The sequence below is a fragment of the Tribolium castaneum genome, chromosome 7 (assembly GCF_031307605.1).
Source record: "Tribolium castaneum strain GA2 chromosome 7, icTriCast1.1, whole genome shotgun sequence".
NCBI lineage: Eukaryota > Metazoa > Arthropoda > Insecta > Coleoptera > Tenebrionidae > Tribolium > Tribolium castaneum.
In genome coordinates, this window is record NC_087400.1 from 556,762 (window position 1) to 696,484 (window position 139,723).

General features: G+C 34.6%; 15 protein-coding genes, 1 long non-coding RNA gene and 1 other non-coding gene across 31 annotated transcripts; 7 read left to right on the plus strand and 10 right to left on the minus strand.

Annotated features, from left to right (window-relative positions):
- Positions 1–4,173: 4,173 nt before the first annotated feature.
- Positions 4,174–8,368, minus strand: LOC655831 (eukaryotic translation initiation factor 4B). The gene is made up of 9 exons (XM_962394.4): positions 8,211–8,368; positions 7,956–8,090; positions 7,584–7,765; positions 7,161–7,283; positions 6,883–7,081; positions 5,021–5,233; positions 4,608–4,967; positions 4,479–4,557; positions 4,174–4,419 (listed from the first exon to the last, which is right to left on the minus strand). Exons 1-9 carry the CDS (start codon positions 8,218–8,220, stop codon positions 4,314–4,316), a joined length of 1,407 nt encoding a protein of 468 aa, XP_967487.1. The 5' UTR covers positions 8,221–8,368; the 3' UTR covers positions 4,174–4,313.
- A 1,385-nt stretch (positions 8,369–9,753) lies between these two features.
- On the minus strand, positions 9,754–28,893 carry Tusp (tusp). 2 transcript variants are annotated; one of them, XR_010334936.1, is made up of 10 exons: positions 25,392–25,823; positions 19,617–19,781; positions 17,061–17,789; positions 16,787–17,011; positions 13,374–13,602; positions 11,665–13,317; positions 11,423–11,613; positions 11,182–11,376; positions 10,907–11,132; positions 9,754–10,317 (listed from the first exon to the last, which is right to left on the minus strand). XR_010334936.1 is itself a non-coding variant. In XM_064358048.1 (10 exons), the coding sequence occupies exons 2-10, from the start codon at positions 25,485–25,487 to the stop codon at positions 11,016–11,018; spliced, it is 3,600 nt and encodes a 1,199-aa protein (XP_064214118.1). In that variant the 5' UTR covers positions 25,488–25,769; positions 28,760–28,893; the 3' UTR covers positions 10,449–11,015. The 2 variants fall into 2 exon arrangements, 1 of the variants encoding a protein (XP_064214118.1); XM_064358048.1 differs by lacking the exon at positions 9,754–10,317 and adding an exon at positions 28,760–28,893 and having other exon boundaries at positions 10,449–11,132; positions 25,392–25,769.
- Positions 28,801–33,219, plus strand: LOC655995 (ATP synthase lipid-binding protein, mitochondrial). Of its 3 annotated transcripts, none has more exons than XM_064358062.1 (4): positions 28,801–28,949; positions 29,348–29,434; positions 32,056–32,269; positions 32,383–32,707. In XM_064358062.1, the coding sequence occupies exons 2-4, from the start codon at positions 29,390–29,392 to the stop codon at positions 32,544–32,546; spliced, it is 423 nt and encodes a 140-aa protein (XP_064214132.1). In that variant the 5' UTR covers positions 28,801–28,949; positions 29,348–29,389; the 3' UTR covers positions 32,547–32,707. The 3 variants fall into 3 exon arrangements, with proteins under 3 accessions (XP_064214132.1, XP_008198899.1, XP_967645.1); XM_008200677.3 differs by having other exon boundaries at positions 28,807–28,934; positions 32,649–33,219; XM_962552.5 differs by having other exon boundaries at positions 28,809–28,949; positions 32,649–33,219.
- A 143-nt stretch (positions 33,220–33,362) lies between these two features.
- Positions 33,363–48,756, minus strand: LOC656075 (uncharacterized protein). 2 transcript variants are annotated; one of them, XM_064358061.1, is made up of 5 exons: positions 48,617–48,756; positions 34,247–34,342; positions 33,850–34,202; positions 33,619–33,805; positions 33,363–33,539 (listed from the first exon to the last, which is right to left on the minus strand). In XM_064358061.1, the coding sequence occupies exons 2-5, from the start codon at positions 34,314–34,316 to the stop codon at positions 33,427–33,429; spliced, it is 723 nt and encodes a 240-aa protein (XP_064214131.1). In that variant the 5' UTR covers positions 34,317–34,342; positions 48,617–48,756; the 3' UTR covers positions 33,363–33,426. The 2 variants fall into 2 exon arrangements, with proteins under 2 accessions (XP_064214131.1, XP_064214130.1); XM_064358060.1 differs by lacking the exon at positions 48,617–48,756 and adding an exon at positions 35,163–36,164 and having other exon boundaries at positions 34,247–34,419.
- On the plus strand, positions 36,318–45,126 carry LOC135266784 (ATP synthase lipid-binding protein, mitochondrial-like). Of its 5 annotated transcripts, XM_064358050.1 has the most exons (6): positions 36,318–36,416; positions 36,986–37,103; positions 39,031–39,117; positions 41,033–41,246; positions 42,788–42,843; positions 43,085–45,126. In XM_064358050.1, exons 3-6 carry the CDS (start codon positions 39,073–39,075, stop codon positions 45,032–45,034), a joined length of 2,265 nt encoding a protein of 754 aa, XP_064214120.1. In that variant the 5' UTR covers positions 36,318–36,416; positions 36,986–37,103; positions 39,031–39,072; the 3' UTR covers positions 45,035–45,126. The 5 variants fall into 5 exon arrangements, with proteins under 5 accessions (XP_064214120.1, XP_064214119.1, XP_064214123.1 ...); XM_064358049.1 differs by lacking the exons at positions 36,318–36,416; positions 36,986–37,103 and adding an exon at positions 38,511–38,657; XM_064358051.1 differs by lacking the exons at positions 36,318–36,416; positions 36,986–37,103 and adding an exon at positions 38,531–38,642.
- On the plus strand, positions 48,633–49,299 carry LOC656162 (large ribosomal subunit protein uL30m). Its single transcript, XM_962707.4, has 2 exons — positions 48,633–48,766; positions 48,811–49,299. Exons 1-2 carry the CDS (start codon positions 48,645–48,647, stop codon positions 49,229–49,231), a joined length of 543 nt encoding a protein of 180 aa, XP_967800.2. The 5' UTR covers positions 48,633–48,644; the 3' UTR covers positions 49,232–49,299.
- Positions 49,225–54,844, minus strand: SMC3 (Structural maintenance of chromosomes 3). The gene is made up of 11 exons (XM_961316.5): positions 54,692–54,844; positions 54,524–54,638; positions 54,339–54,478; positions 53,838–54,290; positions 53,311–53,786; positions 53,045–53,254; positions 52,588–52,993; positions 50,392–51,255; positions 50,125–50,340; positions 49,929–50,065; positions 49,225–49,880 (listed from the first exon to the last, which is right to left on the minus strand). Exons 1-11 carry the CDS (start codon positions 54,704–54,706, stop codon positions 49,301–49,303), a joined length of 3,612 nt encoding a protein of 1,203 aa, XP_966409.1. The 5' UTR covers positions 54,707–54,844; the 3' UTR covers positions 49,225–49,300.
- A 1,441-nt stretch (positions 54,845–56,285) lies between these two features.
- Golgin104 (Golgin 104) lies at positions 56,286–61,192 on the plus strand. Of its 2 annotated transcripts, none has more exons than XM_008200679.3 (6): positions 56,286–56,835; positions 56,887–57,219; positions 57,270–58,247; positions 60,446–60,664; positions 60,745–60,758; positions 60,835–60,981. In XM_008200679.3, the coding sequence occupies exons 1-6, from the start codon at positions 56,623–56,625 to the stop codon at positions 60,851–60,853; spliced, it is 1,776 nt and encodes a 591-aa protein (XP_008198901.2). In that variant the 5' UTR covers positions 56,286–56,622; the 3' UTR covers positions 60,854–60,981. The 2 variants fall into 2 exon arrangements, with proteins under 2 accessions (XP_008198901.2, XP_967878.2); XM_962785.5 differs by lacking the exon at positions 60,745–60,758 and adding an exon at positions 61,046–61,192 and having other exon boundaries at positions 56,289–56,835; positions 60,835–60,984.
- Positions 61,136–62,786, minus strand: LOC656061 (tubulin alpha chain). Its single transcript, XM_961491.5, has 3 exons — positions 62,657–62,786; positions 62,391–62,610; positions 61,136–62,345 (listed from the first exon to the last, which is right to left on the minus strand). The coding sequence occupies exons 1-3, from the start codon at positions 62,657–62,659 to the stop codon at positions 61,246–61,248; spliced, it is 1,323 nt and encodes a 440-aa protein (XP_966584.1). The 5' UTR covers positions 62,660–62,786; the 3' UTR covers positions 61,136–61,245.
- A 7-nt stretch (positions 62,787–62,793) lies between these two features.
- Iru (Iruka) lies at positions 62,794–66,449 on the minus strand. Of its 2 annotated transcripts, none has more exons than XM_008200680.3 (6): positions 66,129–66,449; positions 65,974–66,081; positions 65,789–65,922; positions 65,493–65,704; positions 63,221–63,499; positions 62,794–63,168 (listed from the first exon to the last, which is right to left on the minus strand). In XM_008200680.3, the coding sequence occupies exons 1-6, from the start codon at positions 66,210–66,212 to the stop codon at positions 63,062–63,064; spliced, it is 924 nt and encodes a 307-aa protein (XP_008198902.1). In that variant the 5' UTR covers positions 66,213–66,449; the 3' UTR covers positions 62,794–63,061. The 2 variants fall into 2 exon arrangements, with proteins under 2 accessions (XP_008198902.1, XP_975905.1); XM_970812.4 differs by having other exon boundaries at positions 65,825–65,922; positions 66,129–66,448.
- A 958-nt stretch (positions 66,450–67,407) lies between these two features.
- On the plus strand, positions 67,408–68,327 carry LOC135266788 (uncharacterized). The gene is made up of 2 exons (XR_010334939.1): positions 67,408–67,831; positions 67,880–68,327. It is a non-coding gene; the product is annotated as an uncharacterized LOC135266788 (long non-coding RNA).
- Positions 68,328–69,454: 1,127 nt separating this feature from the next.
- On the minus strand, positions 69,455–76,403 carry Vha16-1 (Vacuolar H[+] ATPase 16kD subunit 1). Its single transcript, XM_962866.5, has 3 exons — positions 76,268–76,403; positions 73,616–73,808; positions 69,455–71,043 (listed from the first exon to the last, which is right to left on the minus strand). The coding sequence occupies exons 1-3, from the start codon at positions 76,347–76,349 to the stop codon at positions 70,839–70,841; spliced, it is 480 nt and encodes a 159-aa protein (XP_967959.1). The 5' UTR covers positions 76,350–76,403; the 3' UTR covers positions 69,455–70,838.
- Mir3802 (microRNA mir-3802) lies at positions 75,636–75,754 on the plus strand. The gene has a single exon (NR_038616.1). It is a non-coding gene; the product is annotated as a microRNA mir-3802 (primary transcript).
- A 215-nt stretch (positions 76,404–76,618) lies between the features above and the next one.
- LOC100141736 (Fanconi anemia group D2 protein) lies at positions 76,619–85,037 on the plus strand. 2 transcript variants are annotated; one of them, XM_064358047.1, is made up of 2 exons: positions 76,619–76,925; positions 81,526–85,037. In XM_064358047.1, coding segments are annotated over exons 1-2 (3,300 nt in total). In that variant the 5' UTR covers positions 76,619–76,923; the 3' UTR covers positions 84,824–85,037. The 2 variants fall into 2 exon arrangements, with proteins under 2 accessions (XP_064214117.1, XP_015839667.2); XM_015984181.2 differs by lacking the exon at positions 76,619–76,925 and adding an exon at positions 79,212–79,633.
- LOC656408 (heat shock protein 75 kDa, mitochondrial) lies at positions 78,069–88,305 on the minus strand. Its single transcript, XM_064358054.1, is given in 10 exon segments — positions 78,069–78,399; positions 78,455–78,527; positions 78,574–78,805; positions 78,854–79,041; positions 79,087–79,176; positions 79,178–79,212; positions 84,829–84,976; positions 86,662–86,845; positions 86,894–87,823; positions 87,967–88,305. Coding segments are annotated over 10 exon segments (2,088 nt in total). The 5' UTR covers positions 88,073–88,305; the 3' UTR covers positions 78,069–78,297.
- A 3,645-nt stretch (positions 88,306–91,950) lies between these two features.
- On the minus strand, positions 91,951–102,534 carry LOC135266786 (uncharacterized). Of its 2 annotated transcripts, XM_064358056.1 has the most exons (4): positions 102,421–102,534; positions 94,240–94,295; positions 92,520–94,016; positions 91,951–92,426 (listed from the first exon to the last, which is right to left on the minus strand). In XM_064358056.1, the coding sequence occupies exons 2-4, from the start codon at positions 94,270–94,272 to the stop codon at positions 92,043–92,045; spliced, it is 1,914 nt and encodes a 637-aa protein (XP_064214126.1). In that variant the 5' UTR covers positions 94,273–94,295; positions 102,421–102,534; the 3' UTR covers positions 91,951–92,042. The 2 variants fall into 2 exon arrangements, with proteins under 2 accessions (XP_064214126.1, XP_064214125.1); XM_064358055.1 differs by having other exon boundaries at positions 91,951–94,016.
- A 1,565-nt stretch (positions 102,535–104,099) lies between these two features.
- Positions 104,100–107,398, minus strand: LOC135266787 (heat shock protein 75 kDa, mitochondrial-like). Of its 3 annotated transcripts, XM_064358059.1 has the most exons (5): positions 107,059–107,398; positions 105,986–106,915; positions 105,754–105,937; positions 104,366–104,777; positions 104,100–104,317 (listed from the first exon to the last, which is right to left on the minus strand). In XM_064358059.1, the coding sequence occupies exons 1-4, from the start codon at positions 107,162–107,164 to the stop codon at positions 104,759–104,761; spliced, it is 1,239 nt and encodes a 412-aa protein (XP_064214129.1). In that variant the 5' UTR covers positions 107,165–107,398; the 3' UTR covers positions 104,100–104,317; positions 104,366–104,758. The 3 variants fall into 3 exon arrangements, with proteins under 3 accessions (XP_064214129.1, XP_064214128.1, XP_064214127.1); XM_064358058.1 differs by having other exon boundaries at positions 104,366–105,937; positions 105,986–106,909; XM_064358057.1 differs by having other exon boundaries at positions 104,366–105,937.
- Positions 107,399–139,723: the final 32,325 nt, after the last annotated feature.

The window sequence follows — 139,723 nt, forward strand, 5'->3', positions numbered from 1 at the left end:
AGAGCTCAAAAAAGTGAAAATAACTTACTCAACTTGCATTATCTAAATATTCATAGTTTCAGCGATAGAGAATTTTTTGCACACATACACAAACCTTAAAGTAGGCCCTGCTTTTTGTCAAAGGATCGGCAAAAGCCACCTAAGACTCTCAAAATGCCATTTACAAATCCATTCAAAACTAGAAAAGCCACTGTTTAATTCGTCAAAATTTGATAATTTTCATCAACACAATTGGCAAAATTAAAAAAAGTCAAGATTTGACAAATTTTCAACAATGCAGTTGTCACAAATGAATAAAAAATCTAAAATTGTCATTGTTTATGTGACATTGTGATAATTTTTGACAAATAACGACCACGGCCAGCCAAAAACTATCAAAAATACAGTTAATTTTTCTGAAAATATATAAGCCTTCAGGAGTTTTGTCAACTTGAAAACTTGATTTCTTATCTTTGATAAAAATTCCTAAGATTTACAACACTTTTTCAATTAGAAATCATTACTAAAAGCACAGCAGCAGTTGGTGAATTTCTTAAAAAAAAAAAAAAACAATCAGCACTGCATCACAAATTTTATTTTATTTTATTTCTTTTTTTCATTATCTGCTCCTGTGCCTCGGATATCTAAAACTATACGTACAAATAAAACGTCCCCGTCCACGATAGTTCCGTTATCGTCACCAGAGGCGCAGCTACCGTCCAAGTTTCAGAGCAATAAATTTATAAAAATTGTTGTAATTAAGTAACGGTTAGCACAAGGCGAATAAAAAAAATACAGGCAGATAGAGCATCAAATTCTCAATAATCGGAGATAAAAATAGTGCAAAAATTATATCTTAAACTATATTTAAAAAAATTCAAAGTTTTACCAATTTGCACTCTGCCCCATATTTTTCAAAACGCTGCAAACACGGTTACAGATACAAGAAAAATGTTCAGAGGAAAGTTGTAAAGAATTAAATTTCCTTTAAAAAAGTCCGCGAGACCATATCCCTATCTTCAACCATTTAGGCCCCAAAGTCATTCAAAGGCGCTCAAGCGACGGATTTGCTTCATTTTGCCGGTGGTCAAGTATTGGAAAATGAATTTATACCTAAACCGTTGAAGATAGACATATCGTGTTGCGGACTTTTTTGTAGAAAATTTAATTCTCTACAACCTCGTCTCTTTCACTTTTTTGTATCTTCAACCGTATTCGCTGCGTTTGCAAATTGATAATTCCAAGCGATAATTTTTTGGGCACCGTCGCCTACCATATTTTTATCTTCAACGGTTTGGCTATAAATTCACTTTCCAATACTTAACCACCGAAAAATTTAAGCAAATCCGTCGCTTGAGCGTCTTTAGGGCCTAAACCGTTGAAGGTAAAGATATGGTCTTGCTGACTTTTTTAAAGCAAATTTAATTCTCTACAACTTTCTTCTGAACATTTTTCTTGTATCTTTAACCGTATTCGCAGCGTTTTGAAAAATACGGAACTAAGCACAAATTTTAAATCTTAAATAATTTTTTTCTCATGTTTCTCATGAAAATTTTAGTCGTCAGTTTTTCCCAGTCTGTTGAGAATGCAAAGCTCAACATTTCTGCATTTTTTTCCAAGTAATTAGTGAACTGCTTGAATTTAAATTAATTTAAAACGATTTGACACGATTTGAGGCGCCCTCATTTTTACGCTGCCGTACTACATATTTGGGTGCAATTTTCGTTTCGTCTCCTAACTTATAGTCCTTCGTAATCACCACATAAAAGATTGTCCGAATTATTTTTTATCTTCGGTAATAATCATTTACTTTTCGAATTATTCCGAAAGTTACATAACAATTATTAATACTTATTTTATTGATTATACTATCGGTTCTGCAAGTACCGGATTATTTTTAGATATTTTTAACGCAGGCATTCTCTTCCGCCTCGAATTTTTCTTAAATTCCCTCCTTAATAATGAAAGTTGAAGGAAATGTCAAGGGTAGCCATCAGAAATAATTTTTCATTCCGGAATTGCAAGCGCTGCTGAAACCAAAGTAAAACAATAGCCAAATATTGCAGTAATAGCACCACCTAAACAAAAATGTGGCAACATCAGCATTTGAAAAATGCTCCAAATTGCAACTTTATAAAAATAGCCTCATTGTGAAATCAGGCCCGCACTCGTCATTTTTTTTTTATCAAACTTGAAGAAAGTTTTGACTGTGACCTTGAAAGCCTCGCAAAAATTACGAAACTGTATCTGCAATTCCACCTGGCATTTCGCCAGTTTAAACTTTCCTCATTGGAAGTTAAAGTTTCCTGCCGTTGTCTCGTCCCATAACCGAAACGTTGCCCTCGCAATCGATACAAACGACCAAAATCGTTTTTTGGGGTGATTTTTGGCGGGAATGTTTGAAATTGAAGCCAGCGGTGCGAATTCGCGGATTTGGTGAAAGTGTGCCAAGGTGTATGATATAGTAGACTTCTAAAATGGAGGTTCAGCTTCAAACGCCGACTTACGTAAACACCGCTAGCGACCTCCTTTTCCACTTGACACTGAATCTTAACTGTTCATCGAAATAAATCGCAACTGCTTGTTCATTTTTCAAACACATGGCGCGACAAATCATCAAGTTTGTGGAAAAAATCTAATCTTTCTGTAACTATTGTTTCATCATTTAGGGTTCAGGTCTTTGTCATTTGTTGCGCAATAGCTTCTTCAAATTGGCGCTTTTTGTTGTTCACTTCACACTTTCTCTTTGTTTCGAGATTAAAGGCTGCTATTGGATAAGACTGTGTTGGAAGAATAAAAATAAAAAACTGAAATTACATCAAAATCGGAAACGAAAATTTGTGAAGCGTTTTTAAGACTCAAAAGCCTCATAACAAAAAGTTCAAATTTTTGTTGTAATTTTTTCAAAAAAATCCTTAAACAAATGCTACATTTTGACACCATAATTACGTTTCTGGCATCATTTGTTTTTGAGTACTGTCATTTTTGATTTGTGTTTTAGATCCTTTGCATTTTTATTTTCTCGTAAGTATAAAATTATTAAAAAAAACTAAAAAAATACAATAATAAAGTAGTTATTATTTGTTATTTGTTGTAATATAATACATTTTTGAATGTGATCAAAATACCTCTGAAATCAATGGAACCTCATTACAAGTTGAGTAGGTGTTGCCATCTGTGGACGAATAGCGATAATCAATATCTGATGTAGGAAACTGCACTAAATAAAACCAAATAGTTTTTTTCAATTGTTTTATTTTTTGACCCATACTTAATTCTTTTATTCGGAAATAAAATTAATTAGACGCCCTCTGGTGATGACTTTTGAACTATGTCGAAAACAGTAAAGAAATTTTCATAATGCCACATTTAACTGACATTTAATGAATTGTTCAACAATTTTGCGTGTATAGTGTTAATTACTTACAATAGAAAGAATTACTTTAAAAGTACGTGGTGGTAAATACTAGCGTTGACTTTGGTTCTGTAGTTTTTCGTGTTATAATGTGTTTATTGTTGGAATTTGAAAGTGGATAAAAAGTGAAAAATATTTAAATTTTGATTACAAAGTGTTATCAAACAGTTGTCTAATTAAAGATTATAAGTAATGGATCACAGCGAACACAAAGTTTGGTTCAAGAAACCAATAAATTAGTGAAGTGTTATGAATTTTAGGTTAGAATTTTCCACTGAAAAAATCATGAAATGCTGCGGTAAATCTACAAAACTACAATAAAGATTAACAACTGCTAATACATTTAAACGTAAATTATGCCAAAAGGTAGGTTTTTCAATGTCTTTGTAATAATTTTCCAATAAAGAAAGTTAACCAAACAGTCATTCGTTATTCGTGTTTTCCTCGTCATCTCTCATTTGTCAACATAAGTTTCTTGCATCAAAGATGCAATAATCATTCCGCATAGGCAATGGAATAATTGTGAAGCCCCAAAATTCGTACAACGCTCAAAATATCCGAATAAACATTTTCCCGCCATTTATGGTTACTGTTTTCGACCTAGCTCAGTGGCGCCCCCAACAGTAATTTTACTTCCGAATACTTCTTTACAAAAATATTTATTGGTAAAGCCATTTTGATTAGTATTTATTTTTCAATTATTTAAATAGTTTCGCTGTTAATTCTTTTTTTCAAAAAAGCAGGCTACAAATAGTTTTCCCCACCCAAGTAAAACACCGTTTCACTTTTAAATAATTATTATTTTGTATATTATGTATAAATGTAATTTTCAGACACCACATCACTGAAGATTAAAAAAATAATAACATGGGTAATAAATGAAACCTTTTACTATTTGGGCGAATTTTTACAAAATCAATTAATCTGAGCTATCTTCGGTTTGCAAATAGGCGAACTTATTACTCGCAACAAAATTCGGAGGATCAGCTTTCTTCAATTTGGGCATTTCCTTCTCAGTTTTCTCCCTGCAAAAAAATTAAACCAGTTATAGAAAAAAACAATGTATACAACACAATCGACTAACTTTTTCTCCTCTCGTTTTTTGATTTCTGGCTTATGTTTATCGCCGTCAGTCTTGACAGCGTCCTTTTTATCATGATCCCCTGAAACCAACCAATTAAATACCAACACAAAAAACGCCAAGTAACCAAACCGTTTCGCTTTTGGTGGTTTTTATCTATAACTCCGTTAAGATCAGACTTGTCTTTGTGAGATGGAGTTTTTTCCTTTTCCACTGTTTTCTTCTCTGCTGTAACAACCTCAGGCGCCGTTTCCTTCCTCTCTTTCTGTGGTACACTTTCCTTATCTTCTTTCCTCTCCTTGCTCACGTCTCTACGAGGTGGCGCTTCGGTGTCCTTGGCTAGTCTTTCCTCGATTTGGCGTTCCCTTGCGCTGGTGTCCACAGGTTTGGCGTTGCCAAAAATAGACGCGTGTGAAACGGCCTTTTCCGGTTCGTTTTCCACCGGTTTAGTTCGAGGAGTTAAAACTAGTTTCGGTCTTTGTCGCGGTTCACCTACAAATTTTACGTTATAACCAACATAAAAAAAAATAACAAATTGTTTTTACTCGGCGCTTCTTCTTCTCTTGACGGTGGAGGACCTCGTGTAAATCCCCCATTTCTGCCACCTCTGTCGCCGTAATCCCGTCTCATGAATGTTTTATCGTCTCTTGAACGACTGAAATCCTGATCGCGCTCTTCTCTGAATCGGTCGGAACGGTTGAAGCTGCGTTCGGGGGGCTCACGGTTGCTTCTGCCCTCGCGCCAAGCACCCGAACTGTCTGTTAAAAAAATTAAATTACACCATTTCACTATTAGTACTGCCGGTTTTTCCGGCTAGAGGCGATCAAAGTTTTTCACTAAAAAAATTCATAAAAAAAACTAAAAGTCGTAGAGCAATGCGGTTTGTTCGGTTGAATTCTACGGCTCATTTTACATAATATATCAATTATGTATTAAAAATTTAAAAATTTTTGCCTAAATTTAGGGTAGCCATTTGTCATAGTGAAAAATTTTATTCATTAAAAAAATTCATAACTCGAAAACTAAAAGTCGTAGAGCAATGCGGTTTGTTCCATTGAATTCAGCGGCTCATTTTCTGTATTATACCAACTTTTCACGAAATTTAAAATTTTCAATTTTTTTGCTAAAATTTCCTGAGTAATAATACACTTAACTTCAAAGAGGCGAAAAAAAAAATTTTTAAACTCACTCTAGTAAATTTTTATGGACTTCTACATGTCTTAACAACCCACAAAAGTTGTTTTTAGTCCACAAAAAGTCCATATGTTCGATTTTTTGATGTTTGATTTTTTCAATTTTCGTCGCAGTTTTTGTCGATTTTGGGTACCCGGAACTTTTGTCAAGCAATAGCTCCGGAACTATCAGAGATAACCCCATGAAGTGTATTATCGTTGGAAAGCTCTTTAAATTATCTATCTTTTTCAAAAAAAATTATTGTTCTCCGACTAATAGTTTTCGAGCAAATTGGAGACAAATGCAAAAATTGGGAAAATTTTAAAAAATTCATAACTAAAAAACTATTGGGAATTTGGCAATTTTCTCGATGCCAATCGATTCCCCGGATCATTTTGCATAGGAATGGATCAAAATAGTTCCACTTTTTCGAATAGTTTAGCCAAAAATGAGAAAATAAAAAAAATTAAAAAAAAGTTAACACCCCCCCCTTAAAATCGGTCAATTTTTAAAGTGTCTCTAAATCAAATAAAACCGATTCTATCTTATAGATTTTGATGTGCTCTTTCCAATCTAAAAAAGCATTTTCTCCTAACTCTTTTAGTTTGGCCGTAATCGGCGTTTGAAAATTGAAAATTTTTTTGCGAGATATCGCCTTGAGTCCTATGCCATTTTGTAGAGTTTTTTATTCCGGTTGTCCTCCATTTTTCCGTTTCTCGATAACTCTAATAGTTTCGCCGTAATTAGCGGTTGAAAATTGAAAAAAAGTGAAAATGGAAACCTTTTTTTGCGTTTTTCTCGGAAACTGTAAGACTTAGAGCAACGAACAAAAAAATATCTGATAGCGCTTAATTTTAGCTATTGTTTCGACCAAACCCGGAGCCGCTCCGGGCAACGGTTCCGGCTACAGAGGCGATCAAAGTTTTTCACTAAAAAAATTCATAAAAAAAAAACTAAAATTCGTAGAGCAATGCGGTTTGTTCGGTTGAATTCTACGGCTCATTTTACATAATATATCAATTTTTCACACGAATTAAAAATTTAAAAATTTTTGCCTAAATTTAGGGTGGCCATTTGTCATAGTGAAAAATTTTATTCATTAAAAAAATTCATAACTCGAAAACTAAAAGTCGTAGAGCAATGCGCTTTGTTCCATTGAATTCAGCGGCTCATTTTCTGTATTATGTAGTATACCTACTGTACTATTAAAACAAATAACAAAATATAAACCAACCATCACGCTCTCTATCTCTGCTGAATCCTCTCCGCTCCATGTCTGAATTTTCCTGTCTTGGACCCGATCTCCAGTCCCCAAATGACGACATGTCACTTCTTCCACCACGATCTCGGTTCATGTCCATACGGCCACCTCTTCTTTTGTCATTGTCGTAATCTGTGGCGACGTCGATTCGTATCCGTCTATTCTTGATTGTCTATTTTTTGTGTTTTGATTTTTATTTCAATATTTTTTTTATTCGAATTTTTATTTATTTATTTTTTTGATTTACTTACAGTATCGGGAATAACCAAGGCATTTAATAAACTTTCTCTATCTTCGAATTCTACGTAACCGAAACCTTTTAATCGGGGCGCTTCGCCGGGTCTTTCGTCTTTAGGGATTCGCATGTGCGAAATCTGAAACAAAGGTTATTTTAAATTCAAAGCAAAATCTTACTTAGTTGAAAAAAACATTAAAAAAATTATTATTATTATTATTAAAATCGCACAATAATCGGAAATCTGTCAAGTCAAGATTTCCAAAAATCGAAATTTTGCCATTTAGAGTCCCTTTATTGGACAATATAGGAACTCTACTGCCACCTATTGGTGAAAAAAAGTATCAACCATGTCTATAACAATAGTTTAGTTTAAATTATGTATTTTTAAATTTTTAAAGACCTAGTTCAGGGAGGCTTTTCTGTTTATTATTTTTACCTTCATGTTCTTGAAAAACGCCGCAATTTCGCTCTCGTCGACATCATACGGCAGATTGGTCAGATATGCGATAAATGGGGGCTCCTGTGGAACTTTATCAATAATATCGTCAAAGTCCCGCGACGCCTTGGGCGCTGTGGGCAACACAACACTTGCTTTGGCCGAGCGTGGGTCATACACATCTGAAACCGTAAAGGTCAATTATCTGGATCAAACCTTGAGGCTAAAAACGAATTTTGACACCCGAAAAACAAGCCATTCCCACTTCAGATTGAATTATTAATAGAATTTCAAACAAACGGCAACCATCGCGCACAGATCGATCGCCAAAATGCTTCCACATGCACAGCTTAGAGGTTAAGTACACTCTACCATGATTATCCTCCACTTCGTCGGCCCAATTCATCGTCGACTTCCTTATGGGCATGGTGGCCACAGGGCCGGGCGTCTCCTGCAGGAAGTCGCTCAACGCCAGCGTTTTGCCTTTGTTCTTTTTGCCCTTTTTGCCTGGAATTCGGAAAATTTCAGCGTACAATAAGGTCGCCACTACACGCGGTCTGCACGGGATTCGCGCTCCCAGCGCGTTCCCAAAGGCGGGACAAGGGGGAACATGTTGGGGAAACTTACCTGAAGCCATTGCTAGTATTTACAATAACAATAAACAGTTTTTTAACAATTTCAAATTTAATTTATTGTAAAAGCACTGTCACTGACGTACTAGACGTAGAAAATGTCAGATTCTTGACATGTCAACGGACGCAGGGTGGGGGCCACGACAGCGCCAAGTTCAAATTATATCCAATAATCGGCAAAAAATAATCACAAAACGACTTGTAGTCCAAAATTTCGGGTTAAAATTGTGTAAACACCCGAATAAAAACACTTGGTTAAACATTTTATGGCAATAATTCACCTAAAACGCAAATACTTTCAGTTCAAAAGTCGGCGAATTAGCTCGAGAAAAAATTTTCTTCCACTTTTTTTTCAATTTAATTCTCTAATTTTTTACCAGATTTCGTCAAAAGATACGGGGCGTATAAGTTGATTCTACAATTTTAAAATTGTTTTTACCTTTTTTGTGACTTTCAGCACGTTTTTGACCGAAAATGGACATAATTTCTCTAAAAATCACCAAATTTATGTATTTTCTAGTCAAAAATATTGGACGTGCGCAAATCCTGCTGGATTCGCAGTGGCCATGATTTTTATTAACAATGTTTTTCAATGTTTTTTCGTTTATTTTTTTATAATTTAAGAAGTAAGTCATCTAAGGATTCAACGCGAAAGTTTGAAGTTATGTTTGACCTTTACGTTTATCTCTTTTTCTCTCAAAACAAAAGTATTTTCCCTTTATTATAATGTGCTCTTACGTTTACAATTTGGCGCCTTTACGTACTTACCTTTTGCCGCATTATTTTCTTATTTCTGTCAGTTTTATGCTCCGCTTTACGTTTAAACGTCTATGTGTTCTCTCATTTTCTTATTTTTGCTTACGTGTTGTTTCCTTACCTTTTCCAAACTTTTTTTCATAGAAAAATTTTTACTCTGATCCGAGTTCGAACCCCGACCTCCTGCGTCGTAAGTGGCGCTTATACCACTAGGCCACCAAGGCCCTAGGTCCTGACCGTGTTTTGCAGATATTTTAACACAAACTTTTTGAATAAATCAACATTACAAACTATATAATTGCAATAATTTACCTAAAACGCAAATACTTTCGGTTCAAAAGTCGGCGAATTAGCTCGAGAAAACATTTTCTTCCACTTTTTTTCAATTTAATTCTCTAATTTTTTACCAGATTTCATCAAAAGATACCGGGCGTATAAGTTGATTCTACAATTTTAAAATTGTTTTCATCTTTTTTGTGACTTTGAGCACGTTTTTGACCGAAAATGGACATAATTTTTCCAAAAATCACCAAATTTATGTATTTTCTAGTCAAAAATATTGGACGTGCGCAAATCCTACTGGATTCGCAGTGGCCATGATTTTTATTAACAATGTTTTTCGGGACTTTACTAAACAATCTCAGTTAACTAAAAATTTTTAGACATAAATTAAATGTTTTCGTTTATTTTTTTATAATTTAAGAAGTAAGTCATCTAAGGATTCAACGCTAAAGTTTGAAGTTATGTTTCATCTTTACGTTCATCTCTTTTTCTCACAAAACAAAAGTATTTTCCTTTATTATGATGTGCTCTTACGTTTACAATTTGACGCCTTTACGTACTTTTACTTTTTGCCGCATTATTTTCTTATTTCTGTCAGTTTTATGCTCCGCTTTACGTTTATACGTCTATGTGTTCTCTCAGTCTCTTATTTTTGCTCACGTTTTGTTTCCTTACCTTTTCTACACTTTTTTTCATAGAAAAATTGTTGCCGTGATCCGGGTTCGAACCCCGACCTCCCGCGTCGTAAGTGGCGCTTATACCACTGGGCCATCGGGCCCCAGGTACTGACCGTGTTTTGCAGATATTTTAACACAAACTTTTTAAATAAATCAACATTAAAAACTATATAATTGCAATAATTCACCTAAAACGCAAATACTTTGAGTTCAAAAGTCGGCGAATTAGCTCAAGAAAACATTTTCTTCCACTTTTTTTCAATTTAATTCTCTAATTTTTCACCAGATTTCATCAAAAGTTATCGCTTATTTTTAAGGAAAAATTACCTGAGGATTCCGAATTTGTGTCCATTTTGTTCTAAAAATTGTAGTTTTGGAGAGATTCAACTAAAAAAAAAAACAAACAAAAATTGATATATAATGACTGCAGTCCTTTTCGCTAGCTAATTAGACAAATTAAACACAAAGAATAAAAAAAAATGTCTTGTTTTGGGAGAGGACGGGTAAGAAAGCGTCTCTTTATTTCCATAAAAAAGCAATTTTATTTATATATGCACATACAAATAGGTATCTTACGAACAATGTTTTATTTTGGTTTGTCCAAACTGGAACCAACACAAGTTGAGTTTTAGAGAAAGTACTTACAAAAAGTTTATGTCACACATAACAGATAACAAGAAATTAAAGCGTTAGCATGTCCATTACAAGCCAAACAAAAAAAGACAAAGCGCCCGATTTTGTCAGACTTGTATAAATTTATCAAAAATCAAGTTTCTCAAACTTCGACTTTTAGAATATTTTAGTCAAATATTAGTTCCGACTAATATAAAAATAGTGTGCCTCAGCCACCGGTTGTAATTTTAGTAAGTTTTTTTTAAATCGGACGGCCAAAAAAGATCCTTCTACAAAACGTCAAAAACACCCACATTGTGGTACGGAGAAATCTCTGAGACTATTAGTATCATTAGAATCTTACCTATAAGCTTGTACTGTTAAATTTAATCTTCATTGTATTTGGTCGGCTTAACGATCGAAAAACATGGCTAAATTGGCACCGTTTTGTCAACAAGATATGCTTCCACCACCTACTTGAGTCTTTGCGTGACGTTAGCTAAAGCCACTGCGAACGCCTGAAGCGCGGAAAACGGATACTGGAAATCTAGAGTGTAGGCATTCCCGTCAATACGCCCAAACTGCATAACCTTGAACCAAAACCATTAAACCGGTGCTTCCCCCAAACCACAAACCCACCTGTTTTCCCCGAAACTCAATCTGGAAATTTTTCGCCGACTCTTGGGTCACCCGCCCACCAAAATCCAGCTGGTACACCTGGCTGTTTTCGTTCCACATTGGCGCCTTATTGTGCATTACGAATTCCCGTCGTTGAGGTATCAAGTGATTGTTACAGTGGGTGCTTCCGTTCGGCTCGATCTTACCGCGCTTTAGCTGAAACGGTTTAATTATTTTACAAAATTTCAATTACAAAACCCACTTTTTGGCGTAATTGTGCTTTTTGAAACGTTTCCAAGTCGCGGTAGTTCGTCCCGTTGTAGACTTCGTCCCCGGATGCCGTCACCTCGTCGTCGGAACTCTCCTGGTGGCGGTTTTTTTTACTCCTTCGGCCCAACAACGGCGAAGAGAGGAGGTTCTTGCGGATGGGGGAAGCTGACTGGGGCCGCTTACCTACAATTAAGGAAAAACTAGTATTTTTTTTAATTTCAAATTAAATCTAACCCTTTTTGCTGGGCGCCGGCGACGCCGGCGAACTCCTGGGCAGGCGCGGCGTCGGCGGCGGCGTCGCCGCCGCCGCCGCCTTATCGTCCTCCCGCAGCCGCGTAATCAACTTTTCCAAATTGGCCAACGCCTGCGTGTGCAACGGCATGCCATTCCTCTGGTTGTCCACCTGTTGATTCGCACTTTTCTGCTTCGGTCGTCCTCTGGTCTTCTCCTCCGACGTTTTCTTCCGCCGCATGAGTGGCGATCTCGAGGCAAAAAACCCCAACTTCGGCTCCTTTTTATTCGAATTCTCATCGACAGTCTCCGGCGAAGAACTGCTCGATTTATTGCTAACCTCCGGTATAACTTCTTCGATAAAATTAGCCTTAGATGATGGTATCACCGGGTCCGTGTTCGGGAACAAATCGCTCGAATCCAAACTTTTCGACTTACCACAGTTTTTCAATTTCGGTGATTTATTGGTGCGGTTTTCGCGATTTTGCCGATTCTGGCGTTTGGTTTTTTGCTTTCGATTGACCAAAACCAGTCGTTTTGGGGCGTCCTTACGCAGCATTAAAAGCGCAACATCGCTTGGAACTAACTGGGCGTCCACCATATCCAAATAACCCACACTGCAGCTGCGAACCATAGAATCAGCCAAACATAGAGTGTTCGAGGGGCGGATTGACGTGGAAGGGCCCGGAAGGGCCTCCTCGTCGATAAAACTCAAATCTTTCTTCTTGTCGTTTTTCACAATCACAGCTTTCTGGTGATGTTCGATAAAGTTGTTTTTGACGTTGTTCCCGTAGTCACTATTCGCATAAGTGATGAGGGTCTGAGCTGGGGGCCGGTCGAAGATGATGTCACTCGGGGCCACGGCGTTCTTCGGCGATTGGAGCGCCGGGACCGAGCCCTCGCAACAAAGTGGCGAAATGGCGTGTCTTTGGGCCCCATTCGGGGCCCCATTGCGGTTAAACTGCCCCACAAAGCTAGTACTCTGCGTGCTATTACTCGGACGTAGGTTGAGATTAGTAGACGTCTGTGGACGGATATTATCACAAAAACTAGCTTCGTACTCGTCTTCGTACGACTCGGCTTTTGCCAAATTAGCCAAACGGCTGCCACGCGGCGACATTGGGGCTATGGGGGGGCTGTTGTCGATCGCCCCCCTTGGGATTTTCCTGCCGTCAAGTTGCACCTCCTCCTCGTCTTCGGAAAACAGGTTCGGGTTGAAATTCGGGTCGGGAACCACCGGGAAATCGTCGCGGAGTTCGGTCATCACTAGAGTCATTTGACGCGGTTGCAGGTGCAATAGCGATGTTTTGTAAGTGACTTGTCCCAAATTCGCTGGCACTAATGTTGCCAAGCCGTGAATCTTGAATTTGGTGCCCCAAATGTTCGACGTTACTTCCACCAACCGGACGTGTTCGGGGAGCGTGTCAACGTAGGCTAGGTCTTCCGGTTCTGCGTCCCCCGAGCTCTGTCCTGAGTGTCTTTCGGTGGGGCCGCGCGATTTGTTTCGACGTTTTCGGCGTCTTTGCATGCGGGGGGAGCTGGTGCAGCCCTCCTCTCTGTCGCTGTCCGAGGAGTCGGATAAAACGCCCACAATACTGGTTGATTGGCTCGAAGAGCCGGAGCTTTTCGATTCCGGGGACCACTGCAAGTGGATATCTGCAAAAAAAAATTAGCTTGTTTTCTTCCCACGGGAGTCTTTTCCTGTAAATTACCTTCGACTTGGGGGTCAAAAATGACGAATTCGGGCCGGATTTTGCTGGTTCTTTTGCCTTTGAGGAGCGGTACCAGCCCGCCTAGATATTCCAAATATAGGGTGTAGCAAGTTCCTGAAGATAGGTTGTTGTCGTCGTCGTGACGGATCATTGTACAGTGAAGTCTGACGGAACCGACAGGGGGGCGAGAGACGAATTCGCGTAAAGCACTGGATTCGGGGACGCAACACTGCAATTTTTTTATTATTATAACTGTTGTACAAACTTTGGTGGGATTCGCAAACAACAGAGGATTAGGGGTTTCTGGAGTAAAGTAGAATAAATTTAGTCCAATGTTGGTGTGCAAGGCATTTAAATATTTGTTGTAACACTTTGATGTTAAATAATGTGGTGGGCCCTGAGCCTGTCCTTACATCAATATAAATGAAAAAAAAAACAGATAATAATTTTCCAATAAACAAATACAAATTTTATGCAACCTCTCTGAAAAAAAAAACGTCGCTCTTGTAACACTTTTAAGTTTTAATTAATCAAGAGTACGTTTGACAGGTCATTTTAATGACCAGTTGCTACTAGAAATTTATACACGAGTTTAAACAATTCCAATAGGAAAACTTGAAGCAATAAAAAATAAGCATAAACCCCGAATAAATCCAAATAAATAAAAAGTTTTGTTTTGTGTTCCCACATTTAATTTTTGTTTGTTCAATTGTATTTCTAAAATAAATTGCATCTCCAGTTTGGTAATTTATCACAACTTATAATTTGTATTGTAAAGATAAAACTTCTATCGTTTTTCATTGAGTTTGGTTTTATTCGCCAGCACCAGTTTTAACTTTAACAAATTTATTATCAAGTATAGATATATTCAGTCGTACAATAAAAAAATTATTAATATTTAATTTTTCTAACCCGGCGCATCCACCATTTTTAGCCTATGATCCCTCTGGCATTATTATTATTACAAACAACTGTAACAGTTTTGCAATTTTTTAAATAATTTGAGAAAACAGTTATCTAAGGATTCAACGCTAAACAAATACAAAAAGTAATTTCCCTTTATTGGGATGTGCTCTTACGTTTACAATTTGGCGCCTTTACGTACTCTTACCTTTTGTCGCATTATTTTCTTATTTCTGTCAATTTTCTATTTTTCTATTTTTCTCTTATTTTTGCTTTCGTGTTGTTTCCTTACCTCTTCTACACTTTTTTTCATAGAAAAATTGTCACTCTGATCCGGGTTCGAACCCCGACCTCCCCCGTCCTAAGTGGCGTTTATACCACTAGGCCACCAAGGCCTTAGGTACTGACCGTGTTTTGCAGATATTTTAACACAAACTTTTTAAATAAATCAACATTACAAACTATATAATTGCAATAATTCGCCTAAAACGCAAATACTTCAGTTCAAAAGTCGGCGAATTAGCTCGAGAAAACATTTTCTTCCACTTTTTTTCAATTTAATTGTCTAATTTTTCACGAGATTTCATCAAAAGATACCGGGCGTATAAGTTGATTCTACAATTTTAAAATTGTTTTTACCTTTTTTGTGACTTTCAGCACGTTTTTGACCGAAAATGGACATAATTTCACCAAATTTGTGTATTTTCTAGTCAAAAATAGTGGACGTGCGCAAAGCCTACTGGATTCGCAATGGCCATGATTTTTATTAACAATGTTTTTCGGGACTTTACTAAACAAACTCAGTGAACTAAAAATTTTTAGAGATAAATTAATATTTTCGTTTAATTTTTTTATAATTTAAGAAGTAAGTCATCTAAGGATTCAACGCTAAAGTTTGAAGTTATATTTCACCTTTACGTTCATTTCTTTTTCTCTCAAAACAAAAGGTATTTTCTCTTTATTAGGATGTGCTCTTACGTTTACAATTTAGCGCCTTTACGTACTTTTACCTTTTACCGCATTATTTTCTTATTTCTGTCAGTTTTATGCTCCGCTTTACGTTTATACGTCTATGTGTTCTCTCAATCTCTTATTTTTGCTCACGTTTTGTTTCCTTACCTTTTCTACACTTTTTTTCATAGAAAAATTGTCACCCCGATCCGGGTTCGAACCCCGACCTCCAGCTTCGTAAGTGGCGCTTATACCACTAGGCCACCAAGGCCCTAGGTACTGACCGTCTTTTGCACATATTTTAACACAAACTTTTTAAATAAATCAACATTACAAACTATATAATTGCAATAATTCGCCTAAAACGCAAATACTTTCAGTTCAAAAGTCGGCGAATTAGCTCGAGAAAACATTTTCTTCCACTTTTTTTCAATTTAATTGTCTAATTTTTCACGAGATTTCATCAAAAGATACCGGGCGTATAAGTTGATTCTACAATTTTAAAATTGTTTTTACCTTTTTTGTGACTTTCAGCAAATGGACATAATTTCTCCAAAAATCACCAAAATTGTGTATTTTCTAGTCAAAAATAGTGGACGTGCGCAAAGCTTACTGGATTCGCAGTGGCCATGATTTTTATTAACAATGTTTTTCGGGACTTTACTAAACAAACTCAGTAAACTAAAAATTTTTAGAGATAAATTAAATATTTTCGTTTAATTTTGTTATAATTTAAGAAGTAAGTCATCTAAGGATTCAACGCTAAAGTTTGAAGTTATGTTTCATCTTTACGCTGATCTCTTTTTCTCTCAAAACAAAAGGTATTTTCTCTTTATTATGATGTGCTCTTACGTTTACAATTTAGCGCCTTTACGTACTTTACCTTTTGCCGCATTATTTTCTTATTTTTGTCAGTTTTATGCTCCGCTTTACGTTTATACGTCTATGTGTTTTCTAAGACTCTTATTTTTGCTCACGTTTTGTTTCACTTACCTTTTCTATACTTTTTTTCATAGAAAAATTGTTAGACCTGATCCGGGTTCGAACCCCGACCTCCCCCGTCCTAAGTGGCGCTTATACCACTAGGCCACCAGGGCCCTAGGTCCTGACCGTGTTTTACAGATATTTTAACACAAACATTTTTAAATAAATCTCCATTACAAACGAGTAATAATGAGCCGGAAAAAATTCTTGAAGCAACCAACAAAATTTGATTGGTTATTCCTATAGCAACAAATTTAATTTAAAATGTAAATTAAAAAAAAAATTATATTGTTTATTTGACCCAATTTCTCGTTGCAATTAAACGCGCTTCTGTTTCTGAAACTCTCAATTCGCATCAACTTGCAAATTTTCAAGTACCCTCGACTACTATATTTAATACACAAAGGGAAGCGTTTAAAATAAATCATTGTGAAGTAGTCCCGACTCTCGGGAATTCACTTGCAGCGTCCGTTCTGCAGTCGAAGCTTTAAGAGGATTTACACTTGTTGAAAGTAAAGTAAGTTATGGATTAAATCTAGTTCAACACTTGAAGAAAAAACAAACTCTAAACTTACCCTAATAGTTTGAGCAAACAAATTTCCAATCAAATTACGTATTCGAGCCGGTAAGGGCAAGGCAGGTAGTTGGCTTTCCTGTTGGATAGAATCGTGAATTCGCAACCGGCAAAGTAACTGAAGCGTTGCAATTCTACGCGACACCCAAGCGATGTGAATTTGGGTGCCGGTGGCAAGAAACAGCCTTTTGTCGTTGTGGCCCCAAGTTAGGGCCGACACTGGGGCCTAAAAAATGAGACTATTATTTTGAATCGTGTTAACACCGTACTTTTACCTGTGTGAACGGAACGCAGGCCGAATACAACAAAACGCCTTTCTCGTTATAAAACTTCAGCAAATTGGTGTACTCCACTTGAACTCCGGCGCTTTTGTTGTCGAAAGCGACGCCCGCCACCGCCAACAACTCCCTCGAATTACTCCATTCCATGCACAAGGGTCCTTGCATCCCCGTATCAATCTGAATCGGCGACACGTCATCGAACGTCTTCAGCAGGAAAATGAACCCATTCTGCAAACACACCGCCAACACAAACTTCCTTTCGCCGGCGTTCGCCACTCCCGGGTCATTCTCATCGCCTTCTTCCATCTTGAATTTTTCGCACGACCACGCCATGGACGTGATACCCACCTCTGAACTGAGCTGGACTTGCGATACCATCGCCCCATGCACGTCCATGACGATGATTTGGCCGGAGGTGGTGCCGAAGTAGACTTGTTGGTCGTCGGGTGTCCAGATGCCGCAAGTGATGGTCGCCTCCAGGTTCAACATCGAGGACCAGTAGCGCTGTCCGGCGACGGAACCGACAAGGACGAAGCCGTCCTGGTAGCAGATGAGGGCCATTCGGCCGTCGTGGGACCACGAGAAATGGGTCACGGGAGTGTTGCGGTCGTTTATTAGCTCGATTGACCAGCGACCCTCGTACTTGATCCAGACGAAGATTATGCCAGAGCTGTCGCAGGAGGCGAGCTTCTGGTACGGCTCGTTCCATTTTACAAGGATTACCTAAGCACCAAAGCAGTTATCAAAAGATTATATTAAATTTTAAATTATTAAATTAAATTTTGAGTGATTTTTTTGCTGGATACAGAGTCACTAAAAAGTATGGATACAGTTAAATATTTTCAGAACGGTTTAACAGAAAACCTTGAAATTTGGGAACAGTTAAAAGTGTTTAAATTCTATCATCTGAGAGCTTTTTCAAATTTTTATCGTCATTTATTTTAAAAATTCAAGGCTAACTTAATTTTTTTAAACAGCACGAAGAATCAAATTTAATCATTTTCAAAAAAGAATTTTTTTCTGAATTCAATGATGTAACATGATACCCACCTTTACTTTTATTAAAATGTAAAAAAATAAAAATTCAAAAATTTTCTGGAATAGTAAAACTAAGTTAGCTTTGAAAATACTGTTATAGTGATGTCTGTCACTTGTTTATTAGCCAAAAATTAAACTTGGGTGCAATAATTAGTTTAATAATAGTACATTTAAGTAAAACTGAGCGAAAAAAATCTCATGTTGGTTTATCATGGAGACAGAAAGCCAAGAAGTTAGTGGAAATCAGTTTGAACATCGTTTGTAGCATAAAAATCAAGTATTCCGTGTTTAAAATTTCTTAATTAAAACGTTAAAAGTGTTATTTTAACAATTATTTTAACTTTTACTTATTTTTTGGTTAATGAGCTAACGATAGATAAAGACAACATTTCCAAGGCTAACAAGATTTACATTTTTCAAAATTTTTGATTTTTTTTAAGTTTTGATTAAACTAAGGTATGCATGTGTTATACCACAAAACTCAGAAAAAAAATGCTTTTCTCAAAAATATTAAATTTGACCCTTGTTACTATTTAAAAAAATCAAGTTAGTCTTGTATCCTTGTAACAAATAAAGATAGAAATTTAATAAACATCTGAAACGATATAATTTATATACTCTTAAGCACATACCAAATTTTAATAAGTTTTAATGAATAGTTTTTATAATATTTAACTGTATCCATACTTTTTAGCGACCCAAGTAAAAAAATTCAAACTCTCTAGAAATTTTTTCCCCCGATTTGTCTAATTCGACTGGGCTAAAAGTCAAAAATCTTGCAAAATGAGCTTCCGCACAAAACCCCACACGCGATCATAGATCACACATCCTGTCATTTCCACGAAGATCCTGCAATTTTAATGCAAATCGATGTCGTGTGATAATTTGCCTCGAAAACTGAAAGTGATTTATGTTTTCGCATTGCTGAACACCGATCAATACAATTATATTAAGAAATAAAATTCGCATCATCGTGCACTTTATGCGATACTAAAAACCGGTGCGAATATTCTTTACCAACTTCGTAAACGCAACAAATTTTTTTGTGGGTTGGTAAATTTTGATAAATATTTACTGATAGAAAGTGACCTTGTTTCGTTAGAGAATAAGCCACTATAAATCTTCACTGTTCCTCCACGACCGTCGAGTAATCTTCACTAATTTATTATTCAATCAGCTTTATTCAAATCGATGGTAAATAAATAAACGCAATAATATGGTAATAAAAATTGAACGTATTATGTGACTAGTAGTAAATTTCGTTTTTTGATATTAACGTTCCCTTGGTAACAAATCTATTGATTTAATTTAAGTACAGAAAGTGTTACAGCACCGACGACTCTAATCTCACTCACATTGATTTTAAGCAAAGATACTTCAAATGTCACGCTAAAAATCGCTTTAAAGTGAAATTATTACATGAGCTCTAGCTTTGTAAGAAAAAATCACAAATTAAGTTTCAAAAAAACACTTGTTGTGTCGGTCGAATGCACTTTAAAACGTTATTTTTACCTCGGATCGATGTCCCCTCAAATTATAGTTCGTCCTGAGCGGAAATTCAACGTTTTTCTTACAATGCGACGTTGTAAAAGTCACCCCAACGATACCCCTAACGTTGCCTGTAGCCAGCCAACCTTCCTGATAGTAATTTGTCCTGTTCAGTTTCCATCCTTCGTCCTGAAACAACGCTGAGCTTTAAACTTTGATTCTTCTAATCTAGGAGAAAATTTGTCGATAGATAGTAATTTGCTATTTCCGAGCTGTCGATTCCAATTTCGAAGGAGTGGACCAAACTGATTGGTAATTTCCGCTAAATACGGACCTTGCAATAATTAATGCAAGATTGGATAATTTCCAGAGCCAAGGACTTATCAATTTATTAAAGTGTAAGGCTGGTGCGATTTCCGACACGTTTTCTAATAAAACGAAATGAAAATTCTCCTCACTTTCCGCCAACTTTGGCCTAGATAACGGCCTTTCATATTCACAAGTGGAACGTTAAACCGAAACTGTGCCTTGATTCCGAATAAAAGCCAAACTTGCGAAACTTTTTCAGAGATATGAGCTAATAACTAGTACCAGCTTTTGCCAGAATTCAAAATCAAATGTTCGGTTTTGATTACCGTAAGTTTACCGCAATAAATGTAATTTGTAAGCGTTTAAATTTAAAGCTATATTTCTATCCCGGCGCATCCACCATTTTTTACAAAAACTAACTTTTTGTATTTTTTTTCTCAACTGACTAAAAACATGACTTCCTATAAAACCTCTTTAGGAAATTTATTGCTTTTCCATCCCGTCCATTATTTCCCAAAACTAAACGCTCCACGTCACGCAAACGCACTCATCTCAATTTTTCCTCTTAATTGCAACTCGCTGTATTTTATATACCGTACGAAAAATCGATTTTGCAACCCTCTGTGTAACGTGTTTACGTTCCTGACTTGTGAATAATGTAATTTCACATATAAAAGAGCCCGAATACCTGCACTTAGGCGTTTGTAATGCAAACTAACTTCTAACTTACGAAGAGGGTGAGTTTGGAGCTTGATTAAGTGCTCGAAACTACGGTTTGATAAAAATACCGATCAATTTATTCTCTCGATAAGAGGGTTGTGGATAAGGGTGGAAACGTCTTCTTTTGTCCAGTAATTGCTTGGTCTGGGAGGAAATTTGTACAAGTGTGGGTAGTGTGTAATTGCTTAGCTGAGTTTGTTTATGGGGTGTTGTGTCTCCAACGGAAAATACAGGGTGACCCAGCGGTGTGTAATCGGTCTATAGTTTTTCTACTATTTGAAGTCCACAAACAAAAAATGTTTTAAACGGAACACCCAATATATTTGTGCATAATTAGATTCTACGCAAAAAAATAATGTAGCTTTATATAAACTATTATGAGTCTATCTTTTTCGTTTTGGAATTATTCAACTTTTCGTTATAAAAAAGACCTATTTTCCGAAAAATTTGCAACAGAAAAACTTAGAATACCTTGTAGTTTTAGCTAATAGTCGACTTTTAGTTAAAACACGCAGATAATATACAGAGTGCCAAAACAAAAAGTTGAATAACTCTTTTTTTTCAAATGGAACACCCTGTATTTTATTAAATGTATTGAAAGCATTTTTGATAAGCGTCCTAACGGTATGGAGTTTCCATAGCAAATTTAAAATTTTTTTCGAGATTTTTGAAAAAAATATATTTTATTACAATACAGTGTTACCCTAGAATCTGATTAATTTTTTGACATGTACTAATGTGACTAATTACACAAGTAATCTAATTATTACCTGATACATAAATTAATTTCACTCATCAATAATTATTAATAAAATAAATAAAAAATAATTTTTTTATTTTTTTGAACACTTTAAGAAATATTGTAAATTTGCTATAAAAACCGTATATCAATAGAAAGCTTATGAAAAATGCTATCGATACGTGTAAAGAAATACATGGTGTTCTATTAAAAAAATGAGTTATTCAACTTTTTGCGTTTTGGCACACCCTGTACATTATTTCCGTGTTTCAAGTAAAAGTCGACTATTTCATAAAAATACAGGATATTCTAAATTTTTCTGTTGCAAATTTACCGGAAAATATTCATAGGCGACTTTGCAGCGATTTTTCAAAAGTTGGTCTTTTCTACAAGGAAAAATTGAATAATTTCGAAACGAAAAGAGATAGACACATAATAGTTTATATAAAGTTACATTATTTTTTTGCGTAGAATCTAATCATGCAACAATATATAGGGTGTTCTATTTAAAAAAATATAACTTTGGTTTACCACCTTTAAGTCGCACCCTGTATGTTTTGTTTTAATGTCCTTGATCCAAAGCTGTGAAGCCTTCAAAGTTGAAATAGGGGTCCTAACCCGAGTCAATGCCACTGAAAGTATTCGACTCGCAAATTCGCGCCCCTAATAATGTTTGACAGCGTCTTTAATCCGTAATGAACCTTCAATTCCCCAAAGCAAAACGTCCGACGATATGTCTATTTAGTTGCAAAGAGAAATGTATTTTTTTAGCCAAAGCACAAAATCTACAAAACCTCGAAAAAAATGTTTCACTGTTGTAGAAGCAAGAATCACATTAAACAATATATTCTACAATTTTTAAGCATTCAAGGTTCTGAACAATACTTCGTAGATATTGCTTTATGTTGTCATTATTTTACTTTTATTGATTTATAGGTTTCCTGTTTTTTTTAATAAATGATAGACGAGAAAAAAACCCATGGAAATTATTTCAGTCAAAGAACAACATTTCGCGAAATTTAGAAAAAATCAATAGTCATCATAAGTCATTCATTTCACGAAACATTCCTTCTAATGTGTTTTTTACGACACCAATCAAGGACGTGAAAAATCAAATCATTTGAAATTGTTTTTCTTGGAACAAATCCACCCGCTCTCAGCTAAATCCGACCTAATACGGGAATTAGGGAGGCTCATATTTTATTTACACCCGTCATAACAAAGAATCAATCATTTCTTTCCGAGACAATTCGCAGGAGAATAGTTGTTGTTTCACTTCCTTATAATTTCGTTTTCAATTTCGATAATTCGGGACAATGGTTAGGGTGCGACAAACTCATCACCCTTATGATTACATTATATATCTTACGACCTAGATAAAAATTTATAAATAGATTATTGTCCGAGCACTTCAATCATTATATGATGGCGAGGTGTCGTCTTTTGCGTCAAGTTGAAAAATAATAACGGTGCAAGATAAATCATTAATGGCTAAAGAAATTGCCATGAAATTCGATATTTCACAGCGAAAGTGGAAAGTGCACGTGGCGTCTTATTTTACACCCTCATCAAGCTCGAACTAAAGCAATTAAAATCAACGATATATTTAGACTTGTGGATCAGCAATTTTCAAAATTATTAAAACAACAATATTTGTGATATCAAAACTTGATTTCAAATTTTTCCGTGCTTATTTAATTAACACCGTATTGAACTTTATCACAACGAGAAATAACGTGCCAGGTTTAATTTAAAAATGGGTTTTTGTATTGATTTAAAACGTCAAACAAATTTTTAGTCGTGTTAATTGGATTTTTTTACAAAATCTACTATTGCCAAAGCAGTTGTATCCTATTTTGAATTATTTAAATAATTAAAACACCTTTTAAGCAATTTTTTAAATACATATTATTTTCCCGAAAAATCCAACGAAATTTTAAATCGTTAAATGATAAACTTGATGCGAATGAAATTATTATTGACCTAAAAAACCCTAAAACATCCATTAGTTGATTTTTCTCTAATATGAGCGCTAACGAACCATAAAGTGGCGAACACTAATGACTCATGCTAGGAAATAACTCAATTTTTTGCCACAAAAAACCTAAAATTTACTTAAAAAATACCCTTAAAATTTGGAAAAACGTAAAATTTTTTGAAAAAAAATTGTAGATTTTACTTCTGAGATGTCCTTATACACAAGACAGTTTTAAGTTTAACGTTTTAAACAGGAAATAACTAAATTTTTTTCAACACTATTTTTAATTAAACTCATTTGTTTAGAAAAATTTACCATTACAATTTTCTGTCATTATTATTCAATTTTAATAAACTAATTGTCAAATGCCTACACAATGACATTTTATCATCCATTAAAAAAATAATAAGAAACAATTCAATTAAAAAATTATACAAATTGGAAAATAAACTCACGTTAATGTGAGTGTATTTTTTGTGTTATAACTGGACTTAAATACAGGATGTATCAGAAATACGTGTCTCAATTTTAACAGGCAACAGAACTCAACAAATAAAACATTTTTTCTATTTGTAAATTTTCAATAAAAAATTCGCAAATTTACTTAAAATTTGGAAAAAGGTAACGCACTAAAACGTGTACCTGCCTATGGATACAAAAATAAAAGAGCCGAATTATTTTCGTAGTGACAGAAACGGATAATTTAAACAATTTAAAACAATGAAAATTATTATTATTATTAAACACTGACCGGCTCGTTTGCACAAAAAAAAGGAGAAAAACAGTAAAAATTATTAATAAAAATTTGGCAAAACGTTATATACCGGGTGCTCAAAAAGCGGCGCACCAACTCAATGGAGTGTGGTAGAGAATTGTTTACATATAAAGGTAAAAATAGTAAAAAAATTATTTTTCTAAAAGTTATTGATAATATGTGGCAACGTTGTCTAAGAGTCGTGATCGCAAAAAAAATTAATCAACAATAAAAATTAATTATTTTTGAAACAGTTTCCTAGGAAATAATTACCGGTGTTGGCACATCTACAAATTGTGATTTTTTTTTGATGAATTTCAATTTTTTTAATTCAAAAACTGCTAAAGTCTGATAGTAAATTAAAAAATAAACATAAAAATAAAACATAAAAACATTAAAAAATAATAAAAATTGAAGAAGTTAACAAAATAAATTTGTAGATTTTTTAAAATATGACTTAAGGATTTTTTTTGAGATTTTTTTCGTAATCTAGACATGCTTCTCAACAACGTACCACTGAGTTGAGCACCCTGTAGAAAAGTTGTTGTATTTGGTGAGTTGTATTACGTGGTAAAATTAATACACGTATTTCTGATACACCCTGTATATTATTTTTCATATTTTTAAATTGTTTTCCGTTGTCCTGTTTGGTTTTCTTTAGTTCATAAAAGGCAAAAACTATTTTACACATTGTTTAAATTACAGGGTGATTCACATAAAACTATAAGCTTGACAAACTTACAAAATCAACAAAAAAATTCGTATTCTTACGTCACTCAAAAATAAACGATGCTTAAATGTTGTTCAACTTAATTAATTAAATAAAAGCCAAAAATGCTATTATTAAAGGGAAATTAAAATTTAATTCAGAATTAAACTAATTTCCATTTAAATGCATAGACAAATGTCAAGTTAATCAAACATTTGAATATTTTTCATTATGTTATGCTAAAACAATACAATTTTGACACAAAAATCGAGGATTTTAAAACAAAGAGTCCATTTATTTTAATTAAATAACGTTTTAGGTGAAAACACGAAATCCCAGTGAGCGTTTCATTCAAATAAAAAACTGTGCACTTAAACCGTTTACTTTCCCTTTAACTACAAGCAGATTTTTTGCACAATGATGAAATTTCTGTTGTCGAAGAAACTTTTTAATCACACATAAAAAATATACTTACCGTTTACTGTTGCTCTATAAATAAATAAGTTTAAAATCATAGTAATTAAAATATGGTGGATGCGCCGGGTAACACACTGACATGATATATTTTTCAAAAAAAATTTTTTGCTTACCTCTGGCAGTTCATCGGGCACTTTGCCCATCCATGTGAGCGAAAGAATGGAGCAATCACTTTTGGCATTGATGGTCCTCTCAAAGTGCAGGTGCATGTTAACAACTAACCCCGATTTTTTTCACACACTCTCACATGTTTTTTTTCTTCCATTTGGCGCCGTATTTAGGAATGTGTAACTCGCAGTCAATCGTTTTAAATGTCAATAAACATATGGGAGCTGAACGGACAAACACGTCTACACCTCAACATCTCAAGACTTATATTGATTTTGATTTTCGGGGTAAAATCGTCAGGAATAAGCTGCGAGCTTTCAGCGGTGGCGCATTTTACAGCAAAATTCGAGCGCATGCTCCACAAACTACGGATACGTTTCACCCTAGGAGGCAACGCTTCATTATATTCGTATTAAGGGACAAGGTGGATATTAACCCTTTTTTAATAATTTGCAATTTTCTCGATTTGAATTTTTCGAGAGCAAAGTTTTAACTGCAGTTTTATTTTTTATTTCTCTAAACTGGCTTAAAACGAATATAATGCTAAGTGGTGGAATTCTCCCGAGTACATTAAAGCTGAGATTTTACAGTGATATGGCTTTATTATTTATTCAGTGGCCTGCTCTTTCACGTCCCTCACTATTTTTGAAGCTATCTGAAATGTATTTTAGGGAGAGATTGCGAGAAATGTCCATCTCTTCCCCCAAATGTGTCGAATTGTGTTTATTTTCTATCAAAACACAGGGGGAGCTCATGCTAGTTGCAATAATTTAGAATTTTAATTACATCATAAATTGTGTGTCAATATTTACATAATGCACATTCAAATACTTGAAAATACAAAGGCCAAAACTTCGATATAATTTAATTACTTTTAACAAAAAAGCAGAAATAATGCGACTTTTCGATACGTTTTTAACAAAATCTCACAAATAAAACCGAAAATTGTGTTAGAAGTTACGTATAATGACTTGAAAAATGTAAAAATAGCCAATATTTTGAGGAAATTTTATGGTAAATTTCACTCAAAAATACATAAATAACAAATGTTCCTTATTAGTTTTTGTAAATTGTATGTGTGTTATAATAATAAGACTATATGGTACGGCAATGATTTCTTTCTAGCAAAATTTTTCTGCAAAAAACTTAGTATTTATCGGAGACATGTAATTAACTAAGCAATAAATAAAAATTTAATACCACTTTCGGCATAATTTATTAAATTCTCCGTTTATTTAACTATAAGAAATGACATAATTTAGTTATTTAGGTAAAAAAAGCAAAAAACACGTCCGATTTAATTCGAATTAATTTTGTGGTCTTTTGGCTTATACTACACAAAGTTTAAAATATCAACATTTTAGCTTAATTTTTGTGAACTTGTTTTAAAGAGTTCTTGAAAAATAAATAAGTTTCTGGTTCAAGAACGAACCAAATCTAGTAAAACTTCTATATTATTTGTCATTCAGTTTTAGCAATTTTTTACTCAAGTTAGCAAATTTTCGGTTTATTTTAAGCAAAATATTTTTAAATTATAGCTCTTCTGGCTGTTAGATGTACTAAAACGTTCAAAAGAAAAGAAATACATATTTTTTTAACATAATGTGGTTATTTTTCAGTTAGTTTTATCCAAAATAGCACAAAAAAAACTAAAATTTACATAAAAAATATGCTTAAAATTATAGAAAACGTAAAATTTTTTGAAAAAAATTGTAGATTTTACTTCTGAGATGTCCTTACTCACAAGACAGATTTCAGTTTAACGTTAAACACATTTTTGAACAAAATGTTAAAAAATATTTGCGGTTCTGTTCAAAAAACGTGCTAAAATGTTCAAAAAAAAACGCAAAAATAATGTAGCTATTATCGACAAAAATAATTTTTCTTATATTCTTTTAGTTATTCTTTTGTTTTTTGGTATTTTATGGCAAAAAATCGCAAAAATACAGAAATAATAGTTCAAAAACTTACTAAAGACGCTCAAAAAAATTATAAAAAAAACATAACTTTGTAATTTTCGGCTTATCCTTGACGCAGATTTGCTCAAAACAAGCCAAATTAAATGAAATAGTCATAATTTAGCCCAAATTTTCCGGTTTTAGTAATTTTTCAGCTAATTTAAAAAAAATTCGAAAAAATTTCAAACACATGTTTCAAAAAAAACAAAATTTTGCGTCTGTTATAGCAAGTTTTTGAAAAACATACTGAAAAAATGTAAACTTTACACAATTTTCGACCAAATTTTGTGGTTTTTCGGCCCTTCTTGGGCGAAACTTTGTTCAAAAACAAGCTAAATCAAGCCCAAATTTAGCCTAATTTTTACAGTTGTAGATTTGTTTTGGTTCAAGAACACACTAAGTAAATAAATTTGGATACAATTTGGTATTTTTTCAGCCTGTTTCAAGACAAGTTTTCAAAAAAAAGATAAAAACGTTTTTCTAAAAACATTTTTTAGAAAATTTGGTGCATTTCCAAGTCGCTTTTACCGAAATTTTGTATTTCTGTTTGTAAAACGTGCCAAAACAATAAAAAAAATCGCAAAAATAATGTAGCTATTATCGACAAAAGTATTTTTTTATATTCATCTATAAACATTTTTTTGTTTTTTGTTATGATATAGCAAAATCTCGCAAAAATACTAAAAAATAGTTCAGAATAATGCTAAAGACACTCAAAAAAAATTTAAAAAACATAACTTTGTGGTTTTCGGCTTATCCTTGACGCAAATTGGCTCAAAACAAGCCGAATTGAACGAAATAGTCATAATTTAGCCCAAATTTTCCGAAATTTTGTGTCTATTATAGCAAATTTTCGAAAAAAATACTGAAAAAAATGTAAACTCTATACCATTTTTGAGCAAATTTTGTGTTTTTTTGGCTCTTTTTTGGCAAAAGTTAATTCAAAAACAAGCTAAATCGAGCTCAAATTTAGCATGATTTGGTATTTTTTCAGCCTAGCTGTTTAAACAAGTTTTCAAAAAAAACACAATTTTTTTTTTTTACACAATTTAGTGCATTTCCAAGTTGTTTTTACCAAAATTTTGCGAAATAACTGCCAAAACAATCAAAAAAACGCAAAAATAATGTCATTTTCAATGTAATATAGTATTTCCAGCCAATAAGTGACTAACACTCCGCCATTAAAGTAGTACCGGACCAAAGTTTAGTTTTTCGGTTAAAATGTTTCAGTTAATTAATTATAATTAATTAAAATTCGTTTGAATTTCTCAATTTGGAGTATGATTAGGTCTTAAGGGTTGATCAATTTGTTTTATTTGAGAATACCAATCCGTGATTATCGATCCCTGTAAATTCAAAATCGAAAAATAGCCGCGCAAACTCTCGCCTGCGATTGGCCCACTCCTGTATCTCACCTGTCGCCACCTGTGAGCCGCGCCCTAAACTCCCCAGCTCATCGGCGGGCGGTCCGGAGTCAACCCAGCACGCACCCGCAGCCATTACGATTGCGCCGTTGCATTTCTGCCCGGTCTGTCACTCCGAAGTACACATTCCAAGTGCTGGGTCACCTCCTCCCGACACTGTGCCGTGGTGAGTCGCCGTTAAGTGAGTACTTTTCCCGCAATTTTCCTCCCTCAAAACCCGCCATCACCGATAGAAAAACCAAAAACCCAACTCAAACCCCTTCACTGCACCGCTTACTGTGACTATTTTGCTCTTTTGTTTCGTACTTGCCGGGCAACGGCGACTTGATCGCCCCTATTACCGACATCTTGCGCCATTATTGCCTCCAAGTGTCACTTCAGCCCGGATTTTCATTATTGTTCCCGGATTTTTGGTGCAGGCGCGGGTTTTTGGGGCGGACGAGCAAATCGAGGCCGCTGGTCATACGTTTCTCATATGATTTGCGCGAATTCGGCCCGAGTTGCTGTTACGTAACCCGTGCACCTAGGCTGGGGCTACCTGTGATTTGCTCACAACTAACGGACTTGCCCTTGTTTCAGGTTGTTAAGTGTATTCCAACCGACTAAATTTAATTAAATAAAATGTTCGCCTGCGCTAGATTGATCGCCCCCGCCGCCAGGAGCGCCGTAAGTACCACCCTTTTTATTTCCACTAACAATTTGCACAATTTTTCCCAAAACTGCCTGGGATTTGTTGGGTTATGTAACCTACACCTATTGTAATTTTAGCCCAAACGCGGTTATGTAATGTTTTCCTCGCAATGCTTCTAATCTGCACCAACGTCACGCATTTTTATTCCAATTTTTTAAACTCTGTGTATCAAGTCCAGTAAACTTTGAACAACATATTTTTAACCGAGTTTCATCATTTGATCGATGCTTTACTGGTTCATGGAAATTTTTATCGCATTTCGTTCATACAGTGTGTCCCAAAATCATTCTATAACCTTTAACGCATTAGTAATTTGGCAAAAATGCACACAAGTGTGTTACATAACACCTGACATTTCAAATGCCCAGCCAACTAATTTTGACCACTCGTGTTTTTAATTATTTTTTACAGTGTTATCAGTTGAGGATTTCAACAGCAGTTTCACTGCTCAATTGTTTTACACATTGCTATGGCAACCACTTTTGGGGTGTTTAAATTCTAGCTTTAGTTCCATTTTTTAATTTGTGACAATAGATTAGATAAATTAAAATCAAAGGGCACACTGGGTGTGTCACCTTCACTATCAAATAGTGATAATATTGTGTGCGATTTTTCCTAAATAATGTTAGCTGTTAGGTGACCTTGTCACTTGTCATTTTTGTCCATGGCAATGTTGATTTTTCAATTGGCGATAAAAAAATTGGGACACTTGATTGTTTTATTTCAAATTCTGCAATTATCGTGTTTTGTTTATGATAATAAATTATTAATTTCATCTGTAAAAATAGTTGGCCGTGACATTAGCATCTAATGTAATAATAATTGATAATATTGTTTAAAAACTGTCACCATTTATCACGAAATAATTCTAATTTTTTTTGATAAGTGGGCATGTACAGTCATAAGCACAAGTAGTGTTCACTGCGGTGTTGAAATACGACGTGACAGTAATTCTGTGGGTCACTGTACCTTAACTATTTGTTCATCTTGTATTGAAAATTTCGTAATTATTTATCTTCAGGGAAAACTGACGAAAAAAAGTTAGTCTTTGGAGACATATACAAAATTTATACAAATTTGTAGATATACCGGGTGACTTAAAAATTGAAGCAAAATAATTTATTGGCAACACTGGATTAAAAATAAACCGAAAAATCTTCGGATTTTGCTGTAAATACTGTCTTTTCTTCGTTTTTTTTAACGGATTTTTTCACGGTTTTGAGCTGAAAACTCAGCTCGAACTTGAAATTTTGTTGAAACTGCACTGAAAAATCATAGATTAATAAATTCTCCGTTTATTTAAATATCAGAAATGACCTAATTTAGGTAAAAAAACAAAAACACGTTCGATTTAATTTGAATTAATTTTGTGGTCTTTTGGTTTATACTTCACAAAGTTTTGCCTAAAATTTGTGAAGCAAATTAAATATCAACATTTTAGCTTTATTTTTGTGAACTTGTTTAAAGAGTTCTTGAAAAATAAATAAGTTTCTGGTTCAAGAACGAACCAAATCTTGTAGAACTTCCATATTATTTGTCATTCAGTTTTATCAATTTTTTTACTCAAGTTGGCAAATTTTCGGTTTATTTTTAGCAAAATATTATTAAATTATAGCTTTTCTGGCTGTTAGATGTACTAAAACGTTTAATAAAGACAAAAATTACGTATTTTTTTAATATAATGTGGTCATTTTTCAGTTTGTTTTAGCCAAAATATCACAAAATACCGAAAATTTAGTTGAAAAATAAGCTTAAAATTTTGTAAAACGTTAAGTAATATAACTTTTGATTAAATTCTTTTCAAAAACTAGTTAAATCGAATGAAACAATCAATTTTAGCAAATTTTTTTGAAAAAAAAAATGTAGATTTTATTTCTGAGTCTGAGATACCGTATACTTACAAGACAGATTTAAATTTAACGTTTTGAACACATTTTTAAATAAAATTTTGAAAAATTATTGCGTTTCTGAAATAAACCGTTGTGTTTTTTTTTGCTTTTTTATTTTTTTTAAACGGATTTCTTCACGTTCTTGAGCTGAAAACTCAGCTCGCACTTGAAATTTTGTTGAAACTGCACTGAACAATCGTAGATTAAGTCGAATTTATTATTTTTTTGGGCATTTTAAGTAAAGTTTTAAGCTGTAAGTTAAGTTTTCTCGTGAAATTTCACTAAACTGGGTCAGTTTTGAATTGAAAATGACTTTATTTTGCCTCAAAATTAAAAAAAAAATTTTTTGGGCTTCGGGTAATAAATTTTCAGATACTTTTAATGCGTACTGTTGTAAACTTTAAATAAAATGTTAAAGTAGACAAAGTGATTTCAGCTTTTTCTCTGCTAAATCTATAAGAATTTTTTAATTTTTTTCTCATTTTAAAAAAGAGCGTGTCTTCAATAAAGGAAACAGAAGGTTGTAAAAAATAATTTATTTTCATAATTATTACATCGCATTTAAAAGTAATGTTATTTAATATGATGATAATATACGTTCACTGACCACCGTGACGAACGTAACTTCCTTGGATGTCTGAAGTGGCCAAGGCTTGTGATTAACGTTTGATTGGTGATTGTGGTTTGATTGTTGCGTTAATTTTCAGCTTATTTCAAACTCTAAAGTATACTTAAGGCCATTGAGCACCGCCCTCAGCCAAAACCCATCATTAGTCCAGAGTCCTGTCGTTCAGCAACACAAACAAGCCACACTTCTCCCAGCAGTGAGGAGTTTCCAGACCACCCCAGTGTCCAGGGACATCGATTCAGCTGCTAAATTTATTGGTGCAGGCGCTGCCACAGTAGGAGTAGCTGGATCAGGTTTGTTGTGATTGTTTTTCTTTTAAGATTGTTTGGTGTTTTGTGGCACTAATAGATTCCGAGCGGTTTGTTTTGTGTTATGTGCACGCTTTTAATCCGTTGCTTGTTTTCAGGTGTTGGTATTGGCATGGTGTTCGGTTGCTTGATTATAGGATATGCTAGAAATCCGACGCTGAAACAACAGTTGTTTTCGTACGCTATTCTCGGTTTTGCTTTGAGTGAAGCTATGGGACTGTTTTGTCTAATGATTGCGTTTTTAATGTTGTTTGCATTTTGATTGAGTTCACTTAGCTTTAAATAATAAACTAACCAACCAGTGGATAAGTGTTGCATGTTTTTGTGGGGTTTGGACGATTTTATTATTTGTTTTGGGATTTAGGAGCTGGGATTGGAACAGTGTTCGGTTCCCTTATCATCGGCTATGCCAGAAACCCCAGCCTCAAACAGCAACTTTTCTCATACGCTATTTTGGGTTTTGCCCTGTCTGAAGCTATGGGTCTCTTCTGTCTTATGATGGCGTTCTTGTTATTGTTCGCCTTCTAAAACACTGCCAAGGGAGCAAAGAGATTTTACCATCAATTCCAAAACGTTGCATCAACATCATGTAACTTCACACGTTTTAAATTCATTCAAGCAATAGGACATTTTTTTATGTAGATTACTCTTATTAAATGTATGGCGGACACGTCATTTCTTGCACTGGATCCAGTGACTTTGGGCTTACGCATTATGGGTTCCTCATATGTTTAATAGAGTCTGTTGATCCATATGTCATGTAATCTAAGTAAAAGTGGCACTATTGCATATTGTACAGCGTTAGAAATTAATAAATAACTCCTTAGTTGCGATTTTTGTCAATTAAGGCTATATTGGTTCTTTTTTTAAAACGACCTTGTCCTTACAGTCAGTACTATGTTATTAAGTTATTTAAAAATAAATTGTTTCCATTATGTTTTTTTCAATTTCAACCAAATTCCTTAGTATTTTTCTAGAAACAACTTGGTGGTATGTCTGTTTTAAAACATGTAAATGAATTAAAGTTAATAAAAGTTGTACTTCGTGTGAACATTTTAAATATCCAAACCTAGCCAACTTCGCAAAACGACTTTATTCAATTGTAACGTACAAAATAAATACAAAAATAGCATTGGCTCTGATTAATCCGACGAATCGCTGTAATTATTGGGATCAAAGTCTTCGTCCTCCTCATCATCCAAATCCAGATCGTCCATGTCCTGGAACAGCGACTCGTCCACCTTGACACCCTCACCTGGAAATATATTTGTAACATCAGTGTTGTGACATTGTTACCAATCATTAAACATAAAATACACTAGGCCAGAGCTCACCATCTTCAAGAAACTTGAGGTCGGACTCATTCAGCGTGACGTCAGTCATGAACAGTTCCCTCCCTGTCAGCTTCTTCCCTTCTTTTTCGCTAATTTCCCGTTTTTTCGCAATCCCCATCTCGTCCTCAAACTTCGTCTTCCACTTGAGGAACGTCTCAACTGTGACTCTCGTGCCTTCGAACCGTTTCTAAAGCAAAAATTCGCCTCAAATCCCCAAATTTCGCCTCTTACCCTCTCAGCCTCCTCCTCTTCCCTCAATTTCCTCGCCGCCTCTTCATCCCGCTCCTTCTTCACGCCCTCCCACCGCACGTTCAGCCACTCCTGGGCCGAGGAAACGAGCGTGAAAATCATGACCATGCCCAAATTTTCCTGCACTTGTTCCTTCAAAAAATCCAACAACTGGGCCTCATAACCGTCCTCGAAGTTGTCACAGTTTTCGAGTTCTATAACCGGCGCCTCGTCGGGGTACTTCGGAGTGTAGGTAAAGACCATATCGCAGGCCAGCCCCGTGTTTTCAGTCTCAGGATCATACTCCTCGGACTTGATCTGGACCGAAAATTTGTGGTACGGCTCTGTGCCCAACACTGGAACGAGCGTGAAAAACGGGACACATTTACGCACGACTTACGTGTTAAATCCCCGAAGTAAATGGACTCGAGTGCTTCAATTTCCCCTTTTTGCTCTTCGGCATAATCCATTTTGTGAGGTTAGATAGTGCCACCACCTAATTTGTGTGAAGACAGCTCCCCAAACCAGCTCCTCGAAATTCCGAAGAAACCCGAACATGAAGCCAGTTTCACACTAGCAAAATACGTTTCAATTTGCGTAGATGTATGTTTGGTTGTCAGCTTTGAAACCGTTTAATAAAATAAAAATCCGAAAAAACACTAAACACCCTCTTAAAAATGACATTTTAAGAAAGTCACTTTGCTAATAGCGAAAAACTCAATTATTTACCACAAATTGCTTCTTAATTTTTCCCACTTTTTCACCTAATTTCAATATTTATAGCTCCGCAAATGCACTATTGCAGTTTTCGCCCCATTTCACCCCGAAATCGGTTTTGTCACACAATGCCCTTTTGACCACCAATTCAACAATAAAAAAGACGTTTTTTAAAAAAAAAATTATGACCTTTTAGTTGTCGGAACAATGTTAAAAAAATTTATCTTGTCCAGCTCCGCAAATGCATTATTGCAGTTTTCGCCCCATTATTTATTTCACAGAATTTTTTGATAGTTGATAGCGATCGTCAGGATGGACCCATATGCAACGATACATTAAAAAATATATCCGAAATTGAATTAAAATCGGAAATAAATCAGGCTGAATTGCCGGGCCTGCTAACAGATTATCATTTATACTCAATTTATTAGAGCTTTACATGAACAGTCAGACTACAATCAACTTGGTACAATCACTGTTTTCATTAATTATAATTACACAACTGTGTGATAAGTGAAAAGAATTTTCGGTAGAATCGTTTACTACGAGTTCCATATGTCCCAATTTTAAATAATTTTTCATGAACGAAATGTACGTACCCCTCATTTAGTTTATGATCCCTAGCTCTCCTTTTCTCCACCGACAACAAACGGTTTAAAGCTATTTTGCGCATCAGGCGGCGTTTGCTTAAAAGGACCATAAAAACCATAAACCATAAACCGCCCATCTGGGAATCTCCCATGTGTTTTGTTAAAATGTTTTTCACAAGAATTCTGTGAAGGGTGTCCAGTAAATTATCATTTATTGCATCTTTATTTTCTATTTCCCAAAATCGGACAATATTATCACCAAAACAGGCGAGTTATGATAACAGGCGTGCATAAATTGGGCACTATTGAATCCCCAAATACCGGGCACCCTCTCTTTACGTGTTCGAGTCCTAGAAATTCGGCACCGCATCTTATCAGGTCAAAACGGATTATTACCTGATCACCCCTTTTCGGACATCACAGAAAAAATAGGCGCAAAAGACAACTTTACCAAAAAAATTTATTAAAGGTGTGAACATCTAAAAACAAGTTATTTTGTTTTCTTGTAATACAAATTTACGTAGTTTGTGCCATTCTGATACAATATACCTAGATGGCATTGCCACATCAGCGCCCCCACTTGGTGCCTATTTCCAAGTCCCTGTACCACTTATCACTGATTTTTTTCCCTAATCGGGACAACAAAGCACATTTGTTGGATATTATCGCAAATTACGTAATCCTACCAGCTGTTCGATAAACTTGCGGAAAGTGCGCCAGGGCACAACCCGGCAACGCCGCCCTACAGTGTGGCCAAGTTGCGTTTTTGAAAATTGGTCCCAAAATCGAATCAAATTATACAAACCAGGCGTTCTTCGCCCGATAACGAGGGGCAACAGCTGGGCGAGCACGTCTTTTTCCAGTCCCCGACCTTAGGGTTAGGGTCGTACTGCAAGCGCCTAACTTCGACTTTGGGTTTTTCATTTTTAACGTCCGAATCTCGTACTTTGGGGTACCCGAACTTCTTCTCCTCACTTTTGGTTAGAGGATTTTCCATCTTATGAGAAAACGAACCGATCTTTAGCACTTATTTTCTCGCATTGTGACTATGACATTTGTTTTGGAAAAAAAGACAAGTACGAAACGTCACTTGATTTATTGTTGCCAAGTTCCGGTTGTTTTTCCCGGAAATTTTCATTTCCCCGGATTTGGGACCGGGTTAGGGTTTTTGCGTGCGACCGTTGGCAGCGGTTTGAACTAACCCTCGTTGACAGTTGACACCTTGTAGTTGTAGCAGCGTGTGAGCGTCACATCGATTAACAGGTAAGTCTTGATTGTCTTGATATTTATTAAATGTTATAAGTAAAATGTAATTCGTCTGACATTATGTTTATTTTCAACGATTGTGTCTAAAATTAAAGTAAATCAAATAACTGAATCCTGAGCCACGACCACGTGGTTTTTATATTGTAATTGTTTTCGCGTCCAAAACATGGCAGTAATTACATAATAACTAGAATAATTATATTTATTATACTGTTATCACTAGGAAGTTGTAACACGTGTTGTACGGTAGGCAAAATTGCTTATCTGAATTTGTGTTTTTGTAAAGGTTTTTAAATATCGCAGAGAAAATGTCTGCTTAACGCTGACTCGTACTGTAAGTTGTTTCTATTGTTGTAATGTACAACTTTCACTTTCCTGTTAAATGTGCAACCCTCAATCCTTAACCGCTCGTGACGCCCCCCTTCTGGGAGCAGGTAGTTTTTCCTTCTTAAAAAGGACCGTCACAAAAATGAGGGAAGGAGACGCGATGTAGAGCTAAAAGTAAATTGTTGTAACGTTGTAAGTTGTTGGAAGTTTGTAGAGAATAAATCTGTTGAATTTTTTAGGGTTTTTGCGTGCGACCGTTGGCAGCGGTTTGAACTAACCCTTACTGTTCTGTGGTTGACAGTTGACACCTTGTAGCAGCGTGTGAGCGTCGTGAGCGTGTTGTGCATCGAATAACAGGTAAGTCTTGATTGTCTTGACTTTGCAGTGATTTTTCAAAAATTGGTCTTTTCTATAAGGAAAAACTGAATAATTCTGAAACGAAAAGAGATAGACACATAATAGCGTAGAATCTAATCATGCAACAATATATGGGGTGTTCCATTTAAAAAACATACCTTTGGTTCACCACCTTTAAGTCGCTTTATCGGATAGTGGCAATATTTCGCATAATAAAAAAGTTATAGATTGATTACGCACCTCTGGGTCACCCTGTATGTTTTGTTTTTCAAAGCTGTGAAGCCTTCAAAGTTGAAATAGGGGTCCTAACCCGAGTCAATGCCACTGAAAGTATTCGGCTCGCAAATTCGCGCCCCTAATAATGTTTGACAGCGTCTTTAATCCGTAATGAACCTTCAATTCCCCAAAGCAAAACGTCCGACGATATGTCTATTTAGTTGCAAAGAGAAATGTATTTTTTTAGTCAAAGTACAAAATCTACAAAACCTCGAAAAAAATGTTCTACTGTTGTAGAAGCAAGAATCAGATTAAACAATAAATTCTACAATTTTTAAGCATTCAAGGTTCTGAACAATACTTCGTAGACATTGCTTTATGTTGTCATTATTTTACGTTTATTGATTTATAGGTTTCCTGTTTTTTTAATAAATGATAGACGAGACATAAACCTATGGAAATTATTTCAGTCAAAGAACAACATTTCGCGAAATTTAGAAAAAATTAATAGTCATCATAAGTCATTCATTTCACGAAACATTCCTTCTAATGTGTTTTTTACGACACCAATCAAGGACGTGAAAAATCAAATCATTTGAAATTGTTTTCCTTGGAACAAATCCACCCGCTCTCAGCTAAATCCGACCTAATACGGGAATTAGGGAGGCTCATATTTTATTTACACCCGTCATAACAAAGAATCAATCATTTCTTTCCGAGACAATTCGCAGGAGAATAGTTGTTGTTCCACTTCCTTATAATTTCGTTTTCAATTTCGATAATTCGGGACAATGGTTAGGGTGCGACAAACTCATCACCCTTATGATTACATTATATATCTTACGACCTAGATAAAAATTTATAAATAGATTATTGTCCGAGCACTTCAATCATTATATGATGGCGAGGTGTCGTCTTTTGCGTCAAGTTGAAAAATAATAACGGTGCAAGATAAATCATTAATGGCTTAAGAAATTGCCATGAAATTCGATATTTCGAACTAAAGCAATTAAAAGCAACGGTATATTTAGACTTGTGGATCAGCAATTTCCAAAAATATTAACGAAATATTTGTGATATCAAAACTGGATTCCAAATTTTTCCGTGCTTATTTAATTAACACCGTATTGAACTTTATCACAACGTGAAATAACGTTCCAGGTTTAATTTAAAAATGGGTTTTTGTGTTGATTTAAAACGTCAAACAAATTTTCAGTCGTGTTAATTGGATTTTTTTTACAAAATCTACTATTGCCAAAGCAGTTGTAACCTATTTTCAATTATTTAAATAATTAAATGTCCTCCTCCGGACACTGTGCCGTGGTGAGTCGCCGTTAAGTGAGTACTTTTCCCGCAATTTTCCTCCCACAAAACCCAACTCAAGCCCCTTCACTGCACCGCTTGCTGTGACTATTTTGCTCTTTTGTTTCGTACTTGCCGGGCAACGGCGACTTGATCGCCCCTAATACCGACATCTTGCGCCATTATTGCCTCCAAGTGTCACTTCAGCCCGGATTTTCATTATTGTTCCGGGATTTTCGGTGCACGAGCGGGATTCTGGGGCGGACGAGCAAATCGAGGCCGCTGGTCATACTCTCATTTCTCATATGATTTGCGCGAATTCGGCCCGAGTTGCTGTTACGTAACCCGTGCACCTAGGCTGGGGCTACCTGTGATTTGCTCACAACTAACGGACTTGCCCTTGTTTCAGGTTGTTAAGTGTATTCCAACCGACTAAATTTAATTAAATAAAATGTTCGCCTGCGCTATATTGATCGCCCCCGCCGCCAGGAGCGCCGTAAGTACCACCCTTTTTATTTCTACTAACAATTTGCAAATTTTTCCCAAAACTAGCTGGGATTTGTTGGGTTATGTAACCTACACCTATTGTAATTTTAGCCCAAACGCGGTTATGTAATGTTTTCCTCGCAGTGCTTCTAATCTGCACCAACGTCACGCATTTTTATTTCAATTTTTTAAACTTTGTGTATCAAGTCCAGTAAACTTTGAACAACATATTTTTAACCGAGTTTCATCATTTGATCGATGCTTTACTGGTTCATGGAAATTTTTATCGCATTTCGTTCATACAGTGTGTCCCAAAATCATTCTATAACCTTTAACCCAAAATGCACACAAGTGTGTTACATAACATCTGACATTTCAAATGCCCAGCCAACTAATTTTGACCACTCGTGTTTTTAATTATTTTTTACAGTGTTATCAGTTGAGGATTTCAACAGCAGTTTCATTGCTCAATTGTTTTACACATTGCTATGGCAACCACTTTTGGGGTGTTTAAATTTCAGCTTTAGTTCCATTTTTTAATTTGTGACATAATAGATTAGATAAATTAAAATCAAAGGGCACACTGGGTGTGTCACCATCACTATGAAATAGTGATAATATTGTGTGCGATTTTTCCTAAATAATGTTAGCTGTTAGGTGACCTTGTCACTTGTCATTTTTGTCCATGGCAATGTTGATTTTTCAATTGGCGATAAAAAAATTGGGACACTTGATTGTTTTATTTCAAATTCTGCAATTATCGTGTTTTGTTTATGATAATAAATTATTAATTTCATCTGTAAAAATAGTTGGCCGTGACATTAGCATCTAATGTAATAATAATTGATAATATTGTTTAAAAACTGTCACCATTTATCACGAAATAATCCTAATTTTTTTGATAAGTGGGTATGTACAGTCATAAGCACAAGTAGTGTTCACTGCGGTGTTGAAATACGACGTGACTGTAATTCTGTGGGTCACTGTACCTTAACTATTTGTTCATCTTGTATTGACAATTTCGTAATTTATCTTCAGGGAAAACGAAAACGACGAAAAAGAAGTTAGTCATTGAAGACTAACATAAATACATAATTGAAAATTAATAATTTTTTATACAAATTCGTAGATATACCGGGTGATTTAAAAATTGAAGCAAAATAATTTTTTGGCAACCTGGATTAAAAATAAACCGAAAAATTTTTGAATTTTCTTGTAAATGTTGTCTTTTTTCGTTTTTTTTTTATTAAAAATGGATTTCTTCACGTTCTTGAGCCGAAAACTCAGCTCGAGCTTGAAATTTTGTTGAAACTGCACTGAAAAATCGTAGATTAAGTCGAATTTTTTTTTAGCATTTTAAGTAAAGTGTTAAGCTGTAAGTTAAGTTTTTTCGTGAAATTTCACTAAACTGGGTCAGTAATTGAATCGGAAATGGCTTTATTTTGCCTCAAGATAAAAAAAAATTTTTTTGGGCTTCTGGTAATAAATTTTTAGATACTTTTAATGCGTACTGTTGGAAACTTTAAATAAAATGTTAAAGTATACAAAGTGATTTCGGCTTTTTCTCTGCTAAATCTATAAGAATTTTTTATTTTATTTTTTTTCTCTCATTTTACGATTATTTCTTTCTAAAGATTGAACTTTCTTCCTTGAATTTGTGAAAGTCCTGCTGATAGTTTTTTGTATTCAATTTAAAAAAAGGGCATGTCTTCAATAAAGTAAACAGAAGTTTATAAAAAATAATTTATTTTCATAATTATTACACCACATTTGTGTATATTTTAAGTTAAAAAAAGGAGTGTTTATTTAATATTTAATATGATGATAATATACGTTCACTGACCACCGTGACGAACGTAACTTCCTTGGATGTCTGAAGTGGCCAAGGCTTGTGATTAACGTTTGATTGGTGCGTTAATTTTCAGCTTATTTCAAACTCTAAAGTATACTTAAGGCCATTGAGCACCGCCCTCAGCCAAAACCCATCATTAGTCCAGAGTCCTGTCGTTCAGCAACACAAACAAGCCACACTTCTCCCAGCAGTGAGGAGTTTCCAGACCACCCCAGTGTCCAGGGACATCGATTCAGCTGCTAAATTTATTGGTGCAGGCGCTGCCACAGTAGGAGTAGCTGGATCAGGTTTGTTGCGATTGTTTTTCTTTTAAGATTGTTTGGTGTTTTGTGGCACTAATAGATTCCGAGCGGTTTGTTTTGTGTTATGTGCACGCTTTTAATCCGTTGCTTGTTTTCAGGTGTTGGTATTGGCATGGTGTTCGGTTGCTTGATTATAGGATATGCTAGAAATCCGACGCTGAAACAACAGTTGTTTTCGTACGCTATTCTCGGTTTTGCTTTGTCTGAAGCTATGGGACTGTTTTGTCTAATGATTGCGTTTTTAATGTTGTTTGCTTTTTAACCAACCAGTGGATAAGTGTTGCATGTTTTTGTGGGGTTTGGACGATTTTATTATTTGTTTTGGGATTTAGGAGCTGGGATTGGAACAGTGTTCGGTTCCCTTATCATCGGCTATGCCAGAAACCCCAGCCTCAAACAGCAACTTTTCTCATACGCTATTTTGGGTTTTGCCCTGTCTGAAGCTATGGGTCTCTTCTGTCTTATGATGGCGTTCTTGTTATTGTTCGCCTTCTAAAACACTGCCAAGGGAGCAAAGAGATTTTACCATCAATTCCAATTCACACGTTTTAAATTCATTCAAGCAATAGGACATTTTTTATGTAGATTACTCTTATTAAATGTATGGCGGACACGTCATTTCTTTCACTGGATCCAGTGACTTTGGCTGTAATTATTGGGATCAAAGTCTTCGTCCTCCTCATCATCCAAATCCAGATCGTCCATGTCTATTTTTAAATTGCTAGAGGTCAGATTGTTGTCTTATTTTTAATGGTGTATAATATTCTGCTACAATTTTGTTTTCTCTAGTACTGGTCATTTTTTAATTTATTGTAGAAATTTTTGTATTACTCGTTAGATACTGAACGCTGTATTTTCCAACATAGTAGTGAATATTTCTGTAATTTAAAAAAATGTTGATATAGAAAAAAAGAATTATTGTGCAGTTTATTTCATACTACTCGGATTATAATAAACAAATATATGGTTTATTGTGTAAATTAATATAAAACCTTATTGTTGCAAGCAATGTAAGAAATAGCAATTAAACAAATCGTAATTCAAACAGGTATTTAAATGTGAAAAAAAAGTACTTTTTGCACAATTTATAAGTTCATCGAGGTTTAAAAATTAAAATTTACAAGCAAATCTGAAAAAAATTCTTAATTTGATTATTAATTTAATCTTGTTGAATTAAAAAATTAGCAATAATAACACTGGTGATGGAAGTTTTACTTCATAGTTAGTATCAACCAGTTTGTTTCTAGTGGTCTGCGCGATGTCTTTCCATCTGTGCAGTTTAATTGGCGAGTAAAAGATTGATACGCAATGACCTTGCTTGTTCCTTTTTGTTTCATTATCTTTTAGGGTGTGGGGAACTTCAGAGGACGAGTAAAAAATTCCACTTTACAATAATACAGTTGTTTATTTCAGAACAAAATACAACACTTTAATAGGCTGCTGTTGAGGTTTTTCTATACTTTTCTTTTGTGTACTGCTCTCATTGACAAAAGACTTAATTATTTATATGCTTATTTGTATTACAGATTGTAGCCGAACCAAAGGAAAAATGAACGAGAGTTCTTCTCTAAATGATTCTAAGGTGAGGGTAAGAAATATATTTAGTCAGTCAGGTTTATTGGTGGAATTCACAATCATTAGTAAAACTCTCCTGTATTAGAAATTAACGGTGGCAATAATTTATTATTAGTAATAATAAGTACATATAATATAATTTTCAGAAACTTTCAATTTAAAAACCACAAAAATAATCCTAATCACTTTATTTATAACAACTATGCTAATGCATTTAGTAACGAGTTGTAATTTTTTTCTGTTTTTAGGATTCAGAAAAGTCGCTGTGCGAACTGGCAAGTCATGAATTCGCCACAATCAAAGAGACAATTACCTTTGTGGACAAGACCTTGTTTATCAAATGTCTCTTAAGTGATATTAGGAAAATAGTACTACTAACGGCGCCTAGAGCTTTTGGAAAAACTACCCTCATGGATATGTTGAAGCAGTTTCTACTGGGAAAAAGAAGTTTATTTGAGAACCTAAAGATTTGTACTGAAGAAACACAATTTTTTTCAAAGCACTGCAGATCTCATCCTGTGATACATATTGATCTCGGGAGTGTTCGTGGTAGCAGTTTTACTGAAGTTAAGCACGAATTGGCGTTGGCTATAAATCGTGCATTCAGAGAACATGAATATCTGGTGAAGAAGACTGATGATGGTACTTTAGCCTGGGCAAGTGAGAAGTTGAGCATTTCTAGCATAAATGTAAAAACGTTTAAAAAATATTACGACGAAGAAAAGTGTGTCACATTAAGTGAAGCTCATTTGGTAAATAGCTTAACATTTTTATCGGAAGTTTTACATACACATTATGAGGAAAAAGTTTTCATACTCATCGATGAGTACGATGCTGTGGTGGGCCTGGTATTCGAGTCTTGTCCGAATAAAGATGACATTGGATTAATTAATGATTTTTTAAAAGATTTCATGGCTAGTACGCTAAAATTCAATGATTTCATAGAACGCTCATTAATTTTTGCTCGTGTTCAGTTGGCCGGAGCCTTCTCAGGGGATGCAGCAAGAGTTATAAAACATTATCCGTTCCTAAGTGATCTTCGATACGCACCGTACTTAGGATTTACGGGTGAGGAGGTAAAGCATCTACTTGAGCTTCCAGAAGTTAAAGCTGCTTGTGGGAAAGAAACATTCGAAACAATTGCGGAATGGTATGATGGATATATGGTATCTAATAGCCCATTGAAAATATTCAGTAGCTGGTCAGTCTTGAAGCTTTTGGAAAGGGTTTATACAACCGGTACGCTCAAATATTCCTCTTTCTGGATTATCAATCCAGGTCATGTAAAAAATCTGGGGAAGCTGTTTGCGGAACCTTCAGTTCGAGAAAAAATTGAGAAACTTATTTCTAATGGTGAAATAACAATAAGAAGAGTTACATCAGTCAGTGTCCAACATCTAAAGAGTTTACAGCAACTGATTTCTTTAGAGTTTGATGAAATATCGAAGGAAAATGTGGAGTTATTTTTGCACTTCTTGGCTGATTCTGGTTACTTTAATATATTGTCAATTGATAAGAAAACAGATGAAATTGAAACAAACACCGAAGATAAAGATGAAGATGAAGAAGGGGCTGATTTTGAATGTGACTTGAATATGACATCTTGTGTTTTAAAAATACCTAATTTTGAAATTAAGCAACATGTCCGCAACCTTTGCTATAGTGAAGCACTGGAAGTTATACGTAAATTCCACTTGAACGCTAGATCTGTTAAAAATTATGTAAGTGCTCTGAATATACTATTACAAAGTACAAGTGAGAGGGCATTTGTTGATCTTGCAAACGCCGTATTAGTATTACTCTCTGAATCACAGGGGATCATGAACGAAAAAGAACTTCATCACATCTTGTATACTCTGGTATATGACTCCAGATACTTCGAAACACACAGTGAGGTCCAGATCAAGAAAAAAAGAAAAGGACCAGGGATAGCCAATACCCTAGATATGGTGATAATCAGTAACTACGTTGGAATCATTTTTGAATACAAAATGAATTCCAAGTCTGCAAATGAAGCTTTACAACAAATTTTTGAGAAGCAATATTACACTAAATTTGATGAACCTGACTATAGACACATTTCAAAAAAGATTTACGCTGGTTTGACATTCGAGCCAGAGGAGAAGAAAGTTTTTATAACATATCAAGTTGGAACTGAAGGAATAAGTAAATCTGTCTGTAGTGATACACTATTATAATTTATTATGTTAAAAAAATTAATACTTATTTTATTATTCTGCTAATGATTTGTTTATAGTGTTAATAATAAAATTCTATTTAAATTTCCAAATGCAATTTTACTTGTTACCAAAATCCGTTTGTTCACCAAGTTCAGCTAATTTTACTGTCCTGTTGATTCGCCAAAGGCCAAAGGCTCATGAGTCGAAGACGAATTCAGGATTGATGGTCGTGCCGATGATTCTCCTCGATAGACACATACCTATAAACGGTATAAGCTGTCGTGAAAGAGGAGATGCTGTAAGAATAGATCGGATTGTAGTCGGAATGAAAACGGGGAATGTTTTTCGTACGACTGTCCGATTGTTTCTAGAGTGACAGTGTCGGGGTAGTCTTTAGCCAGTTGGGCCAAATAAGCATTAATCTTTAAAACAATAACTAAAAACGGGAGTTATTTTTTCCAAGTGTTACCTCAGCGTGGCGTAAATATTGGTCAAAAGTAATTTTTCCCAAACCTAAAGCTTGTCTCGATTTGTGGTAGTGTTTTTCAGCCTGAATGGCGGTTCCAACATTTTCGATTTCAATGCTAAACTCAAGATTGTTGAGCCCTCGTATTTGGCACTAGACAAGCCCACGAGGGCTAGTACTATCAGTACTGGCACTTTCATTGCGATATCTACTGAGGTATCGAGAGCAGAATCTCTTTTATAAACGTGGTGGATAAACAACAGTCTAATCTGCTGATTCTTCGATAAAATCGAATTGAATTTGTCCTAATTCTCTTTTAATCCATTATTACGTCTTCAAATATTTGTTTAGTGGTTAAAAATCCAGCTTCAATAGTTTAATCCCGTGATATTTCATCCTTGAGTGATACAAGACTTTTGTCTATTATTATTAGTTGTGACAAAAGAGCTAACAAAAGTGAAAACGAATAAAAAATTAATCCTCGATAAAAATTAGTTTCATCAATAATTTTTTTAGAAATGTGTAAAAAGTGCCATAAATTGCGACTTCATAATTAATTACCCGATTTTAACAAATTACTGAATAAAAAATTTCTCAATATCGTACATATTTTTGAATTAATGGTCCGACTAATGCCATTCAAATACTTTCGTGTTAATTATTATTTATTACTTCTTGTTAGTGTGAATATAACGTTTGGGGCCCGTTTATAAAATGGTTTGTTAAAATTTAATTCGTTGTTAAAAGTTAACAACGCAAATCAAATCAAATTTGCTAATTTGTTAGTTGCAAATTAACTTAATGGCCCTTAGATATATATATATACAAAAATAAAAGTGTCTCAGATCATTGCAAAGCGCAAACAACGTTCTTTTTATCAAAACTAAATTACTTACATAATGAAATTTGTAAACGGTTTCTAATAATCTTAAGCAAAAAAATTTTTCTTAATTTCTGGGTTTCTGGGTCCATTAGTTATAACTATAACTATAAAGTCTACTTTTGTGCCCTATTTCAATAAAAAAAATGCAAATCCGCTGTTGCTATTTTCATTAAAAAGGTAGATCTTTAAATTTAAACAGTCAGTATACAGCGTGCTCAAAAACTGGCGCACCAACTCATTGGTGTGTGGTAGAGAACTGGTTACATATAAAGGTAAAAATAGTAAAAAAATTCTTTGAATTAAAGTTATTGATAAATAACTAATTTTAGGTAAATGATATGTGGCAACGTTGTCTAACAGTCATGATCGCAATAGAATTTGATCAACAATAAAAATAAATTATTTTTGAAACGGTTTACTAGGAAATAATTCCCAGTGTTGGCACATCTACACATTGTGATTTTTTGGATGAATTTTAATTTTTTTTAATTAAAAAAACTGCTAAAATCTGATAGTAAATTTAAAAATAATTATTCATCGTTTTGTTACGGAACGATTACCTGGTATGAAACATAGAAATATAAAAAAATAATGATAACTAAAGAAGTTAACACAATAAGTTTGTAGCTCAAGATTTTTTAAAATATGACTTTAGGAATTTTTTTAACATTTTTCCCGTGATCTACACGTGCTTCTCAACAACGTACCACTGCGTTGGTGCGCCAGTTTTTGAGCAGCCTGTAGATAAATCTAGATAATTCTTTTGTTCTACACACATTCACTGAAACTTGGTTAGATAATAACTTGATAATATCTATAATTACATACAAGTATATTATTCTCTAATTAAATTCAAAGTACCTAAATATAACAGAATCGATGATAATAATAAGTATGGATATTATGGAGTTATTTTAACAATTATTTTACTTATTTTTGGTAACAGTTCAGGTGGCAAAGACAACATTTCGAAAGCTAACAAAATTTTATTAGTTCGATAATTATAAGTGTTAAAAGGCTTTTTTTAATATTAAATTTGACCCTTTTTGCCATTAAAAAAAATCATGTTAGCCTTGTTTTTCCAAAACAAATGAAGACAGAAATTTGATAAACGTCTGAGACGATAGAATTTAAATCATTTAACGCATATACCAAATTCCAATACGTTTTGATGAATAGTTTTTATAATATTTAACTGAATTCATATTTTTTAGTACATACTTATTCTCAAATAAAATAATGCTGACTCACACAAATTTGGAAAAGGAAATCACCAATCATCCAAGTAAATAGTTTTACTTAATTTAACAATTACCCACTGAAATAGGTTGTTAATTGTCTGTGTCCAATCAATTAACTGAAGTTGCAGTGGCAGTTATTTAAAATATTTAAACCATTGTAATAACAGCAAGTGAAAGCTCACTTTTCAACATTGTAATTAAGAATAAAATTAATTTACTACCTAAGAAATTTTACTGTCAGTTATCATAAATAACACGAGATTTCTATTTTCAGATAACATTTTTATCACTTTTATCCCACTTTTATCGAGACTAACTACAAAAGAATTTGAACTCAAGGCATTTTATTTCATTTACAAAGGATAGGGTTTAATAATTGCAATTTTACTCGTTTATTATTAAAATAGATAGATAGATAGATTTTTTTGTATCAATACGTTGCAGAGGAGACCCGGACAAAGCCGACCCTGCACTTCTGACGATCGCTATCAACTATCAAAAAATTCTGTGAAATAAATAATGGGGCGAAAACTGCAATAATGCATTTGCGGAGCTGGACAAGATAAATTTTTTTAACATTGTTCCGACAACTAAAAGGCCATAATTTTCTTTTTAGAAAACGTCTTTTTTATTGTTGAATTAGTGGTCAAAAGGGCATTGTGTGACAAAACCGATTTCGGGGTGAAATGGGGCGAAAACTGCAATAGTGCATTTGCGGAGCTATAAATATTGAAATTAGGTGAAAAAGTGGGAAAAATTAAGAAGCAATTTGTGGTAAATAATTGAGTTTTTCGCTATTAGCAAAGTGACTTTCTTAAAATGTCATTTTTAAGAGGGTGTTTAGTGTTTTTTCGGATTTTTATTTTATTAAACGGTTTCAAAGCTGACAACCAAACATACATCTACGCAAATTGAAACGTATTTTGCTAGTGTGAAACTGGCTTCATGTTCGGGTTTCTTCGGAATTTCGAGGAGCTGGTTTGGGGAGCTGTCTTCACACAAATCACAACCTAACCTTAAACTAACTGTCACACAAGAATGGCCAGTTTTCTCAAAAGTATCAACATTTTCCACAATATTCAGCGTTTCTATACCAGAACGCGGCGCTACAATTGGGCCGAAGAAGGGGTTCAGTACCCAGGCTTTAAATACTACCCCAGGTGAGTTTGGAGAAATTGAGGTTATGTGGTGATTGTCTTGTCAGGTACCCCGACTTTAAGGACCCCCCGTACGAGCCATCGAAAGTGTTCCGGGTCCAGCGCATCAAAGCGCTCAAAGGGGTGCCCCACTACGAGAAAAAAATCCTGGCCGAGTTTCACTTAACGGGGAAACAGAGCGACGTTGTCATTGTTAAAAATATCCCCGAAAACAACCAGAGACTATGGAAGGTTAAGCACTTGGTGCAGATTAAACCGGTCACGTTCCCGGACGGCTTCCCCTCCAGCCCCAAGGGGGCTGTCCTGAAAGAAAACGGCGAATTGCGAGTCATGAAGACCTTGGAGCCGTCAGAAGAGCGCTTACAACTGGCGGAGAGTTTCAAGACAAAGGCTGAGCGCATGGATGGGGACACCCTCCGTAGAGACTCCCGGAGGAAGTGGTTAGATGCCTGGGACACGACTTTGTAAATCCTACCATTTATTATTAATAGCTAAGTCATACAAAACTTGAGTTAAAAACAAATTTTTGAAACTTATTTAGCCATGTGTTTGGTCATCTTCGACGAAATCCCTGGCCACTTCCCTCGTCACGCACTCCACATGACTCACTTTATTCCTGAACTTAACCCCGTAAAACTTATGGGCATGTTCCAACAATTCGGGCCTGAACGTTGTAGTGATAAACTGGGCTTCGCTCGACAATTCGTGGATCATATTCGCCACAGCTTTCCTATGCTGGGCGTCTAAAGCTTGATCAATTTCGTCAAATAGGTAAAACGGAGCAGGGTCACACTTTTGGATGGCGAAGATCAGGCCTAGGGCCACTAGCGACTTTTGCCCCCCTGACAACTGGTTCATTTCCTTCATCTCGGCGTCGGATTCCGTAAACGAGACCTTAATCCCGATCCCACTGAACTGGTCCGAGTTTGTGTCTTCCGGGCCCACATCCTTGCCCTCCTCATTATCGACTGTCTTCAGCACCAGCTTAGCCTTACCGGCAGGCACCAGTTTTTTGAAAACTTCCGAAAAGTACTTCGAGACTTGCTTGAAAGTGAACTGGATGGCCTCTAATTTGCGCTGTTCCAACATTGCGATCAGTTCTTTGATTTTTTCGCCACTAAAACATGTATAATTGGAAGTTAATTCAAACACCAAGTGGGTTTACCCGCGGTCTAGTTCCTCTTTACGTTTCTGCAACTTTTCCTTCTGATCGGAGAAACTCATAAACTGGTCCAGGGCCTTTTTGTTCACGTGACTGAATTTTTTCAGCTGGTTGTTGGTTTTTTCCAATTCTTTGAAAAGCTAAAATTTTGTTATTACGTGAATAAAATAGGCTTCACTTTGACAGAATTATTTATTACCGATCGTGACGACATTTTCACATAATGGGAGTACAAATCCTGGGCTGGGAGTGCCCCCAATTGGTTGATTTTTTCCACGCATTCTTGGATTTTTTGCTCGAGGAGGTTTTGCTTCGTTGCGTATTTTTCCAAATGTTTCGCGTCCTCGTCGATCTTGTCTTGGGCGTCCTTCTCCTTTTTCTTCCAATTCTCTAACTCGCCTTGTTCCGTTTTTAACTAGAACAGAAATTTTTATTTTATTTTATTTTTTTTCAATTTTTTGCTTACCCTTTTGGCCATTTCCTTGACTTTGCTCTCCATTGAGGTCAACTCCCTGTTAACCCTCTCAATCTTCCTATCAATCTCCTCCAGGTCGCTCTTCGAGTTCACCAACTGCCGTTTCCTATCCTCAAGCGAGATCTCCTGCAAGGCATGCAACACTTCATCCCGCCTCCGAATCAAATTATTCGTCAACAAATTCTCCAATTTATTTTTCTCAGCTTCGAGCTTCATCCTCGTACTGAACGCCTCCTTATTCTCCTTTTGCAACCGTTGAATGTCATCATTCAACGTATCAACCTCGGCCTGATCAGCAAACGACAACTGCGACAACAACTCTTGATGCAGCTCACTTTCGAGGCCCTCCTGAGTTGACTGCATGGCTTCCAGACTGGACTTGCATTGGGCGAGAGAGCGTTCTTTCGGCCCTCGAAATCGTTCAATATTCGATAACTCCTCCTTCATTAGCCTCAACTCGCCCTTGACTTTATCATAAATCCCTTTTGCTTTGCTATTTTTCGTCTCGGTTTTCTGCATTTCGGAGACAATGCTGTTAATTGAAGCTTCGGTTTTGGTCAATTCCTCGCGCAATGATTTTAATTCGTTCTCACATTGCGAGATTTGTTGGATTGTTTCGCTGCGATTTTTCTGCATTTCGAGACGGGAACGATTCGAGTTGAAATAACCACCGGTTAGGGAGCCTTTGGATGAGACTTGATCACCTTCCAACGTCACACAATCAAGGCCTGTGGTCCTGGCCAGTTTTGTGGCCACATCCAGGTTACGACAAATCAATGTTTTGCCGAATAAGTAACGCATCGCTTTGTCGTATTTCGGGTCGTAGTGTAACTTCGAAACCATCGCAATGGCGTCCTGAAAATTATTAGGAAAAATATTAATTTCGATTTTTTTTTCAAACAGGTTTAGAGAAAAACGAATGAAATTCTCGGGTCCATTTTTTGAGAGAATAATTTTGGTCAAAACGGCGTCTCGCTATCGTCTTTTGTTTTCGACTTATAAACAAAAGTTGACATTTTAGCGAAATCTTAAAAAAATCGTATCTTCTTTATTATAAAAGATACACATTTGAAACAAAGACATTATACAGGCACTTTTTTACAGAGAATTTAATAATGTTTTCAGAGATTTTTTTTAATCATTCGTTTAGCAGTAATAACACAAAGTTGAATTTTGTTAAATGATAATCATAGTTGGCTATGACATTTTCGAAAAGCTTATTTTTTTCTGAACTCAAAACAATATAAATATATTTTGATATTTTTATATTTTTTTGATAAAAAATATATTCAAATATTTGAAAATAGTTGGCCATGGAAAAATTATTTCACATAAAAGGTGTGAATAATCTAGAAATTTTGTGAACGGTTATTAAAGTAAAAAATGTGAAATTATAAAAATAAGCTAAAGTTATTTTTAATTGAACAAATATACGAGCGTCGCAGATTTTAATTACATAAAAAATGTGCAGAAAATTGTAAATGATGTCTCACTACCACTTGATGCCACTTTTTTATGATTTAGTGCAATGGAGGTGACGTTGAAAATGTTGTGTATTTTTTTACCGCAGATGGAATTTGATTTTGGTGTTTGGATTGACATTTTTTTGTAAAATAAAATTTTATTGATACGCAATCATACAATTAATAAGATTTTTCTTCTTCCGACATTTCATGTTTAAAATTGGAAAATAGAATGACAACGTAAGCTTGCCATTTTAAATATAAAAACAAATAATTTTTATTAATTGCAAAAATTTGATCTAATAAAAATTTATTATGCTGTTTTTGAATTAATTAGGGTTTAAAAAATCATTAAATTATAAATATTTGTTGGGTAATACAATTTTCATAGTGTTAATTAAAAATCCAAAATTTTTTCATGGCCTACTATAAAAAAAGCGAAATATTTTGTTTTTTCTTAAATATTTAAATTTAATGTATTACACAAATAGACATATCAAATCAGAAAAAAATAAGCTTTTCGAAAATGTCACAGCCAACTATGATTCCCATTTAAAAAAATACAACTTTGTTATTACAGTTAAACGAATGGTTGAAAAAAATCGCTGATAACATTATTAAATTCTCTGAAAAAAAGTGCCTTTATAATGTCTTTATTTCAAATGTGTCTCTTTTATAATAAGAAAGATATGATTTTTTAACATGTGCCTCACCCTATACTTACCGAGTCATTTGGATAGTTGATATCTCTAACATTGAGTCGATTCAGAGGCATGAAAGTGACCTCTCCTGGCAGTTTTTGTCGATTCATTTCCTTCAAAATTTGCGTCCCAATTTTATCCGAATCGATAACATGGTGAAAAAGCCGATTTCCAGCCGTGACTTCAACCGCTGTATAAATACTTTTTTCACAATCGAAATTTTCAATAACAAGACCATAATACGATTTGACAATTTCGGCTTCGCGCCCTCCACGACTCACAAACGTGTCCAAAACTTTCCGGACACTGTCTCGTCCATTGAGGATTGGTTTACCGGCCATTGAACGCAATTGCTGGTCGGCTTTGGCTAAATCTTCCTTAAGAGAGGAGAGGTTTTGTTGGACGTTGTTTTCTTTACGCCACAATTCGCTGCAATTTTTTTATTACTAAAGGAGAAAAACTAAACGAAAAAAAAATTACTTTCTAGTAGCTTGAAACTGGTCTTTGTTTTTCTTGAGTTCGTAGCATTGTTTGTTATGTTCGTCGATACAGTTTTTCTGACGTTCCAATTCTTGCGATTGTTCTTCGATTTTTTTCGTCAGTTCGATTGTTTTAGCAGCGTCGCGTTTCAAGTCGGCCTCGAGTTTGTCACGATGCTCACGCTTATCTTTTAATTGCTTATTCAAAGATCTGAAAAAAAAAACACGTCCACTAGTTGGTTTCCTATTGTAGAAAAAAATACCTACTTCAACTCATTTTGAATCCACCTATCTCTATCATCCTTGGACGTAAACTGACTCCCTCGTCCTTGTTTAGCGTACAATTCCTTGCGTTTTTGCTCCTTTAGAGCCAAATTTCTCGTACACTCTTCTTCCCGCTTCTTCATTGCTTCATACTGGGGCTTGACCTTCTCCAATTCTGCTTCTTTTTCTTTAATAGATTGTGTTAAACGCGCCAGTTCATTCTCAGCCCTTTCCTTCGATTTATTATCTCCTTGCACTTCCTCAGACAAGTCCTTAATAGTCAAATCCAGTTTGGCCTTTTCCTTGATCAAATGTTGCTGATCATTGGTCAAAATATCACGTTCTTCCTTCAAACTCGTCAGTTCTTTTTTCGTCTCTTTTGTCTTCTTTGTGAGGGTTTTAATATTATCTTGTGCCTTCTTCAAATTCACCGCCAACTTCTCCTGCTCGTTCCCCGACTCGTTTCTTTGTTTTTCAAGCTGTAAACATCCGAAAATCACTTACAAACCTGACCAACAAAAAATAATTACATCAGCAAGCTTCCTCTTATTTTCATTCAACTCCACTTCGTGTATAATGTACTCAAGGGCCCGCCGAATTTTATCGTAGTGTTGGTATTGCTTCAGCTCCTCCTTCTCCTCCTCAAGCGTACTCAAACGTTCTTCAATCGTCCTCAAAAACTCCTCAATCTTCTCAACCTTGCCCTCCGTCTCCCTCAAAATCGCCATTGATTCGTCCCTCCTTTCGTCATAAACGCGCGTTCCTGCAACTTCACGCAACAATTTCAACCGGTGGGCGTCAGGCGCTGTCGCCATCTGATTGATTTTCCCCTGTTTGACGATATAGTACGGGTTAGAGTTGGAAAAACCGGCCGATTCTAACAAATTCATGACTTCACTCCGTGGCACCACTTTCTTATTCAAGAAATACTGGTCTTTCTTCGCCCCAATTACACGCCGCAAGTAGATCTCCTCATGCTCGAGCTACCACACAAATTAAACCCCATTTCTGTATTTTTTACCAACACTTACGGGAACACGAGCGTCCGAATTATCGAAAATAATCTCAACGTAGGCCGAGACGACTCTCGGACCCGTGCCTTCGTGCAGAAGCGCCTGGCGCTGCTCGGGCCGCAAGTGCGAAAACTCGTCACTTAGAACGAACTGGATTGCTGGAAATTTGGGGGGTTATTTGGGAAAATTCTAGTGGTAATTACCGTAGAAGAAGTTGCTTTTGCCTGAACCGTTACGCCCCACGACCACATTGTGGCGCTTGTCGAACGGCTCGACCACAGTCTGGTCTCTGTAGCTTTTGAAGCCCTGGATAATAACCTACAACCGGAGGGACGCCGAGTGAAATTTGCGACAGAAAAAACGCCCATTACCTGTTTTATGTGCATTTTGCGACCCTATCACTAGACACGCACTAGAATAAGCACTTTTTCGCAAATTATACGCAAAAATCAAAATGTAAACATTTTTAGTTTATGCCTCCATTTTGTGACAGTCATAGAATATAGTAGTTATAGAAAATCAAGTAACACGTAATTCACTGGTCGTCAAAATTTCGATAATAGCGCCATATCTTGGTAGTATGAGGAACTAAAATTGGCGGCAAATTTAAATATTTTATTATTTATACAATTAATTTAATTTTTTTATTTTTTTACAATTTAAACACACATAACCGATTTTATTGAAAATCGGTTAAATGTGTTTAATTGCAAAATTTTGTTAGTATTATAAATATAAAAATAATAAATACAATGAATGAAAATAATTTATTAATGAATTAACGTTTCACAGATTATGAAAACATCAATTATAAGAAATAAATGTCGTGTTTGGCTTCCACATATTAATTTGGCGACTTCCTCACCATCAAACACCAGTTATTTAACATTATTTTGAAACTTGGAAAAAAATTAAAGAACTAAATAAGTAAATACGGACTCTAATAAGGTACCATTGGAGTTTTAGACATGTGCCCAATTCAATTTTTACAGAAAAGTAGTGCTTTTAATAGTTTGTGCAAACATTTCTTGTATGTTTTCGTGTTGGTTGTAGACTCACATAGATGACTTTACAACAAATTTACTTATATGAACTTATTATGAGTAAGAGGTTTTTCTGATTTTAATGTAAGGACTCCACTTTGGTGGATTCACCAGTTTTGAAACTTAACGGTAAAAAGGAGGGAGTTCAAGATACGTTTTTGTGGCTTTTGTACAAATGAATGAATGAACGCGTGTATTAAATAAAAGACACTATGTGCAAGGTACAAGTCTTAAACGGTGTCCATCATAGATGTCCACTCAAAAAATGAAATTTGGTTTAAATTCTCGAAGTTATTTTTGGTGTCCACGTCGATTTGTTTCTGGATAGCTCTCACAAGTAAAGAGATGCACTGTTTCCAGAATCATGTGTACCAGCCAGCCAGAAGTTGTTTAATAAACGTTGTAGGTTGCCTTTTAAGTGTATACTAGGTCCACACCAGAGCTGGAAATATGTATTACATAGTATTTTTGGTGGCAAAAAAATCCCGACTTACCAAATTTTAGCCTTCGAAAGTTCAAAACTTAAATGTTTTTGAGATTACTTTAGGAGTACATAACACCAACAAACGAATTCAAATAAGAATAAAAAGAGAAAACCACGAACACAACACGTAGCAGAATAATTCAAATTGGAAACTGAAACCTTTAAAATTGAAACAACTTTTTGACACCGTTGAATGTAGTGTGACATTGCGCGCCAAAGGTTGCTTAATATTTTGGATTTTTGGATAAATTCGTGGATTTAATTTGAAATCACACTACCAAAAGATGGCATAAGTAGTTTCTATTAACGACCGTGCCACGTACCCCAAATTTACAGAAATCTGCATAGATAACGCACGTGGCGCCGCATGTTGATAGTATGATTTAATAAACCGTTTCTCCTATGCCGCTTGACTAACCCTGGTGACAGTTGACGATTGTGGTAACTTGATGAATTGATAATTTAGCGAATTATCGCATTTAAAAAAAACACTTTGAAGCCCAGATTATTGATTTGAGTCCTTGCAATCGTAAAACAGTGACAAAGTTGTAATTAAAGGCGTCGTAATTTAATAATTGGGGCCGCAAGGCCGGGCGTTTGGGCGTAGCTTTAGCCACAACTTGTCGACGTCAGTGGCATGTAATGTTGGTTGTCTAGTTGTGTTGGTAAATCGAAGTGTTAAATATGTTTAATTAGAATATTATTACAAATTCTATTGATCGGGAACAATTTAAACAGTTTAAAATGTGATTTTGGTCATAATTCTAAACTTACAATGAGTGATAAGTCTCCGGAGACCTCACTCATGTCAGAAGGTGGCCCCAATGTGGGCCCTCAAGGGGGTCCAAATGAAGCTAAAGACCCACCGGACGCTGTTGACATCAACGAGAATCAATCAATCGAAATCACAAACAAGGTATTAGAACAGGCTGAAGAAATCGCACAGCTGACCCAGAAATTGTCTCTCGTGGAGTCCAAACTAGACCTAGTAATTTTTCACAATTTTGGCGTTAATTGTTAGTAAAATTGGTGTTTTAAGGCAAGCAAGCAGAAAGAATTGGCCCAGAAGGAGAAGGAAGCAATGGTGATCAAGTATGCCGTTAGTGAGAAGAACTTGCTTGATATGAAGCACCAGAAGGAGCAAATCGAGAAAAAATACAAAGAGCAAGTCAACGAGAATGAAATAATCCAGCACAAGGTCCAAGTGATGGGCTCAGAGAAGTCCCGAATTTGCCAAATGCTCGATAACAAGTGTTACGAGTTCAGGGGCTGCCAACAGGAGCTGGAGCAAGCCAAGGCCGACTTGAGCGCCCTGGAGACGAAGCTCAAGTGGTCCCAAAACAGCCTCAAGACGGAGGTCCAGCTCCACAAAGTCAGTACAGTACCCGGACTTTTTAAAGTAGCTGTTTTATTTAATTACAGGAAACCCAGAGCCGTCTTGACGAAATGACAAAAAAATGCCAGGACGCCTCCGATCAGATAGAACAGGCGAAAAAAGACGCGCAAGAATCGATCAAATCGTTTCACAGCTCCCAGGACAACCGAGCTCACGTCCTTGACCAACAACTGAAGGAGCTCCAAGCTGCTCTGATCCTCCTCAAGCACGAGAAAGAAGACAAGGAGCAACAAATCAAATCCCTCCACTCCCAGCTGGAGAAGCTCCAAACGAAGCAGAAAGACATGCTGCAGGAGAACAACGCTCTCTCCCTCAAAGTGCAGCACTTGGAGCGCGATCGCCTGGAAAGCGAGCAGAAACTGAGCGATTTCAAGGCCTGTGCCGACCAGCAGCGCCAAGACTGCGCCGACTTACAAGCAAAAACGGCCCTCTTAGACCAATTAAAACTACAGTTAAAGAACGAACAAGAGCAGAATAAAGCTTGTAACGAGCAAATCAGTCTTTTAAAGCAGCGCAACGCCGAGCTCGAGGCCGATATCCTGGCTTGTAGAGAGCGCGAGGCTGAACTGTTGCTCTTCACGCAACAGTTGACCGAGAAGAATGTGCGATTACAGTCGGAGTTTACGGCGCTGGAGACCAAAGTCCAGCAGTTGAGTTGCGAGCAAACGATACTCAAGCGCTCGCTGAAGGAGCAAGAGACGAAAAATGCGGTGGTTTCGGCGCAAATGACCGCAGAAAGGGCCAAATTGAGTGCGGAAGTGGAGGGGTTGAGGGTGGAGTTGGACGAGAGTCGGGGTTTGTGCGAGAGGTTGAAGCAGGAGGTGGGGGATCATAAGGGCGAAAATAAGTTGCTGAAGCGGAAGTGCGAGTTGTCGCTGAAGGAGGTGCAGAAGGAGTTGCAACAGTGTCGGAAAAGGCTGGAACAGTACGAGGTGGAGAACCAGAGTAGTAGTAGCTCGAATTCGTCGCTTAGTGTGGGGTCGCCGGCCAACGAGCAAGTTAAGGTTGTTTGCGTTGGGAGAAATTTTTTTTGAATATTTCCGCAATCTTCTGCTTAAAATAATGTTAACTTTTTTTATTTTTTTTTTGTCATTTACGGCAAAATTATTCTAAAAAGTGGAACTATTTTGATTCATATCTATGCAAAATGATCCGGGGAATCGATTGGCATCAAGAAAATTGCCAAATTCCCAATAGTTTTTTAGTTATGAATTTTTTAAAATTTTACCAAATTTTGCATTTGTCTCCAATTTGCTCGAAAACTATTAGTCGGAGAAGAATAGTTTTTTTTTAAAACAATAGATAATTTAAAGAGCTTTCCAACGATAATACACTTCATGGGGTTATCTCTGATAGTTCGGGAGCTATTGCTCGAGAAATGTCCGGGTACCGAAAATCGACAAAATTTGCGACGAAAATTAAAAAAATCAAACATCAAAAAATTGAATATATGGACTTTTTGTGGACTAAAAACAACTTTTGTGGGTTGTTTAAGACATGTAGAAGTCCATAAAAATTTACTGGAGTGAGTTTAAAAAAAAATTTTTTTCACCTCTTTGAAGGTAAGTGTTATTACTCAGGAAATTTTAGCAAAAAAATTGAAAATTTTAAATCTCGTGAAAAGTTAGTATAATACAGAAAATGAGCCGCTGAGTTCAATGGAACAAACCGCATTGCTCTACGACTTTTAGTTTTCGAGTTATGAATTTTTTTGTTGAATAAAACTGTTCACCATAAATAATGGCTACGCTAAATTTAGGCAAAAAATTATAAATTTTTTATTCTTGTGAAAAATTGATATATTTTGTAAAATGAGCCGTAGAATTCAACCGAACAAACCTCATTGCTCTACGACTTTTAGTTTTTTTTTTATGAATTTTTTAAGTGAAAAACTTTGATCGCCTCTGTAGCGGGAACCGTTGCCCGGAGCGGCTCCGGGTTTAGACCAAAAAATAGCTAAAATTAAGCGCTATCAGATGTTTTTTGTTCGTTGCTCTAAGTCTTACAGTTTCCGAGAAAAACGCAAAAAAAGGTTTCCATTTTCACTTTTTTTCAATTTTCAACCGCCAATTACGGCCAAACTATTAAAGATATCGCGAAACGGAAAAATGGAGGATAACCGGAATAAAAAACTCTACAAAATGGCATAGGACTGAAGGCGATATCTCGCAAAAAATTTTTCAATTTTCAAACGCCGATTACGGCCAAACTAACAGAGCTAGGAGAAAACGCTTTTTTAGATCGGAAAGAGCACATCAAAATCTATAAGATAGAGTCGGTTTTATTTGATTTTGAGACATTTTAAAAATTGACCGATTTCTAAGGGGGGGTGTTAACTTTTTTTTAATTTTTTTTATTTTCTCATTTACGGCTAAACTATTATAAAAAGTGGAACTATTTTGATCCATGCCTATGCAAAATGATCCGGGGAATCGATTGGCATCAAGAAAATTGCCAAATTCTCGATAGTTTTTTAGTTATGAATTTTTTAAAATTTTACCAAATTTTGCATTTGTCTCCAATTTGCTCGAAAACTATTAGTCGGAGAACAATAATTTTTTTTGAAAAAAATAGATAATTTAAAGAGCTTTCCAACGATAATACACTTCATGGGTTTATCTCGGATAGTTCCGGAGCTATTGCTCGAGAAATGTTCCGGGTACCCAAAACCGACAAAAACTGCGACGAAAATTGAAAAAATCAAACACCAAAAAATCGAACATATGGACTTTTTGTGGACTTTTAACAACTTTTATGGGTTGTTAAGACATGGAGAAGTCCATAAAAATTTACTGGAGTGAGTTTAAAAAAAATTTTTTTTCACCTCTTTGAAGGTAAGTGTAACTTTAAGCAAAAAAATTGAAAATTTTAAATCTCATGAAAAGTTGGTATAATACAGAAAATGAGCCGCGGAATTCAATGGAGCAAACCGCATTGCTCTACGACTTTTAGTTTTCGAATTATGAATTTTTGAATGAATAAAATTTGGACTTTTTTTAAAGGAAATTTAATTTTTTACAATTTTCCTCTGGACATTTTTCTTGTATCTGTAACCGTATTCGCAGCGTTTTGAAAAATATGGGACAGAGTGCAAATTGGTAAAACTATTTTTTAAAATCTAGTTTAAGATATAATTTTTGCACTATTTTTTTTATTTTTAAGTATTTAGTTTCTCGTTTTTTGGTAACAGTTGTCTCCTCAGGTTATCCAACTTGACCCCGGCCTGGACCGGCAAACCCTCATCGAGCACATAGTCAAACTGCAACGAATCAGTGCGCGAAAATCGGAAAAGCTCGATTTTTTGGAAGAACACGTCAACACTCTAGTTTTAGAATTGCAAAAAAAATCGCGTCTTTTACAAAGTTACATTCTAAGAGACCAGTCAGGGACTCTAACTTCTAACACTATGGATAACAATAAAGTAAGTTTTTGTTTATTTTTTTCCTAATTGTAGCTACAGTTAAATTCGGTGTTATTTTAATCGATTTTTTCTCGTTTCAGTCTTCGAAATTTTGGTAAGTTTAGAGTGTATTAGGGCGAATTTGTGGTAGATTTTTGTGTCATGTTATGTTGATTTTTTTCTCTTTCTAGGCGAACATCGCCAAATTGAACGGTGTTATGGCATCGGTGTATAGCTCGCGTGTAGCTGATGATAAACTCACGCTGGAGTTGTCGCTCGACATCAATCGGAAGCTACAAGCTGTACTCGAGGATGCCTTGCTTAAAAATATTACTTTGAAGGTGGGTTTGCAGTTGGCGATTTTTCAGGAATAGCAGCTTAGTAATTACTGATTTGTTGCAGGACAATGTGGACACGTTGGGGCAGGAAATCGACCGCTTAAATAAATTGTTGAAGACGTAATGCGGTCGCACCTTGTACATAAATCAAGTATTAAATTTATTAAATATTTATTGTATGTTCAAAAAATATAACTCATAAGCGCAGTCACCACTGGCTTTGCCAATTTGTATAATCAAAATGAAGTGTAAATGCGTGAGTGACTATTCAATATCATCGATGGAAACCTCCTCATAGTCCTTCTCCAGCATGGCCAAGTCCTCCCTCGCCTCATTAAACTCCCCTTCCTCCATCCCCTCATGTATGTACCAATGCACGAAGGCCCTCTTCGCAAACATCAAATCAAACTTTTTATTCAGCTTATTCCACGCCGACTCGATGGCCGTCGTGTTCGACAACATGCAGGCGGCCCTCTGCACCCTGGCCAGGTCGCCCCCCGGCACCACCGTCGGCGGCTGGTAGTTAATCCCGACCTTGAACCCGGTGGGACACCAGTTCACGAACCTAATATTCGCCTTGGTCTTCATCTGGGCGATGGACGCGTTCACGTCCTTCGGCACCACGTCCCCCCTGTAGAGCAAACAGCACGCCATGTACTTGCCATGTCTCGGGTCGCACTTGACCATCTGGTTGGACGACTCGAACAACTCGGACGTGATCTCCGACACGGACATGCCCTCGTGGAAGGCCTTGTCGGAGGAGACCACGGGCGCGTACGACGCCAGCGGGAAGTGGATCCTTGGATAGGGCACCAGGTTGGTCTGGTACTCGGTGAGGTCGACGTTGAGCGCGCCGTCGAAGCGCAGACTGGCCGTGATGGACGACACCACCTGGCTGATGAGCCGGTTCAAGTTGATGTAGTTGGGGCGCTCGATGCCCAGCTTCTTGCGGCAGATGTCGTAGATGGCCTCGTTGTCCACCATAAAGGCGCAGTCGGTGTGGCCCAGGGTGGTGTGCGTGGTGAGGATGGAGTTGTAGGGCTCCACCACGGCCGTGCACACCTGGGGCGCCGGGTAGATGACGAACTCCAGTTTGCTCTTCTTGCCGAACTCGTCGGAGAGGTTCTCCATGAGGAGGGAGGTGAAGCCGGAGCCGGTGCCGCCGCCGAACGAGTGGAACACGAGGAAGCCCTGCAGGCCCGAGCACTGCTCGGCCATCTTCGAGAGCTTGTCCATCACCACGTGGATCATCTCCTTGCCGATGGTGTAGTGGCCGCGGGCGTAGTTGTTGGCGGCGTCCTCTTTGCCGGTTATGAGCTGCTCCGGGTGGTACAACTGCTTGTATTTACCCACGCGGACCTCATCTAACAATCACTCAGAAAAACTAGGTTTCAAACTAGGACACTTACCCACGACGGTGGGCTCCAGGTCCACCATGAGGCTGCGCGGGACCATGTTCCCGTTCTCCACCTCGTAGAAAAACGTGCCGTAGCAGTTGTCGGAGACGATGTCCTTCTGGTCCTTGAGACTGCCGTCGGGCTGAATTCCGTGCTCGAGACAGTACAGCTCCCAGGTGGTGTTGCCGATCTGGACCCCAGCTTGGCCAATGTGCACCGAAATACACTCCCTCTGAAGGCGAGCCGATTAGGGGGCTTTGGGGGCCCGAGCGACTTACCATTCTGGCGAAATTTCCAATTTAACACACACCACAAATTTTAACTACATAAATTTGGAGGGATGCGAAAACTCATTAGAATTTTGTGAAAATTGTGTTTACTTCATGCCTGAGCTATGGTAACAAACTTGGACGACTTGATCGTAAGGATATTTTTTATTATCACAACAGTGTAATCATAAATACATAATCATAACATAACGTAACTTGCTGGACAAACCTTAAAGTGCCACTTGTTACAGAATACTTAAAAATACGCTTTATCCAGTCTGTACAACTTTATTTCTCATTATATTAACAATTAAAAACTCGTTTGCTCATTCTGTATAAAGCATCCTCGGAAAACGAACGAATTTGAATTTATAGCAAGCGTTGATATTTCTTTCTAATTGAAACTTGTAGTGATTACATGAAATCTGATCTAGAATGAGTAGGTCTGGAATTTTCTAAATTACTTGACGTATTATGGGCAGGCTGGAGAATATTCCTAATGGCATTCAAAGTATCTTGACCTGAAAAACAAGTCGATAAATAATTAGTGCCGTGTTTAAAAAAATGACAAACCTCCGGTTGACGATCCGCCAGAATCTTGATTACTATCGCTGTTGCTTTGTTCATCATTTACTAGGTTCTGGCGGCAGATGGGACAAGTACCATGCAACTCCAACCATGGTCGTATACAGGGCTCATGGTAAATGTGCGTGCAAGGTAACTGTCGGACGTTTTCGCCCAATTGAAAGTCTTCCCAACAAACAGAACACTGCAGTTTCGCGTCCACTTGATCCGACTTTACGTTGATCACGGGGAGGGCGTCTATCACTTCCTTCGAAACCGGCGGAGGACCTAGAGATTAAATGCCATTTTCTTAACAATTATTAAAATTATCACACAGTATCAAGTAACTGGAAAAAGAAAACTGGAAAGAAATTCAAAAGCGAATTAGGTCATTTGGGATAAGTGAAAATTCAAATAAAGTGATAATTTGGTTTGCAACAACAGATATCCTTCAACTTTCAATCTTTGTGTAATTTATAATCGAGTCGTAAATACACAAAAAAATACAGGGTATAAAAAATTTCAAAACAAAACAATTTAAACGGGTCATATGTTACGACAATTTTGTTTTTATTTATTTATTTTTATTTATTATATTTATTTTTACTTAAAATACAAGCTTATCACAATTAAATAAAAGTCCAAAATACGAACGATAAGAAAATGCAGCGTCCAACAAAATATTTTTTATTAACAAAATAAGAAAAAATATTTCAGATGATCATCAAAAATGTACAACAAAATTAATTAACATAATAACACGGATATGAAACGACGTACAAATAAAACGTCCCCGTCCTCGATAGTTCAGTTAATGTCGCTAGAGGCGCACTTGTTCCATTACCGTCCAAGTTTTCAAAGCAATAAATTTATAAAAATTGTTGTAATTAAATAACGGTTAGCACCAGGCGAATAAAAAAAATACAGGCAGTTAGAGCATCAAATTCTCTATAATAGGAGATAAAAATAGTGCAAAAATTATATCTTGAACTATATTTAAAAAAATTTCAAAGTTTTACCAATTTGCACTCTGCCCCATTTTTTTTCAAAACGCTGCGAATACGGTTACAGATACAAGAAAAATGTTCAGAGGAAACTTGTAGAGAATTAAATTTCCTTTAAAAAAGTCCGCGAGACCATATCCCTATCTTCAACCATTTAGGCCCCAAAGTCATTCAAAGACGCTCAAGTGACGGATTTCTTTCATTTTGCCGGTGGTAAAGTATCGGAAACTGAATTTACACCTAAACCGTTGAAGATAGACATATCGTGTCGCGGACTTTTCACTTTTTTGTATCTTCAACCGTATTCGCTGCGTTTGCAAAAGAACGCAATAATTCTAAGCGATAATTTTTTGGGCACCGTTGCCTATTTATCAAAACGCTGCGAATACGGTTAATGATATAAAAAAGTGTAAGACACGACGTTGTAGAGAATTAAATTTGCTACAAAAAAGTCCGCGACACCATATTTCTGTCTTCAACGATTTGGGTATAAATTCACTTTCCCCGACTTGAGCATCTTTGAACGTCTTTAAAGCCTAAACCGTTGAAGATAAAGATATAGTCTCGCTGACTTTTTTAAAGCAAATTTAATTCTCTACAACTTTCTTCTGAACATTTTTCTTGTATCTTTAACCGTATTCGCAGCGTTTTGAAAAATACGGAACGAAGCGCAAATTTTTAATTTTAAATAATTTTTTTCTAATGTTTTTCGTGAAAATTTTAGTCGTCAGTTTTTCTCAGTCTGTTGCGAATGCAAATCTCAACGTTTCTGTATTTTTTTCCACGTAATTAGTAAACTGCTTGAATTTAAATTCATTTAAAACGATTTGACACAACGCTGAAAGCGCCCTCATTTTTACTCTCCCGTACTATTTTTTTTGGGTACGATTTTGTATCTCGTTTCGTCTCCTAACTTATAGTCCTTCGTGTTCGCACCTAAACAGCCCATTATTTAAAAATTTCCACATTTTTATGTAGTTTATTTATTTCCACAGTCGTTTAGATCATACAAACGATTTCTCTGCAAAATAACAAAAAAAAAAAAAAGAATTTTGTCGATTGCTTTTCACGTAATTTTCGTCCAATCATTAGTAGTAAACAAAACAAAGCACCACATAAATTAAAAATAGAAACGTTGCTAAATATATTTAAAAAACATGAGTCAATATAAGGAAGTGAATCTATTTCCGAATTGCGATTGTTGCCAGAAACACCCAATGGCCAATAACCTTCGCAACACTTACTTTTATCGACCAAAATAACAAAAAAATACGCACCAGTGCTATCCATTTGATTCAACAACTGCGTAACAATCGCATCGAGGCCTTCGCGTCCCCAGGCATAATCCCCCGGATTCCCGAGAAACAGTTGCATATTTCCAGCGGCGCCCCAATTCAAGCCGACCCCTAAATTGACAATAAAATCCTGTATGAGGTTTTCAAATGGCACATTTTGCCGCAAATTCGAGGAGGCTAGTCTGGTCAAGGTCCTGAAACAAGCACACGACGTAGTTTCGTTGTTTGGCCAAAATACCGTGCACGGTGCATGCTAGAGGTGGTTAAAATCATCCAACCTGGGTCGTACTATCCTGGCGCGATTAACTGCATACCTTCTTCCGGTCGTCCGATGGCCGTCGGGGGCGCGACTGCGGCCCGTTCGAAAGTCTTCCATGTTGGTGGGCGCGAGCAAAAGCTCGTTGAAGTCCATCTGAAAGGGGGAATGAGGCGGGCTTTGAGCGTTATTTGCGTGCGTACGTACGTCGCTGCTGTCGTCGTCGTCGTCGATGTCTATCGTGGGGTTGCGGCTGTCGGGGCTCTCCTGCAGCTCCTCGATGAAGCCGTCGGCGCAGTGGGGGCACGTGAAGTTCTGCAAAACGAGCCGAAAATCACACCTAACCCGAGCGATTTACTCACAGCCGAGGCGTTTTCGAACTGGACGTTGCACATGTGACAGTAGAATTTCTGAGGGGGGCGCTCTTCCACAGCCGCTTCGGCCATTTTCGGGGGTTGGGGCTCGGGGGCTGCGCTACACAACTACTTTTTCACAAATTCCCAATTATCTGCCCTTTTTTGACCACCATATTAACTACAAAAATTTACCAACCGAGGCGCTGCCAACCGCACGGGCTCACGGCACTAGGGTTTACCATGTGATTTATTTTGATAAAGAGATAACGATAAGGAAAAATTGCAAGGACGTGGTGCTTCTTAAGGTTTCTGGAACGTTTCTTGATTGCGACGATGATTTTCGGTTGAATCACAATTCATTAGCGCCGCAGAATATTACTGGTTGCCTGACCACCTTTTACAGTCAAAATCCACGTTGTCTATGAAATGTAATGTTGGTTGCTTTAATTATTCGTGGACCATTCTGTATAATTCTGTTTGTAATGATAATTTATTTAAAAAGTTTGTGTTAAAATATCTGCAAAAGACGGTCAGTACCTGGGGCACGGTGGCCCAGTGGTATAAGCGCCACTTACGACGCGGGAGGTCGCGGGTTCGAACCCGGATCAGGGTAACAATTTTTCTATGAAAAAAAAGTGTAGAAAAGGTAAGGAAACAACACGTAAGCAAAAATAAGAGAATGAGAGAACACATAGACGTATAAACGTAAAGCGGAGCAAAAAACTGACAGAAATAAGAAAATAATGCGGTAAAAGGTAAAAATACGTAAAGACACCAAATTGTAAACGAAAGAGCAAAAGAGATGAACGTAAAGGTGAAAGATAACTTCAAACTTTGGCGTTGAATCCTTAGATGACTTACTTCTTAAATTATAAAAAAAATAAACGAAAATATTTAATTTATCTCTAAAAATTTTTAGTTAACTGAGTTTGTTTAGAAAAGTCCCGAAAAACATTGTTAATAAAAATCATGGCCATTGCGAATCCAGTAGGCTTTGCGCACGTCCACTATTTTTGACTAGAAAATACACAAATTTGGTGAAATTATGTCCATTTTCGGTCAAAAACGTGCTGAAAGTCACAAAAAAGGTAAAAACAATTTTAAAATTGTAGAATCAACTTATACGCCCGGTATCTTTTAATAAAATCTGGTGAAAAATTAGAGAATTAAATTGAAAAAAAGTGGAAGAAAATGTTTTCTCGAGCTAATTCGCCGACTTTTGAACCGAAAGTATTTGCGTTTTAGGTGAATTATTGCAATTATATAGTTTGTAATGTTGATTTATTTAAAAAATTTGTGTTAAAATATCTGCAAAAGACGGTCACTATCAGGGGCCTTGGTGGCCCAGTGGTATAAGCGCCACTTACGACGGGGGAGGTCGGGGTTCGAACCCGGATCAGGGCTGAAAGTTTGCGACGAAAATGGGTAATTGCCATGAAAAGGGAACATTTCGAACCGTCAAAATATTCGAAGCTGTGTTCAGATCATTTCAAAAAGGAAGACTTTGTTTTTACTTTTGGCTAAAAAACATTAAAATTGGGCACAGTGCCTACGATTTTTAATTTTCCATCGCATTTATTAAAGAAGGAACCCAAGGAACGCTCCACTAGGCTCCGAAACTTTGAAAATGATGGTAATTTGGTTGAGACGGTTGTGACCAATGTTGTGACAGAATCAGAAACTGGCGCATCTGAAGTATCTGTGACCAGGTGAACTAAAAATATATTTTTAACACAAGTTAATAAAACAAATTTCAGTTCTTCCACTTCCCATCAAGAGCAGCAGCCATCAACCTCCACGGTACCTTCTGCAGATGTTTTTTTAATCTGCAGAGCTGCCAAAAATGTATTCAGAAATTATGAGATGATCTCATCAGGAAACGTTATTTTACGGCTAATATATTTAACAAGAAAACAACTGAAAATTTGTGAATTATTTGTTAAACTGAATGACCACATTCTGGATCAAGATCCTCTGAACAATCATTTGTTGCAACTTGTAAATTTAATTTTAAAAACTTTTTTTACGATTCGGTTGCACCACAAAAATATGTCAATCAATGAAACCAAAGAAAGAATTCGGCACAAATATTCAAAATTAATTTTATTTAAAAATCAATGAAAGCCGTTTACTTTGCGTTTTTTCTCCTTGTTGTAATCTTTAAACTGTTTATGCCGCAATAATAAAATTTTAAATTAGAATTCACGTTTTTGTTTTATTTAAATAGTTTTAAAGCTAGAAGTGCTTAGTTTTATTTGTACTATTAACATCTACCAATAATACATGAATTAATAAATCATTCGTTGTGTATAAAGCGTTTTTTTTTTTTTCAATTTTGTAGGTGTTGCCAATGCAACGCAATGAGAAATTGACCAAACCCACGTGATCTCATTATTGCGTTCTCCGTCTTTGTTGTGAATTTCCCCATCATGTTATCTCTCTCACATGTTGAAGTCAATGTTCAGTTAAGCCGAGATACGCAACGCTTCATCTATACAATTCTAACGTCATTGAAAAAAAGTGTAGAAAAGGTAAGGAATCAACACGTAAGCAAAAATAAGAGAATGAGAGAACACATAGACGTATAAACGTAAAGCGGAGCATAAAACTGACAGAAATAAGAAAATAATGCGGCAAAAGGTAAGTACGTAAAGGCGCCAAATTGTAAACGTAAGAGCACATCCTAATAAAGGGAAAATAGCTTTTATTTTGAGAGAAGAAGAGATGAACGTAAAGGTGAAACATAACTTCAGACTTTGGCGTTGAATCCTTAGATAGTTTACTTCTTAAATTAGAAAAAAATTGAACGAAAATATTTAATTTATCTCTAAAAATTTTTAGTTAACTGAGGTTGTTTAGTAAAGTCTCGAAAAACATTGTTAATAAAAATCATGGCCACTGCGAATCCAGTAGGCTTTGCGCACGTCCACTATTTTTGACTAGAAAATACACAATTTTGGTGATTTTTGGAGAAATTATGTCCATTTTCGGTCAAAAACGTGCTGAAATTCACAAAAAAGGTAAAAACAATTTTAAAATTGTAGAATCAACTTATACGCCCGGTATCTTTTGATGAAATCTGGTAAAAAATTAGAGAATTAAATTGAAAAAAAAGTGGAAGAAAATTTTTTCTCGAGCTAATTCGCCAACTTTTGAACTAAAAGTATTTGCGTTTTAGCTGAATTATTGCAATTATATAGTTTGTAATGTTGGTTGCTTCAAAAATTTTTTCAGGCTCATTATTACAATTTTTTTTCGTAATCTTTTACATTTGTAATAGCAACTTTAGCGAAATAAAATTTGGTTACCGATTCGGCAATGAAAGATCAAAGTGCTCGGTGATAATAATCGTTACTTTATTTTTTCTAAAACAAATTTATACATGTGAACTTAAAACATAGCCTGGTTGTGTTCTATTGCACTCGATAAGTACACACTGACGTAATAATAAATGAAACAAATGACAATCGATAGCCGAGTGACGCGCATTGGTTGTCCGTTGAACTGATAAGGTCCAGGTGTAAAAATAAACAGTTTTAAACATTAACAAAATATCTTGTATTCTCATAAACACAAAGAAAAGATCACTTCAGCATAACGGGACTACATTGATATAAGTTTGTGTTTCGTTTTTGAAAAATCTACAAGCTTAGGCCAAATCGACGACGATTAAACAGCTGGCTTATAAATCGAAGCAGTATATTTCGTTAAAACTGTACATAAACAAGACTAAAGCGGACACAAAATAAAACAAATTTCACAAAACAGAAATTGTAATGGAATGTACAAATTATTTATTTTCAACACAATGATAATTTTGCTGTTCCCTTCGTACAACAGAGCCGTTCTAAGTGCTTGATCACCACGAGAAAAAATACTAAACATTCTTAGATTAGGACGCAGGGGCGCGGCCACAACGCGCGTTGTGGTCGCGCCCCCCAGCGCCGGAAAGCTAAACTACAGAAGGCTAACACGTATATACTATGGACACCAAACCATCGATCGATACATAGATAATGTTGCCGTTATTTACAACAACTTTGTTGAATTTAAGGTTGTTTGCTGCACCTGAACGCATGGAAAGACAAACGATTAAACAGCGAAACAATGAGCAAAATCTGAACTGTACTCTAAGGAACGGTCAATTTAACAAAGTTGATGATATGTCGAATTGCGAACAAAATGTAATCATGGACACGACGCTACTGCAGACAAGGAGAAATCAGTAATTACGTAATACATCATGAAATTAAAAATATTGTGCTACTTTTGTAACTTTATTTTATAACTTGAATACTTAGAGCTCGTAGACCCTTAATCGCATATTACGAAATGATAACCTAACAGACTACTAATAACTATACAATAATTAATTTATCAAGGCGTAAGCCCCATGAAGATGACAGTCAGTGCTGGCGGCCGCGGCCCCACTCGAAATTATTTACAATGACAAAACCCGCATTTGCAATACGCGTTCCATCACGATAAAATATTTACACCAATATCACTCGCCCGTCAAATTCATTACCAAAGCTTACAACACGGTTTTATACATCATTTTATACAATAAACATTAAAAACAAAAGATTGTGTAACTTTCGAAAAATGGGGATTGTTTATCATAGTTGGCGGTGGTGGGGGGAGAAGGGGAGGGGGGATTGTGGGGACTGGTTTTAGAGGATGATTACTTTGTTTTACACTTAAAAAACGAATAACTTATTTTGTGTAGAGGTAGATGGCTACGATAAGGCCGTAAAGACCCAAGACTTCAGCGAAAATGAGGATGAGGATCATTCCGACGAAGAGACGAGGTTGTTGCGCCGTTCCTCTCACACCGGCGTCGCCCACAATGCCAATGGCGAAACCGGCCGCCAAACCGGAGAAACCCACCGAAAGTCCGGCACCCAAATGCACGAAACCTCTGCAAAAAATTACAACATTCAACACCAATTTAAAAATCTTTGAAACTCTTTTACTACCACTAGTAACTTGATTACCGTCTATTCGTACCGTCTATTAATAGAACACATGATAATTGTTTGTGAAAAACAGAAATTTATTGATGTATTCGGAAATAAAATTAACTAGACGCCCTCTGGTGATGACTTTTGAACTATGTCGAAAACAGTAAAGAAATTTTGGTAATGCCACATTTAACTGACATTTAATGAATTGTTCAACAATTTTGCGTCCATAGTGTTAATTACTTACAATAGAAAGAATTACTTTAAAAGTACGTGGTGGTAAATACTAGCGTTGACTTTGGTTCTGTAGTTTTTCGTGGTATAAAGTGTTTATTGTTGGAACTTGAAAGTGGATAAAAAGTGAAAAATATTTAAATTTTGATCACAAAGTGTTATCAAACAGTTGTCTAATTAAAGATTATAAGTAATGGATCACAGCGAACACAAAGTTTGGCTCAAGAAACCAATAAATTAGTGAAGTGTTATGAATTTTAGGTTAGAATTTTCCACTGAAAAAATCATGAAATGCTGCGGTAAATCTACAAAACTAGAATAAAGATTAACAACTGCTGATACATTTAAACGTAAATTATGCCAAAAGGTGGGCTTTTCAATGTCTTTGTAATAATTTTCCAATAAAGAAAGTGAACCAAACAGTCATTCGTTATTCGTGTTTTCCTCGTCATCTCTCATTTGTCAACATAAGTTTCTTGCATCAAAGATACAATAGTCATTCCGCATAAGCAATGGAATAATTGTGAAGCCCCAAAATTCGTACAACGCTCAAAATATCCGAATAAACATTTTCCCGCCATTTATAGTTACTGTTTTCGACCTAGCTCAACGGTAATTTTACTTCCGAATAACATGTAATAATTTGTTAACTACAACAACTAAAAAGTTTACAACAGTACTAAAAAGCTAATTAGTGGCTTTCAAAACATTTTAAAAACATTTATTAAGAAATCGAAACTTACATAAACAAATGATGATTAAAAAGTCAGTCTCATTAGTATAATGAAAAGCAGAGAAGTAAATAGGAATAACGTATACAAGTGTATTTTATTAAATGTGTATATTAACTGTGGTGTATTTTTGAAATATTAAATTAAATTAAAAATTAATATACCATTTTTTATTAATTAATTTAAATATCACAATAAAGTTGGTAATAATACTTGTTAATTTTTTAAAATCTGAAACCTGGAATTTGTATTTTTTGCACCTACGGAGGACTATAAGTTAGGAGACAAAAATACAAAATCGCACCCAAAGATGTAGTACGGCAAAGAAAAAATGAGGGCGCCTCAAATCGTGTGTCAAATCGTTTTAAATTAATTTAAATTCAAGCAGTTCACTAGTTACTTGGAAAAAAATGCACAAATGTTGAGCTTTGCATTCTCAACAGACTGAGAAAAACTGACGACTAAAATTTTCATGAGAAACATGAGAAAAAAATTATTTAAAATTTAAAATTTGCGCTTCGTTCCGTATTTTGCAAAACGCTGCGAATACGGTTACAGATACAAGAAAAATGTTTAGAAGAAAGTTGTAGAGAATTAAATTTCCTTTAAAAAAGTTAGCGAGACTATAACTTTATCTTCAACGGTTTAGGTTTTAAAGACGTTCAAAGATGCTCAAGCGACGGATTTCCACCATTTTACAGGTGGTCATGTCGGGGAAAGTGAATTTATACCCAAACCGTTGAAGATGGAAATATGGTCTCGCGGACTTTTTTAAAGAAAATTTAATTCTCTACAACTTTCCTCTGAACATTTTTCTTGTATCTGTAACCGTATTCGCAGCGTTTTGAAAAATATGGGGCAGAGTGCAAATTGGTAAAACTTTGAATTTTTTTAAATATAGTTTAAGATGTTATTTTTGCACTATTTTTATCTCCTATTATTGAGAATTTGATGCTCTATCTACCTGTATTTTTTTATTCGCCTTGTGCTAACCGTTATTTAATTACAACAATTTTTATAAATTGATTGCTCTGAAAACAGACGGTAATGGAACAAGGGCGCCTCTGGCGACATTAACGGAACTATCGAGGACGCGGACGTTTTATTTGTACGTCCTATCATATCCTTAGTTTTGATTAATTTAATTAAATCACCTGAAATTAATACCAATATTTTGTGGGAGAATTTGCTCAGGTATTGAGGTACTTTAATGAAATTAACACATTTCTTACAAATCTACAAAGTATTTCAAAAAATAAATAAATAAAAAATCCTTTGTTTCAAACTTTTACAAACTCGTTGAATACGATAATGTGTCAATGATTCTTCATAAAGTTTTAATAATGTTTATTGAAATTATTAAAAAAAACAAATTTTGCTAAAAAAATTAATTGTTATAATCTTGTAAATGATTTAAAAATGAAGAAGGAATCAACGAAATGGAAAATGGGACATAAAAACTAGGTTAAAAATTCGCGCCAATTGGGGTGTGTGAACTGGATGATAAACTTTGTATTTTTCCGAGTTTCACCGATTTGTACCAAAAAATCTCGCTGAAACTTACTTGTACAACGAGTAGTTATTGGCGGCAGAGTCGATACCTCCAGCGATAAGAACAGCAATAACTAGACCATAAATGGCAATAATACCCGCCATGACAACGGGGATAATAGATTTCATAATAAGTTCTGGCCTCATCACAGACATCGCTGCTATTCCGGTGCCTGATTTTGCTGTGCCATAGGCTGCTCCCAGTGCTGAAAAAAACAAAAAAAAAATTAATTTAATTTAATTCAAGTCCGAAATAGCGCATCAGCTGGCTTTTTAAAATCGTGAAGGATAAACGAGTTTAAATTTAGTTTAGTCTACGAGTCTCTCTCTTACAAATGAGAGAAAAATTGTGGTAATTACGTTGATACGACCCGGAAATACTCGAGCCTGGTATTGGACAAAAAAATATTAAAAATGTGACGTCACAGTCGCGGATTTGGCAATAAATTGGACACGTTTTTACGGAAAATAAACACGCTTTTGGCTAAGGTCGAGCCTATTTCAAGCAAGATAAAATCAAATCTTATAAACTAAACCTAAAGCCAATTCTCAAAAATTTTGCTTTGCCAAATAATTTCTATAAGAAAATAAAATTCAAACGATGCAAAAAAATTGTGTACAGGGTGCTCTACAGGCACTTTTTTCAGAGAATCTAATAATGTTATCAGCGATTTTTTTCAACCATTCGTTTAATTGTAATAACAAAGTTGAATTTTTTTAAATAGGAATCATGGTTGGCTATGACATTTTCAAAAAGATTTTTTTTTTCTGATTTGATATGTCTATTTGTGTAATACATTAATTTTAAAACATTTTTAATTTTAAACATTTCGCTTTTTCTTTATAGTAGGCCATGAAAAATTTTTTGTTTTGGATTTTTAATTAAAACTTTGAAAATTGTATTACCCAACAAGTGTTTATAATTTAATGATTTTTTAAACCCTAATTAATTCAAAAACAGCATAATAAATTTTTATTAGATCAAATTTTTGCAATTAATAAAAATTATTTGTTTTTATATTTAAAATGGCAAGCTTACGTTGTCATTTTATTTTCCAATTTTAAACATGAAATGTCGGACGAAGAAAAATCTTATTAATTGTATGATTGCGTATCAATAAAATTTTATTTTACAAAAAAATGTCAATCCAAACACCAAAATCAAATTCCATCTGCGGTAAAAAAATACACAACATTATCAACGTCACCTCCATTGCACTAAATCATAAAAAAGTGGCATCAAGTGGTAGTGACACATTGTTTGCAATTTTCTGCACATTTTTTATGTAATTAAAATCTGCGACGCTCGTATATTTGTTCAATTGAAAATAACTTTAACTTATTTTTATAATTTCACATTTTTTACTTTAATAACCGTTCACAAAATTTCTAGATTATTCACACCATTTATGCGAAATAATATTTCCATGGCCAACTATTTTCTATCAAAAGTATATAAAAATATCAAACTGTATTTATATTGTTTTGAGTTCAGAAAAAAATAAGCTTTTCGAAAATGTCATAGCCAATTATGATTCTCATTTAAAAAAATACAACTTTATGTTATTACAGCTAAACGAATGATTAAAAAAAATCGCTGATAACATTATTAGATACTCTGAAAAAAACTAGTACGGGATTTTATTTCTTTAATTTGATCGTATTTGTACCCAGAACATTATCTAAAAATTTTATCAGTGAAACATTTTACCAAGAAATCGGATAACATTAACTAAAATTTTGTGAGAATTCCCTGCATTGTTGCCAAATCATTTTGACAACTGAATGTCACGTGACTTGACTATTTTCCACGGCCAACTGAATTTACTCTTGACAATGACACTCATTCGATAATTTTCTTTCATTCAAGGTACGCATAATTGCACACATGACCTCAATCACAATCCGTCTGTGTCTTACCAGAGGTGTTGCGATAATTGCATAACTCGCAATATTTGTTTCATTAATAAGGACTGATACTTAGGTGTAAAAACGGCGGTCATATGACACATCAAGTGATAAGATTAAGACCCCACTTGATGTAACTTTATACAAAAATCAACAAAAGTATGGCTTGCTTGAATGACGAGATAAAATCGTTATATCGTAGTCGCCATCTGTCGCTACAATGTTTTGTTTCATATATTTTTTATTCGCCAATTTGTAGTCACCTGTGACGAGGCGACGTCACCGTCATGTGACTTTGTCTTCGCCACCTATCAGGAATTCCAAGCCAACAATTTACAATTTTATTCAAGCAATTTCCTCAATTTTGTGCATTGGATCACATGACTCGTGCCTTATCTAATCAGGGCTTTAAAGATGGCGGCTCGAGGGGCGGCGAGCCCCTCCAGCCCCGGCCGCCTTGATTGGCGCTTAGCCAGCGTTTTGTCTGATTGTTATTTATTTTCGTAGGCGACCCGATGAGTAATGTTTGGGTTTGATTTTCGGGGCTAACTTGTAGGTTATGTAAGTTGTAAATGAATTCACGTGACGGCGTCACATGTCCTCAGGTGCCCACCGCCCACCTGTTCCTGGGGGCCCCCATTGCGCGGCCCAAGGGGCTGCCGTGCGCCCTGCGAACAGCGCTTCGAGCTGGGCCGAGGGCGTGTGGCCGCCGACGGACCCGCCGACAAAATCGATACCAGGCAAGAGGGCTACTTACAACTGAAAATAATCGCGGCTGCCGCTCCCATGACGCCGAAAAAGGGGCCGTAGACGGGATTCTCTTCACTGATGCCTGACATTTTTGTGTAAGGTGGAGTATTTACAGGTCGGAATGGAGTACGAGCACACAACACGCAACTAAACCAGCGAACCCACTGACAAATATGGCTTACACACTGCCACAGCAGGAATGGGTCATATGACGATTAGAAATTTTCAGGTGGAGTGCGGGTAAACACCGCACGCTGATTGGCCGAGACGGCGCTCAAGGTCGTCCAACGGCCAATCACGACGCGACAATGTTGATTATCTTGTGATGTCACTTTCACTACACGTCGACTCGGGGGTTATGAACACGGGAGGTTGGCGTTTTAGGGACAAAGGGCACCCCAGACACTTTGCACAATTCACCGAACGCTATTTTGGGGCCGACTCGGGGGCGAAGCCCCGCTAGGACGCCCCCAAATTGCCAAAAAACAGCACAGAGTTGTCACATGACAGCCATCTTTTCCGCTAAAGAAGCACGCGACACAAGGCGCCAAATTCAAACACCAACTCACCAACTTCCAGTCACGTGAAAAGGGATGGTCGGGTTGTGGGAAAATTATCAGTATTTAACTATTTTGTACGGTTTATTGCTTGAAATAATGTAAAATGTAAGTAAAACCATCTTGTTGCTCTTTTTCCCTTGAGAATTTACTCTACAGGAAGTCACAGGAAGGGTAAATGAAAATGTTCATGCTAGGGCGATATACAGGGAGTTGCAAGTTTTATTGCCAGTCAAAAAATAAATACTAGTTTTCTAAGACAATTTTTTTATATGATGTAAAGTGGTGATTTCGACAAAAATAATATTCAGTAGAAAGTTCAGTAGAAACGAACGAAGCATCCCTTTTAAAAGTCATAACTTATAACGTCGCTTTTTCTATAAAAATTAGTTGTTATCAACTATTTATTCACTTCATAGCCGTCTTTATTTCAATTTAAAATCAACTCATTAAATAAAACAAATGATTAAATAATAAACGACTTTACTAAAATCTAAAATAACAGAAGAAAAATACTAGAAAATGAAGCAAGAAGAAAATAACAAAAAGCAAAAAGAATTCTCGAAAAAACCTACAATTTAGAAAAATGTGCTCTTATTTTATTGAAAAGTTGTTCACCCCGAGTTTTTCTTTAAGCAAATGACAGTGTTTTAAACTTGATATCAAATAAAAGCAAGAGCTTATTCACCTTTGCAACTAATTAATAATTTATAATTTCACATTTTTTACTTTAATAACCGTTCACAAAATTTCTAGATTATTCACACTTTTTATGTGAAATAATTTTTCCATGGCCAACTTCAAATATTTTAAATATATTTTTTATCAAAAATTTATAAAAATATCAAACTATATTTATATTGTTTTGAGTTCAGAAAAAAATAAGCTTTTCGAAAATGTCATAGCCAACTATGATTCTCATTTAAACAAATGCAACTTTACGTTATTACAGCCAAACGAATGATTAAAAAAAATCGCTGATAACATTATTCAATTCTCTGTAAAAAAGTGCCAGTATAATGTCTTTGTTTCAAATGTGTATCTTTAATAATAAGGAAGATATGATTTTTTTAAGATTTCGCTAAAATGTCAACTTTTATTCACTTCAAAAAATTAATAACAACAAGCCGTCTTTATTTCAATTTAAAAACAACTCATTAAACAAAACAACGACTTTACTAAAATTTAAAATAACTAGAAAATGAAGCAAGAAGAAAATAACAAAAAGCAAAAGAAATTCTGGAAAAAACCTACAGTTTAGAAATTTTATTAAAAAGTTGGTCAGTGTTTTAAGCTTGCTATCAAATAAAAGCAAGAGCTTATTCACCTTTGTAGCTAGTATTTCAACTTAATGTGTCCCTAAAATGATTGTTTGATTGAAAAATCGATCATTCGATAAGACCGTGCGTCATTCCGCCTCAATCAGCAAGCTTATTTACTCGATTTATTTAACACTGAATACAAAAAACTGGAATGCGTCTCAATGCTTCTCTAATGCCTTGGTCAAAAGCGCATTTATGGACGTCAGTAGTACTCGGGGGTCCTCCACCAGGCCAGCGCCCACCATAGAATTGGCAAATAACTGCAAATGATATCTCAAGTGGCTTAATCCGTTTGCGTCACCTGATAACGCTTACCTGATTAGCCAAAAGTTCAGCCAAGTGTGGATCACTTGTCATTAATTTGTGCAGCTTTTTGATAATTGGATGCCTGAAAAATAGCGTTGGAACAAAGGCTTGACCTTCAGCCCCCCAACCTTGGGTTAATCTCGAACTTGGGTTGCAAAATCGCGTAGCGCCTGTCTTCCGACAACTGGTGGCTCTGCGTCCTTATGAAGTGTCTCGCAGCTGCCATTTCCTCGACTGTCACCACACAGGGGTGGTTTTCAAGTCTCGTGGTCGCGTTCACATCAACTGCCTTCCCCGAGAGCTTACTCTTGATCCATTCGGACAACTCGTTCACTTCGCTACGCTTCAAACTGTCCTCACCTACACAAAAATTGTGACAAAACCGCAAACTATACTAAAAAATTGTACCTAAATTACTGAGATCATTGGCCGCCTTATCATCCCTCATGTCCTTCTCCACCGAAACTAATTTAAAGCCCTTGAACTGCTGCAACTGCATTAGGACGAGCTCGTCGTAGGGCTCGTAACAGAACAGCACCTCCTGGTGTTTGCTCTTGAGCGATTCATAATAAGGGGAGGCTTCAGCCAAGCTCCGACTACAAAAATTATTTTTTCTGGGGAATTAACTTTGAATTATTAACCTGGGGGCGGCGAGGTAAAAAATCGTGCGGGAGTCTTTAGCCCGTTCCGTGTATTCGCTAAGGGAGACTTTTTTCGCCTTGTTTCTTGTGCGAGGATTCAAACAGGAGCAATTTGGCGCAATCTTCCTGAAATTATAGTGACTTTAGTTTTCCCCTATGTCAGTGTGACAGGTGTGAGTTTTGGAGGGAAAAGTGTGAGATATTTGAGACGTTTTTCCTGAAAAATGACGCAAATCAACAAAAACCCCCTCACTGAATATTTCAAGCAAATTGTACGAGACAGCGGCATAAAATTGGCTTCGGGCGATGAGCCCAATATTTTGACGCAGGAGCAGGCACTGGTTGTGCGAGATGTTGAAAGGGCGATTCAGGAGGGTGTCTCAGGCGATAATGTTGAGAGATTCATCAAGGGTTTTAATATTTTGATCAGGAAGGAGAAATATTTGAAGAAGGCTTTACTGCCCACTGTTTTTCGGATGAGGCGCAGTGGGGGTGAGAGTTGTGAGGATTTTGGGGCGATGGAAGTGCCACAAGACAGTCTATTTCGGTAAGGAAATGTGATTTATGACAAGGTTAATGCACTTGACGAAGTTATAAATTTGTAAGGTGTTGACACTTGTCAGGTGCACGTTGTTTTAACCCAGTTTTGGCGAAAAAGCCTTGAAATGGCGTTAATTCAATTAGAAAAATTTGATAGTCAAGTGGCCTTGGGAAAATAATAGAAATTGGCGGGTCATGTGAACTTGCCAGTGTGTGGATATAATAATTATTTACTCTCACCGTATCATAATTACACTATTTTTTCACTTAATTATAAGTGTAATAAATAATAATATAAGTCGTTGATAATAGCGTATTATATTTTACGTCATGAATCGAGATCTTCACTAAAAATTATGAAATTGATTGTTTTTTTTTAATAAACGATATTTGTATTATTTCTAAATAAATTCTCACGAAAAAAATGAATTCTTAACTTAAAGTTCTTGAAAAATGGAACCTACGAGTAATTTCTGACTTTAAAATGCCCAAAAAGGGCAAAAACAATGCAATTTTTTCAAAATTGAGTGATTTTTTGAACTGTTTTATTAAAATACCTCAAAAAAACCTAGATTTTTAGCTCAAAAGCAAAAGATATTTGTATTATTTGACAAAATTCTTCGAAATAATTGAGTTTTTAGGTGTCATTAAGTAGCTACTACTTAACTCTACAATTCGAAAAAGAAAAATTAATACGATTTTTCGAAATATTTTGATAAAAGTCCTTGAATACAGTAATAATAGTAATAGTATAATCTGTAATATTTAGCAAATTCTCACGAAAAAAATTGAATTCTTTACTCAAAAACGTCCAAGTTCGTGAAAAATGGAACTTACGAGTAATTTCTGGCTTTAAAAAGGGGCTAAAATGCCTCCTAAAAAAGGGCAAAAACAATGCAATTTTTTCAAAATTGAGTGATTTTTTTTGAACCATTTTATTAAAATTCGTCAAAAAAACCCTAGATTTTTAGCTCAAAAGCAAAAGATATTTGTATTATTTGACAAAATTCTTCGAAATAATTAAGTTTTTTAGGTGTCATTAAGTAGCTATTACTTAACTCTAAAATTCGAAAAAAATTAACACGATTTTTCGAAATATTTGATAAAAGTCCTTGAATACAGTAATAATAGTAATAGTATAATCTGTAATATTTAGCAAATTCTCACGAAAAAAATTGAATTCTTTACTCAAAAACGTCCAAGTTCTTCAAAAATGGAACTTACGAGTAATTTCTGGCCTTAAAAAAGGGCTAAATTGCCCGAAAAGGGCAAAAACATTGCAATTTTTCAAAATTAAGTGATTTTTAGATCCGTTTTATTAAAATATCGTAAAAAAACTAGATTTTTAGCTCAAAAAGAACTCGAAAGCGCTTTTCTTTTAATCTAAATGTGATGAACAAATACCGATTTTTCTTAACGGACGAAAACGGAAAAAAAGAAACGTTTCCAAGAAAATTTGCGATGGATTTTTTGACAAAATTATTTGAAACAATTGAATTTCTGATTGAAAAATAACGAAAACACTCAAGAAGCAATATTACATCAAAATAATATAGTGGCAAAACGTTGGCGACAAAAGGGCCTTAGACTTTTTGAGTGTTTTTTTTTAATTTTTGTTACAAATTGTTTTATTTTCAGTAAATGCTTTATTGAAAAATTACTTTAACGTATTTTAAAGCTTTTTTGACGCAATAGATACGTCCTTTAGATTATTTTTGTGTGTAATTTAGTTTTGACCAAATGTTTCGAACGCAAAATTAGGAACGTTTTTACCTTAAATGGCAAAATAAAACTTTCGAGAAAAACAAAAATTCAATTTTTCTCAAAATAATTGTGTTTTGGTTAATTTGTGATAATAATGTGCCACGATTTTTTTTTTGCAATTTAAATTTTTTCCAGGATATTCCTGAAGGTGCGCTCCCTCCAGCCACCCATCGTGGAAATCGTCCTCAACGAGCTCACCACGACCACAGCCGTGGACACCTTCGACCCAGGTCACCTCCGTCTCCTCCTCAAACAACTCCCCTACCTCCCCTACATCAAAACTCCCGAAACGCTCACAACCAAACTCCTCGACATCATCGACATAGCTCCCTACGGCGCCCAACTCGAACTCCTCCACTCCATCCCCGACATAATCCCCGACAGCGAACACCACACAGTCGTCAAAGAACTCGCCAAAATGCTCGACAATACCAACATCTCCGGGCCCATAATCGACTGTCTGAACGCTTTAAACCTAACCCCCGACATGCGTACGCACGTACAAGACCACATCTTGTCCAAAATGTTGGCCACCAAACTATTCCCAGTGTATTTGGACTTTTTACTAACCGACTGCACCAGCAAGACTTTACCCGGAATTTTGCCCAAGCTCCGGGACGCTTTAAACGACATCATGTCACGTGATGAAGACGCCGAATCAAAAATCTCCATTTTCACAAAACTACAAAAATGGGCGAATTTGAAACCAGTCTCCGAAGCGTGGTTAAGTCTCATTGCAAACACGAAAGACCACAAATACATCGACTTGCTACTCTTGTCCATGCTACATGCCCGCAAAAAACGGACCATTGAAAGCACAATTCGCAAAAAAATCAAAGACGGCCAGTTCAAGTCACTCCAAGTGGAGCAACTTTTCGCCCGGGATTTCCCCCAACAAGTGTTCCGCGACTATTTTGGTACGTTTTGCGAAGTCGGGTCAAGTCTCCTACGCACGTCAACCGCTCCAACAATCGTGGAATTTGCATCGACACTCTTCAAACTCCTCTTCACACACAAGCGCACCGTTCGGATCTACCGCCAGGAAGTGCTGGAAAATCTGATCGTCTTGGTTGGCTGCACTGACAATAAGACAGCGGTCCTCAACATTGTCAATGACTTGGTTCCCCAAATCCTCCAAGCACCAAACCATGCCACGATTTTGATGCGTCTCCTGGAGATTGATTCGTTCGAACTGAAGGACATTAAGCTCGTGTTTGAGATTTTGTGCAAAGTGACGTGTTCGGATGATTCTTTGATCGGCCTACGCGAGGAAATACACATGTTGGTGCGCAAACAATTGTCCAACTTTAAACAAACTGCCAAAGAACGCGGCATCATATCGGCCGTGGTTTTGGCCAAGAACATAGCTAGTGTTAGTGGTGACCAAAGTGATGTGTTGTCCGAGGAGTCAATTGCCAGTATTGGACAATTGACAGGTGGGGCGAAGGACGCAGCTAACTTACTCACTGTGGTTCAGAGCTCCACGGTTAATACGCCTGATCTAGTCAGTCTGTATTACGACCAGTTGGCAGCAATGATTTCCAATAGTGATGGGTTAGATAAGCGCTTCCTGGCCTGGCTCCACGAACGCATAACCACCGACTTCCAGAATTTCTACATCACGGAAACAAGCGACACAACAATTGGTGATTTGGAAGTGACCAAACAATATGATCTGAATGGTGACGAAGAAATGGATGCGCCAATTTCAATCAACATTGCTGAATTAACCCTCAGGCCGGGCAAACACTCGATCGTTGCCCTAGCGCCCCATTTCCGACTGTTGCGTTTGGTGCACTTTCGGCAACAAAACGGCGACTTGGACACGATCGATGCCTTGCTAGGCTGTGGGGTCATTCTGCCAAAACAATTGCAAACAACCGACTGTCTTTTGCACTGTATCAACTGGTTCCGGGAGATAATTAGTGGTTTCGTCCTCCAGAAACGTGAGAAATTGAGACGCAAAGTGCTCCAAAGAATCGATCATTTGATCGAGTTGGAACAACTGTTTTCCGAGTCACTTGACTCAATCCCCAAAAAACTGAAAAAAACCAACCGGGAACGGGAAACTGTCCTTGACACAACCTTCCGGGAAATGGACACCGATCTAGTGACACTCCTCAAATACCCTCTCGAGGCAACACATCAAGTTAGCCTGAGCGTGAAACAACTGAACTTCATTTTGGGGGATTACGTGCGCAAGCTGTCACTTGTGACGAAAGGGGGCGACCTCGGTTTGTCACACTTGGGGGCGGTCAGCCCCTTGCATGTGATAACCGATTCGGTTAAAACCCTTCCGCACATCAAGCGACACTTGACGGCGGTTTTGCCCGAATGTCACACCAATGACGAGGCGAAAGCCACCTTCGGATTGGTTGTGGAATGTTTGTGTTTGATTTTTAATTGGCCCGGCTTACAACACGCCAAACGTCTCGTCCTAGTTAAAGACATCATCAAGGCGTTCCGTTCGGGTGACAGTGAGCTGCACTCGGCCAATCACCTCGTCACCGAACTGGTGGAACAACTAGCCGACTTGACGCAATTTTGCACGTGTCTAACACACGCAGTCCACTTGATTCAAACAATGGAAGCCCTCCATAGTATCACTCCGGTGGGCATAGTACGGACAAAAATCGCCAAAACTGCGAGAGAATTGCTTGAGAAACAGTGGGATAATTACAGTTCGTCAAATATTGATGTTCTAGTCCGCTCATATCTGAGCAGTGCTAGTGTTAAAACCCTGTGTGGGATTGTTGGTACGGTCCAGGAGCAAGCCCCAGGTCTCACTAAGAGTGAACCGTTGGAGATGCTCAAAAGTGTGACTAAGACCAACTTTTTCGTTTTCTACCGCAATTTATGGGCCTGTTTGCACGATCGTGTCAAAAGCGAGACGAATGCGCAACATGTGGCGACCTGGCGCACTATTGCCCTCACAATGCAAGGCTTGATGGCGGTGGCCAAGGCACAGAAAACCAAACCGAACCTGGTCTATTGCCTTAAGAAGTCCACCGCGATTTTGAAGCTTTTTCTCACGCATGGAATCCCAATCTTGGAAATTGAGTTCAAAGCAAAGTCGGAGCTTGTGATTGAGATTTTCAAAACCATGCATTCGAATGCACGGTTCTTGCACCATTTGTGTTGCTATTCTAAAGCGACTAAAGACGTTGGTTTAATATCGCACGTGCCGCAGTTTCGGTTAACTTTCGAGACGCTGGTGTACCGGGTTAAGGCCGCTTTGGCGGCAAATGGGTGTTCGGCGGCGTTCTGGATGGGGAATTTGCGGAATCGGGACTTGGATGGGGAGGATATTTTGAGTGAGAGTAGCGATAATTCGAGTCATGAGGGAGGGGGTGAGGAGGAGGGGGGAAGTGAGGGGTTACCGAGTGATGATGAGTCGGTTGGGGATAAGTCGTCGAGTGAGGTTTTTGAGTAACTTACTTTCTCGGTTTGGATGGGGTTTGTTATAATGCCCTCTTTGATGAAAAGGCCATAGTCGGCGTAAAACTTCTCGTATTCGTCTGGTTTTTTGTTAAGTTGGTCTAGGAGGAACTTCACGACACGGCTAGTCAGGACGTCTCGGAGTTTTCTGCAAATTTATATAATCTAATTTTTTTGTAATTTTCTAAATATATTAATTGTTAAATAAGGATATGAAATGACGTATAAATCAAACGTCCCCGTCCCCGATAGTTCCGTTAATGTCGCCAGAGGCGCACTTGTTCCATTACCGTCGTTTTCAGAGCAATCAATTTATAAAAATTGTTGTAATTAAATAACGGTTAGCACAAGGTGAATAAAAAAATACAGGCAGATAGAGAATCAAATTCTCAATAATCGGAGATCAAAATAGTGCAAAAATTATATCTTGAACTATATTTAAAAAAATTTCAAAGTTTTACCAATTTGCACTCTGCCCCTATTTTTCAAAACGCTGCGAATACGGTTACAGATACAAGAAAAATGTTCAGAGGAAACTTGTAGAGAATTAAATTTTCTTTAAAAAAGTCCGCGAGACCATGTCGCTATCTTCAACCATTTAGGCCCCAAAGTCATTCAAAGACGCTCAAGCGATGGATTTCCATCATTTTGCCGATGGTCAAGTATTGGAAAATGAATTTATACCTAAACCGTTGAAGATAGACATATCGTGTCGCAGACTTTCTTGTAGAAAATTTAATTCTCTACAACGTCGTTCCTTTGACTTTTTTGTATCTTCAACCGTATTCGCAGAAAGAACGCAAATTGATCATTCTAAGCGATAATTTTTTGGGCACCGTCACCTATTTATTAAAACGCTGCAAAAACGGTTAAAGATACAAAAAAATGAAAAAAACGACGTTGTAGAGAATTAAATTTGCTACAAAAAAGTCCGCGACACCATATTTCCATCTTCAACGGTTTGGATATAAATTCACTTTCCCCGACTTGAGCATCTTTGAACGTCTTTAAAGCCTAAACCGTTGAAGATAAAGATATGGTCTCGCTGACTTTTTTAAAGCAAATTTAATTCTCTACAACTTTCTTCTGAACATTTTTCTTGTTTCTTTAACCGTATTCGCAGCGTTTTGAAAAATACGGAACGAAGCGCAAATTTTAAATCTTAAATAATTTTTTTCTCATGTTTCTCATGAAAATTTTAGTCCTCAGTTTTTCTCACTCTATTGAGAATGCAAAGCTCAACATTTGTGCATTTTTTTCCAAGTAATTAGTGAACTGGTTGAATTTTAATTAATTTAAAACGATTTGGCACCGAGACGGTATAACGCTGGAAGGGCCCTCATTTTACACTGCTGTACTATTTTTTTTGGGTGCGATTTTGTATCTAGTTTCGTCTCCTAACTTATAGTCCTTCGTAGACAACAAAAAAAAATAAAAGCAAGTTTTAATAAATGAGGTCTTGAAAAAACGAAATCAATTTTTTTTAAGGAAGAAAATTATTCCAGAAATTATTAAGACACAAGTATAAATACTGAATATTAAAATACTAAAATTTTGCCAAAAATGCCGTGGGCAAATTTGATTCTAATTGTCTAAACCAATTGTTTACAAAAAAAAAAAAATACAGAAAAATTTCTGATATACATGATGATTCAAATAACACAGCTTTGTTTGAGAGGATTCTTTAGGTTGAAAAAAATAAATAAAGAAAGAAATATTTTGCTATCACATACGAGGTGATTTACGTAAGCTGATAAGCCTTACAAAAATAAAATTTACACAAAATACCCTTGTCTTTAAATTATTGGTAGCCGGATAGAGGCGATACTGTACCTAATAAGTGCGCTGTTTTGCAGCAACTCCCGGCTAAGATTCAACGGAATGTCTTCAGAATCAACAACCCCCTTAACAAATCTTAGCCACTTGGGGAGAATATTATCAGTTTTATTTTTAATCAAAACTTTTCTCGTATAGAGGGCGACCCCCGACTCCACCTCACGCGACATCTCAAACAGCCCTAAAACCCTTAATCACACACCTATTTTTTTCTACAATTTCACCCAACCTGGCTTTCCCTCGGGAAAATACAACAAGGCATGAATCGACAATGGGACATCCGTTTTGTAATGTAGTATATATCTCGGGACGTCATAACTCCCACTTATGAAGCGATAGAACTCGTTGTGCTGCTGCACCGTCACACTTTTAGGCTCAGACAACCACACTGGTTGCACGATATTCGCTTTTTTCCCGTTCAAATAAATGGGACTTCCGATGAAATTGCTGTACTTATTTATGACATTTTCGACGGTTGTTTCGTCGCAAAACTCGCGACAGTCGGTTTTCAAATGCAGCACGATTTTCGTGCCGCACTGCACCCCCTCAGCGTCCTGGATTTGGTACGAGCCTGTGCCGTCAGAGTTCCATTTGTAGCCCTGGTCCTCCATCGAGGACCGCGTGTAGACATCTACTTTATCAGCCACCATGAAAACGCTGTAAAAACCCACACCGAACTGCCCGATAATGTTGTTGCTACTGTCGGAGGTCAGTTCCTTCGACTTGAGTTGCTCGATAAAGGCTTTGGAGCCCGACCGTGCAATGACGCCCAAATTCGCGATCAGCTCCTCCTTCGACATGCCAATCCCGGTGTCTTGAATCGTCAAAGTCCGGGCCTGCTTATCGGTCGAAATGTGGATTTCCAGGACCCGGTTGGGGTCCCGCAGGCCCTCACGGTCCAACACCGTCAGATACCTAAACTTCTCTAACGCGTCACTCGCGTTCGAAATCAGCTCCCTGACAAACACCTCCTTGTCGGAATACAGCAATCTTGCCACTATATCAAGCAACATTCTAGTCTCGGCCTGGAATTCGTGCTTGGTGGGCTCGCCTTTCGGCTTTTCCGTGTCTTTGATAATCGAGTGGTGCTCCTCATCGGACGCTTTACTCGCATTGGGGCTTGTGCTCGTACAACGGACAAAAAACGCGGCTCCTGAAACTAAACATAACCTCACTTACCGGCAAACAACAAACCGGGCGTTGTTAAATTGTAAACACATTCCAATTGATAAATATTTGCGTTGGGGCCAAAATAATTGGAAATTTCCACAAGTTTTTTGACCTAACCCCACTTTCCCTCACCTGTTTTTTTACGAATGGGGCGCAAAGAAACGATAGGGGCACACGTTAGGTGCCTTCGGCCGCTCAAAAAAACACGTTGGAGGGCAATTCGGCCTAAATTTGCCATTCTAGCCTGGTTTTTTACTGGGTATTCTAACCTAGAAATTTCTGGCAATGGTGCGACCTACCATACCGACTGGTTTTTTCCAAAATCAAAATTTTTAATTTTGGGGTAATTAACACGAAATTGGCACACAAATAGTCTAATTGATTGTTACGCACTTATCACTCAAAATTACGGCTTAATTGTAATTGAGTCACGAACAGTTTGCTTTTTTTGGGTTTGGTGAGGTGCTGCCCCCCGCGGACGCGGCAAAAAATATCGTTTAAATGGGTTTTTTTGTTAGCGGCTTGAAGGCGTTTCTTTTGTGAAGGGGTTGGTTGTTCTCGGGCGATTGCACTCGAATGCCCCATCGGACACCTCTTAAAAGGGTTCGCTCAGCTCACATATCAATACTTCTTTATCCATTTTGTAAAGCGGTGTTTGGGGCTTAAAAGATTTCGTCCCGTAAAGGCTTAACCGAGCACGAATTTCGCTTGGTTGCCGTCACACTTGTAGATTTTTTCTCCAAGTGTATCCATCTGCGGAGCAGCCCTTGAGTTGCATCACGTTTCCGAGAATTTTAAATGGTGTTTAAGCGATAATTATCGAGGTGTTCTTGAGGGCCTATTGTCCGGCGCCAAGTGGACAGTGGCCATATCATTAATAAAATCTTGACGGCCTACAGCAAGGACTAAATATTCGGGGGTGTAGGAGCGGACAACGATCAACTTCTGTCACCGAAGGGGTTATAAATGGCCCCGTAAAAGGAAAATTTTGAAAGGGAAAGCAAAAAACACAATAGGACCGGTAGCTAAGGCATTACACAACAAAAGGCGCTCGTAAATGCCTTGGTTAAGGAATTATTTAACTCATTGTGGGGCCGGACCTGCACATGGCTATACTCATTACTGATTTTACACGGAGATTTATGCTCTCTCTTATGTCACCAGACACCGGTCCAACAGCTCACAATACGTGACGGACATAAAGAACCTCCCGTTATCTACACAATTGTGCAAGAGATCGCCAACATTTTTCCACTTTTTGGGCCAAAACCACTCTTGATAGACATTCAGAAAGTTTCAACTAATTTCCCCACAGGCGGTCTAATTTAACTTTTTCAAGTAATTGCAAAACTTTATACGATGAGAGGCCAAATTAAAATACGTGGAAACGAATCCAGAAATAAAATCTCCGCTTGATTTCGTTAATTGAACGCAGAGAGCGCCTTTCGGCACGACTCCGAACAAAGCGGCTTTGTTGCTTTAGCCGGTAATCCCCCGAACACAACACCTACAATAACCAAAACGCACCCTTTCGCGGCAAGTCAACCGGAAAAAGTGCTGTCAAAACTGCAAGGCCATTGTAAAGTTTGCGAAATGACGTTATAAAATTTAAATGAGGGTGGGCTCCAGTTTTGCGGGGACAATGGCCGGGAGAGTGACCAGGGTTCTGGGCTAGCAACTGAAAACACTTGCGCAAAATTTATGATTTCCGGGTATTTGGGACGGGGCCAACATTTTTGTTCCAGGAACACTTCGTAAATTTTCAAAATACATGAAATTTTTTGATTTCAACGTTACGAAAATGTAAGGAAAATTGAAGTTTTGAAATAGGTTTTTTTTAATTCAGTTAATAATGAGTAATGTCTAATAGGTAATCAACAACCCCTATTATAATAATGTGTATCTGTAAGCCAATGGTTTATACAGAAATATCTTTCTAATGCTTACAAGTAATTCAATTATAATATAAATGTCAAAACTTTCAATACATAAACTGTCTTTTTCAGTGTTTAGTCACATTTAATAATATTTTTTTTAAGTGAAAAGGAGTTGTTAATTTTTTTTTTGCAGTCAAGTCAGATTAGGAAGATAATCTAGACTAAAGTTTTAATAAAAATCGCACAAAGAGTTAAAAAAATTGCTTATTATTTTGTATTTTTTTGCTAAAATTTACTCTATGAGTTAATTAGAATAAGTAGGTAATAAAACTAGTTAAGAAGAATAAGAAAATCAATAAAATAAGAGAAAAATTGTACACCGTTCACGATTGTGACTATAAAAAATATCAATAGAAACATATTCTGAACTTCTTGCCTTATTCGACAAACCAGGTTTAAAAATTGGAAACACAAGTATGTAGTAAATTAGATTAATTAATGACTCATAAATTAGCAAAGCATACTGTGATTAATAATTTATATCAATTTCTCATAAGGAAAACTTAAACTAAGTGATCTTTTTCGCATTTGTTTGATCTTCTCATACTCAATTCAGCACACAGAAGTTTAACTGTACTAAAAAAAATTATAAGAAAAAAATATTGGTCAGAACTTATTTATAGGAACTCATAGAATTTTGTTTTTTCATTATTTGTTTAAAAAAAAGTGAAACATAAAACACTTAACAGTTAAATTGCTGAACAATTTGAACAAAAAGAAACAAAATTTGAATTATTTTTTAAGTTTAATTATTTAATTTGTTTTGTTTTAAGTGTTACAATTATGTTGTCTGAGAACGTTTAGAATTACAGAGGTCAAGAGTTCGGATCATAGAAATACTTCACGCAATCAAAGCGTTCGAATTACCAATTATTTGGATTATCGACAGGTTGAATTCGCCAGACATGAAAATAAAACGAAAAATTGCTGAATTAGGTCGAAAATGTTTTATCTAGCACATTAAAAACAAATAATTTACCAAAAAATCTTTGCTATTTAAAAAAGGTGCTTATCATTTTGTTTAAAAATTTATTAAAAAAAATAATTTGATTTTTGTTTAAGTGTTTTTGATTTGATTTTGTGTCATTTGTCAAATTAGTTTTAAAATATCAAAATTTTTAGTCCAAACACGCAATTATTTTGGAAACTTTAAGGTAACTAGACCGAAAAATTGCCAAACTGAGTCAAAAACCTCAAAAAAAAAAAACAAAAAAATCGATGTCACTTAAAAAAATTTATTTGTTTTTTAGTAGAGTATAGAATGTTACTTCTGGGCCAGAACATTTGGCGTCTTAAAAATCAAGGTAGAATCTTACAAATCTAACTGTTTTCCCAAAAGTCAACAACTAAAAAACGCCTAAGACCACTCAAAATGCATTAATTTTTATCCACCCCAAAAGTATCCAAATATGTGTAGACCACCAAAAATTGGGCACATGAAAAAACAGGGTAGAATTCTACAAACTTGTTGTTTTTCAAAAAGTAAACATAAGAAAAACATCTAAAAAACCTACAAAATGCCTTGATTTTAGACACCCCAAAAATAGCTCTTCATTTCTGGACCAAGCCAATTGGCGCATGCAAAAATCAATTAAAATTACCTCAAAACTGCTCTAAAACCATTGTCAAATCTCTAGATTTCACACACCTCAAAACAGCTTTTCATTTCTGGACCAAGCCAATTGGCGCATGGCAAAGGTGTTAAAAATGATTACCAAATAAATTTTGCATACCCCAACTGTATTCAACTATTATACGCACATAAAAAAGATACACCTAATTGTTCGAAGTCTACTAAAATATCTGAACACTCCATTATGGATTTTCATTTAGAGATCGCTATTAAAACTTTAATGTTATCGTAAACATGTTCGGTTTGTGTCTTAATTATCAAATTCAACACCCCAATATTCGACTATGCCTTCATGATAATTCTTGGATTCAGAATATTTACAGAATTAATAAAAATAAGTGCAAAACATTCCCCGTTTTCATTCCGACTTATTTTTACAGCATCTCCTCTTTCACGACAGCTTATACCGTTTATAGGTATGTGTCTATCGAGGAGAATCATCGGCACGACCATCAATCCTGAATTCGTCTTCGACTCATGAGCCTTTGGCCTTTGGCGAATCAACAGGACAGTAAAATTAGCTGAACTTGGTGAACAAACCAAGCATTTGGAAATTTAAATAGAATTTTATTATTAACACTATAAACAAATCATTAGCAGAATAATAAAATAAGTATTAATTTTTTTAACATAATAAATTATAATAGTGTATCACTACAGACAGATTTACTTATTCCTTCAGTTCCAACTTGATATGTTATAAAAACTTTCTTCTCCTTTGTCTCGAATGTCAAACCAGCGTAAATCTTTTCTGAAATGTGTTTATAGTCAGGTTCATCAAATTTAGTGTAATATTGCTTCTCAAAAATTTGTTGTAAAGCTTCATTTGCAGACTTGGAATTCATTTTGTATTCAAAAATGATTCCAACGTTCTTACTGATTATCACCATATCTAGGGTATTGGCTATCCCTGGTCCTTTTCTTTTTTTCTTGATCTGGACCTCACTGTGTGTTTCGAAGTATCTGGAGTTATATGTCAGAGTATACAAGATGTGATGAAGTTCTTTTTCGTTCATAATCTTCTGTGATTGAGAGAGTAATACTAATACGGCGTTTGCAAGATCAACAAATGCCCTCTCACTTGTACTTTGTAATAGTAATTTCAGAGCACTTACATAATTTTTAACAGATCTAGCGTTCAAGTGGAATTTATGTATAACTGCCAGTGCTTCACTATAGCAAAGGTTGCGGACATGTTGCTTAATTTCAAAATTAGGTATTTTTAAAACACAAAATGTCGAGTCATTTTCATCTTCATTTTCATCTTCATCTTCATCTTCATCTTCATCTTCATCTTCATCTTCATCTTCATCCTCGGTGTTTGTTTCAATGTCATCTGTTTTCTTATCAATTGACAATATATTAAAGTAACCAGAATCAGCCAAGAATTGCAAAAATAAGTCCACATTTTCCTCCGATATTTCATCAAACTCTAAAGAAATCAGTTCCTTTAGACTCGTTAGATGATCGACATTCACCGATTTAACTGTTTTTATCTTAACTTCACCATTAGAAATAAGTTCCTCAATTTTTTCTCGAACTGAAGGTTCCGCAAACAGCTTCCCCAGATTTCTTACATGACCTGTATCAATCCAGAAAGAGGAATATTTGAGCGTACCGGTTGTATTAACACTTTCCAAAATGTTCAAGACTGACCAGCTACTGAATATTTTCAATGGGCTATTAGATACCATATATCCATCATACCATTTCCTAATTGTTTTGAATGTTACTTTCCCACAAGCAGCTTTAACTTCTGGAAGCTCAAGTAGCTGCTTTACCTCCTCATCCGTAAATCCTAAGTACGGTGCGTATCGAAGATCACTTAGGAACGGATAATGTTTTATAACTCTTGCTGCATCCCCTGAGAAGGCTCCGGCCAACCGAACACAAGCAAAAATTAATGAGCGTTTTATGAAATTATTGAATTTCAGCGTTTTAGCCATGAAATGTTTTAGACAATCATTAATTAATCCAATGTCATCTTTATTCGGACAAGACTCGAATACCAGGCCCACCACAGGAGCATCGTACTCATCGATGAGTACGAAAACTTTTTCCTCATAATGTGTATGTAAAACTTCCGATAAAAATCTTAAGCTATCTACCAAATCAGCTTCTCTTAATGTGACACACTTTTTTCTAACGTAGAAATTTTCGAAGTCTTCAACGTTAATGCTAGACATGTTCAACTTGTCGCTTGCCCAGGCTAAAGTACCATCATCAGTCGTCTTCACCAGATATTCATGTTCTCTGAATGTACAATTTATAGCCAACGCCAATTCGTGCTTAACTTCAGCAAAACTGCTACCACGAACACTCCCGAGATCAATATGTATCACAGGATGAAGTTTGCAGTGCTTTGAAAAAAATTGTGTTTCTTCAGTACAAATCTTTAAGTTCTCAAATAAACTTCTTTTTCCCAGTAGAAAGTGCTTCAACATATCCATGAGGGTAGTTTTTCCAAAAGCTCTAGGTGCCGTTAGTAATACTATTTTACTAGTATCACTTAAGAGACATTTGATAAACAAGGTCTTGTCCACAAAGGTAATTGTCTCTTTGATTGTGGCGAATTCATGACTTGCCAGTTCGCACAGCGACTTTTCTGAATCCTAAAAACAGAAAAAAATTACAACTCGTTACTAAATGCATTAGCATAGTTGTTATAAATAAAGTGATTAGGATTATTTTTGTGGTTTTTAAATTGAAAGTTTCTGAAAATTATATTATATGTACTTATTATTACTAATAATAAATTATTGCCACCGTTAATTTCTAATACAGGAGAGTTTTACTAATGATTGTGAATTCCACCAATAAACCTGACTGACTCACCTTAGAATCATTTAGAGAAGAACTCTCGTTCATTTTTACTTTGGTTCGGCTACAATCTGTAATACAAATAAGCATATAAATAATTAAGTCTTTTGTCAATGAGAGCAGTACACAAAAGAAAAGTATAGAAAAACCTCAACAGCAGCCTATTAAAGTGTTGTATTTTGTTCTGAAATAAACAACTGTATTATTGTAAAGTGGAATTTTTTACTCGTCCTCTGAAGTTCCCCACACCCTAAAAGATAATGAAACAAAAAGGAACAAGCAAGGTCATTGCGTATCAATCTTTTACTCGCCAATTAAATTGCACAGATGGAAAGACATCGCGCAGACCACTAGAAACAAACTGGTTGATACTAACTATGAAGTAAAACTTCCATCACCAGTGTTATTATTGCTAATTTTTTAATTCAACAAGATTAAATTAATAATCAAATTAAGAATTTTTTTCAGATTTGCTTGTAAATTTTAATTTTTAAACCTCGATGAACTTATAAATTGTGCAAAAAGTACTTTTTTTTCACATTTAAATACCTGTTTGAATTACGATTTGTTTAATTGCTATTTCTTACATTGCTTGCAACAATAAGGTTTTATATTAATTTACACAATAAACCATATATTTGTTTATTATAATCCGAGTAGTATGAAATAAACTGCACAATAATTCTTTTTTTCTATATCAACATTTTTTTAAATTACAGAAATATTCACTACTATGTTGGAAAATACAACGTTCAGTATCTAACGAGTAATACAAAAATTTCTACAATAAACTAGTACTAGAGAAAACAAAATTGTAGCAGAATATTATACACCATTAAAAACAAGACAACCATCTGAACTCCAGCAATTTAAAAATAGTTACAAATCTTTTACTCAAGATAAAAAACTAAATATACCAAAAAATATCAATGAAGTAACTCAAATGAGAAATCGTAACTTTGCTATCGGATATCTCAATTCGACTGTAAATAAAAAACTAACAAAGACAGAATTTTGCAAATCTAAAAGTATTTCCAGAAATTCCCTCAATATGGGGCTAAATTCAGTTGGCATAAAGATTGCATGTAAAACGAGAACAAATGAGAACAAACGGGAACAATCCGGAACAAAAGAGAACAAATCGGAACAATTGGGAACAAAAGAGAGAAAAAGCAAAACAAAAAATAAAAAAATATTCGATAATGTAGAACACAAAGCAGGTAGTCGTAAACATATAAGTTTAGATGAAGAAGCAGATAAATTAATTAGTAAATCTTTAGAAACTTTTCAGTCATAAATGGACAAACTAGTTTCATACATTCCCAACGATGAGAAAGAAAAATGGAAAAAAGATTTAAAACCTATTATTACTGAAATAGACAGATTAGAAGATGGAGCAAAAATAGTTGGCTTCAAACAAGAAGTTGTAGATAAATATATTGCAAGAAAAGCAGCTAATTTATTCCTTGAACAATTAATTATGACTGACTGTGAACTAGAGTCCGCTAATAATAAAATAGATGAATTGGAATATAAATTAGATAACTACAATAATTACGATCCTAAGAAGCTAGCAGAATTAAGAAGCAAAACAGTAGTAATACCATCAAACATCGATGATGTAAAGAAAAGAACTTTGAAAATATTTGAAAGACATACAAAAAATATGAGAGCAATAAATGAAAAGAGTCAAAAATTGTAAATTAAATGGAAAGTACTGTATTCAAGAATTTAAATATATTCAATGAAGAATATCCAAAATTCCGAAAAAAGTTTTCAAGTCTCATTCAACAAGTTAATAAATTAAAAATTATTATTTTTGTTCTTATGTTTATTATCGTAATTGTAATTATTGTTTTCTTAATTTCAACACTAATAAAAAATAGCGATTATGTTATGTTATATTATGATGATACTAATACGTGTCCATAAGCTAATGTATCTGTAGAATTAGGTAAAAGGTATCTTTTATCATCTTTCCAACTTAGAGACTTTTTCTTTACTTCTTCAGTAAATATATCATGTTTATGACTCCTGATCACTTTCTGCCTATGAAAGTATTCTTTTTGATTAAGCAATTAAGCAATTTTTGTAATCTTCAAAACTTATTTTTTTCTTCAATACTGCTTTTTTGATACCTTTTAATTTTTTCGAAACAGACGTTTCAGTTCTGTAACTGTACATTTTTGACCTTAAACCTATGCATTCTAATATCTTAATACCATTCAATTCATCTTTGAACTTCCCTATTACTTTCTTATTTTTATCCGAATATAATGGATGATCCTTTGGATAATCAGCTGTATCAAAATAGTCGGGATTGTTTTTCATAAATTCATAGAAACCGGCATTTTTAATTACATTGTAATGGAAGTTATACATTAACAATTTCGATAAATCTAATACAGCTTGTCCAATATAAATTGGTTTATTAAACAATACTTTTGTTTTAAAATTGTGAACTGCTGCCAGGTGTTTGCTAAATATAGTTCTGTGTTTAAAATTAGGTTTGTTTATCGCTTTTTGTAATTTTTCTTCATCACAATATAATTTAATATTTTGTTGGTTTCTAACAGATTGCATAGACTTACCATATGGGGCATTAACCATTAATTTCCAGAAATCTTTTTTTTATGGAGGTGCATTCGGGTGCTTTTGATATATTTTCCACATATGTCACATTTGATTTTACTAACTCTCTTTTTCCTTGGTTCAGCAAATAAATCATCATCAAATGAAAATATTTCTGAATTCGCTTCGCTCACGAGGACTCTGTCCGAATTCCGCAAAGGAGGCATAACTGATTTTTTTCCGTTTTTTATTTCCTTATGTAATTGCTCTTCAGCTTTAATAATAGCTTTTATTAAGTCTGCTTTATTATATTTTCTAATATATTTGATGTCTAATGATTTTGCAATATTAAACAGTTCAGATAAACGAAGATTACTTAAGTTCCTTCGTTCCATTTATTATAGGAAAAAATCTAACAAACAATTTTTAGTAAATAAATAAATTCAATCCATTTTTATGCAAATCTGTTTTTATATGCCTTTTAAAATTAGTTCTAGTGTAATATCTACCCCCCACTGAATTTACGCGATATTAAGAAAGATTTAAAGAAAATTTTAGAAAACTATAAAATAGAATACCAAATAATAAATTATGATAAGATTAAAAATGAATTATCATATTATAAAAAATTGATAACAAAATATATTATAAATATTTCGCCAAATAGTTAATTTAAATAAAACAATATGGATTTTATTGAGTGTTTGTAATATTAAATCCCTAATAATAACATTAAATACAAAAACGGATCAAGAAATTAAAGAATATTATATTACTTTGGAAGAAATATTTTATTCATATTTGGAATACACTAAAAAGTTTTATTTGAATATAGGAGAATCACTCGAAAAGATAGTCAGATAAAGCAAATTGAAACGATAATTAGATGATTAAAAATATTATCAAGTTAACCAAAGAGCTTATAATAAATAGTATAATAGTTTTATAGCAAAGATTCGGTAATAAACAATATAACAACAATTGTGGTAAAGACATGTTTTCATTATAATTTAATCGATGATGATAATGTAAACAGATAACTCATCTTTGATAACCTAAGCACAACAAATTGTGCTTAAAAAAATCCAACTTTTAGATTACTTCAATATATATATATATATATATTTTTTTTGGAATGCAACTAACTTTGAGAGAAATTGTGTTGTTGATAGAATGAGTAGGTAAGTTTATTAATGGTCAAGCTTATTTGCCTGTAAAGTAGCTATTATAAAGTAACGGCAATTAGTTAACTTTTACAAACTAGTTGAGTTTAATGAATAATTGGTATTCTGAATATAGGTATGCCTTTCTTCCGATAAATGAGATTATTCACTTACTTCCAAGTATAAAAAAAAATACCTATTGTGCGATTTGGACCTAAGAATAGTGTTGTATCCACGATTTCGTGATACTTCAGAAAGGGGAAATATTAATATACTCGGTGTAAAATTCAACAGATTTATTCTCTACAAACTTCCAACAACTTACAACGTTACAACAATTTACTTTTAGCTCTACATCGCGTCTCCTTCCCTCATTTTTGTGACGGTCCTTTTTAAGAAGGAAAAACTACCTGCTCCCAGAAGGGGGGCGTCACGAGCGGTTAAGGATTGAGGGTTGCACATTTAAGGCTTCAGGGTACCGAAGCGATTGTTGAGAATTGGTGTACTACAAGTTGCATACTTTTTTTAGACCTGTTTTCAGTGACAGCTGTCAATCATCGGATAGGCATCCGACCTTCGCCTCGGGGTGTCTTGTCCCTTCTCATAAAATGCAAATAATGTAAACAAACTGAATTCCACTATCGCCCACCATAGTTTCTCTTATTTCAGAGATTCAAGCAACATACAGTGAAAAATACGTTTTTTATTTTGTTAAAAAAATTTGATACTAAAGAATAATAAAATACTAGCATAGTTTTGTAAAAAATAATACACCATTACACCATTTATTTATTGGGTTTTATGTTTTAATTAACCGAATTCTGTTCGCTATATTACGTGTCATGTGCATTTCTAATTGGATCACTTGCATTGAAAAAATATAAAATAAAAAAATTAATTGGTGAAACATTATTGTTCTTTCAGAAAACAGTTTAACTTTAAAGAAGTTACTAGGAATATCTCATTAAAATGATGAAAACTTCTTTAAACCCGCTTTTTCGTCTGATAATTTTATCCAGGTAATAAATTCTGAAAAATACATTGTTGTAAAAATTTATTGTAACTATACCCAGTAATAATTATAGTACAAATAACGTATCGAGAGATTGTAAGATCCAGTCTTAGGGATATAATTTGTTTACGTTACGCCTAGTAAAATAAATGATACTTTTATAATTATGTATTATTTTAGAATTTAGGAATTATTTCTCGTTTTTTTATTAAATTTATAAAATTTTTCTATAACTAGCTTGTGAAGATATAGCTGCGTTACTCTTACATTATATAAATTTTGTGTATTTCTTTAAAATATAAGTAAACATTGCTAAAGATCGGGTACCTGAAACTGAAATCACATGTAAACAAAAATGTTTATTAAAAAGTTTAGAAAGTTTTTCATAAGCTCATGAGTCATAAGACTTGTATTTAGTGGAGGGTTTAGGGTGGTGGTTGGTACTTATATATAATCAAAACATATAGTTCTACAACTTCTTTACTCTTTGAGTCTTTGCAGAGTGCTGGTCACTTTCTTGCCCCACAGTGTTTTGTAATAAGTGGTAATTTTTAAACAGTGGTATTTGTAGTTTTTAATTTGTTACTTTGCAGAATATCAATTTTATCTATTTCTTTTTATTTAATTATTTGTTGCGACTGCTGGTTGGTAAGTGTATTTCCTAATTTCTTATTATATCACTTGTAAATAGTTAAAATCTTTGTATATTTAAAATTATGGGTAATAATAGTAAACTAAGTTTTTCAAAAAAAAGAAAAAGTCGAAAACAAATAATGCGTAATTTTTGGAAAAAACAACGAAAGGGTTCTAAAACGGAATTTCCAAGTAAATCAAGTCTCGCGGAGTGTAACTTTCAGTCAATTGAATCAAGTTCCGATGATGATGAAGTATTTGTAAAATTTGTATTTTTGTAAAACAGTTGGTCAAATAACAAATGCAGTTGCATATTCTGACTTTAAAAATAGGTCCTTGTTTGAGTTGTTCATGCAGGCATTAAAACGAGTTGCAAATTTATCTTCAAGTCTATTGTATGATGTCGATAATAATTCTGTTGAGTCATTTAATTCAGTAGTTAACAAACTTGTTGGGGGTAAAAGAATAAATTTTTCAGAACGCGGTTCTTATCATGGAAGATGCTTTGCGGCAGTCGTAAATGTAAATAACAAAAACAAATTTGTATTTAAAATTATGGAGAAAATATCAGGGAATAGTGGCATTTACACCACAAAATTTTCAAATCGCTTATTAAAAACCAAAGAACTTCATGCTACAAAATTAAATAAAAGAAAAATTCGTATTCAAAGTGCAGATTCGGATTATGGTGCGACTAATGACATAATAGACATGCCAACAGAAACATATGACAAAATAAAAAATGAGTTCTTGAATGATTTGGCTGCTTGCGATATTTTAAAAATTCCTTTGTTAACAATTGGTCAACGTAATAATGAGCAGTGGGATAAAGAAAGAAATAATAGATTAACGGCTAGTAATTTCGGAAGAATTATTAATATGAAATGTACGACCAATACAGCGAATGCTGTAAAAGATATCTTGTATCGTGTGGGATTATCTAAATTTAAAAAATTACCCGAACCACTACAGTGGGGAATTGATAATGAAGAGAAACAAAGGAGAAGTTTGAACAGATCACAGGTATAAAGGTAGATTCATGCGGCTTTTTTGTTGATAAAGAAAAAAAATTTTTAGGTGCAACACCAGATGGGTTAGTGGGTTCAAATGCTATTGTTGAAATTAAATGTCCATTTAGCGCAAGAAACACAAATATTAAAACTGCCATAGAACAAAAATTGATTAAATACTTAGAAATAGATTCTCAAGATGATAGTAAAATAGTTTTAAAAGAAAAAGATAATTACATGTATCAAGTACAAGGTCAGCTCCACATTACTAATCGCCAAACTTGTTATTTTATAGTGTACACCTCTACAGATTTAAAATATTGTATTATTGAGAAAGACGATAGTAAATATTGGAACGGAAGAATGATAGATTGTCTTGAAAATTTTTATATGAATGCCATGTTACCAGAAATAATTGATTCAAGACATAGTCGCAATTTACCATTACGCAGCATAATAAAAAAGGATTTGTCAATAATATTTCAAGTTTAGTTTTAGAGATTTTTACATAAATACATAATATGATGATAAGCATTTTAATAATAATTATAATTTTTAATTTGAACAATAAAAGTAAAAAAAAACTTCCTCAGTGGGTTGACACCTTGTCGTGGTGAGGGAGCTCAGTAGTTCTATCACAAAACCTGTGCAGAACGAAGCTAAGTACAACCAAAGTTTTAATCATCTTTTTTTATATTTTTTTAAAACAGGAATAATTTTATTGTTAAAAGTAGTCAAAAAAATAGCGAGCGTGATTACTCGTATTTCAAAATCTCATAAGATACGTTGATAGCAGTGTCTACAAAAAAAAACGTAATGCAAATCTATAGGTACCTAATTATTTTGTTAAAAAAATTAATTCCGAAATTATGTGCTTTAATTTTATACCACTATTAGAGAAATCGCTAAAATTCCTATTTGTGCCGATACATTTCTCTGTCTTGAACAAATGCAATAAAATTATTATCTTGTGGGTCACCCCAATGGTGGTTACCTCCTGCGGTGCGTCCTAAACCCGTCATAAATCTTCTTCCAGCTAGCTACGCATTCGAAGAAGGATGCATTAAAAGTTGCCTACTTACAATTTAATTTTTGCTTTATATCTAACAATTAAGAACAGTTAACAAAAATCTAAAATATCTCAGGTCTGTATTTTTAAATTTCCTATAAAATGGTTTTTTTAAATTCTCAATACAATGCACCGTTATGAAAAATTCGTATCAACTTTATTAACAGACATTTTATTTAATAAAAAAATATCTAGGCATTTATTTCAATCAAAAATGAATCTTCGACCTACATTTACTTATAAAGAAACACTGCAAATGTCAAGAAACTCTTCAAGTCTAAATTTGCGGCTAAAAACAGTTAAAACAGTTTACACGTAAAACGTATGCGCCAGCTCCCAGAGGGTCTAGAGCCTTAACAGGAAAGTGAAAGTTGTACATTACAACAATAGAAACAACTTACAGTACGAGTCAGCGTTAAGCAGACATTTTCTCTGCGATATTTAAAAACCTTTACAAAAACACAAATTCAGATAAGCAATTTTGCCTACCGTACAACACGTGTTACAACTTCCTAGTGATAACAGTATAATAAATATAATTATTCTAGTTATTATGTAATTTCTGCCATGTTTTGGACGCGAAAACAATTACAATATAAAAACCACGTGGTCGTGGGTCAGGATTCAGTTATTTGATTTACTTTAATTTTAGACACAATCGTTGAAAATAAACATAATGTCAGACGAATTACATTTTACTTATAACATTTAATAAATATCAAGACAATCAAGACTTACCTGTTAATCGATGCACAACACGCTCACGACGCTCACACGCTGCTACAAGGTGTCAACTGTCAACCACAGAACAGTAAGGGTGAAGAAGTGATAATTCCCTAGAAAATCACTGGCAACACGAGAATCCAGCGCCTCTGGTGCTGAAGTGCGTTACTACCACGGTAAAGCGCCACGTTTGAATAAATTCCTTTTATATTGTTTTTTATTATTTTTATCTTACAAGTTTCATTGCAAATTGTTTAAAATAAAAAAATATATTTTCATTTTAAACAAAATGAAAACGTTTTATATTTATTTTAAACAAAATTTGCAATGAAACTTACAAAAAAAGTTGTTTTGGGGTAATAAAACACAAATTTTGTTAACATTTTTATTGTACACTTGAGTAACATAACAAATTAAATTTTTCAAAAAATTAAAGTATTGTATTATTTCTTAATTATACAAAAATTATCAAAAAATTAAATCAGTCAGTGTTGGCATGTTTTGCCTGTCTGCTCGAGACTTAAAACAAAATAAGGTCTGCTTTGTTGCCCACGCTACGACCACGAGGAGGTACATGCAGTGCACTGACACACTCGAGCGCAAATAAGAAACTTAAAAGTAAATTCTGAAATACCCTAAATAGAGAAAACGCCAAAATTTTGAACTTACAGGAACCTCAATTTTGCAGGCATTCCTCCACAATTCTTGAAGCTTTGGATTCTTAGGGAAGGTGAAGAAATGCTTATTGGACTGTCCTTTGTTGGGAACATAATCACTGGTGCATCCGGGGTATTTGCAGGAATATTTGCGATAACCAGCCATGACTAAAGTTCGCTTGAGTAGTAGAAATCAAAAATCCGTCACTCCAGCCCAGAGACCAATGCCTTTAAAATAGAAAGAAACACCAATCAAAAAGATGAGGTTATATTAACAAAAGAAGAGATACTTATCTTTTTGGTCGGCGCTCAACACCAGGAATTGACACACTAACGAACTGTAATCAGAATTTTTGCTTTGATTAAACGATTAAACAAATAATTGCTACATACTTCCGGTAACACGTTGAACGATGAGTGACAAAACAACACTTTTGGCGCGATATTTTCGGCGCGATCTGCGCGCAAGCGTAGATGTCATTGTTACGTCAAAAAATATAATTTAATGACATCCCTAATAAATAAGCGCTTGTTTTAAAATAAGCAGTCGTCATTGGTCGTCCCTTTTCATCTCCCCGGGAGTGCAAAGCCCCCCACGCCTATACTCTCGTGTTGCCAATGCGCGTATCCCACTTTCATGGCTGTCAACTGTCTACTCGACGCAACAACAAACGACAAGTAAAACTGAATTATCGACCGAAACAGCGCCGCGCGCGATCCTGGTCTAGATGGCGCCATCTGTTTTGCATTAAACCTGTGATTAAACTTTATTATAAAAATGTCTAGGCTTTTTAATATCACAATTACGAAATTAAAAAAAACTCAAATTTAGACAAATTATAACTATGTAACAATAATGACATTGTTGGTTGCCTATCGTTGAATACTACAATAACATTTTTGCACGATCGGTCTTTTTTGTCTATTTACCCTAGGCGTTACCACGACGGTATGTTGCTTTTACTGGTTACTAGGAATAACAAAACGGTAAGTATTTACTTACCGTTCACTGAACGGTAAGTAAAAGTAATATAAAAATTCAAAATTTACTAATTATTTATTCATACTAAAAGTGAAAAGTACAATTGCTACAGTTGTTAATAGTAATACGACTCGTTTGCGCACAATTAGAACTGAATCAGTTGCATTAGTCACAGAACTCAGAGGCCGTTGTATATTACTCCTATTATTATAATAGTCATGTTATATAATTCCTCTCTTCTACAAGTCCCTGAGACTCTTAATATCACAGTGAGCTAAAAATGTTCAGTAGTATTTTTATCGCAGTTTGCGAATAACTATACCTTATTAATCAAAATTCTTCATCAGGTGCTTCATTTAAGAATTTTTCATATCGTCATTTTGTTTTTTCCGGAATTATTGCCGATCATTCCAATATTCCAGGGTTCTTCTAACAAATTCTCTGTTTCCGAATCGCTCATTATTCTTTATCAAAAAACACCGCTGCACTTTCAATCAATACTTTTTATCGAATTAATTTCCATCATTTTGCCGATGGTCAAGTATTGGAAAATTAATTTATACCTAAACCGTTGAAGAGAGACATATCGTGTCGCGGACTTTTTTGTAGAAAATTTAATTCTCTACAACCTCGTTCCTTTCATTTTTTTGTATCTTCAACCGTATTCAATGCGTTTGCAAATTGATAATTCTAAGCGATAATTTTTTGGGCACCGTCACCTATTTATTAAAACGCTGCAAAAACGGTTAAAGATACAAAAAAATGAAAAAAACGACGTTGTAGAGAATTAAATTTGCTACAAAAAAGTCCGCGACACCATATTTCCATCTTCAACGGTTTGGGTATAAATTCACTTTCCCCGACTTGAGCATCTTTGAACGTCTTTAAAGCCTAAACCGTTGAAGATAAAGATATGGTCTCGCTGACTTTTTTAAAGCAAATTTAATTCTCTACAACTTTCTTCTGAACATTTTTCTTGTTTCTTTAACCGTATTCGCAGCGTTTTGAAAAATACGGAACGAAGCGCAAATTTTAAATCTTAAATAATTTTTTTCTCATGTTTCTCATGAAAATTTTAGTCCTCAGTTTTTCTCACTCTATTGAGAATGCAAAGCTCAACATTTGTGCATTTTTTTCCAAGTAATTAGTGAACTGGTTGAATTTTAATTAATTTAAAACGATTTGGCACCGAGACGGTATAACGCTGGAAGGGCCCTCATTTTACACTGCTGTACTATTTTTTTTGGGTGCGATTTTGTATCTAGTTTCGTCTCCTAACTTATAGTCCTTCGTAGACAACAAAAAAAAATAAAAGCAAGTTTTAATAAATGAGGTCTTGAAAAAACGAAATCAATTTTTTTTAAGGAAGAAAATTATTCCAGAAATTATTAAGACACAAGTATAAATACTGAATATTAAAATACAAAAATTTTGCCAAAAATGCCGTGGGCAAATTTGATTCTAATTGTCTAAACCAATTGTTTACAAAAAAAAAAAAATACAGAAAAATTTCTGATATACATGATGATTCAAATAACACAGCTTTGTTTGAGAGGATTCTTTAGGTTGAAAAAAATAAATAAAGAAAGAAATATTTTGCTATCACATACGAGGTGATTTACGTAAGCTGATAAGCCTTACAAAAATAAAATTTACACAAAATACCCTTGTCTTTAAATTATTGGTAGCCGGATAGAGGCGATACTGTACCTAATAAGTGCGCTGTTTTGCAGCAACTCCCGGCTAAGATTCAACGGAATGTCTTCAGAATCAACAACCCCCTTAACAAATCTTAGCCACTTGGGGAGAATATTATCAGTTTTATTTTTAATCAAAACTTTTCTCGTATAGAGGGCGACCCCCGACTCCACCTCACGCGACATCTCAAACAGCCCTAAAACCCTTAATCACACACCTATTTTTTTCTACAATTTCACCCAACCTGGCTTTCCCTCGGGAAAATACAACAAGGCATGAATCGACAATGGGACATCCGTTTTGTAATGTAGTATATATCTCGGGACGTCATAACTCCCACTTATGAAGCGATAGAACTCGTTGTGCTGCTGCACCGTCACACTTTTAGGCTCAGACAACCACACTGGTTGCACGATATTCGCTTTTTTCCCGTTCAAATAAATGGGACTTCCGATGAAATTGCTGTACTTATTTATGACATTTTCGACGGTTGTTTCGTCGCAAAACTCGCGACAGTCGGTTTTCAAATGCAGCACGATTTTCGTGCCGCACTGCACCCCCTCAGCGTCCTGGATTTGGTACGAGCCTGTGCCGTCAGAGTTCCATTTGTAGCCCTGGTCCTCCATCGAGGACCGCGTGTAGACATCTACTTTATCAGCCACCATGAAAACGCTGTAAAAACCCACACCGAACTGCCCGATAATGTTGTTGCTACTGTCGGAGGTCAGTTCCTTCGACTTGAGTTGCTCGATAAAGGCTTTGGAGCCCGACCGTGCAATGACGCCCAAATTCGCGATCAGCTCCTCCTTCGACATGCCAATCCCGGTGTCTTGAATCGTCAAAGTCCGGGCCTGCTTATCGGTCGAAATGTGGATTTCCAGGACCCGGTTGGGGTCCCGCAGGCCCTCACGGTCCAACACCGTCAGATACCTAAACTTCTCTAACGCGTCACTCGCGTTCGAAATCAGCTCCCTGACAAACACCTCCTTGTCGGAATACAGCAATCTTGCCACTATATCAAGCAACATTCTAGTCTCGGCCTGGAATTCGTGCTTGGTGGGCTCGCCTTTCGGCTTTTCCGTGTCTTTGATAATCGAGTGGTGCTCCTCATCGGACGCTTTACTCGCATTGGGGCTTGTGCTCGTACAACGGACAAAAAACGCGGCTCCTGAAACTAAACATAACCTCACTTACCGGCAAACAACAAACCGGGCGTTGTTAAATTGTAAACACATTCCAATTGATAAATATTTGCGTTGGGGCCAAAATAATTGGAAATTTCCACAAGTTTTTTGACCTAACCCCACTTTCCCTCACCTGTTTTTTTACGAATGGGGCGCAAAGAAACGATAGGGGCACACGTTAGGTGCCTTCGGCCGCTCAAAAAAACACGTTGGAGGGCAATTCGGCCTAAATTTGCCATTCTAGCCTGGTTTTTTACTGGGTATTCTAACCTAGAAATTTCTGGCAATGGTGCGACCTACCATACCGACTGGTTTTTTCCAAAATCAAAATTTTTAATTTTGGGGTAATTAACACGAAATTGGCACACAAATAGTCTAATTGATTGTTACGCACTTATCACTCAAAATTACGGCTTAATTGTAATTGAGTCACGAACAGTTTGCTTTTTTTGGGTTTGGTGAGGTGCTGCCCCCCGCGGACGCGGCAAAAAATATCGTTTAAATGGGTTTTTTTGTTAGCGGCTTGAAGGCGTTTCTTTTGTGAAGGGGTTGGTTGTTCTCGGGCGATTGCACTCGAATGCCCCATCGGACACCTCTTAAAAGGGTTCGCTCAGCTCACATATCAATACTTCTTTATCCATTTTGTAAAGCGGTGTTTGGGGCTTAAAAGATTTCGTCCCGTAAAGGCTTAACCGAGCACGAATTTCGCTTGGTTGCCGTCACACTTGTAGATTTTTTCTCCAAGTGTATCCATCTGCGGAGCAGCCCTTGAGTTGCATCACGTTTCCGAGAATTTTAAATGGTGTTTAAGCGATAATTATCGAGGTGTTCTTGAGGGCCTATTGTCCGGCGCCAAGTGGACAGTGGCCATATCATTAATAAAATCTTGACGGCCTACAGCAAGGACTAAATATTCGGGGGTGTAGGAGCGGACAACGATCAACTTCTGTCACCGAAGGGGTTATAAATGGCCCCGTAAAAGGAAAATTTTGAAAGGGAAAGCAAAAAACACAATAGGACCGGTAGCTAAGGCATTACACAACAAAAGGCGCTCGTAAATGCCTTGGTTAAGGAATTATTTAACCCATTGTGGGGCCGGACCTGCACATGGCTATACTCATTACTGATTTTACACGGAGATTTATGCTCTCTCTTATGTCACCAGACACCGGTCCAACAGCTCACAATACGTGACGGACATAAAGAACCTCCCGTTATCTACACAATTGTGCAAGAGATCGCCAACATTTTTCCACTTTTTGGGCCAAAACCACTCTTGATAGACATTCAGAAAGTTTCAACTAATTTCCCCACAGGCGGTCTAATTTAACTTTTTCAATTAATTGCAAAACTTTATACGATGAGAGGCCAAATTAAAATACGTGGAAACGAATCCAGAAATAAAATCTCCGCTTGATTTCGTTAATTGAACGCAGAGAGCGCCTTTCGGCACGACTCCGAACAAAGCGGCTTTGTTGCTTTAGCCGGTAATCCCCCGAACACAACACCTACAATAACCAAAACGCACCCTTTCGCGGCAAGTCAACCGGAAAAAGTGCTGTCAAAACTGCAAGGCCATTGTAAAGTTTGCGAAATGACGTTATAAAATTTAAATGAGGGTGGGCTCCAGTTTTGCGGGGACAATGGCCGGGAGAGTGACCAGGGTTCTGGGCCAGCAACTGAAAACACTTGCGCAAAATTTATGATTTCCGGGTATTTGGGACGGGGCCAACATTTTTGTTCCAGGAACACTTCGTAAATTTTCAAAATACATGAAATTTTTTGATTTCAACGTTACGAAAATGTAAGAAAAATTGAAGTTTTGAAATAGGTTTTTTTTAATTCAGTTAATAATGAGTAATGTCTAATAGGTAATCAACAACCCCTATTATAATAATGTGTATCTGTAAGCCAATGGTTTATACAGAAATATCTTTCTAATGCTTACAAGTAATTCAATTATAATATAAATGTCAAAACTTTCAATACATAAACTGTCTTTTTCAGTGTTTAGTCACATTTAATAATATTTTTTTAAGTGAAAAGGAGTTGTTAATTTTTTTTTTGCAGTCAAGTCAGATTAGGAAGATAATCTAGACTAAAGTTTTAATAAAAATCGCACAAAGAGTTAAAAAAATTGCTTATTATTTTGTATTTTTTTGCTAAAATTTACTCTATGAGTTAATTAGAATAAGTAGGTAATAAAACTAGTTAAGAAGAATAAGAAAATCAATAAAATAAGAGAAAAATTGTACACCGTTCACGATTGTTTCAAATTCGGACTATCTATGAAAATCTGACAATTTATTTGACAGTACTGTGAGTTGTCATAAGAAATTTATTTTGGGTTATTCGGATATAATATTACCGTTGGGGGCGCCACTGAGCTAGGTCGAAAACAGTAACCATAAATGGTGGGAAAATGTTTATTCGGATATTTTGAGCGTTGTACGAATTTTGGGGCTTCACAATTATTACATTGCCTATGCGGAGTGATTATTGCATCTTTGATGCAAGAAACTTATGTTGACAAATGAGAGATGACGAGGAAAACACGAATAACGAATGACTGTTTGGTTCACTTTCTTTATTGGAAAATTATTACAAAGACATTGAAAAGCCTACCTTTTGGCATAATTTACGTTTAAATGTATCAGCAGTTGTTAATCTTTATTGTAGTTTTGTAGATTTACCGCAGCATTTCATGATTTTTTCAGTGGAAAATTCTAACCTAAAATTCATAGCACTTCACTAATTTATTGGTTTCTTGAGCCAAACTTTGTGTTCGCTGTGATCCATTACTTATAATCTTTAATTAGACAACTGTTTGATAACACTTTGTAATCAAAATTTAAATATTTTTCACTTTTTATCCACTTTCAAGTTCCAACAATAAACACTTTATACCACGAAAAACTACAGAACCAAAGTCAACGCTAGTATTTACCACCACGTACTTTTAAAGTAATTCTTTCTATTGTAAGTAATTAACACTATACACGCAAAATTGTTGAACAATTCATTAAATGTCAGTTAAATGTGGCATTACGAAAATTTCTTTACTGTTTTCGACATAGTTCAAAAGTCATCACCAGAGGGCGTTTAGTTAATTTTATTTCCGAATTGATGACAACCAAGGACTGTTGCCACTTTGCTTCGTTTTTTAAATAAATAATTGAATACGTTTTTATTGTTATTCTACTTATTATCATTTGGTAAAAAAGTCGGGTCTGTCTTTCTTGCATCTTTCAAAGCATCTTTTGATACACAGTTTCTTATCAACAGAAATTATTTACGATATTTTAAATTAATAAGCAGTAGAACTGACAACACAGCGAATTTTTGACAAGACAACGTCATAAAGACAGTACCTGACAAGACCTGACGCCAACCTAACAAAATATATCTACGCCTGCTGAGAATTTAAAACAATCGTGAACGGATAAAAGAAACGTGCGAGAATATAATTATTCCTTTCTTGTTTCGTGCATTAAGGAAATAAATTAAAGATTCTACTTACATTTCCTTTTGGAAAATTTCGTAAAATTTCTATAAAGCAAACTTCTACAAGGAGGTAAAAAAGACGCAAAAATTTTTTTTTAGAAATCCTCCTTTCAGTGAAAAAATAATTAATTATATAAAATAATGACAAAGACATTTAACTTTAAACTTAAAAAAATTAAATTTGGTTGTGTTTTCCGTGTTCTAAAAGCAAAAGCCCCCTGAATTATGATTTGAGTCCAAACCCGATTGATTATTTATTTTCTAGGAAGCCGATAGCATCTTGCGATTCGCTCCGGCCTTCGGCGTGCTTTCGTTTTCGAAATTTTCTAATTTACAACATCTGTCGTTATTTTGCGTCACCTGCCAGCCATACAATAAAAATCGTCCGTAAAGACGCCGAAATTATGCAAATCGGCTGCAACACAACGCAATAAACAAGTCAAAGTTGTTTATTGTCGTCGTCATTTTTCCCCAAACTTCCAACAGTCCACTTAAATATTTATAACAGGAGAAATTCGCTCGGCCATATAATAACCCAATTTATTTTTACAACGTCCATTCCATGTCGAATTATCGCAAACGGGCAAATATTCGAACATTCGCGGAGGGAGTTTAAAGTGGAGGCAAGGCCTGCTGGTTGAGGAAGTTGTGTGTGTCACATGTGTGGATGGATGGAGGCAAGTTCCGTCATGTTGACCCAGGTCAGGACGGGATGTGACGTCACACTGCTATTTCACTGTAAAAAGCACACCGGATTCTAGGAAATAGCGAATGGGAGGCAACACATTTCAAAGCTCGCAAAGCCCGGACCAACTTTACTACCTGAACACATTCTTTCAACTGTAATTTCGGCAAAAAATTCCAGCCTCATTTGAATTTATACTCGCGATCATTAACTCATTTAATGAAGAAAAACAAGCACTGGTGGAAACTAGACACAATTCTACTTCCTCGACCTCTTTTTTTTGTCATAAATAAACATTGTTATTATCCACCACCTTGAACTGTTTAAGAAACTTTTTATTCTTTACTAATTGTCAACTGATTTTACGTGTATTTTTAAAACCCAAAATCGTAAAAATCAGTGTTTGAAAAAACATTGTGTACTTTCTTCAGAAATTTTTATTAATCCACCCGTTGAGAGCCTCTGTGCTTTATTAGAAGTTAATTTTTTCATTAAACAAAATGGAGATGGTGGCGCGTAGGCGTTTTTAAAGTTTTTTAAAATTGTGGCTAACATATTCATTTGTGTGGGAGGTTCGAATCTCGGACTTGGCAAAAAAATTTTTTTTCATAAAATGTTATAACAAAACAAACTGAAATAGAAGAATAACGTAGTGGACCAAGAAGATAATTTACTCTAATTTTTGTAATTCTAGTTCAGCGGTTCTCAAAATTTGGGACTCTAATTTAATTAATTAATTTAATTTAATTTTTAAACGTGAAATAACACGTTTGAAAAATAATTTTGCAAAAATTAAACTCAGAACTCGTTCTTGGATTTTCTTTATAGCTTTAGAACCTATGTAATTAAATCTCCAAAAATTACCAACTTTTTATAAAAAAATAAGACAACTTTGCAGTTTTTGGCCTTAACTTAATTAAATCGTTATTTTTTTTATAAATAAGATCTTTGAAACATAAACTGTTGTTTGAAAAACACAAACTTGAAAAATCGTTCTTATGATTTTTGGCATTGATAAGAAGATCTCTAAAACCAAGTACAGGGTGTTGCATTTTGGATGTCCGAATAGGGGATCTTCCTAAGATGTTTAGAGAAAAACAAGTAACACATTCTCGGGTCCGTTTCTTAAGAAAATAATTTTGGTCAAAACCGCAACTCGCTATCGTTTTTTGTTTTCGACTTATAAACAAAAGTTTTCATTTTAGTGAAATATTAAAAAATTCATATCTTCCTTATTATAAAAGATACACGTTTGAAACAAAGACACTGTAAAGGCATTTTTTACAGAGAATTTAATAGTGTTATCAGCGATTTTTTTCAACCATTCGTTTAATTGTGATAACACAAAGTTGTATTTTTTAAATAGGAATCATGGTTGGCTATGACATTTTCGAAAAGCTTATTTTTTTCTGATTTAATATGTCTATTTGTATAATACATTAAATTTAAATATTTAATATAACAAAACATTTCGCTTTTTCTTTATAGTAGGCCATGAAAAAATTTTGGATTTTTAATTAAAACTATGAAAATTGTATTACCCAACAAGTATTTATAATTTAATGATTTTTTAAACCCTAAATAATTCAAAAACAGCATAATAAATTTTTATTAGATCAAATTTTTGCAATTAATAAAAATTATTTGTTTTTATATTTAAAATGGCAAGCTTACGTTGTCATTCTATTTTCCAATTTTAAACAAGAAATGTCGGAAGAAGAAAAATCTTATCAATTGTATGATTGCGTATCAATAAAATTTTATTTTACAAAAAAATGTCAATCCAAACACGAAAATCAAATTCCATCTGCGGTAAAAAAATACACAACATTATCAAAGTCATAAAAAAGTGGCATCAAGTGGTAGTGAGACATCGTTTGCAATTTTCTGCACATTTTTTATATAATTAAAATCTGCGACGCTCGTATATTTGTTCAATTGAAAATAACTTTAACTTATTTTTATAATTTCACATTTTTTACTTTAACAACCGTTCACAAAATTTCTAGATTATTCACACCTTTTATGCGAAATAATTTTTCCATGGCCAACTACTTTCAAATATTTTAAATATATTTTTATCAAAAATATATAAAAATATCAAACTATATTTATATTGTTTTGAGTTTAGAAAAAAATAAGCTTTTCGAAAATGTCACAGCCAACCATGATTCATATTTAAAAAAATACAACTTTACGTTATTACAGCTAAACGAATAATTAAAAAAAATCGCCGATAACATTATTAAATTCTCTGTAAAAAAGTGCCTGTATAATGTGTTTGTTTCAAATGTGTATCTTTTATAATAAGGAAGATACGAATTTTTCAACTTTTGTTTCTAAGTCGAAAACAAAAGACGATAGCGAGATGCGGTTTTGACCAAAATAATCCTCTCAAAAAACGGACCCGTGAATGTGTCACTCGTTTCTCTCTAAACCCCTTAGTTTTGAAAATCGCTTAAACGGACATCACCCTGTACAAGTGAGTGAGTTGAGGAATTTAAATGTTGTTCCCAGCGTCCAGTTTGCGTCCAAATGCACAAGACACATGTTAAGGGTGAGCCTGGGGGACAGTTGCAACTTGCACCCTCGGACATAATTTATTGCATCGGCTGGACGTGGTCCACATAAAGGGTACTGCAGCCGGCCCATAAAAAATCCCCAACTCGCCATTTTAACCGTACACCCCTTATATGCATCGGCCATCGATAATCTATTCTCTTGTCCGAACTAATGTACCGTCCACTCGTCCATAACATTTTTTCCACAAAAAAAAAAAAAAAATGGGTCGGGTCCACGTTGACCGTTTAAAATTAGACTAGTTTCGGAAATCGGTTGGTGGTCTTGTGAAAGTCGCTATTATTTGCATGGAGTGCAATTTCTCCTTGTCAGGGGGATAATTACACCCTCTCGACGCGCCAAAATGGCGGCGAGGGAATTAATTATTTATCTCTATATTGTGTTCCCGGATTTTGCCTCCGACCGCTTAATATTTCATCACTCGGTAGCGAGATACAGGGCGGCTTAAGAAAACCGTGTCACGTAAAAAAGCCAACAATGGGCCCGTGCCCGTTTTTTAAGAGTCCCTCTCATGAATATTAAAGTTGGTGTTTAGCGCAAAAAATACCAGATGCGAGATTTTCGCGCGTGCTCTACCTGAAATAATCGAAATATTAATTTAGTCGTGGGGCTGAGGGTGAGCGGTTATGCACAATGCCTTACCCCGATACAATGATGAAAGGCAACGCCGCAATCTACCCCCAAAGAGTCCAAGGACCGTTTTTATCCCAAAACTGATGATTTGAATGCAATTTGTATAACGTCATTTTTACATATTTAGGCGCAGCTGCCGCCACAAACAGTTCATTACACCGGCAACGAACTGCTTAGAAATTTGTCTGTTTGATCATAAAATAATTCCACCCTGGAAAAACTGTCTAATGCAAATAAGTATTTTAATAGTCTTTCCAACTGAACACTAACAATAAACGAATTGAAATGCATTTTTTTTTATCCAAGAACATTTGTATGCCTATGGATATTTAGATTATTTTCCTAATAAAATCAATAACAACTCCACTACTTTTGATAAACTGGAGACAATATTCTAAAGAATATCTTTGTTATATATGGTAGCTCCTCGTTGACTTAATTTTTTTAATCAACAGGGTTGAAAATTTTGTAAAAAAATTGAAATAAGGCGAATAAAGCAGTAATTTTAATAAGACAAGTGGCTTCAAACAGAGGAGAAGCTCCAGAAGACAACAGCTTTTTTTATTCTAGTGGAGTAAAAAAATTGGTATTGTGCTATAACTTTGGTTCCAATGTAGAAAAGTAGTTTAAAGTTTTTACTACGACTGTGTTAAATTTCGGTTTGAAATCGCAGTTTTCTTAACCCATAAAATAACCCACGTTTTTCGAATTGATAAATAACTGAATTGTCTTAATTGATTAAAATGGAATTAAACAATTCTGTTTTAAAGGCTATTCGTAAAATTTCTGACAAAGAATTCCAAATAAAAGGAGAGTAAGTTTAACTATTCCTAAGGTACCTACGATTTCTAAAACTGTCTTGTAAAGAGCTTTCACTCTACTTTACACAAATAAAAATTGATTTTATTATTCCTTTGTGGTATTTCTTACACAATAGTGAGTTATGTTCTGGAAAATCAAATTGGCAATACTGCAAACATGTACTACTAAAATTTGTGGATGTGATCTTAATTAAATAAGCTAGATTGCAAACTTTTTTTTAATAAAACACCTATTATTTTTTCTAGTTTTAGTCGGTCATTTGCTTAGTTTTTGAAATAATTTGAATTTTTTTTATAAAACACAATTTTTTCACCAAAACTGAATAATAAATAAAATTAGAATAGGGTTTTTAGAAACGAGAAATTAATTTAAATGGAAACACTTTTTTTAGTAGTGAAAGTTTTATTTTCTTAATATTCTTATTTTTTTGTTAGTAAATGATTATTCTATAAAATAATTTTTTTAAAATAAAACTCTGCGGACCTGTTTCGACCTAGGGTATCCTCAGACACAGTTCTGGAATAAGTCAACTTGATTTTAGTTAGTCAAACATTTTTAGATTGATTATATAAGTTATACAAGTTGTTTTTTCACTTTAACTTATTCTTATCAAAGTACTGTAAACAGAACTTGAAATAAAACTTCAAAACATAAGCTTGTTTATTTTCCAAAATTTTCGTAATACTTGTTCATGGAAAATAATTGTCCTGAAATAGTTTTTTTTGTATTATTTGTTGTATTTTTTGCATTTTTTTATATTTTTTATTTTTTGTATATATTTTTTATAGTTTTTGCATTATACATTTGTAAGGGTAAAGGTACTTGTGCCGTTAAATAAATTATTATTATTATTATTATTATTTTATTATTATTATTATTATTATTATTATTATTATTATAGTTTTTTGTGTAATACATTTGCAAAAATGACTTAAACTATCCGAAGTTTAGTTCAAAATCCTCAAGGTATGAAAAGCTACCTCCAAAAATATATTTTTTTTATTTTTCATTTTTTGTTGGCAAATGATTAGTCGAAAAAATACTTTATTTAAAATATAACTCTGCAGACCTGTTTCGACCTAGGGTATCCTCAGACACAGCTCTGGCATAAGTCAACCTGATTTCAGTTAATCAAACATTTTTAATTTAATTATATAAGTTATACAAGTTGTTTTTTCACTTTAACTTATTCTTATCAAAGTACTGTAAACCAAACTTGAAACAAAACTTTAAAAGACACGCTTGTTCATGAAAAATAATTGTCCTGAAATAGTTTTTTTGTATTATTTTTTGTATTTTTTATATTTTTTTATTTACATTTGGTTTACTTTCTTAAAAACCATTGTGGTCCAAATAGTGTATTCTTGGCATTAACTTTTATATGAATTGTCATGGTAACAGCTTAGTCATTTGCACCACAATGGTTTTTATCGAAGTAAACCGAAAGTATATATTTTTTATATTTTGTATTTATTTTTTTATATTTTTTGCATTATACATTTGTAAGGGCAAAGGTACTTGATTATTATTATTATTATTATTATTATTATTATTATTATAGATAAACCTAATTAGACGTTTTCAAATATCTTAGGAAGCACACTACTGTAGATTTAACGTTTTTTTAACGTTACAACGGTTGATATTTACGTTGTTATTTGGTTGTATAATTACGTATTCTATTAACGTTTATGTTAATAGAATACGTTTATACTTTTAACTTTTAACATTTAAAGTACGTTTTAACGTAAAATGGTATTTAAATAAAAAACGTAAATACTACTCTAACGTTATTAATAATCATATTTACTAACGTCAGTTTTGAACGTATAATCAACGTTTCAAAAAACTGAATCTGATTTCACTTTTATTTAAATTTAATGTAACTTTTCAAATAAATAAAATACAAAAACTGGTATTAAAAAATTGAAACACCGGTTAAAAGCAGCCTTTTTTTTTTAAGATTTTTTTTAATGTACAAAAAATACTAAATAAATTGCATTCATATTTAATACAATGGGCGGATATTGTCCATTGCTATTTTGTTTTACTTTAAAAACGTTGATTATTGGTTTTATGTATTACATAATTTTACGTTATATTCTTACGTTACAAAAACGTTTAAATAGTTACTAAAAAAAAACGTTATTAATTTACGTTACGTTGCAATTTAATTTACGTTATTTTTACGTTAGTGGAAAAACGTTATTAATTTACGTTACGTTGCAATTTAATTTACGTTATTTTTACGTTATTGGAAAAACGTTATTAATATATTATAAGACCAGTCTTGAGACATGAATTTAATGTCAAAAACGAATAGCGTTAGCCACGAGTTTTTTTTAATGAACGAGTGTTTTAAGTTCTTATGAAACGAGTTTTTTTATATTATTTTTTGTAATTTGTGCCCTTTTTGCTGTTTAACATGCCTATTAAATCATCAAAATAGCGGCAAAATACAAAAAAGTTTTTATGATTTCTTTGCGTTGGCGTTGCAATTTAATTTACGTTATTTTTACGTTAGTGGTAGCGTAGTCAAAAATAATTTGATATCAAAGTTGTTAATAATCGCGACGTCACCCGAAGATTAATGTCCTTGTCGTCCCATTGTGCCAGTGATTAGGGGAAGTCCCTTGTAATTAAACCAAGCTAGTTGCGGAATTCCGAATTTCACCCTTTAACCGGCAATAATACGGCATTAAAGAGTTACCCAAACAACAAGGGTTGCTTGCTACCTGCAAAGGGTTATTGTTGTCCCACAAAGGGTTGGACAAATTACAATCTAAACATGATGGATCTTTTTATGATTGCCGAATTTATTCCAACCCTCTTACTTTTTTTGTACGTTTTCACCCTTTTTTAACCCTGTCATGCCGGTTATACGATGAATTACGCACCTGCCGAACGGAAGGGTGGAATTAACCCTTAACAAGCTTATTGCACACACCTGTCGCGATCAGAAAAATTCACTTTCTGGCAAGAAAGGGAAAATTTCAGCCCTTGTCGCGTGTTTGGCTGCCATTTGAGTGTCTTGCTAGCTTCCGGCGATCCTATTTTATAAAATGTATTTCTAGTTAGGGTTTGTTGAAGGAAATTCGTTTTCTGCACACAAGGGAAGATGTTTTGATAACGCGCACATTTATCTAGTTGGTAGATAAATGGGACGATTGAAATTTTGGTGGTTAATTGTGACAAATTGGTAAAAAGTGCTCCGGTTTAATCGGCGTAAAAAACTACCCCTTTTCTACCTGGTCGCGTGGCCGCGGTAAAAAAGCCTCTAATAAGCGGTTAACCTCAAATAACTTAATAAAGAAGCCTTTGGAACGTGTCTCGGTGCAAGCAACCCTTGCGATAAGCGTTTTTTGTACGGTTTTCTACCTGATGGGCACGCGCGCCTTCCTACCCGCTTTTATAGTGGGCTATAAAAACTATTGTAAATAAAGGGTAGTAGATAGGGTTGTTATTACGGCCTGCTACCTAATAAGTGTTTATTTACTGAAACCGCGTGTGGTATTTGCTTTTTTTGGGACCGTCGTAAATTACGAATGACGCTTTTCACAAAGCACAAGGAAGCCAACAAATAGGCACTTTGAAATGAGACATTTTTTTCCGGCACTTAATTTATCCCTAGAAATTTTAACTCGAAATTTGTTTTGTTAAAAATGCAAATATTTTTATTTTCTTCAGAAATTTTTATTAACCCACCTGTTGAGAGCCACTGTGTGGCTGTTGGTAGTTTATTTGCAGTTATTTTTCTCATTAAACATAATTAAGATGATGGCGCGTAGGCGTTTTAAGAATTATTCAAAATTGTGGCTAACATGTTCATTAGTGTGGGAGGTTCGAATCCCACTCCCGGCACAAAAAAAAAATTGTCTTTTTTCGTAAAATTTAATATAATAACACAAATTGAAATAGGAGAATAACGTAGTGGATCAAAAAATTAAATTACTTCTGTTGTTTTGTTAATATTGTTAAAATTTACGCTAATTTTTATAATTCTAGATCAGCGGTTCTCAAAATCTGGAACTTTAAATTCAGAACACACTGTATTTAACACTCTTTTATTTTTCCTAACTTGAATTGTAGCCTAAATTAGTTTTAAAAATCCTAGAGTTGTGCTTAACCTTCCTAATTTAAAATATTTTTTTTCAATTTTTTTATTAGTATTTAATTTAATCATCAAATTTTTACAATTTTATAGTTATTTTAGTTATTTTTACCTTTTTAGTTTCTTAATTTTCCCATTGTATACTTTATATTATTTATATTATTAATTTACATAAACCGACAGTGAAAGTCTTACTTTTCTAGTATTCTTAGTTTTTGTGTAATAAATTTAAAAAAGTGTGTTTTTGTCAAAAAAGCCTAATTACTTCAAAAATGAAGCAAAATTGACCATTTTATTCATATCTAAGGCGAAAACCCGTTCTGTAAAAAAAAAACAGTCCTTAAACCGGTTCACTGGTGTCTCATTTGTCTGAGGAATGTGTAATTGACCAATAAAAATAAAGATAAATAAATTAATTAATAAATTAAAATCAATAAAGATTGATCTCGTAATTATCGTTTTGTAACTATTTTAGTTATTTTCCTTTTTAGTTTCTTAATTTTCCCATTGTATACTTCATATTATTCATATTATTAATTTTTACAAACCGACAGTGTAGATTTTAAGTAATTATGTTAAAGTTTTACTTTTCTAGGATTTTTAGTTTTTGTGGGATAAATTAAAAAAAAGTGTTTTTGTCAAAAAAACCTAATTACTTCAAAAATAAAGCATAATTGACCATTTTATTCGTATCTAAGGCGAAAACCCGTTCTGTAAAAAAACAGTCCTTAAACCGGTTCACTGATGTCTCATTTGTCCCAAGAATGAGTAATTGACCAATAAAAATTAAGATAAATAAATAAATTAATTAATAAATTAAAATAAATAAAGTTTGATTCTCGTAAATTTATTTCGTGTTCAAAACTCAAACATTTTGCAAGTTTTTCAGCAAAAACTCAATTGCTTTGCAAAATTTTTTCACAAAACTCAAAAATGTACCAAATTAGGTCAAAAATCTTTATATTTTTTTTAGTATTAACTTATTTTTTTATGTTCCCAGGCTTACAGTTTTTCAATTTCTTAGTTTCTAAGTGTTTCAGTCACAGTTTATTGTTAGTACATATTTCAATTTTTTAGTTTCTTAATTTCTCAAAAAGATTTTTCAGTTTTTTTTTTTTCACTGTCTTATAATTTCAGTTTTCCAATTTCTTATTTTGCAGTTCTATAGTTCTTGACTTTGTCACTTTTGTTTTAATTTTTAACTGAAAAATTCGGTCTTTGTTTATCACTTATTCTTGTGAAAGTATGGGAGTAAGAGAGTTCGATTTAATTTGGAAGTAGTGTCGTGTGAATTGATAAATTTTTGAAGAGCACTCCGATGCCGCGCTAAAAATCCATATATAATGAGTACTTATCCCTTAACCAGCTTCAAGTTTCTTTTCTTAATCAAAAATTCCGTTGCCAGAAGGGGAAGCTCCATCCATTTCTTTTAAAACTTACGAAATTATTCATCAATCTTTTTAGCAGGGCGCGAGCGTTACACCCCACTTAGTGTCTGTCGTCTAGTAATCAACGTAATGGATATTTTATAAATAATCAACAACTAACTTTCCATTTTTTGTGTCCACCACCACCACCACCACCAAAAAAATGTATTCCGGTGGGGAGATAATAGGGCCTTGATGTAAAAAATTCCACAAACTCGGTGTAATCCAATACTTATCAATAGCTTTAGAATTGGAGGGAGGAGAGAGGCATCTGTGCAATTATTTTTGCAAATGTCCGTTTCGCTGCTGCAGAGCAATTTATCTCACAGGATGTGAGTAACATGGTGAGTAAGAACCCTTCGAGGGCCGCCAGACGAGGGACGATGGACATTGGACAGACACACCCTATCGCAACATAAGGGTGCATTGCCAACAATCAAATTATCTAGAGGGTTATCGAGACCACGGACGGAGAAATGAGCCACAAAAACTATATTTCCAACGTCCGGTATTATCTCACTTTCAGGTTCAAAACCAACGCTGATATAAATTAGATGACAATTAAAAAACGCCTTTTTTGGCACAATTATAATACAGTGCGTTCAAAAAGTTTTCAGATCAACTCTTGCTGAGAAATTTTGAACGTAAAATACTGGCGTTGGAGAAAATTTCAACAGAATAAAGACAATAAAAATATGTCAATATAAATTCCACAGCAAGAGTTGATTTAAAGACTTTTTGAACACCGTATAGTAATTTATAATCTTAAATGGGTCTAAAACTATTCCAAATATCTTTACAATTTGGCAACTGGAAACGTAACGTCATAGATAACTAGAGCAGAAATTTAAAAAATCACACAGTACAGGGTGCTGCATTTTGGATGTCCGAATAGGCGATCTCCAAAACTAAGAGGTTTAGAGAAAAACAAGTGACACATTCTCGGGTCCGTTTTTTGAGAGAATAATTTTGGTCAAAACCATTTGTTTTCGACTTATAAACAAAAGTTGACATTTTAGCGGAATCATAAAAAAATCATATCTTCCTTATTATAAAAGATACACGTTTGAAACAAAGACACTGTAAAGGCATTTTTTACAGAGAATTTAATAGTGTTATCAGCGATTTTTTTCAACCATTCGTTTAATTGTGATAACACAAAGTTGTATTTTTTAAATAGGAATCATGGTTGGCTATGACATTTTCGAAAAGCTTATTTTTTTCTGATTTGATATGTCTATTTGTATAATACATTAAATTTAAATATTTAATATAACAAAACATTTCGCTTTTTCCTTATAGTAGGCCATGAAAAAATTTTGGATTTTTAATTAAAACTATGAAAATTGTATTACCCAACAAGTATTTATAATTTAATGATTTTTTAAACGCTAATTAATTCAAAAACAGCATAATAAATTTTTATTAGATAAAATTTTTGCAATTAATAAAAATTATTTGTTTTTATATTTAAAATGGCAAGCTTACGTTGTCATTCTATTTTCCAATTTTAAACAAGAAATGTCGGAAGAAGAAAAATCTTATTAATTGTATGATTGCGTATCAATAAAATTTTATTTTACAAAAAAATGTCAATCCAAACACCAAAATCAAATTCCATCTGCGGTAAAAAAATACACAACATTATCAACGTCACCTCCATTGCACTAAATCATAAAAAAGTGGCATCAAGTGGTAGTGACACATCGTTTGCAATTGTCTGCACATTTTTTATGTAATTAAAATCTGCGACGCTCGTATATTTGTTCAATTGAAAATAACTTTAACTTATTTTTATAATTTCACATTTTTTACTTTAATAACCGTTCACAAAATTTCTAGATTATTCACACCTTTTATGTGAAATAATTTTTCCATGTCCAACTACTTTCAAATATTTTAAATACTTTTTTTATCAAAAGTGTATAAAAACATCAAATTATATTTATACTGTTTTGAGTCCAGAAAAAAATGAGCTTTTCGAAAATGTCATAGCCAACCATGATTCTCATTTAAAAAATACAACTTTATGTTATTACAGCTAAACAAATAATTTAAAAAAATCGCCGATAACATTATTAAAAAATAAATAAATATAAATATGCGAATGGAGGTAATGCCTCTGACCTGGCTTCGAAAGACCAGTTAGTTGCGATGTTTTGGCATTACATTATCCGGTCACCCATCCAAGGAATGACCGGGGTCAGAGCTGCTTAACTTCATAGATTTAATATAATCTTTGAAATCAGCTGACCTATGCAACATTATTAAATTCTCTGTAAAAAAGTGCTTATATAATGTCTTTGTTTCAAATGTGTATCTTTTATAATAAGGAAGATATCAATTTTTTAACATTTCACTAAAATGTCAACTTTTGTATATAAGTCGAAAACAAAAGACGATAGCGAGATGCGGTTTTGACCAAAATTATTCTCTCAAAAAACAAAACTTTTAACTTGATTTCCTGATTGACCTTATCTGTCATAGTTTTTGAGTTATGTCAATTTATTTGTGAAAATGGCGTCGTGCATTAGAAATATGTATTAACTTCAGAACTATTCAAGATCACTTAATAACTTAATTTCCAGTCGATTTTTTAAGCATCTCAGTTATCGCCATATCATCGTCCCTAAAAACCCTCCACCCCCAAGTTCGGCCGCCGCTGTCCCCTGTCCATATCGATATTCCCCCGTGCGACATACGTTGCAAAACCGATAAATTTTATTGGTTGACGGCGTCACGCAAAAAACATTAACGTAAAAAATACGAGTCCATTTTTGTGTAGTGATAGCCCTTGAGTTGGCACCCTCGTAATCTGTACTCGTCGTCTTATCATCATCGCAGCAAGCTTATTTATTTCAGTGTGTGTTTTTATCTCAAACGTCCACTTAATTCCAGCGTCGAGTTTTTAAATCACGAAACACGCGCCAAAGAGTGCGCCCATCTGCCGACCTAATCGATCCGAATCGACGTTTCTTTAAAAATAAAATACGAGTAAAATAAAACCGCTAATTTAGCAACGGAACAGGGCGGTGGCCTGGTATTACCGTAGGGGCCGGCCCGCCCCTGCGTGCGGCCACCTCAAGAACGATTCCACTCTCTGGTGACCGCTAATTTCAAAGAACTGACGTTGATTGGTGACATTTGCGCCGACATATGGCCGAAGAAAGTTACTATTTCGAATTTTTGACGATTACCGATCAAAAAATCCATATTTACTTGGACTGACAATTATTGGCATTAAAAGATTAAACATCTCTAAAGTAGAACACAACTGTTGGTAACTTTTTCATTTAATTATTGTTCATTTTCGACTTATGTTGAATCAAAATAATGACCAAAAAGACGAACTGTATCTACCGTGGGATTTTTTTTAATTTATGCTCTAGTTATCCATGACAATTACGTCAGCAGTTATTCGAAACCATGGTGAATTTTAATATCATATCAAAAATTTTAAATATTTTGTTGTAAGGACACTGAGAGAAAATGTTGTTTTAGAATCAGTCAACTTTTTTTTAGAATGTTTTGTACAGAAACAATACTATAGAATATTCTAGAAAAATTCTAAACGAACGTTTTTAAAAAGATTTTTATTTGGCGAATAAAAATGTGTATTTAAAAAAATAATAATACAATTTACCAAATAATTCTATAGAAGAATCTAGAAATGAATTTTAAAAAATCTAAAAATAGATTTATAAAATAAACTATAGAAGATTTTAGGTTCCAAATCTACAGACACCTTCACAAAGATAAAAAAATTAAGGTTAATCTTTAAAAATCTTTAAAAATAATTAGTACAGTCTACAAAATAATTCTATTAACGAATCTAAAGAAGAATTTGTAAAAGGATGTAAAGTTTGTTTTATAAAATAATCAGAAAAAAATTAAGATAAACTGAGAAAAAAACAGAAATAACAAAAAAAGAGCAATTCTAAACGAAACTAGAACAAAAAAATTAAAAAAAAACGTAGAGTGGAATCTAAAGATAATTTAAAGAATGTAGAAGCGTTTATAAAGGTCTAGAAGAATTTATAAAAGAATCCAAAGAAAAATCCAAATTTCGGATCTAGAAATGGCTTGAGAACGAAGTCTTAAAAAAACACAAACAATGAAAATCTTTAAAAAATCACATTAATTTACAGAACAAAGCCAAATTTTTTGAATAATAATGAAATATTTCCTCGCAATGTACAGACTTTTTGAAAATTCAAAAATTGTAACTACTAATAGAATTTTTAGAATTCTTTGATTTCAAAATTTATTATTGCAAAGTTGCCAAATTTTGTGCAAATTCACAGTTTTTAAATTGAATCTAGAAATTTTATTTTAATTCTTGACCTGTTTAATTCAGAACAACTTTTTCTTATTTTTTAGCATCACTGTTGGGAAATTGGGTTCAAAATATTTTTGTCAAATTAATTTGTTGTAATACCTTAGTAACATTAATAATTTAATTTACTGTTCATACAAAATTTGAAAAAGACACAAAAACTGCTCTGTAAATTTTTTTTTCACAATTTTTTCTTTAAATTTAAAGAAATACTTGAGCTATTAATTATACGTTCTTATCTTGGTATTTCCAAAATTCGGCAAAAAATTTATAACTACGACTATTTCTGCCAATTGTTTGCACTATAATGACCGGTTTATAGAAGCGTCATTAATTTAATTCACAATTAAATGCGTGATTAACTGATCACGTGACCAAATTGAGCCAATTCGATTGGTCTAAGCGTGGTTAAGTGAACACGTGATCAAATTGAAGCAGTTTGATTGGTCAATCGGCGTTGTTAACCTTTAACAATGTGTTTTTTCCTCTCTATAATTTTGTTAAATAGAATAAAATATTTTTTTATTATTACATTTTTTTATTTTTCTTCAATCACATTGTTTATTTTTATTTTTGGTTATTTCTCATTTATTGTCTGTGCCGAAACCTTGATTAGCTCTGCTGCCTTTTTGTCCCATTTGTGGAGGAACAACTTGTAGAAAATTTAAATTTTGTTATCGTATTTTTTTTTCTTGTTGTAACTAGTTATATTGTAACTGTTTTACTGCCACAAATAAATACTATTATTGTTATTATTATTATTAAAATTTAATGGAGTTTTCTTTTGTTTTAATTTTTGTTACAAAACAACTTCATTAATAAATGATTTGAATTAAATTTGAACAAAGCGTGATTAACTAAACACGTGATTACATTGAGCCAATTGAGCCAATTTGATTGGTCTGTTCGCGTTGTTAACTATAAACAGCGAATTAAATTTGAACCAAGCGTGATTAACTGAACACGTGATCAAATTGAAGCAGTTTGATTGGTCAATTGGCGTTGTAAACCTTCTATGTGTTTTTTCTTATGTGTTTTTTTTCTCTTTATAATTTTGTTAAATAGAATTAGACATTTTTTTATTATTAATTTTTTTTATTTTTCTTCAATCACACTGTTTATTTTTATTTTTTGTTATTTCTCATTTACTGTCTGTGCCAAAACTTTAATTAGCTCTGCTGCCTTTTGGTTCAATTTGTGGTAGGAACAACTTGTAGAAAATTTTAATTTTGTTGTCGTATTTTTTTCTTGTTGTAACTAATTATATTGTAACTGTTTTACTGCCATAAACAAATTATTATTATTATTATTATTATTATTATTATTATTATTACTATTATTATTATTAAAATTTTATGGAGCTTTCTCTTGTTTTAATTTTTGTTACGAAATCACTTTATTAATAAATGATTTTTGATAATTTGGATTTCTTATCCGAACTTGAGCTTGTTTGATGAAGCCGTAAATAAATATTGGTAACTTTTCAACAGAATAAATTATATTTATTTTATTATATTTTTGAAAATCTTTGAAAAACTTGTTCCAAATTCCACAAAGTGATAAAATTTTAATATGAAAACTAAGTCAATGATTTAGTGTGACTGACGTTTGGAAAAAACTAATTGTCTATAATTGGCATATTTTAAAAAATAATTATGTTTTTGTGCTGCAACGTGCAGAATAGCGCCAAGGGATGCTTTTCCGCTTTTTTCTTATAAAAGATTCAAATTACTTGCATTCGTGGATGCAAAACAACGTAATATTAAACTTCCACTACCTGAGCCGATGTGAGATAATAGTGACCGTCCGAGAAATGCCTTAAAATCTAGTTCCTGGCTCGGGGGTGAGAACTACCCGCAATTTTGAAAGGTCAGAGACCTCTCCACGCCACCCGATCTCTGTCTTAAATTACCAAAAATTTCCAAAATCGAGTCCCACGTTTGACGCAATCGCTGCAACTCTGTCAGTGTCCAGGCAATCCGTTCCCACGTCCAGTTCTTACATAAATCTGTGGCAAACAGCACCCTCTCGTTAGCGAAAGGGCGGAAAAATTTCGCTTTTTCATCCCTTTTTACCTGGTCAAGGTTGAATATATATATGCGGATGGATACCTGAAGGGGGACCATTATACAGATTTGCAAGTCTAACCATTGTCGAAGCACTCGGAGGAACTCTTGCATTGTTACGTTTCTCTTTTCTGTCAGACACAATCATCATGCAATTCGGTCTTATATTCACGATGGATCGATTTTTATTTCTTCGATCGATGCGTTGTATACAGGTGGCGGGGGGAGGTTTATGCTTCGAAGGGTACGAAAGGAAAAGACACGCTTGCCAATTTTCTAAAGAAAAGTAAATACTTGCACATACACGGGACAGATATAGTAAATAGGCGGTTTCAAATGGCCTAAAGAGCGCAGAAAAACACACACACGTGGGTGGAAGTACTCGAAAAATAGGGTAAACACCCTTTTTCAATCAAAACTTAACTACAACTGAATCCGTTTCCAATAAAAAAAAATCAAAATAACTGCAAAAATATAGTTGAACAAGGCTAACTTGATTTTTTTTAATGGCACGAAGAGCCAAATTTAATCATTTTTAAAAGAGCATTTTTTTCTGAATTCAATGATGTAACATGATACCCACCTTTACTTTTATTAAAATGTAAAAAAAATAAAAATTCAAAAATTTTCGGGAATAGTAAAACTAAGTTAGCTTTGAAAATACTGTTATTAGCGATCCGTCACTTGTATATTAGCCAAAAATTAAACTTGGGTACAATAATTAGTTTAATAATAGTACATGTAAGTAAAACTGAGCGAAAAAAATCTCATGTTGGTTTATCATGGAGACAGAAAGCCAAGAAGTTAGTGGAAATCAGTTTGAACATCGTTTGTAGCATAAAAATCAAGTATTCCGTGTTTAAAATTTCTTAATTAAAACGTTAAAAGTGTTTTTTTAACAATTATTTTTAACTTTTACTTATTTTTTGGTTAATGAGCTAACGACAGATAAAGACAACATTTCCAAGGCTAACAAGATTTTACATTTTTCAAAATTTTCGATTTTTCTAAGTTTCGATTAAATTAAGGTATGCATGTGTTATACCATAAAACTCAGAAAAAATGCTCTTCTCAAAAATATTAAACTTTACTCTTGTTGCTATTTAAAAAAAATCAAGTTAGCCTTGTATCTGAAGAACAAATGAAGATAGAAATTTAATAAACATCTGAGACAATACAATTTGTATTGAACATAAACCAAAATTTAATAAGTTTTGATAAATAGTTTTTATAATATTTAATTGTATTCCTACTTTTTAGTGACACTGTGTATGTAAATATTTCTTTATACTCGTCTTAAACACAATCTAGTTTTTTTAAAATGTGTGTAGTAAAAAACACATCAAAGAAAAAATAAAGAAACACTCTTGATTGGTTATATGATGTGTTCAAAAATGGTTATTCATCAAGTCACCTATGAAAATTGTACGTAATGTGCCGCTTAATTTAAATTGTGAATGCCGTAAAAGTGGAAAAAAATTAATTCAAAGATTTGACAGAGATGACAGTACTTTGAAAGTATAACAGTCATTTGAACGGAATTTTAATTCCATAGTCGACTTGATGAACAATAATTTTTGGAATTTTATTTTTGTTTTATTTACTTTACAGAACAAATAAGCTGTAGAAGAGTTATTTAGAAGTTATGAAATGACCGATTTTGTTTAACAAGCATAATGTTTGCCAAAACGGATGAGCGCAGCGTAAATTAATTTTTTTTTTGCATTTTTTTTAATAAAGAAATGAATTAACTTTGATCGTTATTTCACACTTATTTCACTAGTTATGTAATAAGTGACTGTACATTATGTGAAAATGTGACGTAAAATCTGGCATTTGGTAACAGAATTAGAAAAAAAAACTTAATTATGGCTAAAAGAAAAGATGCCATAATTAGAAAAAAAGAAATAGAGTCAAAATAAAATAAAAGAAAAAAGCGTCATTAAGTTAATCTGCAATTAAATGTGTGATTAACTGATCACGTGACCATACTGAACTAAAGAAACATTACACATATAAAAAATGTTAAGTAAATAAAACTAAAAATAGACAAAATAATTGCAAAAAAATTGTTGTGGTCTTGTCTGATTATAGATTTTGAGCTTAATTACGTTCACTTTACCCAAAAAATGAGTTGTAAAAAAGCTTACTTATTGATACAAGAAAAGAAACAAGAAAGAAAAATAGAAAAATCTCTGTAAAAAAAAATAAAAAAAAATTGGAGAAAAACAAAGTCAAAAGTAGTTTTGCTTGTTATTTATATTAAAAAAAACTTACTTATTACCGAAAAAAAAAACAGAAACCGTGGGAGCAAGAGAAAAAAATTAATGAAAAAACACTATTTATTTTTAGTTTTATAAAACAACCTACGTTTAAACGTAAAAACTACAAACTCTGAACGCATGGTATGTTTGAACATCACTTGCTAAAAACTGGTACCAAGTGCTTATTTTTCGACCACATAATTTGCCTAAAACAGTTGTGAAATGTCTGCGGTTCCGCTAACTTATCGCTTTGGTTTTAAATATTAATTTTTCGTAATTGTTTCCATCCTCGTGACCACAGACCTAACCGAAACACTTAACACAAATTCTTAATACTTTAGCTGTCAAGTAAAAACCAACTTTACATGAAATTGTAGCATTTCACATATTGAATAGAAGTCATTCGACTTTTCCAATCCGCCCAACAAAAGAATAATTACAATTATTTCCAGCAATTGCAACACAAAACCCAATCCAAAACTGACCATTATGTGCATATGTTATTTTAGCATTTTTCTGTGGGTCCATTGAAATATTACGTACGACCCCCATCATTCATGCCACCATATTTGTGCGATTCGGCCATCGCGTCATTTATGTAAATAGGTGAAACTTTTTTTTTTTTGGTCATATAGAAGGGTCAGTCCCTATGGACGTTGGGGTAAATTCACCCCCTTGCAAAATAATAGAATCGCTAACCAATCAAGTGACGGATAGTCGTGAGGGTCAAACGAATCGATAAAACGAGTAAGAAAATTAGGCAAGATTTGACGCTACGCCACTGATGTGCGCTGACAACTAACTTAGACTGTTGTATTTTTTAAATCCTTCGTTCCGTTTCGCACTCACGATTATCGCATTATCAGGTAATACCGAACACGGCGGAGCACTTTTTCCTAATTTGCTTTATTGGGAGGATTTGGGTGGAGTGATCGAGGTAGGCGTGGGTTTTGAACATTTTTTTTAAACAGAAACACCCAAAATTTAACCGCATTTTTGCAATAGTGTCCAGTTTTATAGAAAATTTTACAAAAAAATAACAATTTAAGGTGAAAAGTAAAAGATTTGAGTTACAGTAGAACCTCTCAACAACGGACACTGATGAGGAATCTTTGATTGTCCGTTGTGGAGAGGTGTCCACCAATGGGAGGCGGGAAATATTGATGTAGGTTTTATTACGTTTCTGGAAAAATGTCCGTTATTAAGAGCTGTCCTTTAAGAGAAGTTTCACTGTATTTTGATAAAATAAGTTATAAGTTATAACAAAGCCTTAATCTTAAAGAAATATCTAAAATTTTCAACACTGTCCACTTTCATTCGATCGAAACTGTACAAACATTTTAAGCCAACTAGATTATTATCATACCTACAACGTAAAATTCGGGAATGTTTTTACCCAATTTTTAAACAAAATTTATTTATTAAATGTTTAACTAAAACAAACTTTTAAAAAAATCTAATTTCTCTTTGAAGAAGTGGAAAAATAATCAATGTATCTTCTAGTGATATAAATATTATATTTTACAAAATTCTGTCTAAAATATTCCCGAAAAACTTGGTGTTGACATAAAAAAATTAACCTTAGAGATGATATTTTAGACAAACAGAACAAATAGAATTACTAGCGACTGTAAAAGTAAAAAAATAAACAAAGAAAACATATAAAAGAAAAAATAAAGAAACACTCTTGATTGGTTAAATAATGTGTTCAAAAATGGTTATTCATCAAGTCACCTATGAAATTTGTACGTAATGTGCGGCTTAATTTAAATTATGTATGCCGTCAAAGTGACAGATCCGTCAAAATAATAAAAAAAGGCTTCGAATCTAAAAACAAAAGAATACACAACAACAAAAAACACGAAAATATAAAACCTACACTTGAAAAAAATTTGTAGAAAATTGCAAAAAAATTGAGAAAAAAATTAATTCAAAAATTTGACAGAGATGACAGTACTTTGCAAGTATAACAGTCATTTGAACGCAATTTTAATTTCATAGTCGACTTGATGAACACTAATTTTTGAACACATTGTATTTTATTTTTGTTTTACGTTTACTTTACAGAACAAATAAGCTGTAAAAGAGTTATTTACAAGTTATAAAATGACCGATTTTGTTTAGCAAGCATAATGTTTGCCAAAACGGGTGAGCGCAATTTTTTTCTAGCATTTTTTTTAATAAACAAATGAATTAACTTCGATCGTTAACACTTACTTCACTAGTTATGTAATAAGTGACTCCATTACGTCAAAATTAGACGAAAAATCTGGCATTTGGTAACAGAATTATATAAAAAACTTATTTTTTGCTAAAAGATAAGATGCCATAAATAGAAAAAAAAAGAAATAGAGTCAAAATAAAAGAGAAAAAAGCGTCATTAAGTTAATCTGCAATTAAATGCGTAATTAACTGATCACGTGACCATATTGAACAAATTTGATTGGTCCATTCGCGTTGTTAACTTTTAACAACGAATTAAATTTTATCAAAACTTTCAATAAACCGGCTCTAAATGTTGTAGAAAAAAACCGTTAAGAGACTGAAATTAGATGAAATAAAGATGAAAGTATAACAGTCATTTGAACGGAATTTTAATTCCATAGTCGACTTGATGAACAATAATTTTTGAACACATTGTATTTTATTTTTGTTTTACGTTTACTTTACAGAACAAATAAGCTGTAAAAGAGTTATTTACAAGTTATGAAATGACCGATTTTGTTTAACAAGCATAATGTTTGCCAAAACGGGTGAGCGCAGCGTAAATTAATTTTTTTTCTAGCATTTTTTAAATAAACAAATGAATTAACTTCGATCGTTAACACTTACTTCACTAGTTATGTAATAAGTGACTACATTACGTCAAAATTAGACGTAAAATTTGGTATTTGGTAATAGAATTAGAAAAAAACTTAATTATTGCCATAAATAGAAAAAAAAAGAAATAGGGTTAAAGTAAAAGAGAAAAAAGCGTCCTTAAATTAATCTGCAATTAACTGATCACGTGACCATACTGAACAAATTTGATGTAAAAAAGGCTTCGAATCTAAAAACAAGAGAATACAAACAACAAAAATCACGGAAATATAAAACACAAATAAAGACAAATTCAACATTTAAAACAACTTTGCCTAAAAATGCAAAAAAGAGTAAAATGTTAATTCAATGAGTATTTGAAATACAATAATCATTTGAACAAAGCGGCACATTGAAATTCCATAGCCGACTTGATGCACAACCATTTTTGAACAGACTGTATTATCTGTAATTTGGTGACCATTAATGTGAATAAAGGAGTTGAAAAAGTGATTCTGCTTTACTTGCAACGTTTCGACAATGCCTGTTGTCATCTTCAGGTGAACAACTTGCCACCAGTCTACAAATTGCACACAATATTAGGTAAAACACGCAGACCTCTTGAAAAAACTTCAAGGTTTATTTAACATGTTTTTTTACAAATTTACAAAAAAAATACAAAATTCAAAAATAATAATAAAAAAAATAAAAATAATAAAATTAAATAATATAATTATGTAGCCACTTTTTTCACCATTTAAGGCCCTTTCTCCTGATTAGTCGAATTCTGCTCCAGTCGCGCTGTTGATTGATGTTATAATACGAGAGCCCCGCTCCCGAAATGTCATTCATTTAACCATCCAAGCGCGAAAAAATCCCGTCACGTGCTAAAACGGGCATCTGCGTACGATGCTTATTTTTTTTCAATACTAAGCACGAACGTGCCTTTAAAAAATAAAATCGGCCTGCTGGACAAAGCCGAAAATATTCAGGTTAACGAAATCTGTTACACAAAGATCGTATCGAGATTATTATATTCAGAAAGATCGGGGAGTGATCGGAAAACGGTCAATGTTGTTTTTATGATGGTCCTTTGTCCGGAAGGTCCGCTACCTTTGTCCACTTTGAGGCTTACGATCGGTTTCTTTTATTAGAGCAAGGACGATATTTCCCTATTTCGGACTTGTTTGCCCGGATAAACTCCCATTCCTTTTACATTTTTTCGTTGTGTGTCTAAAGCGGGGATTTGCCGACAAATATGGAAATTTTGAATTTGACCAAGGACGTGGGGCTAACAACAGAAATTATCCAATTTGGGGCAGAATGGTCCGAGCAAATTGGCCCCAAGAAGCTGCCACAGCCTCTAATGTGTCGGTGGGAAGGACAATGCCCTTGATAATTTCCCATGGAAAAAACAAGCCATTTCGAGTATTTTTTAGGCTACCTGGAGGTCCTTCAACCCGGTAGAACCCACATATCTCACCCAACACTGCTTTTTAATTTTGGTCGGTTGCTCTTCGAGAATTAAACCCGAATCATTTTTCACTTTCGCCCGCCGTAGGGCCGCGTGAAATCGCCCTTTGTGCCCAAAGGTACAAAGACGCCGATGTGTGGAATTAGGCGGGGGTGCGTTGACCTCCCCACATATTTTTCGAGAGGTTTTTTAGACTTCCGGCCTGGAAATTAATTTTCGCTGACCGTAATCCGAGTCTTTAAACATCCGTGAAACTAAAAACCCCAATGTCCGATGATGACATAACATTAGATCAGACTGTACACACACACACACACACACACAACTTCCCTTTCCGGGTCCACACCCCTCATTTTTGCGGAATTTAGGGAAAATCGGGGCTTTGCGTCCCCTTTCAGACATCATCGGGTTGTGAAGGGTTTCGCTTTTAATATCTCTATGTAGGGAGGAGGGAATAAGGGCGAAATTGGACCGCGATGTTACGGAAAAAGCTGCACAGAAGAAATGTACATTGTTTTAATGTGGGGTTGGGGTGGATTTTATCCTTTTCGGGTGGTTAGTGTCGAAGCGACGCCGCGATTTCAGTAATTGATTCGTTAGGACATGGCATTGTGAGAGCGCAACCGAAAAAACTTGTGCCAGATTTTATCCGACCATTGTTGGAGGTACACACAGAAAAAAATTACTAGTATCATGCATATCTTACGCTAATACGATGTGTTCATAAATGGTTGGTCATCAAGTCGACTATGGAATTGAACTGTCATCTCTGTCAAATCCTTGAATTAACTTTTTACTCATTTTTTCGCATTTTTAGGCAAAGTTGTTTCAAATTGTTGTTGTGTATTCTCTTATGTTAGATTCGAAGCCTTTTAACATTATTTTGACGGCATTTACAGTTTAAACTGAGCGGCACATTACGTTCAAATTTCACAGATGTCTTGATGGACGACCATTTTTGAACACATTGCATATTATGCGCAAGAAAATAATATTTTTCGCTTTCCATTATTTATAAAGAGTGCGTGGTAGCGAAATATTTACATGGAATTGTAGATATTCTAAAAAAAATCTATGTACTACACTTATTGATAGATAACAATAGAAATAAATTATTTTTGAAACGTTTTCCAGTGGTGGCAGATTTACGAATTTATATATTTTAATTCAAAAAACTCCAAAAAATTATTTTGTTAAATAAAATACAAAAGACCAAAAAAATTCGTGTTCGTGTCATTTCACCTCCAAGCATGAACTATTAATATTGCAGCTTGATGATGATTTAATTAAAATCGAAACGTCGCTAAAAATATAAATGTTATTTCAATAATTTTAATGTTACATTTGGGCCATTATTTGTGAAATGACTAAAATTTTAATATTTAGTTAAAAGCTAGTTAAAATCATCAGTACTAAAGGTACGTCCAAAAATGCAATAAAATTTAGAGTATTCCATTTGATAAAACATAACTTTTGTGTTTAGTGTTTTTAGCTCATTATTTTTAATTTTTAATCTAGTTAAGTAAAATACAATAAAGTTGTGCGACTGAATAAATAAATAAATAATAATAATAATAATAATAATAATAATAATAATAATAATAATAATAATAATAATAATATAATAAAAGCCTTTATTCAAGAAAAGAATCTGAGGAGGCGACGTCTAGCTAATGCTACTCTACTTATACTTAACGTCTCACAAAACAGAAACATAAATTTTTCAAAATAAACCAAAAAACCAAAACTAGAAATGAATAAATGTGAAAAAAAACCTATAATATGTATAATATTTATAGAGGAAAATAATATAGTTTTTAAATAATAGTAAAAAAAAAAAAACATATACAGAGTCGCTAAAAAGTATGGATACAGTTAAATATTTTCAGAACGGTTTAACAGAAAACCTTAAAACTTGGGGAACAGTTAAAAGTGTTTAAATTCTATCATCTGAGAGCTTTTTCAAATTTTTATCGTCATTTATTTTGAAAATACAAGGCTAACTTGATTTTTTTTAAATGGCACGAAGGGTCAAATTTAGTCATTTTTAAACGAGCATTTTTTTCTGAATTCAATGATGTAACATGATACCCATCTTTACTTTTATTGAAATGTAAAAAAATAAAAATTCAAAAAATTTTTGGAATAGTAAAACTAAGTTAGCTTTGAAAATACTGTTATTAGCGATCCGTCACTTGTATATTAGCCAAAAATTAAACGTGGGTGCAATAATTAGTTTAATAATAGTACATTTAAGTAAAACTGAGCGAAAAAATTTTCATGTTGGTTTATCATGGAGACAGAAAGCCAAGAAGTTAGTGGAAATCAGTTTGAACATCGTTTGTAGCATAAAAATCAAGTATTCCGTGTTTAAAATTTCTTAATTAAAACGTTAAAAGTGTTATTTTAACAATTATTTTTAACTTTTATTTATTTTTTGGTTAATGAGCTAACGATAGATAACGACAACATTTACAAGGCTAACAAGATTTTACATTTTTCAAAATTTTCGATTTTTTTTAAGTTTCGATTAAATTAGGGTATGCATGTGTTTATACCATAGAACTCAGAAAAAATACTCTTCTTATAAATATTAAATTTGACCCTTGTTGCTATTTAAAAAAAATCAAGTTAGCCTTGTATCCGAAGAACAAATGGAGATAGAAATTTAATAAACATTTAATACAATTTATATAAAAACAATACAATTTATATACTCTTAAACATATACCAAATTTTAATAAGTTTTGATGAATAGTTTTTATAATATTTAACTGTCCTGAAAATAAAAATAATAAAAACAAAACATCAAAAGAATAGTTATATAAATAAACTAATACACCGTTAAAGGAGCAACGTTATGTCAATTCAAAAGTTTCGAAGATGCATAATTCTCGTAATAAGAAAGCTTTTGGCCGCAATTTGTGTCTTGAGTGTCCTGCTTATTTGCAAAAAATGCGAAAGCACCCTTGGTGTTATTCTCGTCGTAAGATTCGATTAAAACGATTCCTCCACACATAATCGTTCGAGTCCATTCATCGTGGACAAAAACATCTCAGTTGTCATTGACGTGCCGTGTATAAATTCAATATGGCGTCCATTCAGCCGAATGATAAATCGAGGGGACATCATTTATGTGGAGGACACTTGAAGGCAGACGTCCATCCGTCGAAAATACATATTCGGAGTCGTTTTTGTTAAAAATGGGGCGCACCTACGCCTAATTTAATTCGACTTTTCTAGTGGCTGTTGTCTCGAGTGGCACGCACCACAAAATGTGAGACACTCTGTATGGAGTGTAATTGCCGGCCATTTCATCGGCGACCCCGATTAATTAATTCGGTCACACCCGGAGCCCATTTTGATTGGTTGCTGGTAACCCTTTTTACGCGAGCACCCTTTCACTCAACCCTATCGAAACGGAAAGTGCGAGCGTCTACCTGCCGGCACCCATTGGTTCAATCAACCCTTCCGTTACATCAACAACCCTTTCTATTCATTGGTCGTTAACCTCGTAATCCCACGATTGAAGTGTGTTTTGGTGCGAATTTTTCGGCAATGGACGGTCGTGGGAAGTTGCGTCAGGTTCGGGTCAGCTCTATTTGAATAGACAAGGTGCACTTTTGTAAATATTTTCGAAAATTGCGTGGGAAATAACTTACTTTAACCCACATTGTGCACAGCTTTGGAAATTTAAAATTTATAGTTTGAAATAATTACCGAAAAAAAAATGGCACGAAATGTTGTGGCAACAAGATGAGAAAAGTCTAAGTCTAAGAATAAGTAGTACAGTCACGATCAAAAAGAATGATACCCCTACCAACTGGGGCAGAGAGCAAAAGTGCGACTAAAATATTTTAAGTCATAAGTTTATAAAATAGCCAAACGTATCGTCTTGTTGTTGGCATTTTAGCGAAATCTAAAAAAAATCATATCTTCCTTATTATAAAAGATACACATTTGAAATAAAGTCCTTATACAGGCACTTTTTTTCATAGAATCTAATAACGTTATCAGCGATTTTTTTTAATTATTCGTTTAGCTGTAATAACATAAAGTTGTATTTTTTTAAATAGGAATCTTAGTTGGCTGTGACATTTTCGAAAAGTTTATTTTTTTCTGATTTGATATGTCTATTTGTGTAACACATTAATTTTAAATATTTAAGAAAAAACGAAACATATTGTTTTTCTTTATAGTAGGCCATGAAAAAATTTTGGATTCTTAATTAAAACTATGAAAATTGTATTACCCAACAAGTATTTATAATTTAATGATTTTTTAAACCCTAATTAATTCAAAAACAGCATAATAAATTTTTATTAGATCAAATTTTTGCAATTAATAAAAATTATTTGTTTTTATATTTAAAATGGCAAGCTTACGTTGTCATTCTATTTTCCAATTTTAAACAAGAAACGTCGGAAGAAGAAAAATCTTATTAATTGTATGATTGCGTATCAATAAAATTTTATTTTACAAAAAAATGTCAATCCAAACACCAAAATCAAATTCCATCTGCGGTAAAAAAATACACAACATTATCAACGTCACCTCCATTGCACTAAATCATAAAAAAGTGGCATCAAGTAGTAGTGAGACATCGTTTGCAATTGTCTGCACATTTTTTATGTAATTAAAATCTGCAACGCTCGTATATTTGTTCAATTGAAAATAACTTTAACCTATTTTTATAATTTCACATTTTTTACTTTAATAACAAAATTCACAAAATTTCTAGATTATTCACACCTTATATGTGAAATAATTTTTCCATGGCCAACTACTTTCAAATATTTTCAATATATTTTTTATCAAAAATATATAAAAATATCAAACTGTATTTATATTGTTTTGAGTTCAAAAAAAAACAAGCTTTTCGAAAATGTCATAGCCAACTATAATTCTCATTTAAAAAGTACAACTTTATTTAATTACAGCTAAACGAACGATTAAAAAAAATCGCTGATAACATTACTAAATTCTCTATAAAAAAGTGCCCGTATAATGTCTTTGTTTTAAATGTGTATCTTTTATAATAAGAAAGATATGAATTTTTTAAGCTTTTGCTAAAATGTCAATTTTTTCGAGAATGTGTCACTCGTTTTTGCCTAAACCTCTTAGTTTTGGAGATCGCCTATTCGGACATCCAAAATGCCGCACCCTGTACATTCGTAAATAAGTTTTCTTGTATTTGTTATGCATATTTAAACCTATTTCTTTTTTTTGTATGAAATAAGTGTGATTTAAATGAAATTTCACTTGTCACCGAAAAATTAATTATCACCTTTTCCCGACATTTTCTTTGTGTGCTCTTACATAAAAATGCAAACAGGCGAAAACACAGGATAAGTTCGAGGCACCAACTGCCGCAAACTTCCTTTCTGTCTAGATAAGACAACAAGTGACATTATTATCAAGCAAGCCACCCCCGTCTTCAAACCGCTAATTTCGATCCCCAAAAAAGGAAAAACCCTCAGCTGGACAAATGAAAGTAATAAATAACAATCGTGTGTGCCGCGCATTGTGTTGTTATACAGTGTACTTTTTATAGTGCGCCATTGTTGCGTTTTTTATTATATTATGTCGATGACAGAAGGGAGTGAGTCGGCGATATATGTATGTGGCTCAAGTACGGGGAGGGAACCCCCGAAAGCCGCAATTGTTTCTGTGAAATAGTTGGCGGTGAACAAATCGTGTTTTTTGCGAGAAGTTGGCCAGGTAGATGAGATATTGACAGCTGGCCAGTGGTCGGTGACAGGCCCCAAAGATATTTTTCTCCATCGAGAATGAATAACCATCGGTTTTTGATGTTTTTTCAATTCCGGATCCGATTAACTTGTTTATGGAGAAAATGTCCGGCCCAAAGATTAGATTCAATGGATTTCAATAACATAACTGCAAGATTGAAAGAAAATACGAAATCGGATTACTTTTTTGCGCGCGAGAAACGCAAAGTTCCACCAGATTTGCACAAAACTTTACGATTATCAACACTAATTAATAATCTAAGCAAAGTAGTCTTTAAATAAAATGTTGGGGATAATACAGTGTGTCCACTTTTAAAGTGATAACTTTTTTATTATTTAAAATATTG

Coding starts and splice junctions, on each gene's coding strand:
- LOC656162 (XM_962707.4), top strand. CDS start 48,645: ATGGCCAGTTTTCTCAAAAGTATCAACATTTTCCACAATATTCAGCGT. Junction 48,767..48,810: donor GGCTTTAAATACTACCCCAG/GTGAGTTTGGAG, acceptor TTGTCTTGTCAG/GTACCCCGACTTTAAGGACC.
- LOC135266787 (XM_064358057.1), bottom strand. CDS start 107,164: ATGGCAAATTTAGGCCGAATTGCCCTCCAACGTGTTTTTTTGAGCGGC. Junction 106,916..107,058: donor CCCCATTCGTAAAAAAACAG/GTGAGGGAAAGT, acceptor GGTTATGTTTAG/TTTCAGGAGCCGCGTTTTTT. Junction 105,938..105,985: donor TTTTCCCGAGGGAAAGCCAG/GTTGGGTGAAAT, acceptor TAAGGGTTTTAG/GGCTGTTTGAGATGTCGCGT.
- LOC135266784 (XM_064358050.1), top strand. CDS start 39,073: ATGTTCGCCTGCGCTATATTGATCGCCCCCGCCGCCAGGAGCGCC. Junction 39,118..41,032: donor CCCCCGCCGCCAGGAGCGCC/GTAAGTACCACC, acceptor GTTAATTTTCAG/CTTATTTCAAACTCTAAAGT. Junction 42,844..43,084: donor CTTCTCTAAATGATTCTAAG/GTGAGGGTAAGA, acceptor TTCTGTTTTTAG/GATTCAGAAAAGTCGCTGTG.
- LOC655831 (XM_962394.4), bottom strand. Junction 5,234..6,882: donor CAGAGATAGAGAGCGTGATG/GTTGGTTTATAT, acceptor TTTTTTTAACAG/ACAGTTCGGGTGCTTGGCGC. Junction 4,420..4,478: donor AAAAAACGAGAGGAGAAAAA/GTTAGTCGATTG, acceptor ATTTTTTTGCAG/GGAGAAAACTGAGAAGGAAA.
- LOC656061 (XM_961491.5), bottom strand. Junction 62,346..62,390: donor CCTGGAGCCCACCGTCGTGG/GTAAGTGTCCTA, acceptor AGTGATTGTTAG/ATGAGGTCCGCGTGGGTAAA.
- Iru (XM_008200680.3), bottom strand. CDS start 66,212: ATGGCCGAAGCGGCTGTGGAAGAGCGCCCCCCTCAGAAATTCTACTGT. Junction 63,500..65,492: donor GAATCAAATGGATAGCACTG/GTGCGTATTTTT, acceptor TTTAATCTCTAG/GTCCTCCGCCGGTTTCGAAG. Junction 63,169..63,220: donor TGGCGGATCGTCAACCGGAG/GTTTGTCATTTT, acceptor CTTGTTTTTCAG/GTCAAGATACTTTGAATGCC.
- LOC655995 (XM_064358062.1), top strand. CDS start 29,390: ATGTTCGCCTGCGCTAGATTGATCGCCCCCGCCGCCAGGAGCGCC. Junction 29,435..32,055: donor CCCCCGCCGCCAGGAGCGCC/GTAAGTACCACC, acceptor GTTAATTTTCAG/CTTATTTCAAACTCTAAAGT. Junction 32,270..32,382: donor AGTAGGAGTAGCTGGATCAG/GTTTGTTGTGAT, acceptor GCTTGTTTTCAG/GTGTTGGTATTGGCATGGTG.
- Golgin104 (XM_962785.5), top strand. CDS start 56,623: ATGAGTGATAAGTCTCCGGAGACCTCACTCATGTCAGAAGGTGGCCCC. Junction 60,665..60,834: donor ACACTATGGATAACAATAAA/GTAAGTTTTTGT, acceptor TTCTCTTTCTAG/GCGAACATCGCCAAATTGAA. Junction 60,985..61,045: donor TTAAAAATATTACTTTGAAG/GTGGGTTTGCAG, acceptor GATTTGTTGCAG/GACAATGTGGACACGTTGGG.
- LOC135266786 (XM_064358055.1), bottom strand. CDS start 94,272: ATGAACGAGAGTTCTTCTCTAAATGATTCTAAG. Junction 94,017..94,239: donor CTTCTCTAAATGATTCTAAG/GTGAGTCAGTCA, acceptor TTCTGTTTTTAG/GATTCAGAAAAGTCGCTGTG.
- SMC3 (XM_961316.5), bottom strand. Junction 50,341..50,391: donor TCAAGGAAATGGCCAAAAGG/GTAAGCAAAAAA, acceptor TTTCTGTTCTAG/TTAAAAACGGAACAAGGCGA. Junction 50,066..50,124: donor TGAAAATGTCGTCACGATCG/GTAATAAATAAT, acceptor ACAAAATTTTAG/CTTTTCAAAGAATTGGAAAA.
- Tusp (XM_064358048.1), bottom strand. CDS start 25,487: ATGCACCTGCACTTTGAGAGGACCATCAATGCCAAAAGTGATTGCTCC. Junction 17,012..17,060: donor CCTGCGTTCCGTTCACACAG/GTAAAAGTACGG, acceptor CTCATTTTTTAG/GCCCCAGTGTCGGCCCTAAC. Junction 11,614..11,664: donor GCCGGCGCCCAGCAAAAAGG/GTTAGATTTAAT, acceptor CCTTAATTGTAG/GTAAGCGGCCCCAGTCAGCT.
- Vha16-1 (XM_962866.5), bottom strand. CDS start 76,349: ATGTCAGGCATCAGTGAAGAGAATCCCGTCTACGGCCCCTTTTTCGGC. Junction 73,809..76,267: donor AGCCGCGATTATTTTCAGTT/GTAAGTAGCCCT, acceptor TGTTTTTTTCAG/CACTGGGAGCAGCCTATGGC. Junction 71,044..73,615: donor AATAACTACTCGTTGTACAA/GTAAGTTTCAGC, acceptor AATTTTTTGCAG/AGGTTTCGTGCATTTGGGTG.
- LOC656075 (XM_064358061.1), bottom strand. CDS start 34,316: ATGGATTATGCCGAAGAGCAAAAAGGGGAAATTGAAGCACTCGAGTCC. Junction 34,203..34,246: donor TTACTTCGGGGATTTAACAC/GTAAGTCGTGCG, acceptor CGCTCGTTCCAG/TGTTGGGCACAGAGCCGTAC. Junction 33,806..33,849: donor AAGAGGAGGAGGCTGAGAGG/GTAAGAGGCGAA, acceptor TTTTTGCTTTAG/AAACGGTTCGAAGGCACGAG.
- LOC100141736 (XM_015984181.2), top strand. CDS start 79,311: ATGACGCAAATCAACAAAAACCCCCTCACTGAATATTTCAAGCAAATT. Junction 79,634..81,525: donor CCACAAGACAGTCTATTTCG/GTAAGGAAATGT, acceptor AATTTTTTCCAG/GATATTCCTGAAGGTGCGCT.